This window comes from Phycodurus eques, chromosome 10 (assembly GCF_024500275.1).
Source record: "Phycodurus eques isolate BA_2022a chromosome 10, UOR_Pequ_1.1, whole genome shotgun sequence".
In the NCBI taxonomy this organism is placed as follows: Eukaryota; Metazoa; Chordata; class Actinopteri; order Syngnathiformes; family Syngnathidae; genus Phycodurus; species Phycodurus eques.
The window spans coordinates 17,631,252-17,775,341 of NC_084534.1; the positions used below are offsets into that span (position 1 = coordinate 17,631,252).

Consider the following 144,090-nt stretch of genomic DNA (forward strand, 5'->3'; position numbering starts at 1 on the left):
AAGGGAGAGCCCGGACACCCTGCGGAGGAAACTCATTTCGGCCGCTTGTATCCGATCTTGTTCTTTCGGTCACAACGCACAGCTCGTGACCATAGGTGAGGGTAGGAACATAGGTCGACCAGTAAATTGAGAGCTTTGCCTTTCGGCTTAGCTCCTTCTTTACCACAACGGACCGATACAAAGTCCGCATCACTGCAGACGCTGCGCCGATCCGCCTGTCGATCTCCCGTTCCATTCTTCCCTCACTCGTGAACAAGACCCCAAGATACTTGAACTCCTCCACTTGGGGCAGGATCTCATCCCCGATCTGGAGAGGGCACGCCACCCTTTTCCGACTGAGGACCATGGTCTCAGATTTGGAGGTGCTGATTCTCATCCCAGCCGCTTCACACTCGGCTGCGAACTGCTCCAGTGAGAGTTGGAGGTCACGGCTTGATGAAGCCAACAGAACCACATTATCAGCAAAAAGCAGAGATGCAATACTGAGGCAGTGCGCCTAGAAATTCTGTCCATAAAAGTTATGAACAGAATCGGTGACAAAGGGCAGCCTTGGCGGAGTCCAACCCTCACCGGAAACGAGTCCGACTTACTGCCGGATATGCGGACCAAACTCTGACTCCGGTCGTACAGGGACCAAACAGGAAAAATGCTTGCTTTAAATTGAAGAAAACTTTAGCAGGTTTTATGCGACGTTTTACGGCCCCAGCAAATTTTGGGGTCCCGGGCAATTGCCTGTGTTTGCCTAATGGTAAGTCTACCCCTGATTATCGTTGTGTGTACCGGATTTAGCAGATCAGTATTCTACACCGCAGTCTCCACTTCGCTTTGGGACTCTGTTTTCAGTCTCCTCCTTTATAACATTTTGTCTGAGCCCTATGTCAAAAAGTACATAACAGAAACCCTCGTTCTCTCCCACTGTTAGCAGGTCTTGCTCATGTGATGTGTTCATCACAGCACAGTTTGAGCAGTTTCCCTCGACTCCTGAGGAAAAGCCTGAATGGAGAAGAGACTGTTCCTAGATTTTTTTACAGTTTGGGCCTGATTCCCTCACACAAAGGCATTCCATCGCAATCAGAGTGGTGGGGCTACAAAGTGAAGGTGGCGGGGTGTGTGCCCGTTACCCCGCTATTGTTTTGACTTCCTGCCTTTTGCTGATGTAAAGTTCGGGAAGCGGAGGTCAAAAGAGGAGCCTGAGCCCCCCGAGGGGAAGCGAGCAACCATTGCTTTGTTCCCTTTCCCAGCCCTATTCCATTCATACGGATACTTTCCGAGCGCACACTCTCGGCGGGAGTGACCCTGATGATACTTATGGTGAGTCAGCAAAGGTTTATGAAACAAATGGCGGAAAACATTTCACTTCATTCTCATGTGCGATCCCAAAGTCCTCTTGATGCAGCTTTTCTTTGCGATTTCTTAAGTGATGGCTGAGAACATCGTCGAACAATAACTGCTTACCGTATAAATACAGAACTTCCATTAAATGAAGAAACTCAAATTAAAAATGTAATTAAAAATGAAATGTCAGGTAATAAATACAATCTATGAAATAATTGGAAATAAAATGAAATACAAAATGAATTTGAAAATGTATTAAATAAAACAAAATGACTCAAAATATTTAAAAGATCCCTTAAAGAAATTCTATTAAATAATGAAAAAAATCACAAAATTAATGAAAAATCCATTAAAGAAATTAAATGAAAATGCCATCAAATTAAAATAAAAATCTTTAAATAATGAAATATTTCATTCAATAGACAACATGACAGCAACCAATAAAATTTGTCAGTTAATTAAAACCATTAAATAACAAAATCAAACACAAAAATATTTGAAAATCTATTAAATAAAATATTCAATATTAACTTTACTGTGCCACAGAGAAATTTCTTCTGGGCCATTTACCCATGCATGCTGCAGCCACAATACAGAACATACAACCTAATGACAGTACATATTCGCAATTGCGCATTGCATTATACAAAGTGCCCAAGAGTGCAAAAAACATTGGTAAAGTTACCAGACCGATAAGGAATAAATAAATAAACACCTATTAAAAAATAAATTGCAACAAAACAACATAATGATAAAAATGTCTAAAAAAAAATCCATTAACTAATTGATCATTCAATTCAAACTCATTTTCCATTCTAATTAACAATTCATTGTTTTTCTCGCTCCTAGACCGACATAAATTGGGAAACCAGCTTTTTGTCATGGCATTAGAAAAGTTTACATTATGTTCGCGTCATTTGAACTTCCCCACAGACACCGCATACACACACTTGCTCATCTGCTGTCATCACCGGCCTCCAGGCATTGAGAAATGTGCATAACACATGCCTGCTGTCACAAAGCAGAGGTGGCAAAACGGTAAACACTTAAGTCGCAAGTGTGGAAAATAAGTCCATGAAAAGTGAAAAAGAAACCTAATTATAGAGCAATAAAACACTGGTAGGAAATCTAAAAAAAGGTGCCATTCTGAAGCCCGTTTTCTCATTTATTGACTGTATTTCTGTCAGGGTTTTGGAGGGAAGCAGTTGTGTTTTTAACGCCACTTTTCCTTTGAGCCTGTTGTTGGTCAATAGAGTCCACTCTCTTACCTCACGTCGCTGCGCTTAAGTGAGGCCCTCCGAATGCTTCTTCCGCCACTAATTGTAGATGGCCATAAGACGCTCGACCAAGCATGCAGCGCAGTAGCAATCAAGGGTTTGACTCTTTTCGCATCCCGCATGTACGTGTTTGATATTAAGATGCTTGGATTGCTTAAACTGCATAGGACACGCAAGCATTTTGAACAGTTTAACCAATGTTTAAAATGTGAGACTCCACACGAGGAAAAAAATCACCATACTCCAGATGACCAACACCACACATGTATCTCCAAAGACAACTGCGAGTCTCTTCGCACAAACAAGTTGTCTGTTATAGTACCAAGACTGACCTGTGAGAGGCAGCATGGTGCCACAGGCAACCGGACTGACCCGAAAATACAAAGAAGAAATGGAAAAAACTTTGCTAAATTTAGCTAATCTAGTAAGTACAGCAAAGTTCCTAAAGGCTACTAGCCCAGCAAATGCACAACAACAGGAATACAAAACACCATCCACATTTAAACAGGTCGTCTTCACCGTCACAGAGGCCCAGCTGACAAGTCCTGCAAACAAGCCCTTTAATCAATTAATCACACCTCTGCAAAAGATGCTCCTGCCAAGGAGGTGGACTACATAATTCCTGTATACATAATCCAGACAAGGGACAAATTGGCAATTGTCGCCAAACATTGATATTATTTCCATAAATAAATAAATCATATGTTAACAATGATAAATCATTGTTAACATGTTTCACAAAAGTGTCTATGTCAATAGACCAAGAATCACATATAAATCAGCGTTAAGTCAGCGCTCCAACAACCTGCAATAACACAGCACTATCGTCCTGGGCGTCCTGAAAAATCATGTTATTTCCACAAATCAGAGTCTTCCTTCATCATGTACACAGTCGCAAAGGTCAGCCATTCAACAGTCTGTGTAGACCGTACTCTCTTGTCAGTCACGCTGTCCTTGATCGTCATAAACGCATCTGATGACCACGTCATCTCAGGTGACCCCACAAAGTGCATAGAAGCCTTCTCCATTTGGGTGAATTTCACCCAGTGGTGCTTCAAATCACACATGAACTAAAGGTTTGAATTCCTAATAAAGGGTCATGGCACAAGAGTACTTCATTTGAACTCAGGCTCCCAACATCTTGGGATGCTATATTTGATATGGGTGAGACTTCCTCCTGCATGTGATCACATCCCCACAATAACTTCTGTTAGCCGGCTCCATTGGTGCTCTATTTCTGCTTGTAATTAACACGGCAAAAACATTAAACACGAAACATAAACATTTAACACGAAACATAAACGTTTAACACGACATGACAAGCGAGACTTCTCAGACAATAACATTGACGTGGACCCAGGAGTCGATGTCCATTCCCACTTACACACCACACAGACAAAACTGAACACAGAATACTTATTGGTTGAACCGTGACTCCCAACCAACCCATTTTGAAGCATTTGCGTTCTTACCCAATTAGCGGATCTAAATCGGTAATTTGAGAGTTATGAAACTTGTACAGCCACCTGAGGCTTCTTTAACGCAATTAATATCCAACTTCCCTCGTTCCTGTTTGGGCAAACAGTTGACTGATCCCCTGCAACCACGTAACTTGTATTTGAAAGTTGATAGGTTTGAAATAAATCTTACAATCGCTACACTAAGTCTTCCTCCTCAGTAAAGCGATATTCCTGCTAGATGGATGATTTAAAAATAGCTCTGGCACATAATGATTCCTTTTTATCACTATCCAAGTGTAAAAGAAACGGCTTGCTTACATGTTGCTCAACTAACCACACGTCACTGCGCATAATTTAATAATAATAATAATTCCCCCCCCCCCCCCCCAGGCACCTTTACAAGTCTACAGGTGTAAAAATAAAACAATGATCTGACTTAGCAGTGCAACAGGGGGAAATGAATCTTTGCACACTTACTACCTTTGTGGCTGACACACACATTTGATAGCGCGAGTTCCCTTCCCCACTATATTAGTGCAAATTTGGCAGGCTTGTTAACATTACTCTTCTCATTGGTGTGTCGAATTTAGATCCCATTTGTTTGGGCCTGCTTTGTGCCACTTTAAAAGTATTTAACCTAACTCTTTTCACTCGTTATTATCTCAGAAACATCCAACCTTTCAATTTTGAGGTGACATAATGCTGCACAGCTCCACCAAAGTCATGAAGACACAGAGTTTTACAAAACCTCTGTGAGTTTAAGGGTCCAAGAGAGGGATTTTTTTTTTTTGTTCGCAAAGTATTTTCAACACTTTAATTTGGTTAATCATGTGTAAATATATTGTAACAGATGGCGTGGGGACAAACCAATCAAATTGACCCTAATTTCTATGGGGTTTCGACCTGGCAGCGTTAATATAATGGCAGTTTAAGGCGTCATTATAATACCAACTTTGATGTTGCAATGTTTGGTAACTCAAAGCAAGAAGGCATTTTTTGATTTCCTGAAAAGTATTGCTTTGGGAGAGAATTTCACCCAACAGCGATGATATCCATTTTTTTTTTTTTTTTATTAAATTGTATTTATATTTTTTTACCTCACCTCATCTACGAATGACCTGGTCTATCTTGTTTTAATAAATCAAAAAATTTTAAGGCCCTCCAGCTCGATATCCCTCCTGTAAAGGATCAATTCAATTTCCCTTAAGAAAATCTGCTGTGAAAGTGGAACAGATTGCAACCGTTTGGCTTGTATTTATTTTAAATCAAATCACTTTATGAATTCATTGAAATCATATTTGGATGCTTGTTCTTATCCCCAAACTAATGGGAAAAGCATGAATGAATTGTCCAGAGGTCTTTGAGGGAAGTTTCAACCAAATGGCCATGTATTTATCTGACTGTAAATGATTATACTTAAAAGCCACAAAAGTAAGTGCTCATTTGTGTCGTTCCTTTTTTTATTTTTAGGGAAGAGACAGTGTGGCTATGACCTTGCATAAGTCTAACTGTATCTGCTTCACACGGACTGTGACAAACTTTTTGGAGCGGCTCACTCCACAGCTACTCGACGGGGTTTACTGCAGAATTATTTTAAATCATTGCAATCGAATTCTGGAGCAGAATCACTCTAATACCCCAAGAATGTGAGTAGTGAGATGCAAGTGATAAATGATGTTGATTTTCGACACAAGAGATGCTTTTACAGGATTATAAACTGTCCAGTTAGCTAGGGCTCACCCCTTTTGTTTTTTGTAGCCGAATGGAATCTTCCAGCGGTGGTTCTTGTGTCTTCGCAGGGGGGCAGCTGCCGCTCGTGTCTTCAACCCGCTGGGAGGCCATCTGATCCCCCTCTGTATCTGGACTTTCCACAGCGTCTTAACATACAAAAGAAACAGCAGCGATGTTCGGTTTTTGTTCTTGTTCGGTTTGAGGCGACGAAAGAAAAAGAAACGGCGGCTTGACTTGTCGTTGGGGACTTTTGGGGGGCATGCTTGTCCACACCGTCGGGAAAGGTAAGTGAGCCCCGGCGATTTGGAATTGATTCATGGAGTCAAAGAAGATTTTCGTGTATGAACCGACAATACAAATGCAATAGCACAATAACGTCAGTGAAAGTCTTTTATATATATAAAAAAAATTGTCTCCTGAATTTTTTTTTTTTTTTTTAAATAAACTTTATTTATTTATTTAAAAAATAAAATAAAAATCAAGCGCAGTATCAGAATGATGACTTTACAGAGCTAATAACGTAGATATGTGTGTAAAATATTTAAAATTAATTTCTGTATATGAGACCAGACACGTTTTAAAGACGATTCCAGTTATATAAGTACCATTTTGCTTTGATAAATATTTGATAAAGTAATGAGTCTTTCAAACTGGTGAAAATGCACCGATTTTTGGTCAATCGCTGCCAGTCCCCCATTTTAACATGAATATTTAAATTCAACAGGCGTCATTGGCAGTGGATGAGTTTAAAAGTGGTGTCTTGATATACGAGGTTGGGATGTTATATGACCACGCTCGTAACTCAAACCATCGGACATATTCTTTCCCTATTGAAATGAATGGAAATGCCATTAATCTGTCTCAGCCTCCTCAAAAAACAACCAAAGATTTTTGAAATGTTTTTTTCATGAGAAAAACGGCACTCTATAATGTACTTCATCCCAATTCTTTTTCTGTAATTGGTAAGAACACGAATCAACATTTGATATAGTTTACTATTTCGACTGCTTTAATACTCATATATTTGTGATGACAAAAAGACGTGCCATCGCCACTTCATCTCGACTGCAGAAAAACAATGATACTGAGCAATAAACTCGAAAAAGACACATTAAGTGCACAGTAAGGCACACTCAGTTCCCACCGTACTTGCATGTTTTTATTAGATTTTGTTTCATGGAAATATTTATTGTAATTATGACTACTAGAGCGTTAGCGCAGTTTAGTGATAGACTACTGCGTGATCCAACACTTACATGTAATGCTAGACCAGCGAGGACAACTCATGTGTTGCATACACTCCAAACGAGCTCAAGTTAATTTAGTTCATGCTTAGCACAATCATTAGCTCAACTTCTCTAGCTTGTTTTCTATTTTTAGAACAGAAAAGTCCCAGGACTGGTGTCACAAAAAGTAATATATCTTTTGTGACACCGGTCTTGGACCTTTTTCTATACACCTTGTATTTTATATTTATGGCCGAGAAGTGGTTTTCATAGAAATATGTACTGTAATTATGAGTTTACTATTACCTTAGCATACTTTAGTAAAAAAACTGGTAGGCAGGGAATGCTGTTGTAAACCAAGGCCCCCTGTACTATGTTAGAAAAAGCACTAAACCACTAAAAACCTCAATAATAAACCTCTCTGACAGCATTCGGTGGCACTGGATCTCATTAAGTTGTCCAGGTGTACCTAATGGTGTGGTTATAGAGTAGAGTTCATATAAATCATTGTGATGTAGATGGAAAAGTAAAGTTAAAAAAAGCCTCATGTTGCTGTCTTGTGCTAATTACAGAGCAGAGAGTGACAGTCAATTCTGTCCGTTCCCATCTGGAGACATGCACTGGACGGTGGCTGATTGCAAAGCGCTGCTGCTGCTGATTGTTCTACTGTGGGATGGAACTGGAGCCTTTGGACTGAAAGCCATAGGATGGCCGCTTTATTCTCAGAAGCCCCTGCTGCTGGCGTGGAACGCCCCGACAGAGGACTGCTTCCCGCGGCACCGCGTCTCCCTTCAGCTTGACCAGTTCCAGATCGTGGCCTCCCCCAACGAGGGCTTCGTGAAGCAGAACCTTACCATCTTTTACAATGACCGCCTGGGCCTGTACCCCCACTTCGAGCCTGACGGAACGCCTGTTAACGGTGGTCTGCCGCAGGTCGCCAGTCTGGCGCATCACCTGGACAAGATGCCAGAGGGGGTGAAGAAGTACATACGTGAGCCCAGCGCCAAAGGCCTGGCGGTTATTGACTGGGAAGAATGGCGCCCCCTTTGGATACGCAACTGGGAGGCTAAGGACATTTACCGCAGGCATTCTCGCGAGCTGGTGCGACAGAAAAACCCCACCTGGCCGCCCGAGCGGGTGTCCAAAGTGGCCCTGCAGGAGTTTGAGATGTCCGCCAAGAAGTTCATGCTGGAGACGTTGAAGCTGGCCAAGCACCTGAGGCCCAACCAGCTTTGGGGCTTCTACCTGTTCCCGGACTGCTACAACCACGACTACAGGCGCACCCTGGAGAGCTACACGGGCCGCTGTCCCGACGTTGAGGTGGCGCGCAACGAGCAGCTCAATTGGCTGTGGACTGAGAGCACCGCGCTCTTCCCGTCCATCTACATGGGCAAGGTGCTGCGCTCTTCCGCCTCCGGACGCCAGTTCGTGAGGAACCGTGTGAAGGAGGGCATGCGCTTGGCGTCGTCGGGTGACGGGCTGGCGCGCCCCGTCTTTGTGTACACTCGACCCACGTACATGAACTCCCTGGAGCAGTTGACAGAGGTGAGACCTTCCTTGTACCATACATCCATTTATTTTCGATAGCACTTACCCTCATTAGAGTCATGGGTGAGCTGGAGTATATTCCAGCTAAGTTTTGGTGCTTGTCAAATGCAGGGCACATCCATCCATCCATTACATATAGCACGTGTCCTCATTAGGGTCACGGGTGAACTGAAGCCCATCCCAGGTGAATTTTGGCAAGAGAAACGGATACATCCCCAATTGGTTGCCCGCCAATTGCTGGACACATATATGTAGATAAACAAATATAAACACTGAGATTTACACTAATGGATAATTTGAAGTCTTCAATGAAACTAACCTCCATGTTTTTGGAATGTGAGAGGAAGCCAAAGTACCTGTGGTTGAACCTACAAACGCCACACAGAACGGCTTGAGCTGAGATTGGAACCGCAAACCTTAGAAACTGAGGCAGACGTGCTAGCCACTCGGCCCACCGTGCTGCTCCTTCCTCTTGGCTTTCTCATTAATTCCGAGATGTCATGCGGGTTAGCTCTTTCTGACCTTTTGGACAAACAAAAGTAGGGTTTCTCTTACTCAGATTTTCTGCTACCAATCTAAATCTCAGCACTTTGATCCGCAGCAGCTTCACAGAGGCATACCTTATCAGCGAGCGCAGTCCTTTCCTGTGCTGATACAACACGTTTGTGTGCGGATGGGTGTTGGTCCATTTTAAGAGCTCGCTAACACCCTGTTGACGGCTGCCTTATCATAGAACAAATAGGAGAACGTCACATGTGGTAGCGGAAGAAAGAAGACACGCTTTAGGGATGGGCATACTAATTGAGTGAGGTCAATTCAGTCTCGACGAGTTGGCTGTCTAAAGACGACAGAATGATGTCATCCTCTATGCGAAGTTGCATTTACTGGGACCCCCAGGCAGCATTATTCTGCTTAATAACACACTTTCTCGGTGACAGGAGTTAACATTCAGAGAGCGATCCTCCAACCCTTTAAAAAATAATTATCCATCAATGAAATTGAGTCAAATGTCCAACGCTTTTCAAATCACAATCTGTGTAAATTCCATTCTCTTTCGTAACTCGAGGAACAGTTCTATTGTTGGCCAATCAATAGACAACAGCGGGTTTAGCTTCACCCTACACTACCATAATGTACTGTACAACTGTGAATGGCGCCCCCATGAAAGCGTGCTGAAAATTAAGGAGTGACAGGTCAGATACTGGATAATGGAAATGGCAAAAAATATGTACCGAACTGAACCCAAAGAGCTAAAACCAACAGTGTAAATCAGAAGATTTAATTCTGGTATACTCCACCTGTTGTAGTTTGTCCAGCACATGGTTGAGATGGGACACTATAACAATACTCACAGGCATATATTCTTTATCCTCTGCAAAGAATGACTAATATTAGTACTATACAGAGAGGCTGAGTCTCCTTGCACAGAATATTCTGTCTCATACTGCCCCCAGATGGTTAAGGTGCACACACCAGAGTGAGTAGCAAAATGTGCATTGAAGGAGAAAGTGTGACAAAAACGGTTGAATTACTTTTATCCATCCATGCATCCATCCATTTTCTTCTGCTTATCCAAGGTCGGGTCGCGGAACAGTACTTCATCCAGCTCTGCGGGGGGATCCCGATGCGTTCCCAGGCCAATTCTATTTCACTAATTATCATAATTATATTATAATGATAATAATTCAAATGTAACTCTATTTAATTATGTCATTGCTGTATGTTTTCAAAAAGTATAATATGATAGAGTGCTATTTTTTTCATTAAAAATACTACACATTTTTTGGGGGAAGACTTGAACAGAATAATGGCATTTCCATTTATTTCTATGAAGAAAGATGGTTTGAGATACCACCGTTTTGAGTTACGCGCATGGACAGCAATAACTAATACAAAAACTGCTAGTATGTAGTTTGAGAGGGGACTGATGAAGAGAAGAGAGACAACATATGGGAATAAAAACAACAACAACAACAATCGCACAAACAACACCGCCTGATACTTAATTTGAGACAGCGAAAAGACAACAATAATAATAACACCTAGTATATAATTTGAAAGAGGAGCGGCAGACAGAAAAGAGCCAACAAAAGCATGTCTATGGCATTGTGCATTGTGTGTTAGGGTACCCACATTTATAAAAAAAAAAAAAAAAAAAAGTTTTAATTTTTTTTGCAGGAATACGTTGTATGTGCCACCACTAATCAAAAGATGCTATTCCGGTGAATATTGCGTTTGTGGGATAAGAATTAAGCCGAATAATTAATCACTGTCCAGCGAATTCACGGCGCTGCCATTTTAGGCAATCGCACCCTCTGCTGACGACCGAAATGAACGTCACCAACTACCGCAGCGATGGTTACGTACGTCACGTGACCAAACCTGGAAAACAGGTTGGCAGACTGTATATGCTATGGGTTGCTGACATGATAGTTTGAACCCGAACTTGCTAAAACGTCGTTCAAACTATCATGTCACCAACCGAAACATGCTTCCGGGTTTGGTCATGTGACGTACGCAACCATCTTGGGAAAATTAATGTCACCCCCTCCCGCCCCCATGTGATCAAACCCGTACCAAAAAAAAAAAAGAAAAATCAATAGCAATAACATCTGCTAGTATGTATTGTAGTGTGAGAGGCAACAGGGAGAGCAATAACAAAATTGAGCTTGTTCCTTTTACTGAGAGCATCTGCATGTGTTCCAGACGGACCTGGTGTCAACCATCGGGGAGAGCGTGGCTTTGGGAGCAGCGGGCATCATCCTGTGGGGAGACGCAGCCTATGCCAGCAACAAAGTGAGTTGGCGTCTGCCACGCTAACCATGACGCGTGTGTACTGTGTAAATGCAACATTTGCATGTGATGTGAATCACTTTCAAGCAGCTGCTCTTGTCAGAGGGCTTTCTTCTTCTTCCTCGGGGCACCACTTCAAAGGCACGAGTCACATGGTAACACTGAACATGTCTTTGAGTAAAACCAATGTTCATTTCAATCTTGGCAGGACACTTTAAGCGTAGGAGGACTCAAATAAAACGAATCTCACTTCTGACGCAGCTACACCAATTGTGCTTTGATCTGTCGGTGTAATGGCATGCATGAGCCAATCCCAGCTGAATTTTGGTGAGAGAGGTGGGGTACACCCTGGTTGCTCCAGCTGAGTTTTGGCAAGATAAGTAGGGTACGCCTCAGGTTAGTTATCCCGGTTGATGTTCGATGAGCGATGTGGGGTACATCCTGGACTGTTTACCCCAGATGAGTTCTGGTGAGAGAAACGGGGCGCACCATAGACTAGTTTCCCCCACTGACTTTTTTATTTGATTTGATTAGATTTTTGATTGACAGCATTGGACTGGTTTCTCCTGCTGACTTTTGACAAGAGAAGCGGGGCACACCCTGGACTGGTCCCCAGTCAATCACAGGGAACATATAGACAAACATCGAGCGACGCTGTTCTCGCTCCATAAATTGTTTACACGCAGCAAGTTACTCATGTGACTTTCGAAACATAATTTCCCACAAAAAAAATTATGTGAAAAAAAGATACTTGCATGTGAAAAACAAAATGTTGAAATTGAAAAGCAACACCACTGTTCTAGTTCCATAAATTAAGTTTACATGCAGGATATGTTAGTACAGTGAAACCCTGCATATTATTTGCAAATTCACATATTCACAGATTTTTTGGGGGGGAAATCCTTTTTTTGCTGTTTTGTGCTCAGGCCGAAAGATATAAAGTATAACTTTGGCTCCATCTTGTGGCATCTTGCAGCCAAGGACTTATGTTGAAGTGAATTGAGCAGTTTCATTTCGACAAAAGTAGTGCTTTACTGCCATCTTGTGGCATCTTGGTGCCAAAGAACTACGTCAAAGTGACTTGAGGTGTTTCATTTAGACAACGGTAGTGTTTTGCTGCTATCTTGTGGCATCTTCAGGCAATTATAAATCTTTTTTGGGGGGGGGGGCAGGCGTCTGTTACCCGTGAATAGCAGGCAAACACTGTACTCAGTTACTTCCCAGGCATGTTTTCACCGAAAAAAAATCTAACGTGAAAAACTTTGAATACTAAAAGCAGTAATTTGACAACACTGGGAAACAAATCTTGTCTAATGATTTATAATAATAAATTCTCATTTAAAACATCCAGATAAAAAGTATTTCTAAGTGTCCTTATTTTTCTCCAATGCTATCATTTATTTCCCCGTGCATAAATCTTTGTGAATTTAACATGAAAAAGAAGCTTGAATGTGAAAACCAGTCAACTTGACACTGAAAAACAACAACACTGAAAAACATCTTGCCAGATTTATTAATTTTTTTGTTGAAAAATTTCATGTAAAATATCCAAATAAAATGTATTAGTCTCTTCATCTTATGCGTTGATTTCAGAATCAGAATCAGAATCAGAATCATCTTTATTTGCCAAGTATGTCCAAAACACACAAGGAATTTGTCTCCGGTAGTTGGAGCCGCTCTAGTACAACAAACAGTCAATTTACAGAACACTTTGGGGACATAAAGACATTGACAAAAAACAATTGTGCAAAAAGATGCAGAGTCCTCTAGCACTTAGAGCAGTTCGAACGACTAATATTGCAATAGTCCGGTGCAATGACCATTGTGCAAAGGGCGCTGAGACTTCAAGGAGTGTATGCGGTTTAAAGTGACAAGTAGTGCGATCATCTGGGACAATGTCGGTTGTGCAAATGTTACAGATACTCCTCAATCAGTGTGCAAATGGAGCAGATGCTACTCTGGCATGAGTGGCCAGTATATGCAAATAGTGCAGCATGGCGAGACAACTACAGTGAGTGCACAAGTAATAAATAATTGGCCCCACAGAAATGTGACAATGAACTCAAGTCAAAAAATTGCCAGCTTGTTGTAATGGAATTATAGGTTAGGTGTTTAAGAAGTTGATCGCAAGAGGGAAGAAGCTGTTGGAATGTCTACTAGTTCTAGTTAGCGTTGATCGGTAGCGCCTACCTGAGGGAAGGAGCTGGAAGAGCTGGTGACCGGGGTGCAGACGGTCCGAGAGGATTTTGCACGCCCTTGTCTTAGTTCTGGCAGCGTGCAAGTCCTCAATGGTGGGTAGGGTAGGGGGTTTCCCAGTGCATAAATCCGGCCCCCTGTCCACAAGCCACAACTCTTGTCTCTCATGTCCTTGCTCTTTTCCAGACCACCTGCTCGGAGCTGGATGCTTATCTCCGGGGTCCATTGGGCAAATACCTCCTCAACGTCTCCACGGCAGCCGAGGTATGCAGCCAGGCTCTGTGCTCTTCCCACGGCCGCTGTCTCCGGCAGGACCCTGACGCCGAAGTTTACTTGCACCTGAACCCCGACACACACAGCGTGCGGGCCGGTCTCGGCGGCAAGCTGGAAGTGGTAGGCGAGCCGGGCCAGGCGGACCGGGCGGGCTTCGGCGCCGGGTTCCTGTGCCAGTGCTACAGCGGCTTCGAAGGGGAGCGCTGCGAGAAGATGGACCCTCTGTACCAGAAAGGAGCGGCGTATACAATCTCAGCATTGACACTGCAGCGTGTGATCTTACTGCTTTTTTATGTCGGGGTGCAACACATACTGTAGACCAGGGGGACTCAAACTTTTTGGGTCTCTGGAAACTCTTACCTGGGTTGCAAAGGGAGGGAAATTGCTAAAGGGGAAAGTATCTGGAAAGTTTACAGTAAATGTCTATGGGAAGTTAAGATGGAGAATTTAGGAAATATTCTCAATTGGAAACTTTGTGAATCATGTGAATCATGGGAGTTTATGATAATTTCATGCAAATCATATTCAATCATAAATACAACAACAAAAACATCTACAAAACATGGGACATTATTCCTGCAATAATATGGCTATTGTTCTAAAAAAAAAAAAAAAAAAAAAAAAAAACCCCCGCCTAAAACAAGACAAAATACTATTCATGCAGGGATTTCAGATTTATGTGATGATGCGTCAAAATCATATCAGAGCCCTAAAACTGAGGTAGAAGGGAATAATTTGTTTGTTTGTTTTATTGGCAGCCGGGCTCCATATGTACTGGTCGTTATGTACATTGTAAATGATAGGCTGTCATAATTTATTGCAAGTCATTTTGTGGACCCCCAAGCTATAGCTCGCGGACCCCAGTTTGAGAACTACTGCTGTAGACACACACACCTGTCTGGTGCCTTTCAAATGCTGTAAAACACGGATGACACAAAGTGTATTTTTGTTGTTGAGAAACACTGTTACAAGTAGAGGAGGGGGAAAACAAATCTTTTTGTAACTTTTTCACCAAGTGAGGGCTTGCTGGAACGACGGCGTTTACGTTTTGGTCCCAGTTTCCTGGCCCTCGCCGTGTCTCCCAAAGGTGTCAGGTTCCACGTTTCTCACAGTGGATGATGATGTTTGCTGAGGGAAATGTGACCGGTCAGTGCACGGACGTCAGTAGCTGAGCTGACTCAAGGCTATTATGAGTTTGACGGAGGCCATTGCAATATTTATTTGAATGTACTTTAGCTATTACCACGTGAAAATTCTGTGCCTTAAATGCCACGACGACTACTAATTTACTACTTCAAAGTGAAATAACACATTTATTGTAAAAAAAAAAAAAGATTAAATTCAAGAACAACTGAATAAATACATTCACTGATGGAACTGCCTCTTAATTTTTTTATCATTTACTTTTTTAAAACAAATTACATGAATTAATTAGATATTAGCAGTCTACATTTGTCGTATATACACTAAATATATTCACTGAAAAATCCCTTTTATTTTTAAATTATATATATATATCCATCCATTTTCTGAGCCGCTTCTCACTAGGGTCGCGGGAGTGCTGGAGCCAATCCCAGCTGTCATCGGGCAGGAGGCAGGGTACACCCTGAACTGGTTGCCAGCCAATCGCAGGGCACATAGGAACAAACAACCATTCGCACTCACAGTCAGGCCAGTTTAGAGTCTTCAATTAACCTACCATGCATGTTGTTGGGATTCGGGAGGAAACCCACGCAGGTACGGGGAGAACATGCAAACTCCACACAGGCGGCACGCAGAGAACATGCAAACTCCACACAGACGGGGCCGGGGATTGAACCCGGGTCCTCAGAACTGTGAGGCTGACGCTCTAACCAGTCGTCCACCGTGCCGCATATATATATATATATATATATATATATATATATATATATATATATATATATATATATATATATATATATATATATATATATATATATATATATATATATATATATATATATATATATATATATATATATATATATATATATATATATATATATGTGTGTGTGTGTGTGTATATATATAGCTTATATTACATCTAAATATGTAAACGCTGACATGATTCCCACCATTGAATATTTTCATTATATACTGTATTTTCTAATTTATTCTGTATCAAAATGTGATTTATTGTTAATATGAACCTTAATTTTAGTAGAATTTTATATAATTGCTGTATAGTAAGATAATTAAATAAGTTAGAATTATTTATAAATGATCATAATTCATATTGTGAATCTAAATATGTATCCTCTTACAAAACTGCTGCCATTTTATTTTTCCTATACATTTTTTTGGATTTGCTATTATTAATACTATATAAATATTCACTGACAACTGCATTCTTCTTATCTGATTTATTATATACATTGAATTATCTATTTATTTACAACTGGCTCCCTTCTTTATCACAATGGTGATTGTTTTAAAAACATATTTAGACGAATTCAAATTAGATCCAATTAAATATATTGATTAGATGTATTATTTTTATATAAATCTAAATGTATTCACTGATATCACTCTTCCTTTTTAACTTATTTTATAGTTCTATTTTAAAATATATTTGTATTAATAAAATTGACAAAACAATTATATGATGATGATTGTACACGATACATGGGCCGGGCCATGTTAAATTTTTGACTGACTCCAACCTCTGTCCCCCTTAACCCCCCTCCCGTCTAGTAATTGCAGGTTGCCTTTAAACCAAAAGCTATTTTTTTGTACTTGCAGTTAAGAGGAACACTTTTTTTTATTCGAGGGAGAGTTCTAGTGTTTGTTTTCACATGGGACTATTGATTCCTGATTAAGAATCCTGTTCACTTCCCAATTTATATTAAAAAAAAAAACAAAAAAAAAAACATTTCTCACACACACACACACACACACAGACACACACACACACACACACACACACACACACATATATATATAGCATATACACAAATATAATTAAATCTTGTATTTATACTTTGGGTACTAGAGTTTATATTTAAAGATGTGTAATACCCTACATTTATTTATATAGCAAATAAAACCAGAACCCCCCGATATATATATATCTAAATACAGTACCCCCAAAAGTATTGGAACGGCAAGGTAAATTCTTTTGTTTTTGTTTCAGATCAAAAGATGAATATGACACAAAAGTTCAGCATTCATGGTATTTACATCCAGATGTGTGAAACACCTCAGGACAGAGCACCTTTTGAAGCCAGAAACTTTTCAAATGAGCAAAGGTATTGCAAGAGACATTAAATTAACAAAGTTAAATTAAACTATATATTTAACTAACAAACTACCTACCCAACTATATAAAATTACGTGACTCGATTTTTTTTTTTTTTTAGTTGCCTGTTACTTTAAAAAAAAAAAAAGTTTATGTGCCCCTTCTGATTGGCTATTTAATATCCAATAGGCTGTTCGTTTTGGCTGTGGCGAAGGGGGGAAAAATAACAGGAAAAAACCCCGAGAACGATTCTGATTGGTTGTGACAAATCCCACAAATTCACATCTGTTTTTATACATCTTCCCCTTTCACGCGTTTATTATTCCAGTCACGAGACTTGCTCCCCCCCCAGCATGTCCGGAGTCTAAGCTATTATTTTATCCACTCAAATACGTCCTATTTAAGGCAGGTAAGTGTGACATTTAAGAAAATGCCTAATAGATCGCTTTGCACTCGGTCATCGCTGCTTGTTTGAGATGAGCTGTATGCTTAACATTTAGCTCCACTACAAAAGGTGATTCTAATTAATAACGAAAAGTAAAACACTATGAATGGATGCTTTGTGAGTTTCTGTCTCTTAAAATTGAGTTTAGAACTAGAAACAAGGTTCCCACATGCCGTAGTGTAGCAAAGTCCTCTTGCGGAAGACTTTGTGGGTCCACCGCCACAAGAAATGGGAACCTCATGTGATGAACTTTGACACAGCTGTTGTCGGGATGTGACTTTTAAATTTACGACGGAGCTCTGTTTCTACGGCAGCGACTTAACCCGAATGCGTACGTAAGTCGGACGTTCGCAACGCCCTGTTTCACTAACTTGTGCTAACGCAGTAGTAAACCGAGATTTGCAGTACTTCTTTATAAGAAAACGATCAATGCAGCCCTATGGGGGGCACAAGCCAGTGCAAACTGTAGGCCGGTCCCAAGCCCGGATAAATGCGCCAGGAAGGGCATCCGGCTTAAAACCATGTGGTGGAAGCTGAGACAAGACGAGTGTTGTGCAGGTTTTCGGGAAGAGGTGAGACAGGCTCTCGGTGGACAGGAGGAGCTTCCAGAAGACTGGACCACTGCACCAAGGTGATAAGAGAGGCAGGCAGGAGAGTACTTGGTGTGTCTTCTGGCAGGAAAGGAGAGAAGGAGACTTGGTGGTGGAACCTCACAGTACAGGAAATCATACAAGGAAAGAGGTTAGCTAAGAAGAAGTGGGACACTGAGAGGACCGAGGAGAGGCGAAAAGAATACATTGAGATGCGACATAGGGTAAAGGGTAGAGGTGGCAAAGGCCAAACAAGAGGCATATGATGACATGTATGCCAGGTTAGACACTAAAGAAGGAGAAAAGGATCTATACAGGTTGGCGAGACAGAGGGATAGAGATGGGAAGCAGGTTAGGGTGATTAAGGATAGAGATGGAAATATGTTGACTGGTGCCAGTAGTGTGCTAGATAGATGGGAAGAATACTTCGAGGAGTTGATGATTGAGGAAAATGAGAGAGAAGAGAGAGTAGAAGAGGCAAGTGTGGTGGACCAGGAAGTGGCAATGATTAGTAAGGGGGGAAGTTAGAGAGGCATTACAGAGGATGAAAAATGGAAAGGCAGTTGGTCCTGATGACATTCCTGTGGAGGTAGGGAAGCATCTAGGAGAGGTGGCTGTGGAGTTTTTGACCAGCTTGTTCAATAGAATTATAGCGCGTGAGAGGATGCGTGAGGAATGGAGGAAAAGTGTGGTGGTGCCCATTTTTAAGAACAAGGGGGATGTGCAGAGCTGTGGGAACTATAGAGGAATAAAGTTGATGAGCTGCATAATGAAGTTATGGGAAAGAGTAGTGGAGGCACTGAAGAGACAACAGGAAGCAGAGCTGGAGGTGGCGGAAATGAAGGTGTTGAGGATCGCTCTCTGAGTGACCAGGTTGGATAAAATTAGAAATGAGCTCATCAGAGGGACAGCCGAGGTTCGATGTTTCGGAGACAAAGTTAGAGAGAGCAGACTTCGATGGTTTGGACACGTCCAGAGGAGAGAGAGAGTGAGTATATTGGTAGAAGGATGTTGAGGATGGAGCTGCCAGGCAAGAGAGCTAGAGGAAGACCAAAGAGAAGGTTGATGGATGTCGTGAGGGAAGACATGAGGGCAGTTGGTGTTCGAGAGGAGGATGCAGGAGACACGCTTACATGGAAAAGGATGACGCGCTGTGGCGACCCCTAAAGGGACAAGCCGAGAGGAAAAGAAGATGATTTAAAAGAAAACGATCAAATTAAAAACGGTAGGTAACCGAGGGTGCCATCTTGTTGGGCGAGCACCCTGTACTTATATTACATGTGAGTGAGTGCATTGCAGAGCACATTATTAAGAAACTGGCGAGTATGTGACAAAAACACATATAAAAATGAATTCACAGTGTGTGTGTGTCCCACCTATTTGTAGATTTTCTTAAGGAACCTATCCTCTGTCCTGCGTTAGAAAAAAATTTTTTTTGTCAGAATTTGGTGCCAAGGTCCTGCGTAATGGCTCAAAGATACCACAAGATGGCAGCAAAAGCCCTGTCTTGGTGCCAAGGAGCTATGGTGATATTTCAACTGAGAAACTGTTTTACAATTTTTTTTTCGGGGGTGCCAATCTCGACTTTTCAGACCCACTATGACAGTTTTTGCCCCAAAAGCGACGAGCAACAAATCTAGCAACATTTTTGGAGTGTTATTGGAGACGAGTGGGAGTTGTTAACGCCTCCATGTCCAGACTGTAAATGAGTGGCGTCTGCCCAAAGCCACCACTGGCCTTTATTCTGTCTTGAAATTAAACAAATGAAGGGCACAAAAAAAGGATCTATTTTTGACTAGGTGTCCACAAACTAATTAAGAAGATCATTGGCAGAGGTAAGTAAGCATACTGTTAGTGATGCAACAATCCCACTTTAAGTTCCTACATGAGAGTATTAGAGTACTCGCCGATACCAAGTAATACTTGATAATCCCATTACGTTTTCCAATTGTGATGACGTGTAGCCTGCTACACGAGGCATATCAACTATGTGGTGATATTAAAAAATATTCCTTTTATGTTAATATTATGTTCCGTTTCTCTTCCTCATAGGCATGAGTTGCCTTCATCCTATCCCGCTGCTCTTCTTCAGCGTACTGAGTCACCTCCCGGGCGCCACTACGTCGCAGCCATCCTTCTCCCAGCTGCCCTTCACGAGTGTGTGGAACGCGCCCTCGGCCACCTGCCTCTCCCAATACGATGTGGATCTTGACCTAGGCACGTTCGGCATCGCCCAGAACCAAAACCAGACTTTCATGGGTGACGACATAACCATCTTCTACACGCAAAAGCTGGGTAAGTATCCGAACTACAGCCAAGGCAAGGCGGTAAACGGCGGCGTGCCGCAAAACGCCAGCCTCGCAGAGCACCTGAGGGCGGCAAGAGACGATATCCGCAAGTACGTCCCAGATGGGGACTTCCGGGGCCTAGCTGTGGTGGACTGGGAGAGCTGGAGGCCCGTGTGGGAGAGGAACTGGGACGCTAAGCAGGTGTACTGGGAAGCATCACGAGCACTGGTCCGGTCCAGTCATTCGGACTGGAAACCTGCGCAGGTGGACGCTTTAGCCCGTGCCGAGTTTGAGGCGGCGGGCAGGAAGTTCATGGAGGAGACGCTGAAACTAGGCCAGAAGGAGCGCCCCGGTGGACTGTGGGGGTTCTACGGGTTCCCCAATTGCTACAACTACTACACAAGCACCAACTACACAGGCCAGTGTGCCACAGTGGAGTCCAAGAGGAACGACGAGCTGACGTGGCTGTGGAACGTCTCGTCAGCTCTCCTTCCCGACATCTACCTCAACCTCGAGCTGCGTGGCCTCGGCAAGGAAGTGTCACTCTACGCTCGCCACCGCATCCTGGAGGCCTTCAGAGTGGCGCCGACCCCTCGGCCCGTCATTCCCTACGCCACCATCGTCTACACCTACTCACTCCAGTTTCTCTCCCAGGTGAGTTAAGTGGGATGCACAAATACTGTAATGATTTTTAACTATTTCACCAAGTATATGAGGTTGAAATTGACATAGAACACATTTTATAAATGCAAAGAAATATTTTTTTCTAACACATATCATCCTTTTGTTTGCCTCATGCAGGAGCATCTGGTCTACACTGTCGGTGAGAGCGCTGCCTTGGGATCTGCAGGGTTAGTGCTCTGGGGTGACAACGCTTTCTCCAAATCGAAGGTACGAGTACTTGTATCTATCCATCCATCCATTTTCTATAACATAACCTATACTGGTCGCCAGTCAATTGCAGGGCACATGTAGACAAACAAACGTTTACACTCGCATGTATTTTGAAACTAGAACCTGCTTCTTTAAAAAATGTATTCAAAAAATTCCTGGGTAAATGTCCTGTGGTCAATAAAAGTGTCACAAACCTAACATAATTGACAGACTACCTTTTATCAGTAATGTGTATATTATGATGCACAATAAATAAACACATTTTAAAAATCAAAACCACTCCTGCACAAACTCTCCAAAAATGTATATATTTAATTCTTTTAAATGTATTTATTTTTTAAATTGCAGTTGAGGCTTTGATGGGTTTCCTGCATAAACAGACAAAGTAAGCAGAAAATTGTAAACCTTCATAGATTATCCTGCTTTTTGCATTTGGCTGAATTGATGTCAATACTGTGTTATTCATTGAGAAAATAAACACAAATTCAAAATTAACCTAAAACATAAGTAAAACAACAACAACAACAACCCAAAACCGAAATGCATCCGCCCCAAGTAGACGCTGCCAAGTTAAGGGATGGCCACTAAATGTCCTTGCTCGACGAGACTGAAATTAACAATACATTAAAAACAAAATGTCTTTATATTTTTTTATAAAAAGATATTTTCAATATATTATTAAAATAAAATAATACATATTTTACGATGTAAATATTACACAATATTTATACAATAGATATAAAAATTAGAATTATAATTTAATCAATTAAATTCGTATCCTATTAATTTTTTAAAAAACTATCTTTTAAAAATATTCATAAATATTATGCAATATATTTTGAAAATGAAACAAAATACAAATACCTGAACATAAAATATTAGAATATATATATATATATATATATATATATATATATATATAAAGTATTTCTATTAGGAATTATGATTTACAGTGCACCCCCGCTATATATACTGGCTAGAGCGTCAGCCTCACAGTTCTGAGGACCCGGGTTCAATCCCCGGTCCCGCCTGTGTGGAGTTTGCATGTTCTCCCCGTGTCTGCGTGGGTTTTCTCCAGGCACTCCGGTTTTCTCCCACATCCCAAAAACATGCATTAATTGGAGACTCTAAATTGTTTGTATGTGCCCTGCGATTGGCTGGCAACCAGTTCAGGGTGTACCCCGCCTCCTGCCCGATGACAGCTGGGATATGCTCCAGCACGCCTGCGACCCTAATGAGGAGAAGCGGCTCAGAAAATGGATGGATGGATGGATGGATGGATGGATATACTGTATGATATTAAAATGTTTTAAATGATTCATTTTAGATGAGCTTTATTTCAATATTAATATTATAATGACATACGAAATGGTAACTAACAAAAGAAAAGGTGTTATTTCTTGAATAAATAGCGAAGGAGTGATTTTTTTTGCCTTGATTATTTCAATACACAATTAATCAACACTCAAACCCACATAGGAACAAGATTCTTACCCACTGACTAATGGATTACTATGACCATCAAATTGTACACCTTCATAGAAAGCCCCCATTAATTAATTAAGATTATTCTTTCCCCTCAGGCCTCTTGCGATGCCGTCAAGTGGTACATAGACGAGACCCTGGGTCCTTATTTGGTCAACGTGACGTCGGCGGCCGTCCTCTGCAGCCAGGCCGTGTGCTCGTCCAGGGGAAGGTGCGCCAGGAGGGACCCCGAGTCGCGGACCTACCTCCACCTCGACCCCGCCCGGTGGAAGGTGGTGCCCGAAGAGAGGGCGCCACGTAGGCGCCATTACACGGTCCTGGGACGTCTCAGCACGCAAGAGGTGATGCTCATGAGGTCCCGGTTTGAGTGTAAGTGTTACCCGGGGTGGGGCGGCGACAGCTGCTCCACGCCCCGGCACGTATAAATGCCAATCCAATAAGTGATGCTGACATCTCCGGAAAAAGTTCACAACCATACAGTATGTGCGTGGTCTCTTACGACAGTGTTCTCTAACGTATATGAGGTTTTAATATGTCAGTAGTTTATAATGCATAGCGCTTAATTGCTTTTGGATCAACAAAAATTATGACCTGTTTTAATTATAGGGGCTGAGCCCTGCCGCAAAAACGAAAATCTGCAAATAATTTCTAATTATGTACAGATGCCACAAGTTGGTGGCAAAACACAACGGAAAGGAACATAAAGCTCCGACGCCATGCATCCAACATGTGCACAACATGAAGCCATGTCACTTAAACGACCATCGTTAGTAATTAATTATTCATGAACAAACAAACCACCTTCACATGAGACTCACCAACGGTATTAGCTGGCACACTAGTCTAAAGAGGAGGCACGGTGGTTAAAATATTGGCATCAGTGTTGTATCAAGCTGGTTGTGTTTCTCATCCGGACATGCAAATATCTATCATGTCCTGAAACATCCAAGCAGTGGCACATGTGGAGCTTAGTTGGTTGCTGGCAGAGGCGCTGCTGGGACATCACGCTGGGCGTGCGTCAGCATCAGCAACACAAAGCATGACACTTGCATGTTTGTAGGTCGCTGGGCAAGCTTGTACTCGTGGCATAATAAAGACCCCGGTCTTATTATTCCTCTCTCAGTCTTATTTATTTTTGTTTGGTTGCGCTGTTGTAACTTTGTAAATAAAAAAAAAATTAACAATTAAAATAAACGGAATCTAAACAGTATGGATGGGCAAACAAAAAATCTGGGGTTCACTGTATTAGACCCCCCTAAAAAGTATTTCTCAAATTCATCTGAGAAATAGAGCAAACTGTTTGGTAAAGGCAAGGCATCTCATATACAAAGGTCTTTCAATAAATCTCCTTCAATAATTTGTAAAAAATGTCACATAAAAGTCACAATAGTAAATGAAAAAGTCTATTAAGTAATTACTCATTTAATAAATAAATAAATATACTGTTATATGGCGGTAATTCAAAAAGTCATGAACTAAATTTTGAGAATCAGTTGAAGAATGAAAAATTCAATGATCCAATGAAAATACGATAAAATTAATAAAAATACGATTGAATAATAAAAATGTTATAAAATAAAAATTCCATTGAATAGTTAATAAATAACAAAATGAATAAAATATGCTTAAATACAAATTCTGTTAAATGTTTAACTATTCTATTAATAATTAAAAATAAAATTGAATGAATACAATGCCATTAAATAGTAGTTAAAAGGTCATCAAATACAAATTTCAGTAAAGGATAAAAATTCTATTGATTAATAAAATTCCATTAAATACATATTTATCTAAATACTGAATATTGTTCTACTGTATTTGAAAATTTAATTACTAATTAAAAATAGCATTATACTAAAGAAATTATTAAAACATCATCATATTAAATCATTACATATGTAAAAGTGGTCAAAAATTAATGGATAATTGAATTAGTTTTTTTCCCCACACTTTAAATAATGAATTCATCTTTTAACTGTGTGTTGAATTGATGACTGTTTATTTAATTTCAGCACAAACAACCCCCCCCCCATACCAAATGCAGCTTCCTTTGAGATGTTACAATAATGAAGTATTTCATTGCAATCAGTGACCAGTAGAGGATGTCCAAACATCTCAGAGGGATTCCCTTTAAATGCCTAAGTAAAAGGGAGATTTCAGCAATTATGGAAAAAGAAAACTTTATCCAATGTGAACAAAATGTGCCATGTTACACATTTGTCCACCAAAATGTACAAACGCTCTTATGTTTTATCGTTTCCTCCCGTGAGTCAGCATCGATGTGTTATTATGAGGACTTATTAGCGGCTACTGGAAGTATTTGTACTTCCAGTAAAAAGAATACAAATGCATCTCTCATTTTTAATATTGTGTCCGGGAAAATTAGAACGTTATCTCACGCAACGGTTTATGAGATGTATTTGAAATCACAAACTCGTGATGACACGCCGGTTTCCATGGGAATTAAACATTGACAATCCGTGTGTGTGAGTGTGTTCACTTTAAGCCGATTGTCACCCATTAGATGTGCTGGCGTCAAGCATGTACACTGTGGGGATTATTAATTACTGCACACACAATAAACACAATAAATCCCACAAATATGACAGTGCTTATTAAACACAGTTTCTTTCCATATTTTTTTGTTTTTTGTTAGGTAACACATACAAATGCATACAGTATGTAAAGCACTGGAAATATGTGCCCAGAATGTAAACAATGCAATATATCCTATTCTAAAAATTATACTGTGTAATTTGTTCCTTTGCCATGCTCTTAACTGAAAACACTCTTCTCAAATCTTTCCCCGTTGAAATTAATTGTTAATGCCACCCGTTCCAGCCTCCAACAAAATGTTGTAATGTATATGTAATCTTTAATAATATACTTTATAAAAACATACAGTAATGCTCATGCGGGTGTGTGCACCTTGGCCACCTTGAGGCAGTATCAGACAGACATGCAGATATACTGCACTTGAGAATCGCAGCTCCACAACGTTACGTGAAGTGACTCAATTTAGTGTGTATGGGACTCTACCAACTTTAGAAATAAGGAAATTGTAAAATTGAATCCACTGACCGACAAACCCACCCACCGACGCCCCTTACCGACCCCACAGACCAACCCACTGACTGAGCCAACGACCGACCCACCGACTGAACCGCTGACCAACTGATCCTTTGATCCACCGACTCACCCATCCACCCACTGACTCACCGACTGACCAATTGACTGAACGGCCAACTGCCCGGCTGACCCCTCTCGACTGACCCATTGACTGACCGACACGCCCGCTGACTCGGAGACCGACCCACAGACCGAATAACTGACCCACCGACTCACCGACTGACCCACCCACTACCGAAACTCTGACTAAACGACCGACCGACCCATCAATTGACCACACTCACTCACTTCCCTAGTAGAAGTTGTTTCAAAACAAAAGAGCCGACTACCAGTTAAATCGTGCACGGGTTCTTGAGATTTTTTCATGCGTTCTGTTTTGAACGACGTGTCCACCCACATGTGAGGGGCTGATTTTTTATTTTTTATTTTTTTTAAATCCCCCCCCCCCAAGGCCTCCAAAAGGATAATCCATTCCAAGTAGGCCTCATTAAAATGAAAAGTTCAGAAATGTTCAGACACTCTTGTTGGCCATACTCCTGTACGGTATCTCTGCTCGTGTGCTGATTAAGAGGCAGATGAACGTTTCCTCAAGCAGTTCCTGTCTTGTAGTCCGGCCTCAGGGGGGCTACTGGATCACGGCCCATTTGTGGGGATTTATCTGTTTAATAAGTGTTGACTATTGTGCTGCGCGCTGTCCTCTGGGCCACATAATGACCGTCTCCTGTCGTCACTGAATACCCCGATGCTGAGCCTAAATGGCCTCGCGTCCAGCCTCCATCCCGTCCCTCGCTCCCATTAGCACCGTGGTATCTTTCTCCAGCTCTCCCGAGGGTCGACAGCGTTTCGGCACATGGTGTATAAAAGACACTAGGCCAGGTCAGTACCTTTCATCGTGTACTAAAGAGGAAGCACGACACCTGTTAGTTCTTCAGAGCTTCTGGAAAGTCTTCTTCTTCCTTCCCTGGCTGACAAACATGGACACGGGTGCAGCAGTGACCATTCTAGTATTGCTGATAACGCTGGCGGGCGTCAGCCACGGGATTCACATCGGAGGCGCTTCGGAGGACCGTGAAGATACGGCGCCGGGCAGCTCAGAGGACAACATGGACAACCATTTGCTGGAGATGGTGAGACAGCCAATCAAAAACTTCCATCTTCTGTATACACACTGCCTCTATCTGTTATCCCACTCATCCAAAAAGGTTTTTTTGTGGAAAGCAATATTCTATATACATTCAATCATTAAAAAAATACACGATTCCATTTTAATAATTTACTTGAAATTAATACTTTATTTTAATCCTGATCATTTTAGTTATAACTATGATACGCCAGCGTATTGTGCTTTTCAATCATTATCCAATCATTCAAAGACATTTTTAAGGACACACGTACGGTCAAAAAATAGCACAAAAAATAAGAACAGATAGAATGTGCAGTTATAATTTAAAAAATGAATGAATGAATTACATTCATTAATAATTAATCATTAAACTACAGTAAAATAATTATAATACAGTAAATTAATTAAGGCGGCACGGTGGACGACTGGTTAGAGCGTCGGCCTCACAGTTCTGAGGACCCGGGTTCAATCCCCGGCCCCGCCTGTGTGGAGTTTGCATGTTCTCCCCGTGCCTGCGTGGGTTTTCTCCGGGCGCTCCGGTTTCCTCCCACATCCCAAAAACATGCATGAATTGGAGACTCTAAATTGCCCGTAGGCGTGACTGTGAGTGCGAATGGTCGTTTGTTTGTATGTGCCCTGCGATTGGCTGGCAACCAGTTCAGGGTGTACCCCGTCTCCTGCAGTTCTGTTCCCGATTATAGCTGGGATCGGCTCCAGCACGCCCGCGACCCTAGTGAGGAGAAGCGGCTCAGAAAATGGATGGATGGATAAATTAATTAAAAATACCAATTCAAATTCAGAAAAACAATTAAAATACAGTAAGTTAATACATATAGTTATCAAGCTACAGTAAATTTCTAGTAAATCAGTAAATTATGGAAATACAATCATAAAATAATAGAAATATCGTAACTTATAAATCATTGTTCAAAAACACTAAACATAATTCAGATAATATATATTAAACCGTTGAATGAAAAAAAATTAATACAGTAAATTAGTGAAATTACTAGAAGACAGTAATTAATCAATCATTGTTAAAATACAAATATTTGAAATATAGTATTTAATTGATGATTTTAAACCCAACAAAAATAATGAAACCACAATACATTAATTAACATAATAGTTAAAATACAATAAATTGATTATTTTGTCAATACAGTAAAAGAAAAAAGTCCTAACAAACAGAAAAAACCCCATCTAATTTGCTTTGCTGAAAGGTTAAGTTGCAAAATATATGATTCATTGCCATATAAAGGTCTACTTATTATTTATTTGTTTTCTGATTTCATTTTCAACCCTGGAAAATTAGGAATAAAATAAAATAATGCATATTAAATATTTTAATGAATAATTCAACATTTACTTTTGTGAAAAAAAAAAAAAGAAAAAAAAAGGTTTCCGGTCTGATGAATAAAGTGAATAAAGGTATGATTAAAAAAATACATGCGCTACTCTGCAGTTAAATGACTCCACATGCAACACTAAGCGTGTGCAAGGCGGTATAATATCCACGCATACTTTACACAGGGATAGTCATGTGGCTTCTCCAGTGCATCTCCAACAAGTGCGTTTTCTTTACATCTGCTGTTCCTGACATCATGTTTCCCATTTCTTGTGGGTTTTTTTCCTGCACAAGGAGAGCGTCAAAGTGGACAGCAGCGTAGACAATCGTCTGCTGACTGCGCTTCTCAGAGCTCTGTTGCTAGGCTCTCGCAGAGAAGTCCGGAACTCTGTCCTCCATCAGCCACAGAGGTTGGTGCAAATTACATAGGCGGTGCAAATTACATTGGCGTCTTTCACGTTGTGCACATTTTCATCGAAAAAAAATAAGGTTAACTGACTATATGCCATGCACTACCAATGTACAAACTCAGCCGAGCTTTTGATATCCCTGCTCTGTTTATGTCCAAGGAAAATGCATTGTTCGCAAAATAATTGTCGAGACAAGAGGTGGGTAGATTAGCCAGAAATTGTACTCAAGTAAAGAGTACTGGAATATGACTCAAGTAAAAATGAGTCCTCCAAATAAGTACTAGAGTCGGAGCAAGTATTCAGTGAAAAATGTACTCAAATAATGATCAACTGGTGAGTAACTTCTGATTTATTGATTAAAAAAAAAAAAAAAAACGCATGAATGTCTAATCGACAAAAATATATAATATGAAATTAAAAATATTACCTAACAATATTATTTTAAAAAATAAAACAACATCATTTAGGGAAAATTCAGCAACAATAAATAGTCTTAAAATAACTTTTTGTGTACACACATTCAAAAGAACAACAGGCTCACCAGGCAAAGATTTGATTATATTGAACTTCAACACCCACATTTATCTGTTTCATTATGCAAAAGTAATTTGAGCTCTGCCAACTTACATTTTTATCGTCATCGCTTTGCATAAATTGTGTTTCATCACATGCTGTGTTTGACCTGCTGCTTTTTGTTTTTTAATGCTCCGTGCATTACATTTTGCCAAAGCCAACCGAGACGGCCTCTTGTGTGTTTGTCACCTTCCTAGTGGAGATCTTGTAGGCTGTAATGTGGACATTTTTAGGCAGCCACTGATGACAGCGCGTGACAGAGCTGTTCTTTTTCATTGTCCGTCCATTTTCTATATGCCTACCCTCACCCTGGTCGCGGGTGAGCTAGAGCCAATCTAGAAGGTAAATATAGATTTCTGAGTAAATAAGTCACCTTGAAAAGCTTGCTTCTGTGTGTGGCTGTGTGACTGGCTGGCTCCATTTGATTGGTCAAATCGAGTCAAAGGTACAAAGGTAGTTACTTTGGATTGTCATGTGACACAAGTCTTTCTGACGAACAAATATGGATCACGCAAGAAATAATAAATACCTGTGGATAAAAATACAAGTAGCGAGTGGAATGTAGCTCAATGTAACATAGTTAAAATAGCATTTCTTCTTAACAAAAGTCAAACGTTTGTTGCATTCAAACTAGTACTATTTGTCCAAGAAGTTACTTGAGTAAATGTAATGGAATAAATGTAGCTTGTTACTACTCAACTATGTTCAACAGATAACGACAAACTATAGACAGGCTAATGAATCTAGCGCTGTTATACTGTAATGCTATTTGAACACAGACAGTGCAGCCAACATAACAATAAAGTGGACCCCAACTATTCGCAGGGGATAGGGACCGGGCACGACCGCGAATAGCAAAAGTCTTTGAATAATTGTCATGCATTATAATTGCCATGGAAATTAAAAAAAAGAAAACAAAATCATGAATAAGCTGGGGATTGGGGGGGGGGGGGGGGGGGAAAGCTAATCAGCGGGGAATGCCAAGCCACAAATATGCAGGGGTGCACTGGACTTACAGGCATACATCCTTTATATCCTCCACAAAAAAGGACTCGTATTGCTGCAACTTACTGAGTCACTTACAGTAGGCGTGAAACTCCTCTTCATTTGTGCCTTTGAGACTGTATTGTACTGCCTCCAGATGGCCAAGTCGTGCACACCAGAAGGAGCGGCAATGAATTCATCATGATGCACAAACTGCTGAATTCTTTTGTTCTATTTAATAATGCTATTACTGTTTTAATGAAGCACAATATAATAGGGTGCTATTTAAAAATGTTTATCTTTAAAAAATACATTACAGAAATGTTTGTTGTGTTTTTTCGACAGGCTGGAATTAATTATTGGCATTTCAATGGGGGAAAAAAAAGAGTTACGATACGACTGCTTGGCGTTACGAGCGAGGTCACGGAACAAAAATGTAGCCCAATAGGTTGCTAGGTATAAAAGTATGTCTTCCCCTGGTGTACATGTTCCACTGTAAACATACATTTTGAAAATTCAGCCAATATGGACCTGCAGGACTCTATGGAATCTACTCATCCCTCATCAAAAGCAATTTTTTTCTCCACTTGTCACCATCCATAAAGAGATGAAAGCATCTTTTCATTGAAATGTTAAACCCCCCAACCCACCTCTCCGCCCAATTCCCGTGTGTCTCTAATCCTCCTCCCGCCTCCGCCTCGGCAGATTCGGCCGCTCGTCCCGAGGGCCGCTCCTGTTGGAAGATCACATCAACTCGCCCGACTGGGAGGAGGCTCCTGGCCAGATCTGGAGTATGGCGGTGCCCCAGAGGTTTGGCAAGAAATAATAGCCTGCTGCACGGATGACGAGGGCGACCGCTGTCCATGAGAAATGAAACTGAAATGGAAAATTTGTTGTTTTGTCCTTGAAATCATAAATGTATTTAGCTAAAAAAACCAAACCTTTTTTATTTTTTTTTATTTTTACCAACATAAATGATACTGATTGGACTAAATGCTCTCTGACTGAGGGCCAAAAAGTTGAACTTTTTATTTAATGAAACATTTAATTTGTTTTCTCTTCAAATAATAATAAAGGAGCTTTGAACCCAGAGGAGTTTCATTAATACGTGTGCTCATTTCATTGATGTACTATAAAACCACCAAATTGTACGTACAATACGTACAGTATATATATATTGAAAGTTTTTTCCCCCCTACTATCCATATCGAAATAAACAGTAGAGATGTTCAGACAAAAACCGTGATCAATTTATTAATTATTAAAATATAGTAAACAATTATTAAAATATACATTGATCCAGAAATTAGTGTTAAAATACAGTAAAAATCATGAAAATGCCATCAATTAAATATTTAAAATTCACATACTTTTTCCTCCCACAGTATATTCTTTATCCTCTGTGTAGAATGACTAATATTAATACCGTACTGATGATCTGGCAGAGGAGTTGAGACCTTATTCTGAATCCCGCTCGAGTTTTTGGCAGAACACGCCCCGCTGCAATATGATTGGCTGCTGCATCCAGGCAAGGACTGCCTATTACTCAAGTGGGATTCGTCATAATGCCTCAATGAAAGTATACTTATACTGCCCCCAGGTGGCAAAGGCGGGCACACCAGAAGGAACAACATTCAATTGATGAGTGTGAGAAAAAAAACATTTAATTATTTTTAGTTCTATTTAATTATGTCATTACTGTACTATATGTTTTTATGAAGCACAATATTATGGAGTGTGATTTTTTCTCATGAAAATACACATGGCAAAATTGTTATTTTTACGGGGGTAAGGCTAGAACGGATTAATAGCATTTCCATTCATTTCAATGGGAAAAGATGATTTGAAACACAAATGTTATGAGTGTGGTTGTGGAACGAATTAAACTCAAGGCACCTCTGTCGCCGACTGCCTCCCCAAAATAATTCACTTTAGCAGTAAATAGTGCATGAGCGATGATGAATATTACACGATTTTTCCTTAAAAAAAAAATGGAGGATTATATTTTTTTCAAATCATCACAATGCTGTGGTACAATTTTATGTACCACAGCATTCTTTTCTCCAGTTTGTATGTAAAATATTATGTAGGGGAATTTACTGTACATTTAGGCCAGCTGGTAAGGGTGGGATGATGATGATGATTCTCCTCTCTCTCCCTCCTACACACTCGAGAGAGAGAGAGAGAGAGAGAAAGAGAATGTTTTTGTCTTGCTCACTCTCCCTGCCGCAGAGCTCGGAGCGCGCCAATACAGACGGTAGGAGGTTTTGAAATAGGGCGGATCTTCTTGCCAGCTCGGCCAATGGGGGCGAAGGAGAGGCGCTTCCAGCCCGGAGTGCCCTTGTCGTCTCAGCATTGGGATCCAGAGAGGACGCAAGGAAGGGCTGGCAGGTGCTTGGAAATAGGTCACATTGGGGATATTGATTAAAAGAATGCCAACAAGCAAGTGAATGACGGAAAAGTGCAGTTTTTGAGGACATATCGTGAAACAGTGACACCAATCTTGTTTTTTTTTTACATTTTTGCCCATTTATTTCTTCTTTCTCTTCACTTTCTTTCCCAGCCTCCTCATTCGGTGCAGTCCTCCTTTTTCCTCCTTGCGCTTTTCAAGGACGCACACATCTCCAGAAGTACAGCCGCCATGGAAACCGGGAGCCCCAGGAAGATACAGTTCACAGTGCCTCTGCTGGACACCCACCTGGACCCGGAGGCAGCTGAACAGGTAACGCCCCAAAAAGTTGGATATTTGAAAAAGAAAAATGTATATATTTCCGGAAATCTAAAGTCTTCATCGTAGAATAAAGTCAAATAGTTGGGAGAAAAAAAGTTTTGTAACAAAAAGTAGAACTTTATCTCTAAACCCATTTTCTGGAAAAAAGAAATCCAAATCTTAGGAGAACAAAGCTGTATTGTAGTAGTCATTTTCTACAAAAACAATTGGACAGTTAGTTGTATCTTTTCGAGAAAAAAAAAGTGATGTTTTCCAGAGAAATGCGCATTTCTCCACAAAAGTATTTCCTCGGGAAAATAGTCGTATATTTAAGTCGTATATTTTCTGTAGAAGGTCACATTTTCTAGAATTTTTTTTTTTTTTAGGAAAAACTTTAATAGGTTTCACAAAAACAGTTGTATATTATCTAGAAAAAGTCTTGTTTTTGTTTTTGAAAAAAATATCTAGTTTTTTTTTCAAAGGAAAACTAAATGTATATTTTCAGGGAAAAAAAAAAATTTGAGGGAAAAAAGATGAAGTTGCGTGGTTTCCAAAATTTGTCTTACATTTTTTTGTAAAAAAACAAAACAGAACAAAAAGTGGTCTACTTTTAAGGAAAAAAGTAGTATATTTTGTAAACGGTAATGCATTTTCTAGAAAACGTCATATATATATATATTTTTTAGGACAGACATTTACTGTGAAAAAGTCATCTTATGGGAAAAAGGTTATTAAAAATATATTTAATTATTTTTGAAAAAAATGTAACCATACGAGATTAAAGCTGTACATTTTCTGGAAAAAATATTTTCTTGAAAAAGTTGTTTATTTTTGAGAACTCTTACACGAATAAAGTTGCATAGTTTGAAGAAAAATGTTTCTCAAGAAAAATGAGGAAAAAAAGCGTACATAGTCCAAATCCAAAATATTGAAACAAACAAGTTTTCTTTTGTTTTTTTTGTTTTTTTTTATTGAATTTTATTTCTGGAATCCTCCAGTATTCATGTGTTCACATTAGACAAGCATGAACCTCTTTGGTGTACCAGGGAAACAAACAGAAGATTTAAGCTCACGTTTTTGCTAAAACATTTGCTATATTATCTTATTTCCTTCCTGTGCCTTATGCGAGCCCAAAAAAGCACATATTTCTGCTTTTTTACGACTCCCGCGCAGCCAATTATATCACCAGTGTGAGCAGAATGAAGTGTCTTCCACCTCTGCTCACAAGCACGCAAGCTAATAATGAGACGCCTCAGCATCCAGGAACGTCCAAAAGTTGCTTGTCTGTTAACGTACGGTATTTCAAGACATTGTTCCTATGGAAGTAAAGGACGCGGGAGTGGAAAGCTGATAATGGGTGCATGTTAAGAGCCGCTCGAGACCACACCGAACAGATATTTGATAAATAGAACATGAACAAGACGGCCCATTCATATTGAATGAACCTTGTGTATAAATAGCAGAGATTTACGAGTGTGTGTCTCATTCGCTGCTTCTGACGTACGTCCGCTCTTTTCCCTCCTGCATGACTCAAACTTGGACAGATAAAGTTAGAGGAGGCATTTTTGGGGGGGTTATGAATTCGTGTGCAGTGTACTATGAAGGCGTAAGGGGCCACACAGAAAAGAAAACCATTATTACAGCTTGAGATTGTAAATTGGAATCTTATGAGGAAAATTGATGGACATTTTCGAGAAAAGAAATATCTATTTTTAAGATTTATTTAGAGGAATAAGATTGTATACTTTCAAGAAAAAAATGTCATCCAACTTCTATTTTGGAGAAAAAGTCTTAATATTAGGAGGATAAAGTAGCTTCAAGAAAAAAATATTTATAATTTCAGGAAAAAGTCATGATTTTTAAGGAACTGTTGGATGCTTTTGAAAATTATTTTTTGGGATAATTTTTAAAAAGTAATCATATTGGAATAGTCCTATGGTGTTGAGTTTTTTTTTTATTTGGTATATTTAAAAAAAAAAAGACATTTTCCAAAAACACATTTTGAGAAACATTTGTTTTTGTAGAAAGTACATTTTGGAGACAAGTCATATTCTTTTAGAAATATGCTGATAATCCTATTGTAACTTGAAAAACGTTGGATATTTTCTGGTAAAAAGTGATATATTTTAGAGATATTTTTTCATACATCCATGAAAAATGGGGTTTTTCAGAAAAGCTGTATATTCTCTAGAAAAGTTGTGTATTTTCCAGGAAAAAGTGGTACATTTTCTACAAACTTTCCAGATATGAACTGTCGCTTGGCCATTTTTTTGCGGTGAGTTGCAAACAAAAATCTAGGTCACTGGAATTGTGTCAGTGAACTTCATAATGAGCAGAAAGTGGTAAACAATTCTTCCCGCCCAAAAAAGAGGCCAGGACGTTTATTGTCATACACAGTTGAAGTTTAAACATAAAACAAGGAGTTTTTACACATTGTGTGTTTAATCAAGCCACATAACTTAACAAAGTCCGCTAGCTTTATGCTAACACACAATGCAAAATGCCATACAAGTACTTACGAAACTAGTATCGATGTTGCGGTAGTTATAACCCTTTAAGCAATAGATATTTAACACAAACTGTGCAGCAACACAAAAACAGACAATTAGACAATACTCACGTTTATATATTTTGCATCCTCTGCAAAAAGCAACTGATATTACTGCAGCTTACTGAGTCCTTTAGTTGTGGAAATCTTCTTTGTGTAATATGCACATCTGTATTATACTACCCCCTAGTGGCCAAGGTGCACACACCAGAAGGAGCGCAATGGCAATGGGCATTGAAGCACCAAATCAGGATGCAGAAGCTGTTTAGTTCTTTACATTTTATTGAATTATGTTATCACAGTATGTTTTTGGGAAGTACAACAGTAGAGTGCTATTTTTCAAGGATTTTCTTAATAGAATATTTGTAATGGATTCATATGTGAGTGGTCGCTAAGCTTGTATTGTACCCTATGCTGCTGTTTGTAAGTGTGATAGATAGAGACGACTTGACAAAAGACACAATGGAAGTGTGTGTGTGTGTGAGTGTGTGTGTGCACGCCACGGTTCACTGCCCTCCTGCAAGCTGACACCTCTCAGGTGGTGAATCAGCTTATGTGGTGAGGCACATGTCAATGAAAGAAGCCTCCCTAAGGTGTGTAACCCTCAGCACAACAACACCATCCCTCTTATCCACACGCACGGACACGCACTGTGGGCACACACAAACACACACACACGTTCTGCACTCTTCCCTATCCGTGTGGGTTAATCTGGTCCAGCCCCCCCCTCCCCCCCAAAAAAATATGAAAAAGGTTTTGTTTTTATTAAGAGCAATGGCACTGCATTACGTTGCGCTTTTCACAGTTATATAATAATAACACACGTAAATAAAGTGTAAAGAATTAAAAAGGTTTGTGCATCCTGATTGTGTATAACTTGGCCACCGGGGGGCAACATAATACAGTCATGCAGACACAAATGAAGAGTTTCACAACTACTCTAAGTGACGCAGTATGCTGCTGTAGTATTTGTCGTTTTTCGCAGAGCCTAAATAATTTATGCGTGTGACTGAGCGTATTGGCCTTTCCCGTTAAGGGCTCTATTTTCGCTGCGCTGTCAAAACTTCTGCATCTTGATGTTTTTGCAAGCACGTGTCCAGCAAGTCTGTCCCCTTCGCGATGCGCTTGACGGAGTGTGATTTTTTTTTTTTTTTTTTTGTCCGAAGGTTCGTCTAAACTTACACCTACCGGGACTGCATCTAAGTTTTGGCACAGGCGATCTAACGTGATTTGCGGGAATTTGAACATACAGACGAAAACACGCGCGCTCCTCGGACATGTGCGGTGGATGATAGCGGGCATCTTCCGCATACAGAGACATCCGCATGCGAGACTATCGCGCCGCTTTTAAAGGGAATGAGAGAAGCCGCTTCGGTTGGACAGCTCAACTGCTGTTGTGAATGTTGCAGTTGTGAGTTGGCAAATGGTGATTTGTCAATCAACAAGAGCTGACTGCAAATCCGTTTTGAGATGCCAGGAAATCGCTTAAATTATCCCTCGCTTGTCCAGTATGTTCAACCTGCGCCATGCTCGCGACATTTGTTGCTATTATTGTTCTCTGCGCAGCTTATGTTTATGCAAATGTGATGCAAAATGCCATCCAACGTGTGGGGAATCACTCGTGTGATTCATTTTCGGCATACAAGTAGAATCACATTGCTTTCTGGGTATTTTCTCCTTTCAACCTGGTATTTGGAGCATATCATACTGTAAATCATCACACTAAATAAAACTGGTCTACCTCACAGTTTTTAAGTCTTGTTGGACTCTTTTACAGTCTAGATTGATGTAGCTCATCACATCTGTCAGCTCATAATCATTTAGATGAGGCTCACTTATTTAGGAAAAGCAGCACTGACAAAAAATGTTGTTTTATTGCAGACCTCCCGGGCAGAGCGAGAGCTCCCTTCACATTCTGCCATCTTAGTCCTTGAGCTGAATAATATAATGCAGATAGATTCCCTCAGGGAAGCTTATTTTCCAAGAACATTTGAATACATTCAATTCCTGCTATGGTGACCCAATTGATCCATTTCCTTTTGCTTTTGTGGGACCAGGCGTGCTGCTTTGTGTATTAGGCTATTTCCTGTATTATTCCTGCTATTTCCATGTGGATGAGCGATTCACTCACTGTGTGGGCTTGGATTCTTACTATAGTGTAGTGTTGAATGCACAAGTCACAATTTGCGCAATGCATATAAAGAGTCCCACTTTTACTGCATTACTGCAAATAGTGGTTGTCACACTAATACATTGCCATGTTCAGTGGTTCTCAAACTTTTTATATCAAGTCTCACCTCAAAAAATAAACAGTACTTATCTCACCAAGTACCACAATATTGATCAACCTCAAAGGTCAAAATGTATATTGAATATTCGTCTTAACCAATGTAACATTATGCAGTTTAAAAATGAACTGCACATGAATATAAGAATAAAACTGGACTTACTGTGAATAATGATCAATTCAAATGTATTGCACAAAGTGTTTCAAAAAACAAACAGTTCTAAAAGATGAAATGCAAATGTATTGAATTTAAAAGTTAAATATAACTGAACTGTACTTAACAAATTGACTGCTTTAAATAAATGTTTAAACCACTGTAACATTGTGCACAGTTTAAGCATTTAATTCAATGCCTCATCAAATTTTAAACAAACACATGCCTTCACTCAAATAGATGGTGACACGGGGACAGTAAAGTGTTAACTGCTTCAACTCTGTTGCTAACTAAAACAGCAGCGCCTCTGGAGGCAATTCCTCTCAAATTTCAATGTGTAGTACAACTACCATCCATCCATCCATCCATCCACCATGTAGCATATCATCCTTTTAGGCACTCTTTCTCTTGTACTTCCAGCTTACGGAGTGAAGGCATGTATTTGTTTATGCCAGACCACTAACCAAATGTTTCAATCTAATCATAGATAGGCCTGGGCTACTCTAAAGAGAAGACACGATAGTGTGCTCCAAGCCAAAACGTCCCTCTGTCAAACAATGAAAGGCTCTGCAGGCCTGACGCAGACCCTTCAGTTTGAGTTGTCCATCAATGAAACTGAAGCAAGACGAGATGCCAAAGGGGGCAATATCCCCCCCCCCCCCGAATGTCAGGCTCACTTTGAGGCTCCAATCGCGACTTCACCTGTCAGCAAAATGATGCGTGCCCTTTCAGCTGTTTTATGACAGTGGTAAACCTTTTGACTGATCACACAATAAGCCTTTGACACATTCACCCTGCGCTATAATTTACGGCATCGACCATCAAACGGTTGTCATTCATTCACTTGCTCCATTCATCCGTTGTTCACGCTTAACGGGTAGTTGTTTCTACCACCAACCACAGCTTTGTTTGAAGTCATGACAAGACTCCTGGGGACTGATTTATTAAGATCCAAAAGCTAAAGTGCCTGTTCACTCACTGTAACAAATTGCGCGCGCTGTTGGCAACAGGTATAAAAGTGGCGAATTAGGTAGTTCTGATGGTTTTCACCGTAGAACCTTAGGGAGAGCACCGCGAGAGCAAAATTCTGTTTAAAGTGATGGAATTGGAAGTGTTAATGGAAGAGGCGTACAAACATATTACTGAGATACAGAGGGCGATTCGATAGCTCCAATAATTTTAGGGAAGCCAGCAACCGCATAAAAGCCGTGCTTTGTTTGATTTAAGTCATCCTAAGTGCTCATCCCGGGTAACGTTGAGCTGAGAACTTGGGACAGCGCACCCAGAAAACCGCTTTGGGAAAGGCCAATACCAATCGTCACCATGTACAGAAATTACTCAAATGCATGCCTTGAAGAGAGTTTTGTCCTAGGTGATATGGCACGACACTTTCTTGTGACTCGCTCCAAGTCAGATCTTTCAGAAACTCCAAAACTGCTGAATTGCTGATAAGTCGTGATCATTTTTGTTTCTGGCATTTCAAAAATGTTGACACAAGTCACTAATTTTGCCTGCACCTCACTGGCACTGCTTTGCACCACATTTGCACTTGCCTTTCAGAGGCACTACTTAAGCTGTTTAATGTCACTCCCTGTTTAGGTTTGAGGACCGCTGCCCTCGACGAGAAGTTTAATTTAAAAACACACTTTTTAGGGAAGAAGCTGAGTTTGTTTGCTGTCATGCAAAAAAACAACTACTGTATGTGGATTTTTTTTTTTTTTTTTTTTTTTTTTTTTTGGTTATCATGACTAAAAATAGAACAGTGAGACCAAAGTGCTGAATGGGTCAATATGCAATCAGGATGTGAAGTTGGCAGCATCCAAAGCAGCAGCAGCAGGCGCACATCTCTGAGTACAGAAGAGGCACAGAGCACACACGCTTATTCACACAATCTTCCTGTACTCCACTGATACGCCTCCAATGCTAATGAAGCTTCTTCAACTCCCATTTGCACTGCGCCGCTGTCGTAGTACAATTATGCACATTATTTCTACCACTGGCTGAACACCCGTCACTCACGTCAACGTCATGTAAAGCATGCTAATCTAGCTTTACTATTATGGCCTTTCGAAGCGATCATTAAGTATGTCAACGCCATTGCGTCAGCCTGTCAACAGCTTGGAATTAAACGCGGGGGTCGTCTGGAAGCATGATGGTGGGAGCTCGGCTGATGTCACGATTCAGATTCAGACATCTTCAAAGTGGGAGATAACTACATGGGAAATGTGGGTCACGAGGTGCTCTCAGATGATGCAATGATCTTGCCACCAGAAAGAACAAATGTTGAAATACACCTCGATTAGTTAATCAATCAGGCAGCAGTCTATAACAGTATTTCCCAACCTATTGAGCCAAGGCATATATTTCATATTGAAAAAAATTCCATTTAGCTTCATGCTAGCAAACAATGCAAAATGCCATCAACGGGCTAACAAATAGCATTGGTGTCACAGTGTTTTAACCCTTAAAGCAATCAATATTTGGGCACAAACGGTGGCGCAACGCATGTAGACAGAAACTATAGCAATACTGACAGGCATATATTCTTTATCCTATGCAAAGAATTACTAAGCTTACTGAGTTGTGAACACGCCCTCCTTGTATGATGTGTGATGCGCACACCAGAAGGAGCATCACAATGTTCATTGAATTGAAACGAAAAATGTGTCAAAAACGTTTTCATTCTTTACAATACATTTAATTATATCATTACTGCCTTTGTTTATAAAGTACAATTTTAAGAGCTATTTTTTTTCCCATTAAAAACGCTGAAAAATTTGTGTTAGCTTCATATGAGATGCTGGAACATTTCAGTGGGGAACGATGATTTGAGATACCAGTATTTTGAGTTACAAGCGTCGTCACAGAATGAATTAAACATGTATCTCAAGACACCACTTGATGTTGAAGTGATACATCTTGATTGAGAGACAAGCTTAGTATGCTGTGGAAGAGCTAAATTAAGTCTGGGTTGTTAGTGGAAATTACGGCGAGTCTTCGCCCCATGTGCACATGCTTGTGTAAGACATTTTTTATTAGGATAAGGTTGTAGGATGAGTTTGAAATGTTATGAAAGTGTTTTAGGATCATACTTTGTGGTACATTTACAGTTTGAACTAATATAATAGACACTCATAAACATTTGGGAGGAGGCTCAATTAAATTTTTTTTTTCTCGTTAATTGCATGAATCTAATTTTTCATCGAAGTTTAAATGACTCTCTTTTACTCTTTCAGATTAGGAGACGTCGACCGACACCTGCAACTTTAGTGGCATCAAGCGATCAGTCATCGCCGGGTAATAAAACATCTTATTTTGTATTTTGGATCTCTTTGCCGCCGCAACAAAAACATCCGAGCGTTCTCTCGAGGGAATACACCGATCAAAGACAGCAGCGCTCCTCTGGAGAGTTCTCTTGTCGTACACGAGTCAGCCCTGACCTGCTTGTTGCCGCTTCTGTTGTTGGACCACTTTGTGTGTGTGTGTGTGTGTGTACCAAGTGTTAGAGTGATGGCGGGGATGTTCGTTTTGGTGAAACTGGACGGCACTCTTATGTTTTGAATGAATGAAAACATATGGATTTAGGCCATATTACACTTCATCGTACATTGACTCTGACTCCGATTGGTTGTTTTTACTCGGATGTAGTGGTGTCTCGCGACTCAAATTAGAGGAATGTTATTCATGTACTACTGTCAGACCATACTGACAGTTTTAACAAAAATGAGAAAAAGGGATTTTGCTAAATTGCTACCCTCCCCTTTAATGGGATCTGCGAGCTAACATTTTTGTTAAAGATAAAAGGTAATAAATGTTAATTTAGGGTCTCGCCAATGACTTTAACACTCGGAGCAGAACCGAAATTAAACCTGAAGACACAGACAGGAGATTGAAATACAACGTGAAATATTGGTCACAGGCTGGAACAGATGCATTGATCCAGCGTGAGGCAGGCGGAGGATGCTGCTGGGGGGATGGGGGATTGAACTGATACCATGATGAGGGGGAGACGAGCTGTTCATGTGTGCCCCAAATCATATACAAGCCCCCCTGCATTATTTATTAGGCTGCCTCGTGCACGCCCTGTGAACCGCCCCCCGCCCAAAAAAAAAAACACCCATCAGAGTGCACACAAGCGACATTTAGCCTAAATGAGAATGCCGAAAGTGTGTCAAGATGGCACTCGATTTTTATCCTCGTGACAATGAGATGTTAGTAAAATAAATGTTGCAACATAAAACCCGAAGCTTTTAAAAAAAAAAGAAAAGAAAAAAAAGATTGAGTTTCCTGCTGAGATGCTTTCATCTGTTATTAGCCAATGAACCGTGTTCAGTATTTTAAATGGGTTTTCAAAATGGACTCCACAGGAGGGAAACAAATAGTTTTCTGTAATACTGTATATTGTCTCACAAACGTGAGTACACCCTTTTCATTTCTGTAAATATATATATATTTTAACACTCAAGAAATGACACTTTTGCAAAGTAGCCAGTGTACAGCTTGTGTAAATTTAATGTCCCCTCAAAATATTCCAGCACACAACCGTTAATGTCACAACCGCTGGCAACAAAAGTGAGTACATTCCTATGTGAAAATATCCGAACTGGACTCAAATGATCCCTCCCTACTCTGTCTCATGTGACTCCTCAGTATTAGTCAAGTCAAGTTAATTTATATGGCCCCGAATCACAAAGGTTACAAGGTCTCAGGTATAGGTACAGGTACATGGAGAATTAGCACTCATGCTAAAACTTAAAGCAATGCATCTGGTTCGTCCAATGTTTTTGTGATCCATATCAAATAAATCAATAAATAGATCAAATAATGATGGCCTGGGCTGAAACAAGACAACACCCCGAAACTGCTGTCAAGGCAGTGCCGGAAAATATTGTTGGCCGCACAGAATATCGACACTTTGGACACAATTTGGACATTTGCACTTCGGGGTGTGCTGGTAATCGTTTTTGTTTCCAGCGGTTTAAACATGAATGGCTGTGTGTTGAGTTATTTTAAGAGCACAATAAATTTATGCTGTTATTCAAGCTGCACACTGACTAGATTACATCGTTGTAAAGTGTCATTTCTACAGTGTTGTCCCATGGAAAGTTATGATAGAATATTCACAAAAATATGAAGGGTGTGCTCACCTTTGTGAGATAGTGTATTTCAAGGCCGAATGCAACGGATGAAAGACAACGAGTGAAAAATACTGGACAAATTAGTAGTGCATACTACAAATACTAGTAATATAAAGCACTTCTCTACTTGCGCTCTGCTTTGCACTGCCTTTACTCATCCGAGAGCAACTTGAGCTGGAGCAACATTCGGCCGCTAAGGAGAGCGTCCATGTTGAATGCAGAGCACACAGAAGCGTTGTTGGTGTTCTCATCTGACTTTGTGTCCGCCAGTCAGCCGGAGAAGGCTTTTCAATACTGCTGTTATCTCGAGTTATCGGGGGCGCAGATAATGCTTGGAGACACATAGAGAAGGCAATTAAAAAAAGACATCAATACAAAAGCCATATTTCATGTTTCTTAACCCAACTAGTAATCTGCACATCTCGTATTACTGCCGCGGCCGCTCACTCTTCCCGTAGGTGATGTGATGCTTTGAGAGCTCAGACTGCTCATGATCATTGTGAGCACAATCTAATTTTTCAATCTGTAATTCCTTTTTTGAAAATGTACACTTAAAAATAGTTATGCAAAATAAATAATAATAAAAAAAAAAATCTTAATTTGGATTGTCACCAAATTGTACGCCCTCAAAGATTTGAACAATCACGTGCTTTTGATCCAATCTGAACTACTTTGGCGTCTAAAAGAAGGCAAAACATGACCATCCTGCAAAAACTGAACTTAAGCTCTATAACCTGTTTGGGTCAAATTTGACCCATTTTGATATTTGACCACCACCTTTCCAAAGTAACCTAAAATACACCAAAATGGAAATATTGAACAATGTAATTCTTTTGTACAGGTGCTACATATTCTGTGACAAATAACGATTAATATTACTGCTATAGAGTAACTTGATCTGTATAACTGTATGTTACTGTCGCCAGGTAGCCAAGGTGCACGCACACACCAGAAAGAGCAGCACATTGCACATTGAATTGAAGCAATAAATCTGGCAGAAACTTCTTTACTGTATGTTTTTACAAAGTACAATATGGAGTGCTATTTTTCTTATTAAAAAAAATATTGCAAGATTTTCTGTTGTTTTCTTTTGAGACACTGAAACGGATGAAAGGAATTTCCAATTATTTCAATCTTGAAAGAGGATTTGATATATGAGTGTTTTACATTACGAGCGTGGTCACAGAATGAATTGAGCTCGTATCGCAATGCACCACTGTAGTTAGTAATTTGGGGTTTGCGTGTTTGGTGAGGCGAGCCCCCCGCATCACAAACACACACACACACCCATCCCTTCTCCCATGGATATGTGAAAACGTGTTATGGTCTGATAAAACCAAGGTTGAAGTCTTGGGCCATCATTCCAAAAGATATGTTTGGCGCTTACACAAGACAGCTTATCACCTAAAGAGGACCTATAGTAAAGCATGGTGGTGGAAGCATTATGTTTTGGATCTGCTTTGTTTTTCAGCTAGACCTGGGGCCTTAGACAAGGTGGAAGAAATCATGAACAGTTCCAAATAGCAAAACAAAACTTTCAGGCTTTTGCTAGGAGCAACAAAATGTCAGGGAAAGCCCCCTAGAACTGCTTAACATTACTTAATTAGTTAATTAAAGATACTTTAAATGATGGCAGTCGTGTGCTGACTCCCAGCTAACATGAATTTGAATGTGATTGGTTAATTCTGAACACAGCCACATCCCCATTTATAAGAGGGTGTGGACACTTGTGCAACCACATTATCTCATTTGTTTATTTTTACTTCCCATCTACAAAATTGTTGTTTTTTTTTTCAAGTGAGTTGTACAGGTTATAGATCACTTTAATGGGGGGGGGGGGGGGAAACAAAACCTTTTTTTAATACCACAAAAGCCTGGCATTTGAATTGGGGTGTGTAGACTTTTTGTACCCATATAGAAATGTTTCCTCTTTCTAAAATTGATCTTGTTTGGTTCCCTCTCATAGAAATAGATGAAGACCGTCTGCCTAACCAGCTGTACAAGGTACTTTCATTCATGCTATCCATCAAGAAACAAACAACAACAAAAATATCTGTTTTAGGTTGTATTGATCGTTGTTTGATTTAAAAAAAAAATATATGTCTGTTTAATTTTCAAGGCTGCGTTGTTGAATTCCCCTCGACAACGGCGAAAAGGACAAAAGGGAACACCTACGATGAAAGGTGAGTGATGCCAGCAATTGATTGTGAAGTTTTTTTTTGTGCGCGCGTGTGTGGTATGCATGGTGATAAATCTCATTACTTTTTGCGCAGTACCTCCGCATATAAGAATTACTGACATACATCTCCACAGAGCAATTCAAAGGCATTAAATGGAATTTTTCAGGGGATTACGTTTGACAGTTTTCATTTTCTAGGTTTCTGTTTAAGTTCGCCGCTGCGTGAGTGTATTCAAACGTATGATTCAATGTGTCATTAAAGTTTGTAGCTGGTCGTATTAGTCATTAGTGTGTAGTTTTACAACTATCAAAATAGCAGCCAGTTGCCTTGGTTTGAACGTATTCAAAGGTATTAGACTTAATTTGAGGATTTTTGTTATACGCTGATTACACAGAGACTAATTAAGCAGATAATTGCCGATGCTTGGATGTTTTTCTTGATTTAGTTTCCTCGCTGAGGCAACCTTTAGAGGAATGAGTCAGCCTACTTTAGTTCCCCCTCCGAGGTGATTAAGCGTAATAGTATCAAGTTTCAAGCATCCCCCTCACTCATGACACATGACTGGGTGTTAATGTTCTTTAAAATGGATATAAAAAGCTTAGAATATTTTTTATGATGTGCTGGGTGTCTTACCACCTCTCCATCTCCCTATGGTAATCCCTTCTCTTCTTCCTCATTGGTTGCCTTCATCTCACCCCACTCTTCTCCCCAAAGGCCTCTTCCTTTAACATTCGGCGAATATTCACTCAGCATCCTTTTCCTACTGTGTTATCCTTTGCCTGGTCCCAGAGCTGCAGTTTCTGGTGGAGCATCACCTGTACAGGCAGCAGCAAGGAGGCGCCGACGAGTGCTCCTCCGAGAGTTGCCTGTCGGACAGGCCCAGCCCCGACTCGGCGGCCCCGGGAGAGGAGCTGCCGCGGGACGACGAGGCCACCGCCGAGGCCTTCGAGATGCTGCGCTGCCAAATGGAGGGTACGTCCGGAATCATAGAAAACAACATTTGAGCAAAATCGGCTTCCTGATTTTGGATATTATTCACAAATGTACAAAGCGCAGGAAGTCATGAAGAAATAAAAGGGTGTCATCGTGCGATAAGTGTTAATTCTACAGTCACACTTGGAGTAACAATGATAGAACAGAGGTGTGTGAAAGTTATGACAAGTTGTCACAGTAATATGAAACTATGCACCCCATAAAGCGTCATGTAAGGAAATTCACAATCAAATGACTTAACAAGAAAAAGAAAATGACATTAAAAAGGGAATAACATTGCCTATTAAACCGCTAAATGGTCTTGGCCACCATGTTGCAGCTCAGTTTCAGGGTGTTTGTAATTTTTTTTATAACCAAATTTAACACACCTGTGACTGGTTAACATTCACGAGTCGCCTGACAGGCAGGAAAAAAATAGCTAATGGGGGCCTAATTGGACATTTTCACTTAGTGGTGTACTCACTTTTTTTTTTTTTTTTTTACACAATATTGCGTGTTATTCTGAGGGAACAGTAATGCGCACCAGCAGTCTCATTTCATCAGTGTTGTCCATTATTTTTTTTGTCAAGTGAAGGATTATTTTTTTGGGACGGCGACGGTTTGATGAATTCGTGTGGGAAATGGACTGTGTCCATGCATGATGAGCTTACTCATAGAGTATGTGTGCTGGTATCTCCTGTTGCCTCAACAGACCCTGCGTCCTTGCTTTAGTGACAAAGAGTGCACATTGGAGCGCCATCTCAGGCCCACTAATTCAATTTAATAGCAGGTCACCAGATGGTCACAGAGTGCAGCACATACCCTGCACACACCCCCACTAATTGCACTGGCCCAGAATGCATCACATAGGCAATATCTGGAGCCAACATATACTGTACATATTTTTTTGGGGTACTGTCCTGTATCATGATACTATCGCTACGTACAATATTTTACTGGGATATTGTTTGGAATACTAACCTGAATCCTGTATCGTGATAGTGCTGGTATCGGCAAAATATTACCCTAATATTGTTTCTTGAGTACTGTATCATAATATTAAGAGTATCTGAAAAAAATGACATGATCATACGTTATTGTGAGTACTGTATCATGACACCATCGGTGTTGGCAACATTTTGCGATATCTTATAGCGAGTACTGTTTTGTGAAATATCAATATCGGACAAATATCTTGATAAAGTTGTATTGTGACTATTGTATCAAGAATCTATCGTTGTTGTAAAAATATTGTGACTGTTATATCGTAAGTAGTGTGTCATGGCATCGGGAAATATGCACACAATACTTTATTGTGAATAAAGTACAGTATCAAGATACGATAATTGTCAGAGAACTATTGTGATAATATTGAATTGTGAGAACAGTTTCATAATGCTATCTGAGAACTATCGTGAAAATGTTATATGGTGAGTAGTGTATCATGTTAGTATCAGGTTTGGCAAAATGTTGTGATGATATAGTGAGTACTGTATTGTGATAGTGTCAATATCAGAAAAATATTGTGATTCTATCATGATTCTATAGATATTGTAAAAATATTGTGACATCGTTTTGTGAGTACTCTATCATGGTGCCATCGGTATCGGGAAATAGACTCACAATATTGTATTGTGAATACTGTATCATTTCTGAGTACTATATTGATATACTCTCTGTATCGTTGGCAAAATATTGACTTTGGATCAAGACTATTGACTTGAATGGAGATTGCGAAGCCGACAAATACTGTGTATTTTGTTTGCACAGTGCAGTACTGTGTGATTCCATGATGAGATAGCCAAGTGTACTCAAGAAGCTGGGCCCTTTTGAATTGACTCCGCATGATTAAGTACAGGAACACGTAAATGTCAGGTGGCATTGATCGGGCATATAATGCGCGTCGAATGAGCGTAGCCTCGTCGGTCAATTATCCTGACTCCCGTTATTTTGCGTTTGCAGCAGAGTTCTCCAGGGGGAGTCTGTCAGAGGCGGCCGTCGGCGGATTGGAGCGCCCCCTCCCAAAGGAGGAAGACAGTTGCTCCAGGGTTGCTTCGTCAGATGCGTCGTCGCAGCTCAACAACGCACAAGCAGGTAAATAACGGGGAAGTAACACCATATTATGCAGTGGAGAAGGTTTTCCCAGGGGGGGCGCTCTTTTATCGCATCAATATGCAAAGTGTGTTTAGTTTGTTTTATTCTCAAAGCTCCGCTGCGGCTCAAATGCCCAGTAGAAGCTACTGTACAGTCAGCCTTTTATTTTTTATAAGCTTTGTTTACCACGAACATTTTTCAAGCCGAGGTTGTTGTATCAAGTGCGGCAGTCTGTAAAGGTGCGCTCGCCCTGCATTTAAGCCCTCCATTGTAAATATTACATTGAGGTGCATATCATTTATCATAATAATCATTTTCCTTCTTAAAAGAAATTTAGAACTATCTAATCCCTTTCCAGCCATTTTCCAAAATGCTTCAATGGATGAATTATTAAGTCAGTGAAGAAGCAATTAATATATAGTATATACTAAATTAGCGGTAGGCATACGCCCTACTCTGTTCTTTAATCTGGCCCACCAAGCATTTACATGATCAAGAGTCCTGTAATATTTGTTACATTAATTTAGTCATAAAATGTGTTCATGAAAATGTCTCTATTATTTTATGATTAAAAATAAACTTGTTCACATATTTTACATGACCATTTGAAATTTAAAAAATGTATTTATAAATATTTTACGTCATACCCACACTACGAATGACCTGGTCAACCTGTAAAAACCAAAATAAAAATGATATTATCGTACTGTATCATGATTGGTATTGGCAAAATATTGTGGTATCGTATTGTGAGTACTGTATCACGATACTATCGCGATTGGCGAAACGTGTTATCGTAACGTGAGTAGCGAATCGATACAGCGATACGATCCGTATTAGTGGAAAAATAATATGATATCATATTCTGACTTCCGTATTGTGATACTATCGGCTTGCTTTTTTTTGTTTTTTTGGCCAATAGTTAGTAGCTTTGTAATTCCCACCCCTAATTTTAGTAACTGGCAATGTTCTTACCATATTGTATTAACAGAGGAAGCAGGAAATTAAGAATCAAGGAATCAAGCCGGAATACTATAAACTACTACATACCGTATATCCAGAGAGAAGAATTCCTTAAAATGGCCACCGATTGACTGTCATGCCTGGCTTTCTTTATGTTACAGACACAAAAGCGGCGACGTGCGGCACCAGTCAGCCAGCCGACGAGAAGACAAAGAAACTCAGCCCAGAGACAGAAAAATAAATGTTGAAAAGAAGATGAAAAGAAAGAATTAAAGCGCTCGTGTGTAGGCCTACATCACAAATGCTGCTCCTTCTACTCAGCCAGCGCCCACGCAATGACAGAAGATTGTGTGTGTGCAGACTCACTTTCTAGCAACATCAGGACAGTCCTTCAGGGCCTCAGTTACCAGCCGCAAAACAACATTTATACACAGCCATACATGTCCAAAGGGATCCTTACGTTTTGCTTCTATAATTCCCAATTACCCCATTTAAAACACTCACATACTGTATCACACGTCGACTCTCATGTCAGCGTTTAATTTAATCACACACAACTCGATCGATCGTATGTGCCATGACGTCTGCGATTGTTCCATCAAAGCAATAACACCGTTTTTACTACAGGAAACGTATGACTTTAAACGCAGTCGCTAGTAGCAATAGTACAGTTATCATTTTAACACTAAAATAAAGTCAAACAGCTCACCCTTTGAAGACTCCTGATAGACATGTAATTGTAAAGGGTACATACATGGTGTTTGCAGAATGACATAGAGTTTTGTTTTATAGTTACAGTATTGGTAGAATTAAATGTGCAGTAATCCGCATTTATTCGAGGCTCGCTATTTGTGAAGTCATGTTTTTTTTTTTTTGCTCATTCTATAATTCTCTGAGATGCCACAAGATGGCACCAAACCTCTGTCTAAATAGCAATTGGTCTCAAGGAAGTATGCTCTCGAGTGAGAGGGAAGCTTTTATGGAAAGCCGTTTGAGCATCTATTCGATATCCTTGATATCAAGCTTAAGGTCTATGTACTAGTACGTTCTTTGTCCCTACGAATAGGATGACTTTGGAATACTAATAGCACAATTACATGTGCGGCAAAACTGTGTACTAGTTGACAACTACTCGCTACTAGTACTCATAATGACAAAAGGTTCTAGTAGTTAATAGGCTGGCCCTTCACTAGTAGTACTAGTAGCCTGCAGATGTCAACTTGTGCACAGCTTTGCTTCATTAGTAACATGAATTTGTTCTATCAGTATGTCAAAGATATCATGTCCATAAACGACATACAATAGAAGTGGTAAACTGTTACTAGTCAGAAACAGCGATTCTACTAGTGCTCCATAGTTGATTTACTGGTGCGCTGAATTGTCTTATTAGTGAGGCTAAAGACCCTACTACTGCATGGACTTTAAGCTGGATATCCCGACATTGACTAAATAAGATGTGTAAGTCGGTGAGGAGCTTTAGTTTGTTTAGTCTGGGTTGTTAGTAGACTTCACACCGATTTTATCGGGCTGATCGGTATCGGCCGATATTTAGCATTTTACGCTGATCGGCTGATCGGCTTTAATGTCATAGTTTCGCCGATCCGATCAATGACGTCATTGATCGGCTCCGCAAAAGACATTTACTCCGTGTCGCTGCGTGCACAGTATATTTGAATCTAAAAGCTAGTTTATTTTCAGCCTTGTCGTGTGTCTTTTTAAAATGTTATGTAGCCTAGCAAGCTAGCGCCAGCACGAACGGTTGGACGTAACATGCTGCCGTTCTGTCGAATCATGCTCTGAAGTTCCGGTGTGGGTGAAGTAATTTAATTAAAAATAAAGTCATTTAAGTACAGTAAGTTAGCACCCATTATTTCTGTCATGTAATGTTGGTTTGTCCTGACAGATTAGAATACACGATCTGACTAGAGCGGTGATTTCCAACCTTTATGGAGCCAAGGAACATATTTTACAATTGAAAAATCTCACGGCACACCAACGAACATAAATGTCACAAAAAGTGGATACATTAATTACTGTATTTACTTCCTGCCATCTAATAGAAGACCATTCATTTGTTCTGTCTGTCACTATGCCTCACTGGCATAAATAGAGGAACAAAGATACATTATTTATTGTAAATATAATTTTGTGAGCAATTAAGTACACAAGTATGTACAGTAAATGAACAGGTCATTTCAATAGACACATTCCTCCATCTTGTGATCGGATCGGTGATCGGTTATCGTTTTTTCAAACTCGCCGATCGGTGATCGGCCCCAAAAATCCTGATCGTGTAAAGCTTTTAGTTGTTAGTGGAAGTTAGAAGCGTCTTCGCCAAATGTGCATGTACACGCACACTTCAGGTGAACTTGTTTTGAAATCAAAATCATCTGTAAGCTGTTTTTTTGCGAGGGTAATGCAAGATGAGTTTGAAATGAAATTTAACTTATGGGGGATAGAGGCAATTGTAAACATTTTAACTCACGCTTTTTCACTATTTATGGTCAAGTTTGGCCCCTTAAATAAATGTGTGTGGGGGGGGGTTACTGTATTCAAATTTAAATACATTTGTGTTTTTAATTGATATTTTATTTATTATTTTGCTTGTATTTTGAAAAGCAGCCAAACCACCGTTCCAGTTCATGTCCTATGGTTATATAACACTTTTTCTTTTCTCATCTGTGCTATTTTTATTTTCTAATATCATAAAACACCTTCTTGCATGGTGCCGATAGATTCAGTCCAGCTCTGCTGTGTTTCATTTTCCAAGGCACCGACACATTTTGAATACCAGGCTGATATTCCCTTTGTCCAAACAACAAGGACATTTTCAAATTCCTCCTGATAGAAGTTGCATTAATATGTAAATTGTGACAATCCTTCCATACGCTTCACGCTACATGTAAATCGTACATCATGTGTGGGACAGAACCTGACCACCCGTATCAGCCTCAGAATGCCGAAAAATACAAATTTTAAAAATCCATAACGCTCTTTTTTATTTATTTTTGTTTTTGTTTGTATTTATGGATTCTGTAGTATTCGTCCTTTTTAAAATTGTACTTTATCTCAATTAATTCAAGTTTACTTGAATTGGGGATTACATTAGTTATCAAAATGTGTTTGATACAATAAAATGTTTCAGTTGATGAGGAGTTGTAGTTTATTACAACAACGAAGAGAACACTGAAGTTTTCACAAGCATCTGACAGTGGACATGTGGTTCATTGAGGATGACTCCCTAAAAATAGGCCCCCGCGTATTAATAATTCATTGAACTATGAGCCGGAAGCACGAAACGCATACATTTTTCATAAACATGGCTCCTTGTATTGAGGATCATTGCAACAACTTAAATCTATATACAGATACTTCCGGTTAACCCTTAAAAGCCCACCTCAGTTGAGGCATTTCGCAAACCCACCAGTCACAACATTAAGTACCCCTGCACAATATAACGAGAGCTGAGACAAGAGCTGTATTCAACTCTATTGAAGTTGTAATAACAATCAGTCACCACCCAAGTTCTACACGTTTAGTCCATTAAGAGGTTTGATGGCATTTCTCGTGTTTTACAATAATACCGGTAATTATTGTTATAATAAATGTAAAAAGGGAACAATATGAACCAAATCAGGTCAAAAACATTGAACAATACTCCTAATAACAATAATAGTATAATCAACATGAGAATTTTCTTGAAATATTAAAACAAATTCATCATTATTTCATTTGTTATTCTCGTGCATTTTTATTGTTTCAATAAAATTAAAATAAAAGCAACAGTATTCAATATTGATAATAGTAACAATCTATTGTTGATGTATCGATTATTATTAATGTGAAATGGAAATGGCTTTAATCAAATCAGATTTTTATGGTAATACGTATAAGCATTTTAAATTATAAACAAGTTAATGATTATAATTTCTATTCAGTTCCTAATGTCTTCATTTTTATAGTTACAGTGTTATTAATAAAACAATAATTGGAAGCAACCAGATCATTTTAAACACTTTTTAAGTGCCATAATAAAATTAATGGTTTAATAATTGCCTTTTAAACTTGATATTTAAAGTGAATTATTGTGAAAATTGGAATTTGTAGTCCATTTTATTGGATAAAACAATACATACTGTACATACATAGTACTGCTACTACTACTACTACTACCACCACTACTATTAATAATAATAGTAATAATACTATTAAGGTGGTAAAAATACTTGTGACAAGTTGTCTGTTTGGTAAATTAATTTAATAACATGGTCTAGTTATAGCGCAACATGTCCAGCATGTCATACAATTTACACAATTAAATTATGTTATCGAAAATGAGACAGTACATCATCAGCATTGTGGTTTCGTTACAAACAGTGACTCTCAGCTAAACAGATATATTGTTAAAACAATAAAATCAAAGAGAGAGAGAGAGAAAACAAATAGTAAAGTCTATTGTTTAGTGTGTGTGGTGGCGTCCTGCTCGGGTTTGTGCGACTGCTCCTCTGGTGCGCCTCGCTGCTCCTTTGTCACTTTGGCCTCTGAGACTCCTGCAGGGTTATCAAAGAAACACTGGATAAAATTAGCTGTAAAATCGATTGTTTTGTTTCAAAATGATCCTGAGTGATTATCCTATGATGTGGATTGTATAAACAGTGATTTGTCCTCTCCGATCTGCTCGGAAAACCGTCGCGGTTGACAATCGTAAATGTTAAACCTGTTTAATAACGTGGTGCCTTGACTTACGAGGTTAATTTGTTTCGTAACTCAAACCACTCATATGTCAAATCATCTTTCCCCAAATGTATCGAAATGCCATTAATCCATTCCAGCCCAGACGTTTTTTTTTCTTTTTCAATAAGAAAAAGAGCAGGCTACAGTATTGCACTGTATAGAAAATACAGTAATAACATAATTTAATAGAATGTAAAGAATTAAACAGTTTGCGCATCATGATTTCATGCTTCAATATATTGTGCGGCTCCTTTCGATGTGCACGCCTTGGCCACCAGGAGGCAGTATAATAAAGACATCTGAAACACAAAGATGAGTTTCACAACTAAGTGACTAAGTAAGATGCAGGAATATCGTTTGTTGTTTTTTGCAGAGGATACAGACTCTATTCCTGTGAGTATTGTTATATTGTCTGTCTACATGTATTTCTGCACTGTTTGTGTTAAAATATCCATAGCTATAAAGGTTAAACTTCCGAAGATTCAACGCTAATTTCGTTAGCCTGTCTATGGCGTTTTGCATGGTGAGTTAACACTAGACTAGCACAATTAAAGTTGTGTATTTTGTTTTTTTAATTAATTAATTTTGCTCAAACTATTTTAACACAATCAGTGTTGATTTGTTAATCATTTGTTAGTGAGCTAATATCTCGTTCCATAAGCAGTGTTTCTGAGACTTGCTTCACATCTGTGTTGCATGGAGTCCACAAACCATAAACAAGTACTTCTCCCAGGATGATCACATTGATGCCATTTCACAATTCCTCTGCGTGTCTCGGTTGGCCTGGAATAGCGGTTCAGTTTTGTTTTGACTCCATGCAACATAAATGTGAAGCACTCCTTATTTAGCATGCTGCCAAAGGGCACCCAGAATGCCCGAGGATACGAAAAACAGGAAGAGTACTAGAAGAAGAAGAAGAAGTAGAAGGCGCTAGGCTAACTGCTAGCTTATCGCTCAACACAAGCATTTGCTCGTCTGTTTGCGTCCACCGACGGCTCGAGCTTTCTGGTTGGCCGTCGTTCTGTTTCACGTCACAATGACAGAGTTTGTGGTTTGTCCCAACTCAGTGTGGACTACACACACAAGGATTTGCCGGCGAAAATATCGAACAGGTCTAACATTTACAATACTGGGTTTCCCATCGGATCACTTTTAGCACACCCAACACCACAAGATAATAGCTCAGCACAATCTTTTAGGGACATGCGATAATCAAGCCTTTTGCTGACTTTCATCGAAAGAAGCGAACCTGGCTCAAATTTGGCCTGATTGTCGGAATGTGTGGATCCCGCTTTAAACATTTACGATCGTCTGCCCCGACTGTTTTCTGAGCAGATTGGAAGAGGAGAAATTACTGTTAACACACCCCAAACCACAAGATAACCTTCGGGTAATCTTCTAGAGATATTTGATTATCGGGCTTTTGCTGGTTTTTGATCGGAAGAGGGGAAAATTGCTCAATTTAGGCCCAATTATCTGTATGCGTATAGCGCGCTTTCCTGTGGATGGTGATTGGTGGTGAACATACCGTTGGAGCCACCTTCTTTCCACTTGAGCCTGTTGTCGTCGGTGTGACGCGTCCACGTCGAACGGAAGCTCACCAGCTCGGCCGTGATGTGAGCCAGACTCCACTGCAGTCCTCTGGAGCTCTCCTTCCACACGTTACTAGTATGCAAACAAAGACCATACACCAGGCAGTCACCAGGCAACCGGGAGAAAGTCCAATTGATCTAGTCCGAGTGTGACTTTTTATATATTCCTCTCGCTAATAAGTGACTCAAACAAAAAAGACACAAACGTTTAAATATGAAGATTTCTCATAAGTGGATATTTTGTATTTACCACTTGGCTTAATTCTAACACACTAGACAGCGAATAATTCTTCAACTGTTGGACACCGAGCCAATTGGATGTTCGGCGAGGTTCTGTGTCATTTTACACTGGTTGAAATCTTTTTACACTACAACTTTCACTAACAAGGAAGAATGATAAAAGGAATGAAACAAGGCCTCCAAGTAGCACAAATCCTTTACGATGTATAACCAATCGAACCTAAAAGCATCGAAGGATTATTTCCACAACGTATTTTTCATTTTTCTTTGGCTTGTTTTTGGCAACACCGACTCTAGAAGAAGGAGCGACCTTGGCGAGGGGTGGTAACAGATGATGAAGAAGAAGACTATTCATCCCAAGGTAATCTCTGCCAGTGTTTACATTTTTAAATGATCACTTCTACAAGATTCCTCAAAAATCGCAATGTCTCATCACTGGTGAGCTACACTTAGATGTCGTTGTGGCCCGCGGGCACCACGTTGGGGACCCCTGTATTACAGCGTGCGTGTGTGTGATTTTTGGCGTAATTACACTTGATAAATGTACTTTAGTTCTTTCCATTCTCTTTTGTTATGTTTTTTAAAAATATATATTTTTTCAATATAGTGGTATTTTCTTTTATTAAAAATGTAACAAAAAATGGTGGTGTTTCTATTGGAACGGATCAACGGCATTTCCATTCATTTCAATGTGGAAAGATGATTTGAGTTTTGATTTAATTTGCGGGGGTCATGGAACAAATTAAAAGTCATCGCACGACTGTATTTCTATAACGTTTTATGAGAGAAAAAAATATATAATTTAAGGTTCGATTGTGTTTGAATACAAGCCCACATTCTGGTCTCATTATTTGGATGTTCTTAAAAAATAACTGACTCCCCTCCCAGTAGCGTACGCAGGCTGATGTTGTACCTGTGTCTGTTGCAGGGGTCCGGTGGTCCCGGGTTCTCCTCCACCAGAGGAACCACTATCTTTTCTGCCATGTCCGTCAACAAGGAGAACGTCGGGTACACGATAAAGTCGATGAAACCTACAGAAAAGAAATTCAACCTGTTATCCAGGTAAAATGAAAAGTGTCAAAGTGCTTCTTTTTTTTTTTTCTTTTTTTTTTTGGGGTGTGTATGTTTGTTCGACATACCGATTTGGGACTCGGCCACCAAGGTGCTTTTTCGATCACACAGCGGCGAGAAGGGCAGACCTAGCTCCGCCTCTCTATCACCCTCCCCAAGGTAGAAAGAGAGAACGAGCAGATATCTTAAAAGGCATCTCACTCCAAGCCTCGAAATTACTACGCCAAGATGATGTGACACCTTTAAAGTGCTTCTTCTTCTTCTTCTTTTGTTTTCTTTTTTTTTTTACAGTAACAGAAAAAAACCCTGAACATGCTTTTCTTGTAAAATTCTTAAAGAGAAACAGTAGGCCTCCTCTTTTCTTTTTTTGGGGGTAAAAAAAAAAGCAGCACAGAAGCGCACGCTGACAGCGAAAGATGTGATGGAAGACAGTTGGCGAAAGCTATGAAAATAAAGTGGTATTTTCTTTAAAAAAAAATACATTCTTAAATTAATAAAATACTAATTTTACAAGAAAAAAGTCAACATTTTGGGGAATTAAGTAATATTTTTTCAAGAAGGAGTAATAAGCTAAAGTGAAGTAATGTCATAATCTTACAAGAATGATGTTGCAGTCTGAGGAGAAAAAAAGTGATATTTATTCTAGAATGAAATCATATTTTTTGAGGGACTGTCTGAATTACACAACAATAAAGTTGATTTTTTTATGAGAAAAATTCACAATATTATGAGAAGAGAATTGCAATGTTATGAGAAAAAAATCATTATTTTTCAAGAAAAAAGGCGTCTCACAAACATCTAAGATTAAAGTTGTAACATAAATAACTACAGTGTTTGACGGTAATTATTTCACAGGAATAATGTCACAATGTTACAAAATAATTTTAATGCTCTGAGAATATAGTCAGAATTTGCCAGGAAAAATCTCACAGGATCAAAACGCATAATGTTAGGAGTAAATAGTTGTAATTGTGGGAGAATAACATTGAAATACACAAATAATGATCTTACAAGGATAAAATTGTAATATTATTAAGTGATGAATATTGTAAAATTATGATTAGAAATCAAATTGAATGAATCGATAAAAGCATTGGTATCTGTAAAAGGCTGAATTTTATGGCAACGAACATCATTGCATCGTGCAGACAGTATGTAATATGTATTTTCCCTTGTTCCTAGTGTGACCCAAAATATGTACATCACTTTAATGCCCAGCCTCCTGCTCAATGTGAGCCGTGATTGGCTCTTAGTCCCTCACCGTCTCAGGAGACCTTGCACAGGATCAGCAGTGTAGATGATGGATGGAATGACTGACCTTTGGAATAAGACCTGTACAAACTACTATTGAAGACTTTGTCAGCTTTTGACATGTTCCTACCTGCCTGAAGAATTCCTCCATCAGGGCTTTGGTCCACCTGGAGTGCAGAGACCAGGGTTTAGACGGATGGCTGATGTCGGCCGTGTGGAGTAACAGTGACAAAGCTTTGGACTTCTCGATCCTATTAGACAAAAATAAAATAGTGTTGGTTTGGTGCCCCCTAATGAGGTCCCGAACGTGCGCCAGTGTTACCGTTCATGTTGCTGCAGACAGGATTTCATGGCTTTTACTTGGAGGAGGTGAGAGGTCATGTCTGTGGATAGCACCATCTCGATGACGAGGGAACGCAACTCCCTGTGTGGGCATTTGAAATAAGAAAACTGCGTGAAAACGGTACAAAAGTGGGATTTCAGGAGCTGGTGTTGTTCCTGTGATGAAAGGGATTGCTTCAATAGGCAAACGCTAGTTAGAGCCAATGCAAGAGTTGAAAAAATGTATTGTAGTTTGTATTTCACATTAGAAAAAGAATGTATTAATATTACTGAATTATGCCTGGAGGCGGGGGGATCGAATAACTCGGTTAAGTCGACTTCAAAAATAGGTTGACATAAAACTTCTGCCTCAAAAAGAAGTGTTCCGCCCCGCAACCTCTGTTTCACACGGACATTTATTGCAGACGGACGCAGTGTTGGGCCAATGATGAACTTTGCCAAAAAGGAGCGTCTGTAAGTGATCTTTAAGACACTGGCACACTAACACACTTCACTACACTACTACACTAACATGTTACGTATGAGTGAGCTGAATGGCAGCGTTTTTTGACCTAAAATGGTAATCGATAGCACGCTAATGCTAACGGCGGTTGCTAACCGTTTAGCATTTAGCATTTTCAAATTCTGTACACCGAATTTATACCATACACTCAGTACTAACATATGCAGTTTCAGGGTTGAAGTCCATCTGATTATTATTGTGATCAATTGGAGAAGCTATTCCAAAAAGATTTGATGCCCAGTTTTGATGTATTTATTTACTAACATTGTTCTCGTGGTTGCATTAGTTCATCTTTTTAAAAGATGTATTTTCTGTTCTTGTTCCTTTATTGGGTTTCATTATAACGTTCTCAAGATAATTGTGTGGATATCACCATGAAATAGGATTTGAATCAACAATAGTGCATAAAAATTGTACAAAAGCACAATTTCAGATGTGTGCGAAAAAGGATCTCACAAGAATGCAGTTGCAATGATGTGAGTAAAAAGTTGGATTACAAAAATAAAGTTGTAATGTTACAAGAATAGTCACAACAACAAAAAAATCTTACAAAAATAAAGTCATAATATGACCACAAAGAAAAAGTTAGGGGACAAAAATTTCAATTTTGCAAGAATTCAGTTGTAAAGATTATAAAAATGAAGTGTTATTTTAAAGAAAAAGTCATAATATGAGAATTAAGTTGTATTTTTTTCAGGGAAAAAAACGCAATCTTACAAAGTCCTAACATTACAAATTAAAGTCATGATGTGGCAAGTTATAATATTATGATAAAAAAATCTCCAAATTTACAAAAATAAAGTAGTAATGTTATCAGAAAAAAGTTGCGTTTTATTTCGAGATTTTTTTTTGTAATTTTAGAACAATAAAGTCGCAATGCTCTGAGAAAAATGTTAATCAAAATAAAATCAAACGAAGTTTTTACAAGACTAAAGACATTGTTTTAGAAAGATCTCACAAGAAATAAATGCAATGTTTCTAGTAAAAAGTTGGATTATGTACAGTACATAAAGTCGTAATGATACAAGATAAAAGTCATAATATTACGAGAAAATAAATCTTATAAAGTAATATAATGTAATCAAAAATAAAGTCGTAATATCAGAATAACATTTTATTTTCTTCAGGGAAAAAAAACGCAATCTTACAAGGATAAAGTCACAATGTTACAAGAACAGCTGTAATATTATCAGATAAAAATTATGTAAAGTTAATCCTTCTAAGGTAGCATTTTTGTTGGGGGGATTTGTTTGACAATGAAGTTGTCAAGAAAAAAAACATCTTGTGTGTGATCTTGTGTTAGATCAGAAATCTTGTACTTGTAGTAATGTACTTTTCTGTGTTGTTGATTCAGTCTCAGCTAGATTGCTGTGTAAACAAGTACAGCATGACGTAAGCCATGGGAAGTTGAAATTCATCCCTTTAAAAATATACTTAAAAAATAAGTTAATTGACGATTAGTTTTCCCTTTAGTCAACCAAGGAAATTTAGTGAGTCTTGTACATGCTTCTTCATGGGCAGCAAAGGCCTTTTGAAAGTAGAAAATGTCTTACATCCACTCTTCTCGAGTCAAATGGATGAAGATATTCATTTGGTCGTCCTGCAGAAGGCGGAACGCTGCGCTCAGATGATGACTTTCCTGCACCGACCGGTCGTTGTAGATCAGTGCAAACTCGGACCTGACCAGACAAAAGACACATGGGAGGTAGCTGCGTTGACTAGCATAATCTACGCTGTTTAAATGAGATAGCCATTTTTCCGTTTGAAAATACTGTACCGTGCAGTACGAGTCACCTGACTTCAGAGCTTTTGGAGATACGAGCCGTCGTTCGGACAGACTTTTTTGCTTTGACTTTTGAGCAAAAATGTTAGATATAAGCGGCACCGAACACAACTCAACTCAGACTATATCAAGCAGCAATTTGGCAGATAGTGCTCAATTCTTCAAAAAAAAAAAGAGGCGCCTGTTGACGTTTACTGTCAAATTAAACCTAAAACAAAGAAAAATAAAAAAAATTTAAAAACAACCGCATACTGTAAGTTTGCCTTACGAAAGTTCGCTTAGTTTAATGCTAACAAACAATGTAAAACGCCATGAACAAGCTAATGGTTAACATCGATAGTTGTGGTTTGAGAAGCAACAGTCATTTGAACACAAATGGTGGAGCAACACATGTAGACAGATAATATAACAATACTCACAAATGACCAATATTACTGCAACTTACTAAGGAGCTAATACGGGGTCGATGTACAGTATCGCCATATGTCTGTATTATATTGCCCCCTAAGTGATCAAGGTGCACACACTAAAAGGAGCAGTACAATAATATGGCAAAAACTATTTACTTACATTCTATTGAATTATGTCATTTCTGTATGTTTTAAAAAATATATATAGTACAGCACTACACAGTGCTGTTTCTCTTCTTAAAAAACTACAAAAATCTTTGCCTGGCTTTTTTTGCAAGCTGAAATACATGAATGGCATTTCCATTCATTTCACTGGGGAAAGATGGTTACAGTGTTTTAAGTTACAAGCATAGTAACAGAACAAATTAAACTCGTATCTCAAGGCACCACTGTAATGTAAAGTGAATTAGTTCCAAACTATTAACTGTCATAATCAAAAATAACTTTATTAATAGCACAGGCCAGGCAATTCTTTAAATACAATATGAACAGTCATAAAAGTTTAAGCATGGTAAAATTGGTGTTTTTTTGTTTAGGTTGTTGTTGTTGTTGATTGTTATTTAATGTTTACAGAATAGATAACATGCATGTTTTCAGCACATTTAATACAGTAATGCGCTGTTTGTCATTAGCCATGAGGCCTTTGGCTAGACAAACAATTGTATTGCTCTTATTGAACTGAGAAGCCAGAACCCAGTCTTCATCGTCAACTTCCATTTCCTTTTGTATGGTTATCACACTTTTTTTTTTAGAAGCTTTGTTTTGTTTTGAACTTTTGAGACATAATGTTCCAGATCATTTTGGGTGACCTCCAAATTGTAGCACTTTTGTAGGCGCTCCACTTGGTAAATTCCACTGTATTTAGTTGGACATATAAACAATGAGTCACAAATAATCCAAGAGTCTCTCTCTCCTGCGAGGATGGCTATATGGGATCTAAAAATACTGATCTCCCACTGTGAAGATGTGTTTGTGTTAGAATTTAGCCCTCTATAAAACAACATAATGTATTTTATATTCCCTGACATGTCTAAATCTTAACTGGATCCTCGCAAGTAGCTGCTTTTGTTAGAATTTGGCAGAGGGTGGAGTTGTTCTAGGAAAAAAAGCTCACTTTGTGTGGATGTGAAAGTTGTTGGTGGTCCCCGTATGTTCGTAGTCGTGAATGGCTGCGGCGAACAGTGATGCCATCACCTCCAGCTCTGTTAGCCAGTGCTGATTGGTTCACACAGGGAACACAGCAATCAAACAATCATATTGCCATCATTTATCATCTTAGCCTTGACTTGCTCTTAACCCCTCAAAGTCTTGGTCTTGACTTGGTCTTATTGTCTCAAATTATTTGTCTTGACTCCTTAAAGTCTCAGTCTTGACTTGGTCCTACCTCTTAAATATCTCAAGTTTTGACTTGGTCTTAATTCCTTGAAGTCTAAGTGTTCACTTGGTCTTAACTACTGAAAGTCTTATGTCTTGGTCTTAAGTCTTGGTCTTGACTTCTTAATGATCAGATCAGAATCAGAATCATCTTTATTTGCCTAGTATGTCTAAAACACACAAGGAATTCGGTGTAGTTCGATTAATCGAAAAAAAATAATCGACTGATTAATCAATTATTAAAATAATAATTAGTTGCAGCCCTACTTGACTTGGTCTTAAGTCCTCAACGTCTTGTTCTTGAACTGGTCGTTAACTCCTCAAAGTCTTTGTCCTGACTTATTCTGATCTCTTCAAGTTTTTAACTTTTGCATTGATCTTAACGCCTCAAAGTCTTAACATTGACTTGGTTTTAGCTCATCAAACTGTACCACGAGGCCAGATCGCAGAAGCAGGCAGTGCATGGTCTGTGTGACGTCTGCGGCATGCACATGGCTGTGGTACGGGTTGTTGTGTTTGCAGTATCCTCTCTCCACAGCAGACAGGAACAGTGTCAGGCTTGAGATGGGGATCTAGAACAAATCAATCAATCATTTGACCCCCTTTTCAACCCTTTGCAAATGACATCTGTTGCGATCAAATTAACCCTTGAGTTGTGCAATGTTGTGCAATGTGGCAAAATAATCTTTCAATAAACATCACAGAGAAATTGAATTACTGTCCTGCAAATGATTTCCAAGCGTATGTTTTTGTTATCCACCAGGCAGTCATTTTAATGATATATATTTTTTCTGTTTCCCTTATCAGTGTGAGAAGGGTACCAAAATTATTCATGTTTACTGTCCTACATTTGGCCTTGTTACTTTGGAAAATGGGCACAGTGTGGTCTCAATGCCTTGGTCTTGACTTGTTCTTAATACCTCAAACTTGTGGTTTTAACATTGTGTTAAATCCTCAAAGTCTTGGTCTTATCGCCTCAAACGTTTTAGCCTTCACTTTGTTTTAAGTTGTCAAGGTCTTGGTTTTGAATCCTTATAGTGCTCGTCTTTACTTGGTTGTAAGTCGTTTACCTGGTCTTAACTCCTCAAAGTCTTGATCTTCACTCCTGAACGTCTTGGTAATGACCTGAATCTAATTCTTCAAAGCCTTTGTTTTGATTCCTCAAAGTCTTGACTTGATCTTAACCCTAAAAGTCTTGAGTCTTTACTTGGTCTTCGTCTTAAAAACTCAAAGTCTTAGTCTTGACAATTCAAAGTCTTGACTGAGTTTTGAATTATGTGGTTTTAGTTTACCTGTCGCCTTAATCGTCATTGCATAATGCATTGGCAAATAACATGCTTACATACAGGTAGCTGATTCAGATACCGATATCCCATCTACACTGCCAGATCAGGGTTTATTGTTCCAACTAAACTGTACCGCTTGGTAGAAATGTGGCTTCATATATTGTGGATGATGAAACTGAATGCAAATGGAACCTTGAAGCGGCTGTTGAGCTCATATCTGGTAACAAGTTCGAAGAAGAGAGTTTGCAGTGCGTGATCAGAGCTGGCTGCGTTCAAGGCAAACACGTCAAAACTCCAGCGGTCAACGTCCTCCGGAGAGACATTGAGAGAGGGAGGTTAGCGTGACGGGATTATTGATACATGTGCTGCGTTCCAACGTGTTGCACAAGCACAAAACATATAACAGGTTGCATTGTGTGGCTTACCCTCAGACAGTTTACAACAGCAGCAGGTTGGTCTGGCATGGCGGCCGTGTAGGCTTTCTTGAACATCCTGGAATAATTCAGTGTTGATATTGAGTTCACTTGAAGTTCATGTGTTGAGACTGTGCAGCGAGCTCGTCTCAGGGGGTGTTTATATAAATCCTCCAAGTGCCCATACACTTGGATGAGGATGTTTTCAGAGAAAAGGGGGCCAATGTTTCACTGTCCTCTGCGGCCTTCTGTGCTGAATCACCTCATAGTGGTTGTATTCAAGTAAAAACACTACCACTTCCCCCATGGTTGTGTTCAAATGCATTCACAATCATTTGGTGATTGATTGGCAACCTGTCCAAAATGTATATTGTAATCCAATAAATTAACTGGGGTAGGGGCTTCCTCCTGCAATCAATCCTTAGTAGTGTTTCGCAAAGCTGACTTTTGTGCAGCAAGCGTGGGACTGATGTTAATCTGTTAGTCTGAATGGTTGTCTGTCTCTATTTGCCTTGTGATTGACTGGTGACCAATTAGAATCAGAATTTTTCGTGTTACGTGGTGCTAACCACTCATCCATTGCCCAATATGACAATGAAATTGTGAACAAAACAAACAAAATAAAGTCATACCTCTCCACAAATATCCCAGCCTGTACCGCGTGCACGATGCTACGAAATTTGGGCTTTTCGTCCGACCGCCGCCCTGACTGTCGTACCCTCTGAGTGAATGTTGACGCCAGCCAATCAGTGACCTCAGCAGGAAACCCATCAGACTGAAGCTGCTGGAGGTCATCCTCGGACTCCAAGCACTGCCTGACACACACACACACACACACACACACACACACCAACACACACGTTGTTGATTTCACGTTTCTCAATGGTCTTTTTGCTCCTATGTCACAATGCTAAAGATATTTCAATAACCTTACAATGCCACTGTTGTTAGTATTTTTCTACCTGGTTCCATCCAGATAAACAGCCTCCAGTAGCGATGCTGTCAAATCCAGATTCTTTTTGATGTCCTCAAAGTCAATGTCTTTGTCCTCCAGCTGCTTCAAGATGTTCCGGAGCCTAAAAGCAGTCATAATGAGTTCATATTTGTGATCAAAGACAAACAAAATTGCAGATGTCATTTGTGAGCTTGGTTGGTGAGAAGAAGTCAGCAGGTTGAAGAGCATTCTCTGTTTGGGCTTCAGTAATCTGGAATTTCCTACCCCCAGAAATTAGAATAGCTACCTTGGTAGAAATGTTTAAGTCTTGATTTAAGACTTATTTCTTTACTCTCGCATTTGGTTAAACCAAACCTATTGTGCAATTAGTCTCTTGCCCTGCCTTATGCCTTCACATCTGGATTTTGGCCTTTTTTAAGGTTCCTTCCGCCTCCCACCCCCTCTAAATGGGTTTTCTCTGGGTTTTTTTTCTTGCCTGGAAGAGTCCTTGATTTTTGTGAACTCTGCACCTGTGAAGCCCTTTTGTGGTTAAGAGCTACTGTATATACATTAACTTGACGTGATTTGGCCTGAGTTAGGTTGTTGTTGTTAGGTTCAACGGATTTACGGATTGCCACTGCCTGGAGGGCCCTCACGGTCCAGCTTTTGGAATCACTGATCTGATATGCCTTTGTTGTAATTCGTGTGTTTTTCAGAGTGGGTTCGAGTCTGGGCTGCAGCATTCATATGTGGTGTTTGCATATTGCATATTTGCCTCTGTTTTATTTTGAGTACACTGGCATCAAAACAGGCATGTTAGGTCCATTCGAGACTCTTTGTAAATATGTGCGCAGCGATTGACTGGCGACCAGTCCAAAGTCAACTGGGATAGGCTCCAGCTCACCCGGGACCCTAATGAGGACAAGGTGTATTGTAAATGGATGTGTGTTTTTGGTTTTCTTGTTTCATATTCTTTGCGATAGACTGTCCTGACTCAGAGACCCCAGTTCCTAGATCAGTGATGTGCGAACGTGATGCGGGAAACTATCCTGTTTCCCTTCATTCACATTTCATTTACAAAAAAAGTATTATTTATTTACTTCAAATCGTCTATCTATGCCAGTGACGTACAGTGACAGGCAGAACAATTTAATGCTTTCTTACTAGATGGAAGAAAGTACAATTGACCGGTATCTTGACCTATTGCCATTCAACAGCTTTGTGTTCAACTAAACAGGCTTAAATCTCAGAGTGAGTAAGTAAATTCAGGAGTAAACTGAGATGAGATCATCATTATTTCCTTGTATATATGTTCTTTTTTTGGGGTGGTGTGCCGTGAGATTTTTCGAATGTAAAATATGTGCCTTGGCTCAATAAAGTTTGGGAACCACTGCCCGAGCCTAATTACCGCCAAGAAGTACATTTTGGTACAGATGTAAATTATGCAGGGAAGTGTTCCGTGCAACCATACCACTTTAGTAACGTTTCCACCAAACGAGCCATTAGAGATGCAATAAATAAAATGATGATCTGACAAAGCAGTTTAATAGGGAGAAATTAATCTGCACGCGAACCTCCCTTTGCGGCTGACCAGTCTATTTTAACAAAACACGTTTACTCAAATATATCTATCCTTTTTTTTTTAACTTGTTATTGTCTAAGCAACATCCAGACTTTTAATCTTGAGGCGACACAATGCAACACGGCTCCCGCGAAGTGAGGAAGAGGTGGAGTATGACAATACATATCAGACAGGTCAAGTATCCGAGAGTGTTAAGAGATTTGTTCTCAAGCTATTTTCAACACTTTCAATTAATTAATAATGCATAAAAATAACAGAACACGTGGGGACAGAAAAATAGTATTGATTTGTGAAAAAATATAAATTGACTATATTTGCACACATGGAGTGACAGTATAGATTTGTATCCACATTGGAAAGTGGCGAGAAGAAATCTGTTTTCAATGCATTTTTTTCAGTTCTTTTTTTCTCTGCTACAACTCAGTCCACATTAGGCCAAATGGGAGCAAAACAATATGAATTGTACGACTTGAACCCCTATAGTATAAATCTAGGATCATTGGCACAGTAACCTGAAAGCACGTGTTTAAATCATGAGTTAGCAGGTTGATGTTCGCAGGGGGAAATGAGGTTTTCGCGAGAGTTCATTTGGAAGTCATTTCATGCCAAATTGTCCCAAGGAGGAAAAAAAAAAATGCCTTTGGCAAAAAGGAGATCGAGGCTGCCAATCTTTCCATGAGAAAAACTTCACATTCTTTGGCTCTTACATAAGGCACACTTTGCGAAAGTGATGTCTTGAGAGTTGGCCCTCTGAGAATGAATATTGTCGCTCAATCTGCGTTTGGGGCACAAAAGAGGACGTAATTAAAAGCCTTAAGAGATCAATTTTCTGCCATTCAGTTTTTTATTTACAAGCCATTTTGGATGTATTGATTGAATATAGGCACAATTTCAGAATTTTCACCTCTGTTACTTCAATTAACCAAAAATGGCAAACAAAAACTGACATGCTTGCAAAAGGCATCTTTGTGAAAATTATTGAAATTTAAAATGTCATTTAAAAAAAAATCTTGCATAACTTATTGCCATCATTTTAGGTTAACATTTCAGTTTGGACACATGACTTTTAATTGTAAATGTTCATATATGTCCACCATATGGTGCTACGTTTCCCCATTCAAAGCATGCAGCAACATTTCTCATCTTTTACTATTTTCTGTAAAGGTGCCTTGCTTCTGAGCTGATAAATGTGTCACTGATGTTGGCTAATGGTGTGTATGTAAAAAGAAAATGTCTGTCTTTCATGTCCAACCTCACAAGTATTTTCTCTTCACACACTCCGTATTATGAACTATGTAATTCAGTAATAAAGGCTTTAAATTCCAAACATATAATACTAATATTTGCGATGCATACTGTATTTCATACTGAAGTAGATTAAGTCGTTTAAAGTGAAAACAATTATATTGATAATATAATGTTATTATAAGCGGCACGGTGGACGACTGGTTAGAGCGTCTGCCTCACAGTTCTGAGGACCGGGGTTCAATCCCCGCCCCCGCCTGTGTGGAGTTTGCATGTTATCCCCGTGCCTGCGTGGGTTTTCTCCGGGCACTCCGGTTTCCTCCCACATCCCAAAAACATGCATGGTAGGTTCATTAGTGACTCTAAATTGCCCGTAGGTGTGAATGTGAGTGCGAATGATTGTTTGTTTCTATGTGCCCTGCGATTGGCTGGCAACCAGGTCAGGGTGTACCCTGCCTCCTGCCCGATGATAGCTGGGATAGGCTCCAGCACCCCCGCGACCCTAGTGAGGAGAAATGGCTCCGAAAATGGATGGATGGATGTTATTATAGCTTTTTGTTGTTGTGGACACATGGCCTTACAATACATTCTAACTAGCGGTGGTAGGCTATAGTACTGTATTTTAACAAACAGCGATACGTTACCGTGTGTTGTCCATTGTGATGCTGTTGTGGTGTGCAGGTTTTGCTTTCCAGTAGACACATTACACTTTATCTTCTTTTTTAAGTGTAAAATGATGCCACACTTTGGACATTCTCTGTCTTCCATGGACCTTTTATTTCTGGCTTGTCGCTATCGCACAAACTTATTTTGAAAGAAATTATCCCTCTGAAGCGTTGAGGCAGCGATTTCTTACTTTTTTTTAAATCAAGTTGTTCAAATAATCGTTTCAGCCCTAATTAAAATTTTCTCTCTAAATAAAAAATCTATTTGTTGTCATAATATTATGTTTTTAATTTCTTTGCAACTTTTTAATTCCATTGGTATTTAAGGGTCCATGTGGTAGTAATGTTTAATTGCTGTTAGGATTATAAGGGGGTCCTTGGTAAAAATTTCTCCCCTCCCCTGGATACAAAAAGTTAGAGAGCCCTGGATTTAAAGGACTTCTTAAGGGTTAATAAATTGCGCCATGTAGTCTGCATTCATGCAATTAATAACTCAACGAAGCTTCAACAGGTTTGCTCGGGTCTCCATGAGAAATCTCATCCTCTGTTTACAGAAACAGATTTATTCTCACACGCAGATATATTGGACGTGACGTGAGTTTCTTTCAAATAACGGACGACTTTCCCCCCACCCACACCCTGGACCCACTGTGACCGTTGCTGAAGCACTGCCAGACGACGACATGCGGCCAACTAACAGCCCGGGATGCTGCCGGCGACACTCGCAGCGTTTTAAGTGTTTATCACGCTGCCACAATCTTCAGAAAGCTGTTGAGCCATAAAAATAGCAAGCGCCCGTATGTCAGCGCTCATAATCTTTCCAGATAACTCCTTCGTTTGGGTCTTAGCGGCCGGGGAGACGCCTGACAAGCGCCTTTTTCCCCGGAAATGACTTGTCAAGAGCACTTTTGTTTATAGAGATGAAGGACAAATATTTTTTTGTCTTGTGGTACACAGTGGACATGTCACTGTTACTACTTGACTACAAGCTGTTACTACTTTACTAGCGAGCGAACAGTGCAAAAGTACTGCACAATTCCTTAAACTAACAAAAAAAAAGAAATTGACAAATCGGACTTTTTTTGCAACTACTGGATGCTATTAGGCTAATGAAATGTAATACTGAATAAATATTTTGACCCTTTTTTTGCCACACCTTTGGTCAGAGTATGGATAATTTGGGGCCTAACTGTACCTTAAGTTATTTTAGCAGGCTAAAAATATCTTTATATTTATCACTCTGCTGCACCTACCCCCAAGTCCACTGGCTAATGTAGAGCATTCTGATTAAAAAAACTAAAACATTTATAACATGTGTTCAGAAAATAAAATAATAATAATAAAGCAAATGACAAAAATAGCAAATATTTGTTTTAATTCATATCACTTAACACAATGTTTACAGTTTTTACAACGACTTTATCTCATCTCATGTCCAGCCAGAAAATACCCTTTTAACAAATAAAAAATTTAAAAAATCACCGGAATAACTTTGGGACTCAACTACAGCTAAACTTAGCTAAGGTGGTTATCCATCCATCTTCCCATTTTTTATACCGTTTGTCCTCTTTAGGATCGCAGGTGAGCTGAAGCCTATCTCAGCAGGGTACACTCTGGATTGGTTGCCGGTTTATCACAAGGCACATGTTGAAAAACAACCATTCAGACTCACATTGCAATGTGCAGAGTTGTGTTCATCAATGGATGCAAAGTCATTAACGCACCAACCAAAACAAAAGCCTCATGACCCATCTTCCGTGCAGCTCATTTCCCCTCCCACAAAGCCATGGCGCGAGAAAGTCAAGTGTTCCTGTAATAACTGGCAAGTGTCGTGGCTGCTAAGTATAGTCAGGTTGGTGAATACAAACCATGCAATCAGCTGTTTAGTACAAGTGTTCAAGTTTTGGTCTACAGACTAGAAATGTACAAGATGTGTATTACAGTTGCATGCCCCTGAACACCAATCAATCATTTTGGCATTCCTTTCAAAGACACAGCGACTTCTAGTGACTCTTTTCAGCACAACACACCTAACCAAGCAGTAGAGCCCCCTCAGTTAGGTTAGGTGGCGTTCAAATCTTCCATTCAAATGACTCAAACTGTGCTCTGATCTTACCTTGAGATGGGCATCTGCAGCCGTTTCTTACGGATTCGCACCAGTTCAGCCATTCCGTGCTTAAGCTGTGCCCTGATGGAACCCAGAGTTTTCTCCCAAAAACCAAAGCAAAAGTATGGGAAAAAAGAGGATTATTCTAGAGACCCCCCCCCCCCCGACCCAAAAAAATAAAAGTTCTCCAAAGCACCAACGCAAAAACTTGTGTGTCCTGAGACAGACTTGTGTTTCAACAACTCTCCCACCCACTTCTGGGGGGACCTACTCTATTTCACTCTGATTGGTCAGACGAGCCCAGACTGTGTCAGTGTGTGTGTGCGCGTGTGCTATGAGCATCTTTGTCAGTTTATGTGTGCGTGTGTGTGCACAAGTGTGAGTGCGGTGACCTCACTGATGAGGTGTTGACTGCAACCCTTTCAAGCCGTGTGTACTTAAATCCCAAATGAGAATTTTTCCAATGCTGCCACAAATCAGGGAGCCACAGAGACAGTCTTTCACCAGAGTCGCCCCAACTCACACTCATAAAACAAAGCTGGTCTTCTGGAGATGTCCACTACAGAGCAGCCACTCTGGGGGCTCACGTTTTGAATCCATTTTTTTCTGCTTCAGTTTATAATAAAGTATATAAAAATAAAAAATAATAAACAATACAAATACTGCGAATGGCTGGCGATCAGTTCAGGGTGTACCCCTCCTCCTGCCCGATGATAGCTGTGATAGGGTCCAGCACTCCCGCGTCCCTTGTGAGGATAAGCGGCTCAGAAAATGGATGGATGGATGGATGGACCATAAAAATCATTCTGATTCTAATAAATGCTGATTCTGTTTCTGAAAGTCAATGGCTCTTCACCACGCCATAGTAATAAAACGTCATTGGCGTCACAACAGTGCCATAGGTCTTTAGAGATGTATTACCAGGAGTCAGATAATGGTACACTTGTTGTATTGATATTGAATCGATATGATTTACAGTAATCACATATAAAGGGGACTCAATATCAGGGATTGAGGGATTTTTAAACTGTGAAGTATTCTGAGTATTCTGTGGCCCAGTACCATTGACTGCGGCATGGACCGGTGGTTGGGGACCAGTGCCATAGGCCCCACAAAGAGAACCCAACCACCCTCAAAGCACAATCGAGCCCCCTTAAAGCATACTGAAGATCCTCAGCCCCTATGAAGTGCCCACGAGCCCCTTGAAAGGTCCCATGAAGCCCACACGAAGAGCACCCGAGTCCCCTGTAGTGCAAGCATGCCCCTAAGAAGCCCTCACGAGGCAAGAACTTGTCTTGAAATGAGTCCCCACGAGGTGCACTGGACGCCCTAAAAATCCCCCACGAACTTCAGCCCCTACAAAGTGCCACCGAGCCCCTAAATAGCCACAGGAAATGCACCCGGGCCTTCATCACTGTTTGATTGTTTGAGAGCACGATAATTCAAATGGATTTTATTGACATGGGGCATAGGCCAAAGCCATTAAATTGTAGTGCAACTATGGATCAAGTTGAAGATCAAGTTTTTGCCAGATGCTCATTTTTAGAAGAGTAGGAAAGTTCCAGTTTGCGAAAGCTTTAAAGGGATTATACCACAAATAAATAAGCTCAGTAAAGTTTGTTAAACATGTTCTTAACTTTTTCCCCCTATGTTTGATACCCATGTGTAATCTTTTTATGGCGTTAGACCAACACTGTGCAGCAATGTGACTCGGGAAAACCCCTGCTTCAATCTATCACCCCCCCACACACCCTCATTGCTGGTACTGGTTTGGCTGCTGGGTCAGACTCACTCTCATGCTCCCATGCTCTTTGACATGACACAACATATTGCTGAAAATGAAGAAAAGTCACATCGACATGACTGGAAGCGGATTTTATTTTCACAAAAAGCAACCTGTGATGTCAAAGCGAGAAAAAAAAGACACACAAAGTCTGTGAAGTTGCTGAATTGGTGAGAGTTTCATTTCACAATATCCCATGTCCATCTTGGTGAAATTTCAAGATGGTACAGTTGTGGCAGATCAGAGATATCAGCTTTAAGGAGACAAAGGTGGTCCCCGGGGTGAGGTAAAGTGACAAGTAAATGTGTGAGCTATGGTGTCCACTAAAGGGATTATGTGGGAATTACAGCAGTTCCATCAGAATTGGAACTGTATCTGAATCTCTCATAACTTTTTCCCACCCCTATGCTAACCACAATCTAAATCCTAACCCCAACCCTAACCGGCCGACCCAACCGCTATTTTTTTTTAACCTTTTTCTAACCTCCCAAATGCCTTTACACACGGCACATAGCAAAGCATAGCCCATCGACGAACCCGTTCATTGTGGATTAATATGTACTGTACAAACACAGCCCAATTTCAATTCGTGTGCAGCACCGCCGTGACGTCAGATGGCGCATCCAATAGGAGAGATGGTGACAGAGTGATTTCAGAGTGAAAAGTGCAAGATAGTTTGCCAGTGTTGCAGGCTACAGTGGAAAAAGCATGGAGAAGCTCAAATACACCTGAATGTAGTCCCCAAATAGCTCTAGCTCATGGACGAGCCTGAACTCCCTGGGATACTGCTGTGTCTTCATCAATAGATGAACCCATTTCCTTTTTCTTGCTGCAGCCTACTTCACATCCAAACAAGAGGGCTACTCTCTGTTTGGTTGCTTAGCAACAGGAGACAAAAATGGCAAACTTGAGTCAGGCCGCAATCCTCCCTGTGCCCTGTGTGAACGACACGTAAAACAAGTGTGGTGTGAAAGCCCCTTAATCTAACCTTAACCCTATTGCCAACCTTCTAACACTCCACAATCCATAACCTTTAACATGCCTATAACCCTACCCGACCCATAATCTTCTAACCCTTCCCCTAACACTCCTCCACCTTACTTTAACCCCTTAAAACCCTTCATTCCAACCCTCTATTCCAGCGATTTCCAACCTTTATGGAGCCAAGGCACATATTTTACAATTGAAAAATCTCACGGCACACTAACAAACAAAAATGTCATAAAAAGTGGATACATGAATTACTGTATGTATACCTCCTGCCATCTAATAGAAGAGCATTTATTTGTTCTGTCTGTCACTATGCCTCACTGGCATAAATACATGATCAAAGATACATTATTTCTTGTAAATAATTTTTTTTTTGAGCAATTACGTCAAATTTTATAATTTCCCACAGCACACCTGAAGAGCGCGCACGACTCACTAATTTTCCCCGGCACACTGGTTGAGAATGACTCCTCTAACCTTACCGTAATGCTGGGATAGGAGAAGTGCGATGTTTGACACTCACTCATCTCAAACTCCCTGAAATTGGCTGACGATCAGTCCAAGGTGTACCCCGCCTCTCGCCCAGAGTCAGCTGGGATAGGCTCTAGCAAGCCCGCGACCCGAGTAAGGAAAAGCAGTACAGAAAATGGATGGATGGCTGGATGGATGGAAAATGGATGGATGGATAATCTCAAACTGTTGTGTTGAATGCAACGTCTCAAGGGATCGCTGTCAAAGAGTCAAAAACTACCGCTGACTTTTACTCTATGACTTGTCAATCCGATTGGCCTGTGACGGATGCGGCCCACGAAAAGAACCTGCCCTTTTCCACACAGCTGCTATAGACTGTCCCTGATGAATTGGTTAAACAAAGTTGTGTTTGAAACAAGCCATCTGGTGGTCAGGTTCCCCCGTAACTCTTCCAAAAATGCCGTTTTGTGACAGCTCCTAAATACATCCACTCCAGACTTTATTGGGTTCCTATCTGGTCCAATGCTTAAATCCTTAACCAAGTTTGGATAAAAAGTCTTTGGTTTGTGCGTAATCCTGTTTACAGACAAACGTACAAACAAACTAAGAGCTTCTGCTCCTCCTTCTTGGTAGAAGGTTAGCTCTTAAAATGCCAGAGAACACTCACTCCTGACGAATAGTTAAAATTACAGGTTGGCAGCTTCGTGTTGTTTTGATCTTTTTAGTGTTCTAACTATTTCGATTTACGTATCGGTCTATCCCTCCCCTGAGGATGACGAACGCGCACCCTTTGATCTCTTCGCTGTCCGCTACATTTCACGGGAATAAATGTGACTCCATGGCACCATAAATCACATTGAAACGTTCAAAGTCCCCACATGGGAACTGCACTTCCAGGAGGCCTAGTGTGCTGAGGGGCATGAGGGGTGGCCTTATTTGTTTTTACAATAATGAAGTCCAAAATAGAGTTTAACCAGTCTCTTTCAATGCTATCATAGCAGTCTATATTTTCACTACTTTGAGTTGAAGACCACAAACAGATACTGCTGGTTGACATTTGGCTAAAGCAGGGTACACCCATACCGATCATCAAGCCAAATTTGAGCATTTACCTCCCTTTCCGTAGTCTTAAAAAAGCCCAAGTGTCAGATGTCTCAAAAATATTATTTTAATGGATTATCCCGTGGTGTGTGATGTGTTAAGAGTGATTTTTCTCTCCGATTTCCTTGGAAAAGGATCAGGGCCAATGATTGTAAATGTCGAAAGCCGGGTACACACATAACAATAATCGGACACCATGTGAGCATTTTTCCCACCTCCCAATTAAAGTTAGTAAAGGCCCAAATGTCGGATGTCTCGAAAATATTATGCTGACAGTAACAGCTATGGATAACACAAACATATTTTACAAACAGTACTAATAGATACAGTAACAAATATAATAAAACTTCCAAATAAATCCACGATATATCGGGGCCACGAAGGGTGAACCGTAATATAGCGAGGATTACTGTGCTTTGTTTTTAAAAGTCTTCTATGTTATAATGCTAATGTATGTAAACGTTAACAATAACTTGCAACACCGAGACGCATAAAAATATGTGAGCTTATTGACACTACAGGTATATATAGCCTATAATAAGCAGATTAGCAGATTCATGTTAACGTTAGCTGCCTTAGCATAGCATAATTTACTTTTGTTTTGTTTTCTGTGATATAGCACACACGTTAGCACGCTAACTACAAATGCACCACCAAGACACAGCACATGGCTTATTCGCGCCGTACACATTGTCTGTTACTAAAATTTTCAAACCACCTTTATATCAAAATAGATTATATCATTGGATATAGTTTTTTAACAAGAATAAAATGACCCCTAGTTTGTAAGAATTGGATAAGATGCCACTTTTTACGTCACAAATCGGGCCAAATTTACTAAAATCAATAGGAAATGTATGACCGAAACCTTGACTATTTGGTAAAAAAAAACAAAAACGGATGTTTTGTTTTGTTTTGTTTTTGTTTTTTCTTCAATGGCAGGATCCGCTCCAGCCATTTAATTCGGGCCACACCGAAAGCAAGCAAATCATCAGATTTACTTCAGACTTCACAGAAAACAATAATAGTTCATCAAGTCCATATAGATTTTCAATTGCGTTCGAATCCCATGAACGTGATTTTGAACACCGAAATAGAGGGGAAAAAAATTTCTTTGCCAGAACCACAGAACATCTCATCTGAATTGAAAATTTCAAAAACGATTTCCCAACAATGTAATCATCCGAAAAGAACAACCATAACCTTGTGCCACACAATGAGAAAATGCAATTTTGGTGAACTGCTAAATCCAAATGCCAGAAATCCAGGACAGAGAACTGGAGAGAAAATGGCGGCCATTTTTTTGGATTTAGTGACATAACATCCATTTTCTGCACCGCTTATCCTCGGTTGCGGGCGTGCTGGAGCCTATCCCAGCTATCTTCAGGTGAGAGGAGGGGTACACCCTGAACTGGTTGCCTGCCAATCTTACTTATACATGGTATGCATATTTGCATACCCATGTTAAAGTTAAGTCATCTTAGCATAACAATAGTTTACATTTTAGTTTTAGTTATATGCGCTATAACTGAAATACATATCTGAGAATAACTCCCTTGCATAGCAATATTTTTTTCATATTTTAGTTTTTTGTATTTTTGTATAGCACAAAAAACAAAAATACAGTACCACAAAAAACACAAATACCACTGAGACAAAAAAATCACAAAACTATAGTTTATTTACACTATATGCTAATCATAGCTGACATGTTAGCACATCAATGTTAGCCTTTAGCTCTCAGCAAAATGCTACAGCCTGAGCAATTGGACAACTGACAGAATGATGTCATATTCATATTATACAACATATACTGTATTTTTATATATCATATAGGAGAGAGAGTGAGAGAGAGCGAGAGAGAGCGAGAGAGAGCGAGAGAGAGAAAGCAAGAGAAAGAGAAAAATCAGCGTTATGGGCCCAATGAGGTCCTCCATGTCTCAAGAATCAGATTTCCATCAGGCGGTCTTCTGCATATCTTCTGAGGGTGTGTCATGACCTCTGGCATCTGTATGTGTGTCTTGTGTTACCAAGAGCCCCCAAAATGAACATGAGACCCCGCGCCTTACTGTAAATCCAGCATGTGTGTATACATTGCCGTGGTTCATGTTAGTAAGCCGGCGTTGCTCTGTGTTTACGCTCACACGTTCTTCATGCCTTCTCCTCTGTGTATGCACACTGTGTGCGTGTGTGTACTGTGAGAGAGTGCATGCGTGTGTGAGCACAACGTGTGCGCCTGTGGGCTCCTCAGAGGTTCACAAGTCAGCAGGAGAGGCTCTGCGTCACCAACACAATCAGCAGAGAGTCTTTATATCAGGACCAGACTTTCCACCATTAACTGGCCCAAGTGTCTCGGGACAGGAACACACTGTGGAGCTGCAGTAATAGTCCAATTGCACGAAAGACAAAGACTGTAGGCGTCAGCAATACAAAATTATTTGAAGTTACAGAATAGCACATTTCCATAAATTCCTGGCTTGACATACGAGTGACCCGACTTTAGAGTTTTGCGAAACACGAGCCGTTTGGACGATTTTTTTGCTTTGACTTGTGAGCAAAAATTTGAGATATGAACGCTGTATGGTGGTAGTTAACTCACTTCACAACAAGCAGCCGTTTCGAAGATATTGAACAGTTCTTTAAAAAAAAAAAAAAGTCTTCAAGCTTGACACTCCCAGTTGATTTTTACTGTAAAACTAAACATTGAACAAAGATAATTACACGTTGCGTAATTGAAACAACCAAATTAGCTTTGCCTCACTAAAGTCTGTTGCTAACAAATAATGCAAATCGCCATAGAAGTTGAACACATAGCATCGTGTTGCTGTGTTAAACCCTTTAAGCAATGGGTGTTTGAACACAAATGGTGGAGCAACGTTTGTTAACAGACCATTTATCAAAACTCGCAGGCATATATTATTTATCCTCTGAAAGCTTATGTAATTGAGTTAACTAAAAATATAATAGATCTATTTAAAATAAAACATTTTAAGCATGTATAACAAAATGTACAATTTGATTTAATCTGGTTTCTTTTCTTTCTTTTTACGTCTTACCATTAATTATGTGAACTAAAAACTAATTAGGTACCTTAAATATAAAAAAAAACGAAATCGAAATCTTACTGAAGTCATTAAAAGGAATTTTGTCTTTGCAATCAATATAAAAAACAAATAAATGCATTTAGTTACAGTAAAAAACATTACAATTAAAATATTTTGAAAACTAAAAATTTTATTTTATTTTTAACTTTCATCAAATATTTTTTAATTACGTAATGAAACTAAAAAATAAACACACATTTTAGTGGCTTTATTTAAAAATGCATCCAATTGAATAATTTAAATTTGTAAAAAAAATCCACGATAATAATTTAACATCATTTGTTAACTATATTAGTAATATTTACTCATAACAGTCTCTATAAAGAGCCTCAAGTCATTTCAGTTTGGCGAAATTGGGTAAATGAGGTAGGCGGTAGGGCGGCACGAAACAGATGAGGAACACATGTTGACTCGGGGCCCAAGAAAAGAAAAACAAACTAAATATAATTAAGATCTTTATTCACGGAAAGTTTGAAAGAATAATACGCATGGGCATCAACGACTTTCCAGTCTGAAAAGTGCAGCGTTTGCACTGAGAGCTTGTTACAGAATACACCTGAATGACCAGAGGATTTAAATATAGATCATTTGCCTGAAAGTGAACATAATCATGAATTCTCCCATTTAAACACATTGAATGAAAGTGTTTACAGTGAATCTCAGTATGTCTTCACCCTAGGGTGATGACAATGGACTTGTACACTTCTCTGTAGGCGTTGCGGAGCAGAACATACGGGAAGCAACTCTCCAGCATGTCTTGGCTCAAGAATGCAGACTCCTCCACAATCTAAACAATAAAGAAGATAGATCACAAGTTAGGACGTCAGATAGGATTATCTTAATTTACACCACACTGTATCAGTCAGTTCAGTTTTGTACACTTTTTTTGGAGGGGGGGGGGGGGGGGTGGGGTTCAAATAGCAAGTGTCGTGATGGGTACTAAGAATTGTACCGGAACGAGCTGCAGCACATTTATACACGCTAACGCTGGATGATACAACACTGAGTGATGACAAGTGGTTTTGTGATCTCGTATAAAGTAGCTGACAGCGATTCTTGAGTAAAAGTACAAGTACAGTAGTGCCTTGAAATATGACTGACCCGAATTATGAGCTTTTCGAGATACGAATTTTTTGCTTTCATTTGTGAGTTCAAAGTTGAGATACGAGCGCTGTATGGTGGCATTTATCTCAATTCAACTCACTTTACAATAAGTTACAGTTTGGCAAATAGTGAAAAATTCTTCAAAAAATAGGTTTCAAGCTGTTTAATGACACACCCAGTTTATGTTTACATAAAACAATGGGAATTACATGTTGTGTACAGTGGACCCCCCTGCGAGACCAAGTCATGTGTGTGTGTGAGTGTGTGTATATATATATATATATATATATATATATATATATATTTTAAATATATGAATCCACTCTACACAACATGTAATTCTCTTTGTTTTTATGATTAGTTTGACAGTAAACCTGAACTGAGTGTGGCATTAGTGATTTTATTTGCACCTGTTGGTAGATGTTTCATCACAGATGCAACTCAATAAGAATGAAGCTCACTCTGGAGGTGGAGATAAACTTTAATTTTGTCGCGGAATTAACCTTCCAAACCGTGCCGTGAAGCATTTCGTGGAAACGGTGTGACCTTACCATGTGCAGGAGGAGGTAGACGGACTCTCTGTTTTTGCTCTCGGCTTTCTGCTCGTTTTTTCCAAGCTGAAGTAGAGCGGAAGATGCCAGCTGTGTGTGTGTTGGATGGGGGTAACGAAACATAAACATTAAAGAACTGAAAGTTTATTAATTTGCCTATTGATTTTGAGTGATCAACCAGAAAAATGGAGGCATATTGTTTTTCAACTTTGTACCAATCACGATTCTGAACCAGTCGTCTTCAAAGTGTTGTTTATGACCACGTCCAAGCAAGATCCCTGTTGATTTTGATTCAAAGCAAGAGCTCTATTGATTTTTGAACAACCACAAAATGGTGGAAAGCTATTGCTCATCTTTTATACCGATCCGGATTGTGGTACTTCTGAAAGGGATCTTCTTAAAAGTACCAGGGATTATTTATGGCCTTTTCAAAGCAAGATTACTACTGATTTTGCGTGATCGGGGGCAAGATGACAAAACAAATGGGAGCAGGTTATACAGTATCCCCTTTTTTATAAATCACAATTTTAAACCAGGCTTCCCAAGAGTATTTGTATTGTTTTTGAGGCAAGAACGTGATGGCTTTTGAGTGGTCATCCACAAATGGCTGCCGTTTATTGCCACATGTTTCCCGTGTCCCTACTGAGCACAGATTGAAACCAATCCAAGGATTATTTGAGGAATCGTGGCTTTATAAAATCTAGATCACCACTGATTTTGAATCAAAGTAAGAAGTCTTTTGATTTTGAACAAAATGGATGATGTTTAACCTCAAATGGCGACACGTTGTCTCTCACGTCCGTACCAATCACAATTTAAAATCTATTTTCTGAAAAGTACCAGGGATAATTCGTGACCTCGTCAAAGCAAGATTACGGTCAATTCTTTCCTTTTCCGTCAGCATTATACCAGTTGCAGTTTTAGTGATTTTCCACCCTGATAATTTGTGAATGTTTCCAACAGCTAGCTTGATTTCAGGTGGGAACAAAAAACATGGACTGGTTTTCTGGATGGAGCACTGACCAGGAGAAACTCTTTGAGATGCTGCTCTATGTTCTTGTTCTGTACCGTCAACATGGCGGCAGCCACGTGGTTGATGGCCAGCGCCAAACAGTGGACGTTGTTGTTGTGGCCTGACGGAAACAGCAATGCAATGAATTAACACAGACAAAAGTGACGATGTGAGAGTGTATGCTTGTGAGGGACAGGTTTGAGGGTGAGTGTGTGTGTCTCAGAGAACACTGTTGTAAGTGTGTGTGTTTGTGATCTGTGAATGTGAGCGTGAGTGCGTGACGTACAGTAAGCGGAACCCAAAAAGGATGTTTTTGCGGCCGCCGATTAGCGCTACTTTGTTAATGATCTGTTAAGATTCGGCGGAAGCAAGCTGGCCACATTTCCTCCAGGCTCGATCACTTTTGGAGCTCGCCAGTGGAAAGTTGAAGCGAAGTAAATAACACGGCGCGCTTCGATTGAGCCATTAACGTGGGCACTGCGCCAAATAGTTTGGGGTCAGCACATGCAGCAGCAGCAGTGACTATAACGATGCACGTCAGTAAACAAAAAGTCTCAACGCAAAAAAACGTGTTTCTCATTAGGCGCAGACGTACTTGACAGTGGAAAGTATGACACGCATGCTGTTCTCAGGGTGGTGTGCCTTGTTTACGCACGCACTGCTGTACACAATATTAAGTACACTCGCATGTTCAAGTCAGTGCTGAAATTTGGCCTTCAAAGGAAAAATGCATTGAGTATTAAAATTGCACGTTAAATATGAGTAAAAATGTTGTAATGTGTAACATTACATCTTTTCCAAGTAATATTTTACAAGTTGAATTTTACCCCCAAAATTACAAAAAAACAACATGAAAAAGTACTGTTAGTTTTTGAAGAGAATAAAGTGGTAATGTTAAGCAAAACAATTTAAAGTAAATAATGTTTTTAAGAAAATAAAATGTAAACATTTTCACAAGTTGCGATGTTAAGTGAAGTCTTAATATGACCAAAACCTATTTTACAAGAACAAAGTTGTAATGTTCTTATTAAAGATTCAAATCAAGATAATGAAGTTTTATATTACGAGAGACTAAATAGACAAGATTAATGTCATATTTATACGAGAATAGAGACGTAATATTTGAAGATTACTGGTCATGTTTCCAGGTTAAAGATGGATTTTTATGAAAATAAAGTTTTTTTTTTTATTGACGAATACATTTTTATTCATACAATAACAAAGGGGTAATTGATTGAGATTTAAATAGTTATTATGAGATTATTATTTTTTAAATGTTCATTTTTAAATGGGAAAACATTTCGCCCCTACTTATGTAGTTAAATAACGTACCATACTGTACCATACCATAAGCCTTGAATGTCACTGTTTTAGTACATTTAACATGCTAGTTACTTTATTAAGACATCAGATGATCCCTTGCTGGACTGTGATTGTGCAGGTGAACCTATTGAATGTATTCATTCACGATGACTGATGAAAGTCGGGTTGAGGGCCGTGTGAACACTTGATCTTGTCACGGTGTTGCCATTGAATGTAACAAATGCGCACCTCCATGCTCTCGGCTGTAGGAAGAGTTGGGGTCCAGGGCCAAGCTCGGCAAGGACACTGCGATGAAGACCAGCAGCAAGCATGACAGCTTGTACTCCGTGTCTATGGACGTGTTATCTGCATATATTTCTGGGTTATTTTTAGAAAACATTCATTTGCTAAAAGAAATCTGTAGCATCATAACCACCACATATAGTTTTTCGATCACCTGTCTGCATGCTTCTGATAGCGGAGACGAGCGCCGGGTCTACATCGCAGCTCATTCCCGCAGCTGAGGCCAACTCGAAGACACTAAGTGTCACCTGGAAACACGTTAATACAGTGATTCTTAAAGTGTGCCATGGGTGCCACGAGTGGTAATGGTACACGAAAGAAGTACAATTCAGTTGTATTTAACTTTTAAGTTTAAGACACCTGCAGTTTGTTTTGCTTGTATAATTTTACTGTGATACCTCCTGCACGACTGCATTTGTACCGTAATTTCCCGTGTATAAGGCGCACCCATGCATAATATGCACCCCCAAAGTTGACCTCAAAATTCTGGAAAACCCTTCTACCCATGTATAATGCATTTTTACAATGCATGATTTTACTTCTACCCATATGATCAAAACATGAAGTTAGTGTCTGTATTTTGTTAGGTTTTTCAAAGAATTATTCTGAAGTTAAGCACTTTATTTGAACTTTATTTTCTCTTATTTTGAAATTCACAGCCCTACTTTTATTTAGTAAAGGAGAAAACACAAAGTTGTGCTCAAATGTTTGATTACCCAGGCAGAATCTGTAAGATGAGTACAATTCTTTAAAGAAAACATGAAAGGCCGGGCGAAACACATTTTATTTTATTTTAATGGGATTCAAATTAAACTGTCAAGCATTTCAGAAAAGCATTATCATTAAAGAAAACATAACCGTAAAGAACTTAATGATGGTTGTTGTTCAGTCATCACTCGTATTTAAAAAAAACAAAAACAATATTACACAAATTCTGCCAGGGTATGTAAAGTTAGGAGCACAACTGTACATATACAGTATACTGCCGTCATACATACTCCTGTCATATTGGAATGAAAGTGTAGGCTACACCTTTTTTCTAAACTCTAGGTGGTAGTAGCCTATTAGAATCAAAGTGTACCCCTTTCTCATAACCTCTAGGTGGCGATGACATGTTGGAATGAAAGTGTACAGCTTTTTCATAACCTCTAAATGGTGGCATTTTTTTCCATTTTCCTCTATACCTATGTATAATGTACACTATTGACTTTTGACAATTTTGAGGGGGGAAAAAATGTGCATTGTACACGAAAAATTACAGTATTTGTAATGTTGGTCATGATGGTGGTACTTGGAGAGCAAAGTATTTTTTTTAAGGTGGTACATGGTGTAAAAAGTTTGAGAACCACTGTGATAATACATTCCAGACTCGAGATAAAATATGAACAAAAATATGTCACGACAAACCACGTGTCATCACTCTCTTCTCTTATTGGTGGCAAGCGAGAAGTTTGTGATTTCACCTATCCCGATTTTTTTCTGTGGAATCTATCGCCAGCTATTTGCTGATAAACTCAACTCTTTACGATTTTTGCGCTTTTCTGTAGCGCTTTGAAATTTCAGAAGATGGCCTCAAAGCCTTGTAAGTAGAAATGGGTGTCAATTTGTAGTGATAAATCTTGACGGAGACTAACACCTTCGTATGCCGGGGAGGAGCTACTGTAAATTTAGCCTGGGTTGTTATGGAGAGTCTTCAATGTATGTACCATTATTTACAGTTTAAACTATTACGATATATACGGATCACACTCCTCAGCCTTCATGGTAAGGTCTATTCAGGGGTGCTGGACAGGAGGGTCCGTTAGGCAGTCGAGCCTCAGATTCAGGAGGAGCAGTATGGTTTTCGTCCTGGCCGTGGAACAGTGGACCAGCTCTACACTCTGGGCAGGGTCCACGAGGGTGCATGGGAGTTCACCCTACCATTCTACATGTGTTTTATGGACTTGGAGAAGGAGTTCGACCGTGTTCTTTTGGGAGTTCTGTGGGGGGTGCTTCGGGAGTATGGGGTGTTGAACCCCCTGATACGGGCTGTTCGGTCCCTGTACGACCAGTGTCAGAGTTTGGTCCGCATTGCCGGCAGTAAGTCGGACTCGTTTCCGGTGAGGGTTGGACTGCCCCCAAAGGCTGCCCTTTGTCACCGATTCTGTTCATAACTTTTATGGACAGAATTTCTAGGCGCAGCCGAGGCGTAGAGGGGGTCCGGTGTGGTGACCTCAGTATTGCATCTCTGCTTCTTGCAGATGATGTGGTTCTGTTGGCTTCATCAAGCCGTGATCTCCAACTCTCACTGGAGCAGTTCACAGTCGGGTATGAAGTGGCTGGGATGAGAATCAGTTAGAAAAGGGTGGAGTGCCCTCTCCGGGTCGGGGATGAGATCCTGCCCCAAGTGGAGGAGTTCAAATATCTTGGGGTCTTGTTCACGAGTGAGGGAAGAAGGGAACAGGAGATCTACAGGCAGATCTGTGCAGCGTCTGCAGTGATGGGGACTTCACATCGGTCCGTTGTGGTGAAGAAGGAGCTAAGCCGAAAGGCGAAGCTCTCAGTTTACCGATCTATCTACGTTCCTACCCTCACCTATGGAACAAGATCCCGGATACAAGCGGCCGAAATGAGTTTCCTCCGCAGGGTGTTCGGGCTCTCCCTTAGAGATAGGGTGAGAAGCTCTGCCATCCGCATTGAGAGGAGCCAGATGAGGTGGCTCGGGCATCTGATTAGGATGCCTCCTGGACGCCTCCCTGGTGAGGTTTTCCGGGCACGTCTCACCGGGAGGAGACCCCGGGGACGACCCAGGACACCCTGGAGATACTATGTCTCTCGGCTGGCCTGGGAACGCCTCGGGATCCCCTCGGAAGAGCTGGAGGAAGTGGCTGGGGAGAGAGAAATCTGGGTGGTCGGTTGATTTTATTCCATGAAAAAACCCCACACTTTTTTTGTGTACATATTTGACATGTTGTGCATCTCGTAATTGGAAACGAACTTTTTTCACAGTAACCTAAACATGGAGGAAACAAACAAGAGTTCGATTAAAGCGGACTCGAGGGTGAATGTTGATGTTGCCCTACTTGCACTGACATGGGGTTTCCACTGATGTGGTCTCTCTCACGGCGGGTGGAGGGTTGGTGGGCGGGGACGCGGTGGGGGGCTGCTGACGTCTTTGGGGTTATCCTGGTCTGAGCTGTGGCACGGCTGTCATGCCGCACTCAGGGGCCGGACGTAAGCAAAAGGGTGGGGGGTGGGGGGGTGGGCGTGGGCCTCGGCGTGTCATGTTCACATAAGAGCGCTCCACGGGGACATAAGGAATTTAATTTGGTCGGTAACGGCGGGCACACATTTGTTGTTCCCGTTCCACAATGTCCACACTGTCCTTTTATTTAAACAAATAGACCAAATATTTTATCCTACTTCTTTAACATTTGAACAAAATTCCATATCGTCTCTTATGTAAATACACAGCAGTAAATATAAATACATGTTTATTCCACTTGGAACTTTTCCCATGAGTTAACCAATGTGAGACGCTGTGTTTGTACCTTGATGTCTGTGTCAGGAGAGATGCAGTCCTTCAGGGATTCGATGGGGCCCATCAGGAAAGGGCAATGCTTCTGCAGCACCTGCATTGCATTACGAGTCAAAGGTTAGTGAAATAAAATTAAATATGTTGTTAAATACATTAAAATAAATTACTTTATCTTATACAAATTACAATGTAAAATAAAAATAAAATATTTCAGTTTGTATAATAATTATTCTATTGTTTTTGTTTATAGTTCATGAAAAAATTAAATAAATTTAATCCATTCTAAATAAATAATATAAAGTGAAACAAATTACTTAATTTTATTTAAAAAATAGTTATATCAAATATATTTACAGCATACGGAGCAAAATATGGTTGTTCAAGTAAAATACAATATTTGATTTCAAAATAATATGTAAATTAATGAAAATTAGGATAAAATAAAAAACACAATTACATTAATAAAGAATTATATTCATTTTTGACAGTCTTAGGACCAAATTGTTTCTTCCTCAAGCAGAAATACAATTGTCTATCCATCAAATAAAATAAGACTTTGAATTTTTAAAATAGTTTCAAGTATTACAATATGTTCTTTTATTAAATGAACAATAAAACAATGTCAAATAAAATACATTATTTCATATATGCAATATAAATTGCTGAAAAATAAATTCATTTTATTAAAATAATATAATGCGCAATTATTATATTAAATACAAAGTAAAAACAAATAATGATTAATATTTTTTTACAGCATTGGGAGCAAAATGGGAGTCTTCCTCAGGAAGCTATACTATAGTCTAGCAAATAAAATAAATCAAATTAAATAAAAATATAAAAAGTACATAAAAATATCTTCTTTGTTTACTAAATAAAATAAATACTTTAATTAAATTCTACAAGTAACATAAAATACAGCCAAATAAATTACTTCATTTTATTACTATTTTGTATTGTATCAGGATTTTTTATTTTATTTGAAAAAGTATATAGAATTACATAAATACTTTAGCAAAATAATGTTCAATAAAATGCATTACTTAACAAATAATACTATAAAACATATTTTTTCTTTGTTAAAATACAGTTATGTAAAAAAATTCTTTTTTTGGGCAGATTTTGCTAGATCTACAGTTAATATTTTGCCCTTCCATTGTCTCGTGGTGGTTTAAAATGTCTTGCTCAGCGTCACCTCTTTCAGGCAGTCCTGCGCCATCCATCTGAAGGACAGGATCACTCCGATGATGGTCATCCTCTTCAGCAGGTTCTCTCCTCCTGGTGGCATCGGAACAAGCCTTGTGAAATTTGCTTTTCGTAATGGGAACGTACCAGAACAGGCTGCTACATGTGATCATATATGGTTATTCTCGTACCAAGTAAAACATAACTGTGTTTGTAGCCACGAGGTGGCTACTTGTTTAGTACAAGTGCACTTCGGTGCTTTTTTAACATTGTATGCCAGTGCAGAAAAGCAAGCTTGGATGAGTTTGGCATGGAAGAACGCCATCAAACACAGGGACTATGAGTCTACTTCGTGTCAGAATCATGGCAAATTGTCCCAATACTTTTGTCCCACCAAATCACTCGCCTGTCAGCATCCTCTTGAGATTGGCCATCTCTTCTGCCTTATCAAAGTTGTTCCTCATCTGCACCAGGACGTCCATGTTCTCCACCACCAGTTTCTAATCATAGTAAGAAAATGTATTACCATTATCAGGTGGTGTACAAAGTTCATTGTAATAATAAAAATAAAAGTTGAAATGCGACCACCACTACTACTGATAATATACTTGCACTCCAGTAAAAAAATTATATTACATAATATGAATAACAAAACGGTATTATCATTACTGTAACCATATAATTGCTATTGCCCTTTTATTTTGTTAATCATTATTATACATCATTATCGATGTATTTAAACAAATCGATGCACACTGGTTGCTACATTACATACAATTGCACTGCAATAAAGACCAAAAATATCTAAACTTATGTATTTATTATTATTATTATTATTATTATTAAATTTAGTATATTAGTACATTACAAATTCACTGGTGAGTGTTTCTACCCTCTAGTAAACAAAGACACTAAATCCGATGCCGTCAAACAGACGCGATAGCAAATTATATGATATGATATGATAACAGATATCAATATGGTGGTGCCCGCTGGGACATAATGATTCCCAGGGAGTAGCGAAAATTATGTTACAATATTATATATACATTTGTAAAATAAGACGTTACGTATCGTATTGGAATTAAGTTTTCCCACAAACCCTCGGTAGCGTGATACATCTATACAATGTGACAAAATGTTTTCATTTTCCTTCTTCCTGTGTGTAATACACACCCTCGATTTTTTTATAAAAGATTTTTGGGTAAAAATGTGTATTATACACGAGAAGTTACAGTAATATTACTGTTGCTTTGTTGCCAAGTTCTGTATTTCATCATCAAATTTACGTGTAGTACATGTGTATGCATTATACTGCCCCCGGTGGCCAAGATGCACATACCAGAAGGAGCAGCACAAAGTCCATTGAATTATGATGCATAAACTGTTTAATTCTTTACATTCAATTAAATTATGTCATGCTTGCATGTTTTAATACAATACTGTAGAGTGTAAGAAAACACTTGAGTCGGGTCCCTCGTACTACAAGGCACCACTGTACCTATATATATTTTGGAGTACAAGTGTACGTGATGCTGTGTAGATGTATGTACACATGTGTTACCGTGATTCCTCTGGGGTACCTTGAGCTCGCTGACTTGCGACGTGACGTGCCACATGAGGTTCTCGCTCAGGAACTTGAGGCCGTACGGGCCCAGCAGCTCGGCCAGCGCTCGCAGCTCTGTTCACATCATCATCTTGGGATCACATTCACATCACGACCCACCAATACAGATATTTTTAAAAAGGATGTGTGTGCGGGTTTAACATTGGAGGAGGTGTTTCATGGACTGCGTGCCAATGAGTCACTCGAGGTAGGAACACGATACAGGACTGTACGCACTGAAATATACACTTAGTGAGGGGAGTTTATTCTCTCTCTGTGTGTGAGTTATGGCGTTAATGGTTACTTAATGGGGGGGAAAAGCACCTCGTTTTTTGTCAAAACTGACTTTATTGTGTTTCACCTCACCATTTTCTGTAAACATCATTTTGTGAGTGTTGAAATATGTTTACAATGTGTTTGAAAAGTGTATGTTTCAATGGGATTAGAGCTTGTGGGATTGGTATTGAAAGTAGGGCTGTGAAAAAAATCGGCTAAAAAACGCGGCTAAGGCGACCACAAAAATTGGTCGACACAAATATTTCTGCCTCAAGGCAATAAAAAGTATTAATAAAAGCATATTCGCGCCGCCGGGAACCAATTTGCGCATCCCGGAACTATTTGGCTACTGTCCATGTTTACCACACGGACATTTGTTACCGACGTACGTACTGTCAGTGGAAAAACATTGGCTAAAACGATAGAGGAGCGTCTGTAAGTGATTTTTAAGACACTATTAGATGTGTACTGTACATATAACCTGATGCATGAGTGAGCTGAATGGTAGTTAGTGTTTTTTTTTTGTTTACCCAAATTAAGTACTCGACCAAATACAGTACAGGTTTATCGATTCTAAAAATATTCGACAGCGACAGCCCTAAGGCTTAAGCTATAATATAAATGTTTTTATTTTTTATTCCATAATATTAAGTATCTCCCATACATGTCATGCTTGCAAAAGTGTTGTAAGGGAAGAGTCTTCATCATTTGCATGAGACCAAAGTGCCCACCTAAAACCCGGTGAATTAAACTATAAAGTGACAAATGGAGATTAAGTGAGCTGTAATTCTTTATACTTTGACTGAAGAACGTTACATACCTTATATTGAGATAGCTGGGAACTGTTTATTATTGTAAAAGGAAATGCAAAATATGCTTCCTTCAAGTGTGCTAAAATAGGATTGTGACAGTTTATGGTTTTGACCACTGCTTCTACTTCCCTGTAACCATGACAACTAAACCAAGGTGTAAAATGTATCAAGGCAATGCTCTACAGCATTGATGGAATTTTTCCAGTTTTTCTCCAATCAGTCAACACTTTGATGATGACCAATGTGGTCCAGTTTGTTATTTGTTAAAGTAATGAGTGTTAATCTAATTTAATAATGACAGATTTGCACAGTGATATTAAATTGCGAGGCTAACCTGATATGTCCGAGAACTCTTCTGCTCTGAAGGCGGGATTGTTGTCGGATATTTGATTGACAAAACAGTGCATGGCTGGGCAGTGCACGACCAGCGAGTTGCTGGCCAGGCGTAGTAGGCTCTCCAGGTACCTGCGGTGCGCAGGCAGACATGAAGAACGATTACGGTTCAGGGAGAACTAAAGCCCTGTTGCCATTATGCAGTCTGTTGGGGGGAACCAACCGGAGACTACAGTATGTTACCAAAAGGTATTACATTTTATTACATTTTTTGTCTTAATTTTCCAAGAAAAAAAAGCATAAATATCACGAGAAAAAGTCTAAACATTGCAAGAGTAAAATTGCAATATTGCTCGAATAAACTAATATTCTTTTCAAAATAATACAAAATTAAAGTATAAAATTGCAATATTACCAGAAAAAATGTAGATGTAAAAAGGTTTCCGATAATTGAATAACAAAAAACAGAAAAAAAACAGAAGAAAAGTCAGAATTTTATGAGTATGGAGTCAAAATATAATGAGATTAAAGTTGTAATATTAAAATAGAAAATTCATTATTTTACAAGACAGAAGTTGAAGTACTTTGAGGAAGTTCATTTTTAGAGAAAGAACAATGTAGAAATATGAGAATTAAATGGTGACATTGTTTAGTAAAAAAGTAGTAAAAAAGTAATTAAAATAAAGATGTAAAAAAAATAGGAGAACAAAGTCTCAAGAAAACTATTCATTTTATGACAATAGAGTTACAATATTACAAGAATAAAATTGTGATTTACGAAAAAGAGGTGAGATTGTATAGCTTTTCGTTTGGAAAATTTAAGGAAAATAAAATGCACAACAACAAAGTCATTATATTATGTGAAACTTGTCTGAGATTAAAGTCAACTACATTCAGAAAGTAAATCCAAAATTTTACAAGACTAAGTTGAAATATTAGAAGGATAAAGTTGGGATATTACAAGAGAAAGGTAGTCGTAATTTTAATAGAGTAAATTACTAGTACGAGTGACTGTGCTTCAATGGCCACATTTGGACGTACCAGTTGGTGTAAAAGTTGGTGAGTGTGGGCACCCCCCGGGAATCGAGAGGCTGCGTCTGCTGCAGCAGGACGTTCTTCAGCAGCCGGGCCATGTCCACGGTCACGTAGTTGGGTAGGGTCTGAAGGCTGGCGCCGTACGCGGTCACCCCCGCCAGTAGCTCAGTGGGCCGAGCGATCTCCTGGGTGGTCTGGTTGTAATTTGCCATTCTCACAATGATCCTGGAGAAACACGTTCATTCCACATCACTGATCTCCCGGCGAGGACGTTCTCATGGCAGCAGAAAATGTCTTAAACGGGACACAGTGGCAGTACTCGATGAGATTTTATTTACCTTTTTGATCTAAGAACATTAGAAAAAATTCAAAGGAAAAATTATTAGACGATGACAATTCAAAGTAAATTTTCACATTTTTTTCCCCATTTTTGAGAAAAAAAGTCATAATATTAGCAGAATAATGTTATTTTACTTAAAAAAAACTGTAGTATTTATTTTTTGAAATTTATTTTGTTTCTCAAAAAATGGATTTTTTTTCCAAAGAAAAAAAAATTTTTTTGCTTCCTAGAGTAAAAAGGTTGTATATTTACAAAAAAGTCTGATTAAAAAAAAGTTATATTTTTTAAAGAAATAAAATAAATATTCTTCTTCGAAAAAAAATTCAATAATTTTTGTTTTTGTTTTTTGTTTTTCCAAAAAAACAAACAACCCAGAACGCCACTAACACGCTAACGCTTACCATCGATAATTGCAGTTTTAGAAGCAAGGATATTTGAACACAAACGGTGGCGGAACACATGTAGACATAATATAACGATGCTCACAGGCATGTATTCTTTATCCTCTACAAAAAATGACTAATACCATAGCATCGTACTGAGTCACTTACAGTAGTAGTAGAAGTACTATTCTTCGTCGTTTGTGTCAGTATAACTATTATACTGCCTCCTGGTGGCCAGGATGTGCACAGCAGAAGGAGCAGCATGATGAAATGAATTGTAGCATTAAATCACAATGCAAAAAAATTTCATTCTTTATTTACTATTTAATTACTACTCAATTTTTAGAAGGTACAATATTGGAGAGTGTTATTTTTAAACACAAACACAAAAATGTTTATTTTTTGGGGTAGGAGACTGGAACGGATGAATGGCATCTCCATTCATTTTAAAAGGAAAAGATAATTAGAGATAGTGTTTATTAAGCGTGGTTATCTTGTTATTTTCTTATTTTATTTTTTCCTTGCTAGATTACAACTTTATTCTTTTATCAATTGTTTTTTTCTGTTTTTTCCCCCCCGTCACTATCCCCTATGCCTTTCTCGCCTAGACCGGCCTAGATTTATAATTTTTTCCTAGACCTGCAAATCTCAGCGAGCATTCTTTTACTCGAGGGTACTGATTTTAGGGTGCCGGGGTGGATAATCATCAGCTCAATGGAGGAAGGTTAAGCAGAGCGCACACACACATGAAAAACATCAGGTTGCCCCGGTGCCAGGCCATAATCTAAATAACATTTAGCACTTGAATGGCACAGAGCAAAGCAGTGACTTGACTAATTGCCTCCAAGTGGCTGTATGGTGATTATTAAACAGGAGTGTCTGTAACACGCACAAAATCCCATTCAAATTCACTAACAGATACTTATAGAGAATGTTTGCAGTTTTAAAAAAACTTAATCATAAATGGTAAACCTGTCCGTATGACCTTACAGTAGAATCTTATTAAAATGATCTTTTAAAAAGTAAAACCTCACTGGCTCCCTCTAATTCCTCTGATTTAATTTGATTTATTATTTAACAACAGGGCACGGCACGACATACACGTATTTCCCCACCGCCTTTTCCCACTCGACATACTCGGACAGGCGTATTTCCAGATGAGAAGAGAGGAACTCGGTGGGAACGATGATGTGCTCGTAGACCAGTATGTCGCTGCAAAGGCTATAGGAGGAGCAGATCTCGGTCAGCATCAGATGCATCTTGTCCATGCTAGAGAAGACAGAGACAGACGGGAGGATGCAAGTGTTAACGACCAATATTTGGATGATGTGGAAGTGGCACACCAAGGTACCAAATGTGCCGAAGCGATGGAAAAGCGAGGCAGACACACCATGTGTATTATCTGCATGCTGAAAAGAACATTAGTATTAAAGTCCAAAATAATGTTGATACAGTATATTGCAAGAAAAAAAAAAGGTGGTGATATCATGTGGAATGTGGTAAATTTGTAAGAATGTAAGTCAAGTATCATGAGAATGAAGTACAAAAAAAATACAAGAATAAAGTTAAAAATATTGTGACTAAATTAAAAAAATATATATACAACAATATAATACAAACATTAAGATTACATAAAATAGTGTGAGGGAAAAGTGAAGGAAATCAATTTGTGATATTACAAAAAAAAAGGTTAAGAATATTTCGAGAATGGATTTTAAAAATATACAAGAAAGTTATGAGAATAAATAAAAAAATATTAAGAATAAAATATTGTGAGGGAAAATTCTAACTATATGAGACTCAATAAAAAAAATACTTCATGAATAAAGTACAAATCTTATGAGAAAATGTTATGACAAGATAACAAATAAATATTGCAAGGGAAGTCAAAACATGAGAAACAAATGAAAATACTAAAAGAAGAAAGTCAAAATATGATAATGTTTTCTAAATGCGTACAACACTGTGGTAAAATTATGAGAATAAAAAAGGACAATATAGTTGACATATTAAAAATAAAGTTGATATATTGCATGGGAACAGTCATAATTTCGAGATTTAAGGAAAATAAATTGCAACAATAAAGTTAAACTATTGTGAGAATACATTTTATAAATACCACATTATAATACAAATATTAGGAATGAAATAAAATATTGTGACGGAAACGTCAAAGTACTGTATATGAGAATTAAATCATAAAAATTACACTATTAAAATAAGAACGAGAATTAATTTAAAGATTTATGAGAATTAAAAGAAATACGATAATGATGTCAAAATATTACCAGGGAAAAGTCAAAATTGACAATAATTGATGAGAAAAAAAATACAATATTATAGTAAAAATATTTTGAGTAATATCAAATTACTGCAAGGGAAATGTAATAATTTTCTTAGAATAAAGTCAAAATACTAAAGGGAAAAATGTGGTAGTCAGAGGATAAGGTATAATTCAAGTCATAATTTTACAAGAACTGAAATAAAGTATTTATATAATTAAAGTCCAAATGTTACAGGATTAAAGGCGGGATATTACAAGGAAAAAATTTAAATTATCACAAAAACAAAGTCAAAATATTATGAGATTCAAGTTTTGATATTATTGGAAAAGAGTTGTGATTTACAAGAAGAGTCAACAGATGAAAATTAAATTGTGATTATGGCTAAATTAGCCAGCGGTGGCTTCGTCCAAGTAACATTCATTCGCAGTAACACCTCCTGCTCTGGAGAGAGTCTCATAAATCACCGGAAGTCTTTTAATAACACCCCCCCCCCCCCAAAAAAAACAAAAAACAACAACACTCGATTGTCTTTTTTCAAAAGTAATCATTAAAAGTCGCTTCGTATGCGCCTTTTATTAAGACACCTGAACTGTTTTAAATTGGGGGAAAATGTCATCATAAGTAAACAAAAGTATGTTTTATACTAAAGTGGAGCTCGTGAAGAGAAAAGCTGACTTGGTTGTTATGATGCGGTCCTTTCTCAGGCTTTCGCCTCCTGGTTTTTCCTTCTGGACTCTTCTCTTGGGCACGGCTTTCTTTTGCTTCCGGTAGCGAGCTGCGCTGATAGCTTCAACACAGTGTTTGGGCAGCAGCTAGAGAGGGGAAAACATCAAATCATATTTTTATACATAATTTGTGATATACAACTGTACGTGTACTGGATTTTGACCTGGTCATTGAGATTGCACTGCTCAGCACATATCTCCAACATGATAGCGCTGGTCTGCGAGGCTATCTGCTCGAGAAAGGTCACACACGAGCGGAGACTCCTCTTCTCTATCGCCTCCTCCTGGACACACAAAGTATGTGTAAAAAAAAATATATATATATACAGTATGAGGGAAAAGTTGTAATTTTCTGAGGTTAAAATACAGTGAGATTACTACGAGATGAAAAAAATCTTAATTTACATAATACTATCGAAATATAGTATAGTCAACATATTAAGGCAGTAAAGTGATGATTTTATAAGAAAAAGGTCATACTTATTCAAGATTAAAGTTAAAATATTACAGTAACAATTTTACCAGAATAAAGTCGATATATTACAAGAATAAAGTTGTGTTATTATGAGATCAAAAATTAAATATTACAGAAATTGAGAAAACAGTAGTAATTTTTCAATTTTAAAGTGAAACATATTCTGAGATTAAAAGTAATAATCTTATCACGATAAATAGTATTATGAGATTAAGGTGGAAATATGAGAATAGTAAGTAATATTTTTTTAGAGGTTGAAGTGGAAATACTGTATTACAAAATTAAAAGTTCTAATTTTACCTGAATTGCTTATATGTTAACATTATCCTTAAGATAGTAGCCTATGGGTAAGATATGTGGTTGTTTTAAATAGACAACGTGTATTGCTCTGTTTAGTTTAGTTTGACAATAAACTTAAACTGAGAGTGGCAACAAACAGATTGAAGCCTCTTTTGAAGAAAATATTTACTAATTTTACTGACACTGCCACCATACCGCACTCATATCTCAAGTTTTCACTTGCAAGTCAAAGCAAAAAAAATCGGCCGAACGACGGTTTGTGTCTCGAAAAACTCATAAATTGGGTCAGTCACATCTCAAGGCACCACTGTATTTTAGTATATATAATTGTGGCTAGTTGGAGAATAACAGTGGTCTAGGAACCAAGCCTTGCGGAACTCCTCCTGCTGTTCTGACACAGGCATACAAGACGTGGCTAAGATGCTAAAAGTGGCACAAAATCAAATAGGATAGGAGTGTACATAGTAGGGCGATACAGTGGAAGAAGTGAAGCATCAGCATTTTGAATGGTCGCAGTTGATGAAGTGGACACTGACCTCTTCAGGGCACAGAGTGTGTCGACACCAGTGGAAATGGGAGCAGACAGAAGGGAAAGCCATGAGGTATCTTTTCATCGTCATCTGTTCGCTGCTCTGGCAAAACATCTTCTCGAACACTCGCGGGTAGAAACTATTCAAAGGATCAACACACACAGTCAGAGTGGAAGAGCCATAAACTGATTAAAAAAGAGGAAAACTGACCAGAAAATTGACACGTTTGATGTCTCCTGCAGGAGTTCTTCCGTAGCATCCACCATCTTGGTGTGGAACTGGATCATGTTCATCACCTTGGCCAAGTCCGGGTAGTCCTTGATCAGCAGAGGGGCCTTGTTCACGCTCGTGTAGGCCTTCGACATGAAGAACATGACGGCAATCTGCACACGCTTCTGTGACCATCATATGTTCTACTCACACAAAGTTAGCATGGAATTTTGGGACGACCATAAAATACGCTGTTACAAGTCATTTTAATTCGAGCTTCTCTAAATTTTAAAAGCACATATCCAAATTTCCATGTTTTAGTACTTTTTGCACAACTTGCTGTTCTCAGACAAGGAGCTGAATAGCAAAATTCACAATGTATTTGACCCATGAATTGGTTATATTTTTCAGGACGCTCACTTCTATGTCTTCTATGTCTCTTCCAGTCTTTCTGTATCGCTGTTGAAACCTCGTAACGGCAAGGTAAAATTGATCCATTGTTAGGTGTCGTGTTGTGTCATAATGTCAAAATGGCAACCGCCTGATGAAGAGGACCCTTTATACCAATTCTAATTGAACGAAGAAATGAATTGGTCCACTCAGGGATCAAACGCCTGTTGTGAATTTTGCAGTTCAGCAACTTGGTAGAGAAAAGCAAGTTGCGCAAAAAGTACTGAAACATTGAACAGTTGAATAAGTGCATTCAAAAGTTTAGAGAACGTCAAATTAAGTTCACCCGTTAAAGCTTGTAGTGCATTTTAGGTTCATTCTGAAATTTCACCCAAAAGCAGAAAATCCCAAACTTTTTGTGAGTAGTGTACAGTATGTCTGTGCATACCTGCAATCTCAGCCAGTCCAATCTCACAGCCCTGAAATCAAACTCCTCTTTGCTCTCTACTGCAAACACACGAATAAAAAGCATCAGGAGGTTTCAAAGTGCAGCCCATGGGCCAAATACAAAGCAGACTCAACTATTAAATCTTGTGTCGGTGTTGCATGAGCTGAGAAACAACCTGTTAAAATTTGGTGCAAATGCAGCTAGAGGACTCATTTGAACTTTTTTCCACTTGAGTTGCAAAATAACTCTTCTCTCCGCCCCAAAGTGAATATGATACAGTCCCATCTGTCTAACATTTCATGTCATTCTTCATGAAACAGGAAGCTAAATAAGGACAAACAAAATTCTACACTTGAATTTTTTTTCTACCTCAGATTTAAAAAAAGGGTGTAATCCAGTCATCTTTATGTATGTTGAATAATTAGACTGTATTAGGATGGAGTAACCTTGTTTTCATTGCCATCTACTGCCTTGTTCTTGTCAGAGCGTACATTGCTGAATGTACTGTAAGCCCTTATCAACTGGTAAAATGGTTTTTCTATTGCATAATCCGTGTCATGTCAATAATTGCTTTTTGCACCCCCCCCCCCCCCCCCCCCCCTTTAGAGTGCACTTAATCCACTCAAGGTCAAACATGTCCCAGGCACATTTAACTGGCCTCTGCATCATAAACATCAATCACACAGTTGGGGGGCAGATATCAAACAAGATCATCATAGAACATTTTGCATCAAGCAAAGCCAGAAGACAGCACATTTGATATAATTTATCAATCTAATCCTTAATATTAAAAAAAGGAAGCACAGTGGGAAATAAAGACAAAATTAGTGCAAGAAAATTCGCTTCAATTTTTTTTCATTTTTCCCCAACCAGATTTTTTAATCTGGTTGTTTCCTTAAGTATAATTATTCATTGCTGTTTCTGTATTATTATAATTGGCTTATAATTAATACAGTTGAAAGAAAATATAAAATCCACCCCACTGAGTGTGTGTGCGTGTGCGTGCGCGTATGTGTTTGTGCATGTGGTGGGGTGCCACCAAAGTGGGGTCTCGCACAGCGTGTCATTCAAGCTCGAACTGCCACTGACTAATTACCTTGTTTCACCGAAAGCACAGAAAGGGTTGAAACGAAAGAACTCAGCAGAACAGATTCCTCTTCTGGACACACGTGCATGTTCTGTGGAGGACAGTGACGATTGAAGACGAAGCACTGAGTAGAAATGTTATGCTGTGCACGTTCAACTACCTGTATTGTGTCATTGAGAACCAAGGCATCAAACTGAGCCAGGTACTGTATGTGGTAGCGTTGCACTACATAGTGGTATTTTCTCATAAGTCCTTTTAGTTTCTCCATATGGAAAAGCAACTCTGCCATCTGACTAGAAAAACACAACATTTTCATTTATTTCTAACACATCTCGACAAATGAAGTCCTTGGAAAACAATTACACGTGTTCTGAGAGTAGTGTTTGTTGAGGTTTGAAGCTACCTACTTGTCAATATAGTCCTCGGGTTGTTTTATTTTGGGCATGTTCTCAGAGTGTCGCACGAGCCACTGGACCTCATCACGGGAGAAGGACAGGGCCATGAAGACAAATAGAGCCTTTGGGGATTTTATTCGACACAGAAGAACTTCAGATGTTAGGAAAAAAACATTTTGGACCGTTCTAGTCTTCCAACTGTGTGGGAACATTTTGGCAAAAGCCCTTTTTTGCTCTAGCATGACTGTGTCCCAGTAATAGCATCCATCTACTTATCAGCCTATCTATTCCATCCATCATCCATCCCAAACTACCAACCCTCCATCCATCCATCCACCCACCGACCTACATATCCAGCTCCCAATAGCAAGTAACTACTTAGCTTAATTTACAACTACAAATTACACCTTTAGGATGATCTCAAATATAAATTGTGGGGTAAATCCAGACATTCTTCTGGATGAATGGACAGAATGTCCATACAGAAACCCAACCTTTATTCAGATGTGACTTACCTTTGGTCCCAGCAGTCCCGGTTCATCTTCCAGAACTGTTGCCAACTCCTTCAAGGCTCCTCGGAGAAAGTGTCTTCTCTCCCGATGCAGCGCCCCACTGTCAACAAAACAGTTATAAGGTAACCATCCGTATTTTTTTATATAAATAAATATATATATATTTTTTATATGAATAGCACCATTTTTTGTGTTACCTGTGGGCTATGGCGTGATCACGGCACTCCTTGATGTCTGCAACTCGCTTGCCATATCTGATGAAGATGTAAACACTTAAAAAAAGTGTTGCCAGCATTCACTATACGTATATCATATCATCTTTCCCCATTGAAATAAATGGAAATGCCATCAATCCATTCCAGCCTCCCAAAAAAAACAACAACACAAAATGTTGTCATGTGTTTTTTCCAAGAAAACGGCGCTCTAAAAGATTGTACTTTATGAGAACATACAGTGATTACATATTTACATGGAATCTGAAGAATTACGGCGGCACGGTGGACAACTGTTTAGCACATCTGCCTCACAGTTCTGAGGACCGGGGTTCAAATCCCGGCCCCACCTGTGTGAAGTTTGCATGTTCTCCCTGTGCCTACATGGGTTTTTTTCACGATTTTCTCTCACATCCCAAAGACATGCACGGTAGGTTAATTGAAGCTTCTAAATTGCCCGTAGGTGTGAATGTGAGTGTGAATGGTTGTTTGTTTATATGTGCCCAGCGATTGGCTGGCGACCAGTTCAGGCTGTACCCTGCCTCTTGCCTGAAGATAGCTGGGATAGGCTCCAGCACACCCGCGACCCTAGTGAGGATAAGCGGTACAGAAAATGGATGGATGGATGTAAAGAATTAAACACTCTTTTTAGTTTCAACTTATTGGACATTGTGCTTCCTTTTCTGGTGGGCATACCTTGCCCACCTGGGGCCAATATAATAAAGAAAATAGATAAATACATTGGACTCCAGCACGCCCGCGACCCTGAGGATAAAGCGGTATGGAAGATGGATGGATGGATGGATGGATAAATACATTGAGATGGTCCACATTAAGCTGCAGTTACAGTATATTAGTCAATCAGTCATTTTCAGAGAGGATAAAGAATATATGCCTGTGAGTATTGTTATATGGTCTGTCTACATGGGTTGCTGCACCGTTCTATTCAACTATCCTTCCCTTTAAGTGTTGTAACACCCCTCCCTATATAAATGCTATCCGTTAGCCCGTCTATGGCGTTTTGTATTGTTAGCATTAAGCTAAACTGACTTTCCTAAGGCAAAGTTATGGTGTTGTTTTAAATACACTATGTGTAATTCTCTTTGTTTTATGTTCCGTTTGACAGTAAACAGCTTGAAGCCTCTTTTTAGAAGAATTGTTCACTAGCTTGAGATGAGTTGCGTTCAGTGCCAGCATAAAGTGCTCACATCTCAAGTTTTTGCTCATAGGTCAAAGCAAGAATCTTGAAAAACATTTAAGTGGGGTCCCCGGTATCTCAAGGCACCACTATAAACTCTAAGACAGTGATTCCTAACCACTGTTCCACGGTACGAATGTGCCATGAAAGATCATCGATCTGCCGCATGAAATTCTCCAATTTCTGTTCTTCGGTCTAAAAAAATATTATTTGTTACAAATAATGTATGTTTGTTGACCTGTCTATGTCAGCAATGTATAGTCCCAGGCAAAACAATTAAATGCTCTTCCACCAGTTGGCAGAATGTACAATTAACCTGTATATTCACCTGTTGCCATTCGTACAACAAAATAATAGCTTTGTTAATAACGAAACAGGCCCAGATTTCACACTAAATGAGAATGAGATCATAACCATTTCAGCACATACAGTCTACAGTACTTTTTGTGACATTATTGTTCGGTGTGTCATGAGATGTAAAATATGTGCCTTGGCTCAGTAAAGCTTGGGAAAGGCTCCTCTAGGCTCTATAAATCAAGGTCTTCTATGAATGCATCACTAAGACAGTGGTCCTTTAGCAAGTGTACCTAATTTTGTGGGGGCCGATGGGTATAAAGAGGCCCTTCATGTTTGAGAACTTTATTCATTGAAGCAGTAGAGTATATATTTAAATCACATGAAGGTGTAAAAGTAAATTTTATTCTCATTTTCTAGCAGCAAGTATAAGAGAAGAGCGTACTCCTGCATGCGGTGCATTGCCTAAGGGAAGCGTCCATACCCTTTGATGCCGTCAAAGAGGTCCTCGGAGACTTTGTGTATGCTAAGCAGCTCGTCCCTTGTGACAGTGATGTACAGGCCGCTCCGCAGGGCCATTTTCCACAGCTCCTGCGAGGACGGGTTGCTATTCAGGCTGCTGTGGCACAAGAGGAAGCCGACTGCGGGGACAAAGACTGCAGCGTTTAAATTATTATCCCCCAAAATTGTGTTATTATTCACCAAAAGAATAACACTAATTGTGGTCATTCTTAGGTGGGATGAGCACTTACTGATGATCCAGCGCTCCATTACCTCCAAAGACAGATATTCACATGCCATCTGAAGTGAGGGGTAGGGGGGTGGGGGGCATCAGGCTTATTAACTGTAACCATGATGGATTGCAAATAATAGCATGCAATGAAAAGGAAAGTAAAAACCAGTTTATCCAGTAGTATTGTGCCGGTTTGCCATCCAGTTCAGTTTGTGGTAGTTCAACCCCAAAAGTTTTTTTTGCATACACATTCTCTTCACCAGATATTTTTTTTTTCTTGTTGTAGTTTATCTAAGGATAAAGAGCTGCCTTGAAGTCATTGCAGACAAGTAGTTCTTATGTGAGAGAGCTCTGGACCTGCAGGGAGCGAGACATCGCCTAAAAATGACGGTAACGGAAAAATGAGATTTAATGAGGTGTAAAGGATGAGACATGCCCACAGCCACAGATGGAAGTGGGGTGGACAATTTAGGCATGGTTTATAGTGAGTAATGGTGGAGAAAGTGTCAAAGGCGCATTAATGGGAAAACAATCATTTACTGTTTTTTTTTTTCTCTCATCTTTGGAAAAAAAAAAAGAGAATCAAAACCTTCCCTTCAAGTTTTATTTGCTATGCTAATTCTTCGTATTAATGAATTATCCATTATTGTACATGATCCACTCAGTTTTGGATTCTGTTATTGTGACTGACTGCTGATTATCTTCCGTCTGTCCATCAATCTGTCTGCACACAGACCGATATAACTATGGATCCTACCTACCTACCTACCTACTCACAGTACCTATCGAGCTACCTGTCTACAGTATCTACCTACCTGGAGCAGGCCTACCTACAAGACCTGTTCTTACCGACCTGCCTACCCACCCACATTACCTACCAACCTACGGTACCTACAACACATACCGACCGATCAACCTGCCTACGTACCTACTTACCTACCTACCGACAGTACCTGCCTTCCTACACAAACATCCTTCCATGCACATACTTCCCCACCAATCCATCCTTCATGGATCCATGAAATAGAAATTGCTAGATACCAGACTTACAGTGGCACAGCAGGCCGGGTCCAACATGGTGGCCGAAGCATTGAGCAGGCTCAGCAGCTGGGCGCTCCGCCACTGCTCCACCGGCAGGTTCCTCCGCGGGTAGATCATCCTCAGAGACAGCAGAGCAGCCGTCACCAACTAGATCCACAGACCAAGGAACGTGAGCATCATCGTACAAGGTTGTGAAAGTAAAAGACTAGATAAAGAAGATTAAAACAAATAAATATAAAACATAGGAGATGGAATTGCAAGCATAAAGTGTATGGAAACTACTTGTAGTGTCTTTGTGTTAGATGTTGGATGTGCCTTTAAGAGGTGGGGCCTGGTGGGTTGCATATGACGTCGGCGAGTCTGCACGTGAGTGTCTGGGCCTGAGCTGTGGTTGACACCAGCTCCTGCGTGAGTGTTCTCATTGTGTTTAAGTGTTTTGCTGTTCTTTCCCACATGCATTGGCATTACAGGAAGCAATGGAGAAATGTTTAGAATTGCCCATCGATGTCATAAGATAGCGGCAAAGCACTACATGGAGCTCCTTAACTCACTTTAACATAGTTCCGTGGTACCAAGATGCCACAAGATGGCAGCAAAGCACAACATGTAGCTCCTCAACTCGTATCAACATAGTTCCTCCGCACCATAATGCCACAAGATGGCGGCAAAGCAATACTATCATATTAGACGGGACTTTTGGCCTGAACACAAAAACAGTGAATGAAACCTTAGTGTGAGGGCCAAACTCCTCAGTGAGCTTCTTCCAGGGATGCTCATACTCCACAAACATCTGGCTGAGCCGTGGGTATGAGGGGTCCCTGTGAGATGCAATGAGGCACGTGAGAAGAAAACAAAGTGGGTGACGCATTATGATGATGTCCCATTGTAAATATCACGTCGTCTCACCTGCTTCCTTTGGTCATCTCATGAGCGCAGTTGAACATACCGACCAGAGCCTTCTTCTCGTCGATGCGCGCCAGTGTAACGATAACCGAAGTGTATGTGATGATCAGGTCCAAGTAGCTCTTGGTGAAGTCAAAGTTTATGGTCTATAATTAGACATTTCAACACATCAGTCACTTTACAGCTGGGTACACGCATACCAGTATAGGGGCCGAATTTGAGCATTTTCTCTCCCTTCCAATCCAAGTCACCAAAAGCCTGATTATCTGATGTCTGTAAAAAACTAAAAACCCAGAGTATTACGCTGTGGTCATGCAGGCTGGAATTAAACTTTTAATTAGTTTTTTTTTAGCTTCACTTAACAGTAGCAGCTGGTCAATAAAGGTTGTTAGGGCACCACCCCACTATGCACGGTTGTCATTACTTTCCTTGAATGCTAAAATATTACTGATGAATTAAAACATGTTTTGAGATGCATACTGTATCTATTTTTAGATAAGCAGGATAAATAGCATATAGTTAATGATGAGTAAAGCGGTCTTGCTCGTGTGGTGTGCAGTAGCTCCTCTTCAATGCAATAGATAGGACCAAGGTTGTGCGCAACATTCCAGTGCCCCGAGGTGACCGACATCACATCCTGGCATCCTGTAGCTCTGTCATGAATTTTGCAGTCAGTGTTTACTGTTGTACCCATATTTTCTTACTCTAAAGGTTTGTGTGCTTATTTTAAGCACTGTACGAGCCTCGGAATGGGTGAATTAAAAGGGTAGAAATTACTTCCATAATTCGAATCATGTAATAATTTAGTCAAAAAGATAATTTAATGACATTGTTAATTATGTTAATAATGTTTACATGCGCCAATACATGTCACTGCGTAACTGGGCGGTGTGTTAAGAGTGAATTTTCCTCCCCGATCTGCTCAGACAATGCTCATGGCCAGCAATCATACTTACAATATCGAAGAAACACTGGCTGGCATCTATGGTGTTCAGTAACTCATAGACGTGGTCCTGACTCAGACAAAAATTGAAGAAGAATTTGATTAAAACCAAACAGGGACATCAACAAAGCAATAACACGCACATCAGTTGTCAGTGACATCCTATGCACGACACCGGCCATGCAGATGATTTCATCACCAAAATGAAATTGCACGAGTTTGTCACCAGGATTGCGTTATCATCTTAAATACCATGATGCCTCAACCTCCATTATGCAAATGCTCACAGGAGTGTCACAAAGCGCACCCAACTAAACCCCCAAAAATGTGAAAATCAACTTATTTTCTATGTCAAACTAAACCACTCTATATGCAAATGTGAACTCCCACAAAGATTAGATGGGAGGAAACAGAGAGAAGGTACAAAAAAATGCTTTGGTCTATGTAATTTTGAATATAGTTATGTGTAATTTGGAGAATTAAATTAAATTAATTAATTACCCTGAACTCTATGACGTCCAGAAAGGAGTCATAGTAGCTTGTTGTGGCTTCCATCACTTCAGACTTTTGTCGCTGGATGCTGATCAGACTTTGCTATGATAAGAAAATGATCATTTCTTATGAGCACAATAATATAGCTTCATAATCAGAAAAGACAACAACAAATTGCTTACAATGTTTCCCCGAAAGTCAATGTTTGGGAATTTCTTGGTGATATATTTAATGGCGGGCTCCATAATCTTGTCTGTAAGGATGGGTGGCCGCAGCTTGACATCTGCACAGATCTGCAGCAGAGATGGGGGAAAAAAACATTTGACTTGACTTTATTATTATTAATTATCAGGGAAAATAAGCCTCAATATATATATATATATATATATATATATATATATATATATATATATATATTTTTTTTTTTTTTTTTTTAAAGCCAGGAGTTCAAACCATTCTCATGTGGTGTCACGTCATGATAGCCGTAGAACAAGAAATGGAACTTATTTTGACTGGCTGCTCGGTACATATTCATTATATAGGATTTTTCATTGAACAACAAAAACATGGCGTGATTGTCAAGGAAGAAGCAGATTGCCGCAAAGAGAGCAAACTGGTGAGAATCAAGGAGAGAGTGTGGATATTTTGAGAAGCTGTTGCTAGTGATCATTCGCCCCACTGACTGACTGCAGCTGTGCATTTTTTCCGATGGGAAAACTTGTTTTGCAATGAGAACAATGATATATAGACAGAAAAAAATATTACCTGGTGAGAATGAATAAAAATGCTCCCGCTTCTCCCTTCAGCCAGCAATCCACAATGTGACCTTGAGCTAGGTAGCGAGCGTCCAACGGGGTATGCTATTACTGTGTAAAATGACTGACTTCCTGACTGACTGAAGTCAGGCTGAAAATGAATTGGGAGCATTTAGAGAGAAGGGTAATAAAGTCTAAAAATATATATTTTTAAAACATGTAAAAGTGGAAGCATGAATACGATGAATATGAATCATTTCCTCAAAATACATATAAAATATGCATAAAAACTGTATCTCATTACAGTTGGAATAGTGGTTAGCGCGTCTGCCACACAGTTCTCGACTTTGGCCTTCCTGTGTGGAGTTCCCATGTTCTCCATGCGATTACATGTTCCCCCCCCCCCCCCCCCCAGGTACTTCAGCTTCCTCACACAATCCAAAAACATGCATGTTCGTTTCATTGAAAACTGAATTGTCCATAGGTGTGAGCGTGAGTGGTTCTTTGTCCATACCGTGCGATTGAGTGGCGACCAGTCCAGGGTGGACCCCGTTTCTCTCGCCAAAAGGAAGCTGGGATAAGCTCCAACTCACCTGTGGCCATAATGAAGGCAAGCCCTCTCCAATGGCTGGCTGAATCTTATTAGATTGGTTATTTTCGATTTCTTTAACAGTTTCAAACTAAAGGAACAAGGTGATGACTGACAGTTTGGTCCCACTTCCTGGTTACACTTCCTCTTTGGTCGGGGGAAGACAGGAAGTGCGCTAAACATAACAAGCAGCAGACACTTTTTTGTTTCGGTTCAATTGCAATGACCTTAAAAACTGTAATCAAACTTCATAAGGTGAAGCTTATAAGTCATGAAATTATCAATTTTTAGGCAGCCCATAAATTCTACAATTTACAATTTTTAACTTATATACCTCCCGCGACCCTTGTGAGGATAAGCGGCTCAGAAAATGGATGGATGGAACTTATACACCTAAGCTTTATTTCGTCATCTGTCGTGCAAAATGTAACTATACTGTACATGCTTTAATTAGATCATAAATTGATCATTTAATATACATCTCTGTAATCGACTGTGAATGTGACTCAAGTTCCTTATTTCTTGTCTTTGGTTCTGACTGTTTTACTTCTCTGCTCACCTTCTTGATGTAGTTCATGCGTATCAGCACCCCATTCCCCCTGTCATTCAGGATGGTGAGCTTTTCTGCCAGTTTCTGATGGTTCTCCATGGTCCTCCCCCAGCTCTCCGTTAACTCCGCACGAGCCTTGGCCTCCACACAGGCTCTTGGAAACAAGCGAACACACCCGAGGTGTCACCCCTGCCTCTGAGGCTGGGTCACATGGCCCTTGTGGTTGTGGGTGGAGTTTGGTCGTAATCGTCCATACGGTTACAGCATATGTCAACAAGCAGATATTAGAAATATTAATAGAGAAGATACAGTCATGTGCCTTGTCATTACTTGTACATTTACTACAAGTCTGCACGGTTATAGTAATACAATTTGTGAAATGAGAAGGTAATACTTTTTATTGTCCTCTTTTAAGGATGATATAAGTCATAATTTGTCACCTATTCATACATTTGACATCTTTCCGATTTCAGATTTTCTGGATTCTGGACAAATTTAAATATTTTTGTACACATATATATATATATTATACACATTATTTTTTCTATTTTTTTGTACAACAAAGTCCATCCGTCCATCCATTTTCTGAGCCGCTTCTCCTCACTTGGGTCGCGGGCGTGCTGGAGCCTATCCCAGCTATCATCGGGCAGGAGGCGGGGTACACCCTGAACTGGTTGCCAGCCAATCGCAGGGCATACAACAAAAACTATTTAAAATGATTTGCATTCATTTGTACTTTTAGCTGTATTAAATGTACATTTAAATTTTCTTTCTTGAACAACATAAAAATTATTCCAAAATACTATACAGCCACCCATCCACTGTTTGAACCGTTTATCCTCACTAGTGTCCAGTGGCAGTTCTAGCCTGATTTTAGCAGGGGGGCCGGCACTGCTAGGGTCGCGGGTATCCTGGAGCCTATCCCAGCTGACTTTTGGGAAAGAGACAGGGTATCCCCTGAATTGATTGCCAAACCAATCACAGGGAACAAATAGAAAATCATTCACACTCACATACACACCTAAGGGCAATTTAGAGTCTACAATTAACCTGCCTTGCATGTTTTTGGAATTTAGGGGGAAATCGGACGACCTGGCGAAACCCACGTAGAACTCCACACGGGAAGGCTGGAGCCTGGATTTGAGCCCTCGACCTCTGAACTGTGAGGCGGATGTGCTATCCAGTCGTGCCGCCCCTCTAAAATGATAAAATAACAAAATACGAATATAATAAAATATAATAATACTGGTCACGGTGAGAACAACTCTAAATTGCCCAGAGGTGTGAATCTGAGTGCGAATGGTTGTTTGTTTGTATGTGCCCTGCGATTGGCTGGCAACCAGTTCAGAGTGTACCCCGCCTCCTGCCCGATGATAGCTGGGATGGGCTCCAGCACGCCCGCGACCCTAGTGAGGAGAAGTAGCTCAGAAAATGGATGGACGGATGGATAATAATACTGATAAAATAGAGTAAAATGAAATAGAATAGAATCAAATCACCAAAAAATATTGTAAATTATGATTATTGTTTCCCATTTTTTTGTCAGTTGTATACTCGGCCAACTGCCCTTACTGGTTCAGAAACGCATTCAGAAAAACATCGATTAAGTAAAATAAAATAAAAACATTTTAAAACCTTTTTTTAACCACCAGGTGGGGCAATTTACCAATTTAAGCCCACTACACAAACAATTAGGTGAACAATTACGTTGCCTCAAAAGTGAGTGAAACAACTAAGCTTAGAAAGTAAAAACCACAAAGAAAGTTTTGTTTTTCAACTGACATATTGTTTTGATAAAGTTCAAGTCGTCTTTTTAGAAAGACAGAGAGAGAGAGAGAGAGAGAGAGAGAGAGCGAGAGAGAGAGAGAGAGAGACAGAGACAGACAGACAGACAGTCAGAGAGAGAAACAGAGATAATGTTCATTACAGAACAAAAAAGTACTGGCGGTCCCGCTTGTAATGTCACCCGCCCACCCCTGAGTAGCGATAGTGAGTCGCTTTCTCATTTGTTTGAGGAGAGGAAGAAGCATGTGCTGCCCAAGGATAAGAACAAAAGAAAAAAGGTAAGTTTATAAAAATAAATCGACAAACCATCTTATTGACAGCACAAAATGTGCAGAATATCATTGATGTATATTTTAGAAGGTGCTATTTTCTTCCTGATAACATAAAACAGGCTTTAATGTGTGTTAGCCTCCACACATTGTAAGCAAGCACTATTAGCATTACTAGCACCCAACGGTTCAGCATGCAAGCTTTGCCAAAATATGTGGTGGTGTGTCATTTATAACAATTAAAGACAGGTTGTGTTGTTGATAAAAGGACCACAAAATAACGTGAGCAAAAGTGTTATCAGTCTATTAGTGGTACAAATATTTATTTATTTATTTATTTATTTTACACTTTGGAGACCTTGCACTAATTCTTTTTGGCCTTAGAAGAGCCATTACTTGGTCCTAATGCCCCCCCAGTAGAATAAATTAGGAACCCAAATTAGAACTATATAATATAGTCCAATTACATCATGATGTACTGTACTTAGGGCGGCACGGTGGACGACTGGTTAGCACATCTGCATCACATTTCCGAGGCAGACTCCACACCGGCGAGGCTGGATTTAAACCCGGGTCCTCAGAACTGTGAGGCGGATGTGCTGACCAGTCGTCCACCGTGCCGCTTCCTAAGGCCACCACTATAGTAGATTGTTTTCGCAATGCGCTAATGATCATATATCGCCTAACTAGAAGACCACTAAGGAGAGCACAGACCTCCACCAAAACACTTAATTTGGGGACCTACCTGCACACTTACGTAAACAGTGTCAAAAATCCATCACTGAAAGACACAGGAAGTCAGCGATTTTGTTTGAAAGCAGCCTATTTAATGTCATTTTAGCTGTTTCCAGCGGACCTTCAAAAACAAATGAACGAGAATGTGTCCAATTACTACCAAATTTGACCAACGTAAACTAGTCAGATGGGTGATGCTAAATTGAGAAAAGTTTACTTTTCACCATTGTGTGTGGGCAGGGCATAGCAGCAAAGTTTGACAACTTGCCATAAATCACAAAACCTGAATAAAGAGGATCAGTCACATACCAATATTTGGGCCTAATTTTAACATTTCCCCATCGCCATCTAGAGGTTATGAAAAAAGCTGTACACTTTCATTCCTATATGCCACCACCACCTAGAGGTTATGAAAAAGGTGTAGCCTACACTTTCATTCCAATATGACAGGGGTATCTATGACTGCATATATGTACAGTTGTGTTAATAAGTTTACATACCCTGGCAGAATTTGTGAAATATATATATATATATTTTAAAATATGACTGAACAACAACCATCATTAATTTATTTATGGTTATGTTTTGTTTAATGATAATGCTTTACTGAAATGCTTGACAGTTTAATTTGAATCCCATTAAAATGAAATTAAATGTGTTTCGCCTGGCCCTTCATGTTTTCTTTAAAGAATTGTACCCATCTTACAAATTCTGCCTGGGTAATCAAACATATGAGCCCAACTGTGTGTTTTTCCATTGTAAAAATGCATTATACAAAGGTAGAAGGGTTTTCCAGAATTTTGAGGTCAACTTTGGGGGTGCATATTATACATGGGTGCGCATTATACATGAGAAATTACGGTACGCCCCACACTATAAGGGCAATTTTAGCACACATACACTTGCCAACATTTTCCTCATCGTGTGGTATCTCTTTCATTAAAAAACTGGTTAATATTATATTATAATATTAAAAAGCAGTACATGTATAAGCTCCACAAGGCCAGAGCTGGACCAAATGTACTGTGGTTTGTTGCGGTTTCCTAATGGCAAATGTAACACCGTCAGGCGCAAGCGTCCTCCAACAATGGGGGTGCCATACCATCCTTGACCATTCCTTGTCAACATCTTGACAACATTTTTGCCACATCAGGTTAATTACTGTGACTTGTGCCTCTTGTCACGTAAACAAGAAAAAGTCCAAAGCTAACTCGACATCCAAGTGTCACTTTCCACTTTTCCCGCCAGCCCTTCTGTGAGTGGAAAAGAGCTCACAGGGATTCATTGTCTTTGAGAGTCAACCACAAATAGGGGAAAAAAACTAATAATCTTGTTTATTGTTTCCCTTTTGGCAGAAGCTCAGAAATGTTGAGACCACATGGAGGTGCAAGGAGGAGCAGCAGGGAAAAGAATGCCTGGTAAGAAGATCTTCACCTGACTCATCGTTGTGGAGACAGCGGGAAAAAAAGTATTTCTAACCTATCATACATTAAAAAAAAACAACAACATTCGAGCATGTATATTATTACCCAACATATAGAGTACAATTGAGCAGCAAGGCCAATCAAACTGTAAAGACTGAATGAGCATCTGATGATGGACTTTTCTGAAAGGCATGAACTGGAAATGTTATTGACATGACTACATTATTACTGAATGTTTCAATTTTTCTATTTATTTGATTCATTTAATTTTACTGAGATGGACAGATATACTTTCTTTTTGTTATTTTCTCCCTCATTTTCTTGTTATTATTATTATTATTATTAATAGCAGTAGTAGTAATAGTAGTAGTAGTATTCATCCATCCATCCATTTTCTGAACCGCTTATCCTCACTAGGATCGTGGGTGTGCTGGCATCTTAGCTGACTTTGGGCGAGAGGTGGGGTACACCCTGGACTCATCGCCAGCCAATCGCAGGGCACATATAGACAAAAAAAAGTGTCGCCCAGATGTCTGAAGCATGACGGCGAAGCACATGGGCAGGTCCAGTAATTGCAATATAAGCAGCCTAGAGACCTGTGCAGAGTCTGCGGACTTATGTATCAGCAGATCTGTTGATCTGTTTTAGATATTAGGCACCAATAGCGAGGCCAGTCCTATTTTGCCCACCCAAAACTTGCCTTAGCCCACCCTATAAATTTGTCCTCAAATTAATAAAACATTTTTTTTTTTTTTTAGAAATACATTTCTGTGGTGATAGCACATGCTTTGGCATTGACAAAAAAAGTAAACCTTGTAAAAATAGGTTGAGAAATCAGCAAGTTATGACTGAATTTCAATGTCCATGCATTGCCTTTGAAAGGAACATCGACCTTCCCGACATGGCTGCCACGTAGGCACGTTGGTTAGAACAGCTACACATATTAACAGCTGTGTTAACGCTAATGACCAGGTAATGCTTGATTTACAACCCTGACACAATCTATGAAATTACAGTTGACAACACGGCGATGCTTTAATGCCTCCTCCTGTATGTTATGTGTCGGCACTGACTTGGCAGGGGCTTGTAATGATGCGTACTGCGTAGCTATTAGCTACAGTGGGTACGGAAAGGGATGCCTAACGTCCGTATCCGTTACGGGTGGAAATTTGTACAAATGGATTTACGTATGAATATCACGTCTCAGGGAAACGGGTCGCAGCCTCCCCCAAACTTCAATCAGTCACGCCTCATGGACGGTTGCACACATATTCGTCCGGTATGCAGAGGGTGTGTCAGAAGTCATTACTGCAGAATCGGCACAACTCGACAGTGCGTAAGCCAGGCGCGTTAAAAGAAGACTTGTGCACGAACAGGTGAATATCGTCCTATAAGAATATGAATAATACAATGTCACATTGGAGTTGAGTTTTATATGGGACACCCTGTGAGGGAAGAACAGGACAATATAGGATACGACAGGACAGGGACAAGAGGGGAAGAGAGCAGGACAAGGGTAGTGGACCCGGCTGTACAAATGGAATGTGGTGGAAGTGGCTATATAAATTCTAAACATCTGTAGAAGCAGAGTGCAAGTGATGGGACATCCCAAGAAGTTTGCAAGGTCATAAGAGTTGTTTATAGCAATTAAGGAGTGGCCCCACACCAAGCAACTGAGTTCCATGGATGTGTGTCTGTGGACACATGCAAGTCAATTGACACCATCTCATATGCACAATATACATCAGAGGTGTCCTGGAATTGCTGTGCTGACATGACGGGGACAGAGGACCCCACCCCACCCAGCCAAGAGGCGAGGGCAGGCCCAGGGGGGTCACCCAGGACAATTTACCAACTTCATACCATTTGAACAGATATTTGACTGGTCAGGCAGTGTGTATCTTACAACTTTGTAGGCTTCATCCTTATCTTTAAAGGTTGTATACATAGCACACTAGCTTCGAGCCTGATGTCTTTAGACAAAAGTGAAATATACCCCTATTAGTCCATTAAATCGAGGTTGCACTATATATCACTTAATTATACAAATATGATATGATTAATGTGAACATGAACAAAGCCTAAATATTGAATATTATTATCTCTGGTGGCGCTGTGGTGACGTCTTGTGGTAAAAAATGACATTGTAGACGTTTAAGTCCTTACGGTTGGTTTGTCATGACACCCTTCACCATTCACCCAAACCAAGAGGAAGTGCTTAGACCCGTTTTGCTGAATGTGGAAGTAGGTTGTGCATATACCAGATTGTGTTACATGTAGAATCATGCTTGTTGACTAACATGCTAAAGAAGTAGCTTTGTTAGTAACTTGTGATTATTGTATACACATAGTGTATCATGTTCTTTTTTGTGTACCATTTTATTCTTATCTCGCTGCAAAATTGAACAATTTGTTTTATACATAGCTTACAATCAAGCAACTATCATGGCAATTAGCACTAAAATACACACTTCAAATACATGTCATTTGACAAAATGTATTAATAATTGTTGAAAAACAGCCATAAAATTTAATAGTATTTGTAATCCTTCAGAGTTCTGCTGGTTAGTTTATGTGTAGGATAATGCCAGTTTGCTAGTAGCTGCTAACAACGTTAGCAACCATGGAAACAGCGATGGAAATTGTTTAGGTTAGGTAGTGGAATATTGAAACAAAGGACTGTTGCCATCAAATATAAGGCAGGAAAAATTATATATCAAGAAATATTCTTCTGCTTGATATTTTCTGTCTTTCTAACATTTCGAAGGATCCAATGTGGTGATCTTTGTGCTTTGTTTTATAAAGTGTGTAAAAATGTGTCCCCTGAGCCATGACGGTCTACACAGCAAGCCCATGTAATTATGAATTTAAACGGTGAAATAATTGAGCAACTTCAAAGAAATGGCATTCTTCCACGGCAAGTCGGGACCCAGTCGACAGAAAGACAACGTGAAGGAGGGGAAAATTCACAGACAACCGCAAAAAAGAAGACAAGTTACACTTCATTTGACAGGTCGCAACAGAACATACATTAAATCTCAAAATTGTATTGCTTAGTCGAATTTACTTGATGTAGTAGGAAACATACAAAATCTGATATTTACAAGACAGGTGCGTATTATAGCACGAGAAGACTCACTTTTTGTGCCAAGTACATAAATTATTGCTTATGTAAACATTGACTCTTGTCATACTGTACCTGTTTAGTTATAGCATTGTGTTTTCCAATGCTCTGGTAAACAATAGCTATCAACTCATTAGATTGTACTGTTTATAAACATGTAGAGTAGAGATATTTTTATCTTGTATAATGACGATAGCAGTCCTTTATCTAGGTTATTTTCACTGTTTTAACCTATTTATTATGCAGACTGGCAGACTGCAGTAGTATTAGAACTGCCGTTATATTGTGTTTACAGTAATTACCATAATTTCACCGTGGTACTGTTCTAGTGATTGAATGATGTTAATCCAGAGAGAGGTTTCACACCACGACACATAATTTATTTCATTAATTAAATAATCGAGAAGAGTTGTAAACATTGTAGTCCGATACAACAACACCTGTGTTAAAAGTTTAAATTATCAACCACCATTGATGAGTATTAACAATTTCCACAGTTTTACAGTAAAGTGGAAACTCCAAAGAGAAAAATAATGTGTTCTGTGACACTGATCGACTTGAAACTGTGAAACCCATGCAGCATTGAACACATCCATCAAAACAATTTTATTCGAGAGGACACTGTGGGCAACACAACACACAGAGTTGCAGCCAAGTGGAGACTGTGGAGTGTGATCCTCCAACAGCCATAACAAAGGCACTACACCGGTGTATGCAAATGTAAGTGTTTATTTTAGTTTACGTCACCATATGGTATTGACCCAGCACGCTTGGATCCTCAGCTGACCAGATACGAGAAATAGTAACATGTAATGCCTTTTTTGCCAATGGAAAATTATCATAATTGTTGAATTTGCATGTACTGAACAACCCAACCACATTGCTAATTTGAATTTGAAGAGCCCAAACCAAGGTGGCAGGGTCCTGTTATGGAAAAAAAACCAAAAAAAAGACAACATCTTTACACCGACTTCAGCGTCATAGTTTTCACCAAATATTTTGGTTGTATTCCAAATTGTACATTAGTCATTAGGGGAATTTATTCAATGGTGCTTTTCAGTCAGAACTCGCTGAACTCAGACATTGTCGTGTCCGTAGCGCACATTCACACAGCTTACAACACAAAAAGGCATTGGCCTTGTTACTTTATAGGCAGGTTGCCATTTCCCACTTTCCCGTTTTACACAGGCAACATTCCGACACGGTTAGGCCTTTGATACTATGTTGGAAGCTTCCATATTTGCTGGTTGAGTTCAGTTATGGCCAGTGAGCTGGGAAACAACTCAAACAATCAAATGAAAAACAATAAGTATAATGGTAACTAAGAGTGCCTTCTTATGCTGTGTGCTGATGTATTTTTACACCGCTACGCAAACTAGTTCATTGGGTGCCGTTCGTAACATCGGAATGTCAGGACCGTCATATTCTGAGATCCCCCTGTAATCACTTTTTTATGACCAACACATGATTTGCAAGCAAACACCAGTCCTTGAGTAAATGAATGAATGCCCTCCCATGTGGCGCTTACAGCCTTGTAAATCCCATTACCTGGCTTGGCTTCACACAGCAGATAAACAGAGCTCCAGAGGTGAAAATGGAGGTCAGGAGGAAGGAGGAGTGGGGAACCATGGTGGGGCCTTTTTGAAGGATTCAGTCAGACAGTAATCCTCCGACCTGGCGGCAACTTCAGCCTTGCCAACTGCGTGTTACAAACTCTGTCTGGGTGGAAAGGTGACCTGTAAAGTCTGGTCAACGGAGGAAGTTCAGGCGGCGAAGTAACGCCGGGTGTCAAATGAAGCTGATAGCTGGAACATATTGACGAAATAAGCTGTGAAATTTGCAGGTTTGCTCAGCGACTGCTTCCTCAACAGATGGCAAAGCCATCAACCCACTCATTCACTGAATTTTTCCAAAATACAGAAGAAGGAAAAAAAACAGCCATTTAATATCGCCACGTTTGATGATCACGAAGGCATTCCATACAGAGAGCTTCATTTTTACTTATATATCTCTGTCTTAGCTCCAGCAAATCAACAATTGGGAGAATTCATACTTTAAATATTCAAATATTCCTTCCATTTTCCTTCTTTAATGTTTTCCCCCATAATGAGAGCCTGTCAGGGCGCATTTGGATGAGTGTCTGTCAGAGTGTATCACTTCACATTACGTTTTTCTCTTCAAGCCTCCTGCTTTGTCAAGGGCACAAAAATGTGCACACAAGAGGCTCGTAAAAGAGACATTTCTTGCATTTTTTTTCACAATTTGAAACAGTTGCCTGGTGTCTTAGTGAAAGCTGCCTCATATATTTTGGTCAAAATACACAAAGAATTAAAAAAACAGTTCACTTAAAATCCATGTGTCACACTCTGGTTCAGATCACTGAGTTCTGGGGGTGGGGTGGCACCTACAAGGTATCAGAAAAGTTCCAGGGCTGATGTCACAAAAGATAAATTTCAAACCCAAACTATAAACGACGAGTTTTCCCTTTCAATGTGGTGTTTGCTTCGGTCAAGTGCGCGAGAGGAGGTGAGAGTTGTGGCTGCTTCACAATGACAACGCGCCTGCTCACAATTCGCTGAGCATCCAACAATTCCTGGCCGAGAAGAACCTCGCCTTGTTGGAGCAACCATGGTGACCTGACCTGGCTCTATGTGATTGTTTTTTTCCCTTTTCCCCAAACTCAAGGGAAGACATGAACGACATCAAGATGGCCATAACGATGGCGCTGCTGAAGAATCCTTCCAAGGAGCGCATGGGATCGTGGCAGAGAAGGCTGGGAAAGTGTGTTAGACTTCATGAGGATTACTGGGGGGGGACACCAGCCATGGAACCATTACAAAAAAAAAAAAGGTGATGAGCAACAAATCTAACAGCGTTTTGTGGTGTTTTTGAGATGTTTACCCTTCCGTATCCAGCCTGCAAAAGAGTGGCGCTTGTGCGAAGACACCACTGAATAATTTAACCAAGATTAATCTGCACCAACATTGCAGCTCTGGTTACCTTGTGGCATTGATATGATAGTGTTTCATTTGCCTAGTCCAACAGTGGATCTAGGGACCCGGCTTCTCAGTCATGGGCGGAGAAACTCGATGTGGGTGGCAGTTGTTATGTAAATTAGGCCTACTGTTGCGTAACAGTAGGGTGGAAGTAAAGAAGGGCTCACTCACAGACCATTTTCAGATACTGGCAGATAACAAAAGATTTACTTGATTAATTTCATACTTGATGAATAAGCAGGTACCATAGAGATGCAACTATTTGTGTACAAAAAATAAATATAAATAAACATTCAATCATATGTTCACTTTAAAGCTAAAACTTAATCAGTAACATTTTATATTCACTGGTTAAAGCTTCCCTTCGCATAACTGTATATATACAGTTATGCGTTATACAGTTATATCTCGTATAATGTAAAACTCTCCATAGCTTCTGTTAAAAGAATGAAAATTGCTCACAGACGTTCTGGCCCAGAATAATAAAGAGGTCAGCAGTGCAACAGCAGCTCAGCTGGCACTACAAACTGAATCATGTATTTCAACTTAGGTTTTTTCTTTGTTTGCTTTGACTCTCCTTAACTTTAAAGGGTACTTTATCACACCACAACATTTAGCACAGGCTCTTAAATTTACACTGAAAACAACAGTTATTCACTATTGTACAGTGCTGCCAAGTATCCTCTCTTGGAAAGTGACGTTTTTGTCAATCAGCTGACATCTGGCAGGGGTATCGAGGCGGGAGTAGCTCGGGATTGGAGGAATGTCACGATGCCGAGGACGGTGGGAAAAGGAGGGGAAACTAGGTGAGGAGGCAGCAGTTAATGCAAGGAGGTGAGGGGAGTGGGAAAGACATTCTTTCACTTATGTGAGGTTTCCGTCCTGACTAAACGCTTTGAAACGTGGAATGTCGCAATGACTGACACAACACTTTGCCTACAATGCATTGTCAATATTTATGTTCCTGTGTGTGCTTTTGTCTAGTATTTTGTACATATAGTTACCCCTCTCCCCCCCAGAAAAAAGCTTCCAATGAGTCTTGAGTGTTCTCCCACCTGCCAGTGCGTCTCGTCACGAAAGGAGAATTATGGAATGCCAGAGGGAAAGAGCTCTCTTGTAGGCATGCGTCCAGCAGTAGCTGCATTGAGGTTTCCTGCAGGTTTACATATAGTAGCTGACAGTTACTGTTCAGAAGATGGGAAAAGATGGCACTTTGATTGTTTCTTCAGATCGTTCGCAGTCTAGGCGAATGAAGTTTAATAGTTCCTTCAATTTGATTGTCTGCTATGTGACTGATTAGCATATGTGCCTCACAGTCCTGATTTACCAGAGCTGTCAACCTATAGGAATTCCAGAACAATTTGTCCAAATTTGTCTGAAATTCCATATTTCCAAATTTTTGTCAAGAACATTACCACGGGACAATTATTGCTGTATATTTTGTAATAGGATAAAAAGAATTCTGCATACTGTTTAATTGCACAACATAATCATTACTCTATAATCGTAATCGTTAATAAATTATGGCTTCAATATGAATCAAATTATATGCGATTTCGACCTGCCATCATCAAAAATATGTGTCTATGGATTTTTTTCGTCTTTATCAATTCTTTTTTCAACCTTGGTTAAAAAAAAAAAGCGGTCTATTAAATCAAATTAATCAGAGCTCAAAAGTCAATTAAAACTCAGCACTCTGTTTTGCTAACAAAGAAATAACATTGCTCATAGATTGAATTGGATAGTTTATTGTTTATATTGTTTGTTTATTTGTTTAGATTTCCATTTTATGAATGTACTTGTAGAGATGTCTTCTCTTTCATGCTATTTCTATAGTTCCTATATTTACTATTGCTACCGAAATGATGGAAATGTCCCCATTGTGGGACTAATAAAGGTTATCATCTAAATATTTATTATTAATAGTCATATACTGTTAACCTGACCCCATTCTCAGATGACGGCTCCGGTGATCTATTAATTCATTTCAGGTTCAGTGGCGTCTTGTGATGCCGTAATAAACCAGTGTGCACATAGCATCGTTTTTTTCTCTCTCTTTTTTTAAACAATATAGTGTTTATTTCATCGAAGTCATTGATTACATTTTCATCACGATGGCCGGACACAGCGCAGTACTGGCCGGTAATATCGGACGTTGCATTTATTTCCCCCCCAATATCTGGAATAATCGTTGTTATGGCCGTAACGAGTCAGCGTTGCGTGATTTCCGTAACAAAACATGGATGTTCCGTAACATTCGGCAGCTCTGTGGAACCCAGTGATTGACTGTCCAGTCCAGGGTAAACACCGTTTGCCAAAATTCAGCTGTCATTGAAGACTAAATTGTCCATAGATGTGAATGGTTGTTTCTGTGACCTACGATTGGCTGGTGACCAATCCAGGGTATACCCCACATCTTGCTCAAAAGTCAGCTGAGATAGGCTCCAGCTCACCTGATGTTCTGTTTTCTGCCTGTTTGGGAAATTGTCTTCTCGTTTAGAGTTGTAAGGCTAATTTCAAACACAAAACATTTTGGGATGCTGGTGTCATGCTCCGATTTTTTTTTGTATATAAACATCCATCCATCCATTTTCTACTCGGCTTATCCTAACTAGGGTCATGGGTATGCTGGAGCCTATCCCAGCTACCTGCAGGCTGGAGGCGTGATACACCCTGAACTGATTACTAGCCAGTCACAGGTCCATTCACAAACAACCATTCGCACTCACATTCATACCTACAGACAATTTAGAGTTTTCAATTAACCTACCATGCATGTTTTTGGGATGTGGGAGTAAACCAGAGTACCCAGAGAAAGTCCTAACAGGCACGGGGAGAACATGCAAACTCCACACAGTTGAGGCCGGATTTGAATCCGAGTCCTCAGTACTGTGAGGCGGCTGTGCTAACCAGTCGTCCACCGTACTGCTGCACATAACATCTAAATCCAAAGTGCACAAAAATTTTGATTTTCAATAATAACGTATTTCAAGGGAGTTAATGACTACAATCTACCCTTTGTTACAAGCAGCAGTAGCAGTGACAAGCCACTGTTAGCTCTGACTGTATTCCTCTTGACTTCCTGAGGCTCCCTGTCTAGCGCCTGTAGGTGGCGTACTTTTCCTGGAATTCACCACAACTGAGACTCACAGGGCCCTCCTGGCCCAATGTCAGCTGTCTATGAGGCCATTGTATCAGCGAGGTAAAGATAGAATCACCTCAGCAGGCCACAGAGCGCCCACTGTTCTTGTCCACCTGAATCTGAACAGGAGCTGCTCGCCCCCCCGACAAGCCCCTCTCTTCATACCCAATTCCTCCTCCTCCACCACTCACAAGCAGTTTCTACACACACAAAACTCCTCACCTCCATGCTTTGCCTCACGAAAAGCCTCTCCTGTACTCTGAAATAATGTCAAACCTACAGATGGTTGCATCATATTTAGGAGGCGATGTGCCCTATTGGCAATATGCTTATGGTTGACATGCCGGTGAATGAGACCAAGGTCAGGAAAGGTGTGTATTAGGCTGTCATTGCACAAGTCGAGCGACCGATGAGGCTGTTGAGGGAGGAAGGTGGTGACTGACAAGATAATTGTGTCTGTCAAACTTACAGATCTACTTGTCAGCCTTCGACAGCTTGGTAAATGGTATAAACGAGATAGGCACAACTGTAACAATCATCTCTGTTCAGTACAAAGTGAATATGTCATATGATGAGAGTGCATGGTATTTCTTATAAAGCTCGGGGTCTAGTTTCAGTCCGAAGGCCGTTTACGGAACAGATCATAAATTTGATGGACTATACCAGCGGTCCCCAAACCTGGGCTGTGGGCCATTTGGTACTTGGTAAACTGCCCAAAAAAAGCACTGAATATCTTGCTTCCTTATCCAACGTCCGATCTTTGTGAAACAAGATTACTTTAAAATGACGACGACAGTAAAACAGTAATACGCAGTAGACTAGACCTTATCTGGCTCTTCTTCCTCTTTCTCTTTTCTATTACTCTGCAATTTTTCCAGCAGACCTAAGTGCCCCTGGCATGTTGTGGCATAAAGTGGTACTACACTGAAGGAACACAACTTTAAATTCAGACTTGCCTGTATGCTGTAAAAACCCAGAAAAAAACAATCATTTAAAAGTCCAGGTTACAGCGAGGAGACAAAGGTGAACGCGATGTAGCAGGGGCTCAATGTATTTAACTAGTCACTAAGCTATTATGTCCAGCAAGTGAAAATCATCAAAATCACCAATTTTTGCTGTAATCTGTATCATTCCTGTGTTTACTATCTATCATTATGCTATTATCTACTGTATATTGGATCTTAATAAATGGTGATCGGTGTGTCTAATGTTGTGGCCAGTAAGTCTATGTGGACATAATGACTTCCCTTTTTTTTTTCAGGACTCTTTAATCTCATATCCAATCACAACCTTTTAGTAAAAATATTCAAGGCCTTCATGTTCCTCCAGCGCTGTCGGTAGCACCACAGGACCAACTGACAAGAATATCCTCCCCTCACAGAACAGGATGTCCTGACTATGACAAGTGCCCTCAGACGACTCAGACCCTCAAACAAAATAAAATGTTTCCAAAACGCAGTGTGAGGCAATCAGTAGCTCAGTCAGTGGCCACCCAAAATAGTTTACCCATTTTAATCCCCGCTACATCCTGATATGATCTGAGAGGCAGAGTTGATTCCAAGTTAAACACATTTTCCCTAAACATATAAAGATGAGGAGGGATGGTGCTTTGATGAAAAGCATGCAGATGCTAAACAAACTCAAATCAGCTTGCTTATCAGACTTAATTATCAGCCTGATTCTTGCACGCCTCTATTGTTCTTTATCATGATGTACCACATACACTAAGTATCTAAGGCCTTTCTTTAACCTGCATGTTGATCCAAATTTAGGTTTAAAAAAAAATGTGTACTTTAAATTGTCAAAGGTTTAAATATACAGTTGTGAGTTTCAGAAAATCAGTGGCCCAATCATACCATGTGGCATCATGAGGTGGAGTATGGGCAAACACAGGATCCAGAGCTGGTCCCCCAGGCATCCAAGGCCATATGATCCCTCCACCCATGGAGGAACCTTTTCTGCAGTCCACAGTGCAGATGTTTGGGTTCCTTTCACGTCCATGCAGATCTAAATGTGGCTCACAGCAAGCAGATCCTAATCCACAGTCAAGGAAACCTCTCCCTCTGTGTTGTCTTTGCACATTTGCCCCTCGCACTGTTGTCAGCGCCGGGGGAGAAATGTTTTCCATTACCTGGGAAGTAATATGAATGGCAGCTTTGTTGGTTGCTCTCCATGTTAGTTTTTGCCAGGACTTCAAGTGACCCTCTGGACCACCAACAGTATACCCCTAAAGCCTTCTATGCCATCCCGCTTGCTCTCTTACTACAAACAATATAAAATGTTTCTTCCTTGAAGATTTTATATCCTCTGTTATTTATTGTCATCACAAGAAATAAGTATAGGAAAGCTTTGATCCGAATAAGACCATGTGTCAACACAAAGTGGACCCAGGGGCTACAAAGGTTGCTCAGTCCTTCAGGCCTGACCAAGCTTATTTAGTGAGGAGAAGGAAAGTATCTGTTTTTTCATCTGCCACATACCAACTTCAGCACATTCTTTACACACGCAGACTGATTTTACGTGACTGATGCCGAGATTAAACACAAATCCATTACAAATACGCAGTGGTCCAAATTATACCAGATTGAAAATACGCAACCAAAATTAATAACACAACATTTCATAATCTTTTAGACTTTCATTGTTAGGATCAGTAATCTAGGACTTGAGTAAATGTGATAATGTTTCTTTTTTGTATTTATTTCAATTATCTGCTAACTGATTGGTAGCAAGATTAAGGGCTTTTTCACTGAGAACCGTCAGAGTGACAGACATTGTATAACCATGTCTCTAGGGGTTCATGACTACGAGTCTCACAAAACAATTAACTACAGGTTTCATTGGCCAGCCCCCTTTAAAAATGTCTCTGCAACGTTAAACAAATCGTTAATTCAACACAATATCCACCTAAGTAGCCGTGTAACAACATCAATGGCCAGAAAGGTCACCGGGACCTACCCCTGTTTTTGGGAAGGCAGCAGTAACCAGGGATATTTCTTGGAGAGGCACTGTCGATTTGGTGAGAGGTTAGAAGGAGACAAATAGAGCTCAGGGTCAGTTTGTTTGGGATTCTTGAGAGGCGATAGCAATTCACAAAGCCCTTCTAATGGGAACCAGCTGACCACTAATAAAGCTATAGCCAGGCTGGGGCTATTTGCTTTTGTTGTGGACGTTCAGAGGGGGGCTGCTGTTTATTGTCCTTGATTCTCACAAGCCCCTCAAAAGGAGGCAAGAGAAATGTATACTGGGTTGAATTTTCTCAAGAGGAAGATATTTGCTGATACTACATGAATGGAAATCCTCCTGATCCATTAATGTTGCTCACAAAGTACTCAACTATACTTTTGCTAAATGGTGGACTGATGGAACCCTTTATGAAAAATCTACAAAGTAGTTTGCTAGAAAAAGAGCAGTTTTTTTGACAGTGACACAATTTTGTGGTTTGACTGATATTGTACTAACAGTTCCATGAGGAAGAATTGTGGTGAAATTATCACAAATTTGTGATACTCCTGTCTTTCTGAGTTATAAGTCATGTCTGATGCCCAACCCATGGGTAACAACTCTTCTGTTGCCTGTCCAAAGTCAACACTGGGATCAAGATCGAGTTTAGTTATGATAGAAAAGCAGCAGATCCAGGGGAATTTGTTTCCTCTCTAAAACTTTAGGTCTTTTATTTTGCCTCAAATAGAAACAGAAGTGTTTTGTTTTGTCTGAACGTCTGATGCCTTGGTCGAGAATGCCAACATTCCTTTTAGAAGCGCGTTGATTAATAATTGGAAATGGTCCAGTAAGCTACAAGGCATGTCTGAATGACACGTGCTATCACATTTAGAAGTCTCGTTACTAGATGATAGTGTTAGTTTACAAGAAATATGAAGTTTGAATCATTTCACAATTATTTGTTATTTTTGCATTTAGGCCAGTTGGCAGTGTAGCAGCCCACATTGCTCAATTGTGCCATTAACAATTGCTCTGCAACTAGTCCATAGTGTTGTCCAACTTTCTTTCTTCATCCCCGGGAATAGGCTCCAGCCCCTACTGTAATTGTGAAGCTCAAAACGCTTGAATTATAAACAGATTTATTGTCTGATGAACATTAAATCAGTAAATTAATCTAGTTGTAATTTAGGTTTTCACTGATTACTTAGTAGAGAAAGAGTTTACTGCACAAGCAGCAGTACCTTAGCTTTGAGGCATTCCCTATTCCCTGTATTCTTTTTCATTCCCCTTCACATACTTTACCAAGAGCAATTTTCACACAGCACCTGGTTTCTCAGCACTGTAATTCATTTGAGAAAAAGTAGACATTTCATCCAGCCTTGGAAAGTGGTAATACAGCTAAATCTTGGATGTAGAGCACCGTTGGATAAATCAGGTCCTTGTCCCAGCCAGCTATCCAGTATTGACACAGGCCTGTTCGCTGCTGCTTAAAAAGCTCTCCCTGTTTGTAGTCACAATCCACAGACTGAGCTACCTGGGCACAGCGTCATTCCTACACCACGACCAAAGGATTCCTCAAGTGGCATGTAAAGAAGTCTCTGTGGAGAAAATGTACACAAGGCTGAAATTATTTTCAGAGCAAATGATGTACATGACATACTGTATGAATAAGCAAACCGTAGACATTCCAATGAAGATTTCAATAGTTGATTTTAAGTACTCTTCAGCAAAAATGCTTTTCTGATGTTGCAGTAAGATGAGATCTTGACAAAAACGTCATCATTTGTACTCTTAGACAATGGATTCACACAGACTGTCTGTTCCATAAATCATCTTGTTTCATCTGCTTCTGAATCTATTCAGACATTACATGTTCTTTTGCACTCGTCTCAGAGGGCCTAGATTTGATACCTGATGAGACACAATTGGCTTAGTAGATCGGGCTATCACCAAGCATGTCCCAACTCAATTGGCAGATATGGTGAATGCATTATCATGAACTGGCAAAAGCAGGATATGAAGTCCACAATTTACATACTATAATTGGAATGTTGTAGTTGGTTGGAGTCTTGATGGACAATGACATCAAACAAGAGATAACTGATGGCATCTTCAGAACCAAACCTGAAAGAAGTACATGCCCCACAATCCTAGGATCAAATACATTCAAAACTTTGTGACAATATACTGCCCCTATTTGTTTGGAGCGTGAAATCTGTAAAAATCGCGGTCAACGTTCAAGTCAAATTTCTGCACTGAGCATGGATGGATGAAGTGGTTGGTAGACTCATCTATCATCTACTTCCCTCACTCTGATCCAAATCAAAACATATGGAGGATGTGTATGTCATCTCTCCAGTCAAACGCCGAGGACATGCTAGACCCATGTACCCAAAATAACCAGTCACTTTAGCGTTGACGTGACTCTTTCAAAGGGGGATTATTGAGCATTGGGTGAAATTTTGGGAAAATCAAGACTGATAAACACATTTTCTGTCAATGGCATTAGTATTAATCTTCTAATCAACACAAAAGTGGTAAAGCCATCTTAATGCTGATGGTTGGTTCTTTCTACAACAGATAACCGAAGGTGGAAATAATGAGGGATTAAATTCTTTATGATATTCATTTACACAACTGTGTTTGAGGCTGAAATTTTTTTTGAAATGGTTACAAGCTTTTCTAAATTGGCGGTTATCATTTATGGGTAAAACGAGACAAAAAAATATCTCAAACATACCTGACTATTCAAAATCCATTTGTATGGTCAATGTTTTTTTTTTTTTTTTACTCCAAACATATACCAGAGGTGGGGGGACTCAAGTCAAGCCATTTGACTCGAGTCGCCAGTTTTGTGACTTGCAAATTGCTTGCCAAATACTTAAGAAAGACTTGACTTTAGACTTGGTAGCCAAGAGACTTGACTTGAGTCTGACTTGAACTACATTACTTGACAAGTCATCTCGTTTAGAGTTGGAAATCTGCGTTTTAATTTAGACAATTTACCTTTTTTTGAGGGGGTGGAAGAAACCTTTTGGGGGCGTCATTCGCGCAACCTGGCAACAGTGCTTTGTTGCAGACTCGGCAGTGTGAAGGAGCCACCTGCATGAACAATAATGGAAGGAGCGCCAACCATAACACAATTCAAGGATTACGTTGTCTCCGTAGTCTTTAAAAGGAGGATGGCAACCTGCATGGTTTGCAACGCACATTAATCACACATTAATAAACGATGTTGAACTTCTTCCATCACTACAAAACTCACTCAAGACAGGTAAGCTAATTTAACAGTTTAGCTAGCTGGTCAAACATTAAGTTTTATAGGCTGGGACGATTAAAAATAAAAACGTTTAGATTGTGAACGTTTTAGAACAGCTAAGTAACGTAACTAGGGTTAGGACGTTTTATGATAATTGTCCGAACCTTTCGTTTCGATTCACAGGCAGACAAATTCTTTTTTTCTCTCTCTCACTTACTAATGAGGTGAAGCCATGTGCACTCTAGAGCAGAGCGCCTAAAATATAATGCAAACCGCTTAATGGAGTAGAAGTGAACCGTCACTGCTGGTAGTCAGGTGTGGAGATAAAGAAAATTAAAAAATGACAATTGTCAATTCCGCAGAGTCAGTGCTTCTAAATGAGATTGTTTGATTCTGAACACAACCACATCCTTAGTTGTGAGCGCATGTGCACATATGTGACTTACTCCCACCTCTGACAAATACTCAAATAAAATTCAACTATTGGGAAAAGCCGGATTTACGCTGCATGTCTCCAGTGACACAATTCTGATTTCCTGCTCCCAAGGGGTACAATTTGGATCTACATCATGGCAACGTAAAGAGAAAAAAAATTATGAAATCGGTTATCTCCAGTAGGAATCAAGCTACTTCCATATGTGGATAAAAATCAGATTTGTGTCAGCTATCTGCCAATGCAAGTGCAGCATTAATGCAAAGATTGCCTACAACCCCATCAATACAAGCCTGACATAATAAAAAATCGATTGGTGACGTAGCCACATGCATGCCTGCTAAAACAACACAAACACATTCTAAAACACCCACTGTAAAATTAAACTACTTTGTAAGCATAAAAATTGTATATGGTCCAAATATGCTACATTCGGTCTATCCATCATTACATAAGGAAAATAATTGTAGACTGCGGCCAGTGGAGTAATGTGGAGGTTACTCACGTATAAATCAATGGGGAGCAGCGTCAGCTCAAGCCAACTAAACGCTATGTTAATTTGGATTTCATATTCTTTTTTATATTTATACTTTTGGATTTTCAATGTCTGGTATTGGTACTTGTAGAGCTTTTTATGTGCAATTTGGGTGTCTGTACATAGTAGACGATTGAATATTGATGGTCTAATTTTTTTTATATATATAGACATTAAACCATAATTTTACCCTTGTATCTGCAAATCCTGTCTCAATGTAGCTTAATGTACATTAGCTGGGCAACACAGATGGGAGTGTGAGGTGGTAAACAACATGGCAGTTCACATTTAAGGTTGGCAAACAGACGAGAAAATATTTTCCTAATTAAAAGGTAACTGTGCTGGCCGAAAATGAATGACATTTCCTGTTGTGCTCAAATTAGTACCCACTAATTACCCACTGCTTTATGCCTTTTTAGGACACTTGGAAAACCGTTTTGTTTGAGTCCATTATTCCGTAATAAGCCCATTATAAAGAGATGATAATGCCAGCTTCCCCATTCTACACCCTCCAATTTGGTTGGCAAGATTGTTTCATTCTTGATTCATTTTGTTTAATGGTGCACCATAATCAGCTTAGAGGATTGCTGCTCGTTTGCTGACAAAGCTGCTGTGCATTTCTACCACAAGGGGGCTTCTTTTGGCTAGGACCTTTACAGTCTACTGTACAAGTGAATAGGGTCTCTGTTTACAAATGCACTTTCCCAAGTATCATTAACCACCACCATGCACGTAGTGTCTCTTTAGGTAACCATGAATTGAGCTCTCTCAGTTGTGCACACACAGGGGGAGTCATTCCCTGGCCTACAGTGTACTGAAATATAATTTTCACTATTTCCAGCCTTCACATACACACAACTCTATCAAAGATTCATATTCACGAACACATACGAACAACTCCAGCCGCAAGATAAATATGCCAGGATGTGTTCTGTTTTCTTTTTAACTATTTAAGAACGATCTCCGCCACGTGTGCTGCGTGTTACAGCGAACTGAACACTGCTCTTTTGTCCAGCCAGGCAGGTGGTGTTCTTAATTGGCCCAGAAACCTGTTTTCAGCCATTCAAAATCCTGCTGTGTTGGACTGGATTACTGATCTGGACAAGTCTGGTAAAATAACAATTATTTTCTAATGAATAAGTGTGTGAAATGTTCAATATATCCTCCCCATTGAATCACCAAGCCTGAATTTATGGATGGATACCCACAATTGCAGAACTTCATTGGGGAAGCCTGACTGCTGGAAATCTACATATGACAACAAAAATACAGCAATCATACAACAAGGCTGTAGCGAACTGGTTAACATGCAACAAGGCATTGATACACTGAGAGAACTAATATTTTATGTTAAATACAACCGGGCATGGGTGGCACTGCAGGCTAGTAGTCAGTGCAGTTGCCTCCCAGATCTGAAGTTCAGGTTTGAATCTCAGCTCCGGACTTCTTTTGGTCTATACCCCGAGCAACACGGCCAAAAGTGACTGAATTAATTATTTATTTATTTTCATGAACAATTGAACAATCGCGTAAAAACTACAGTCAGTGACTTTAAGGCGACTGACCCTTCCACAAACCAGTGTGCTGCAATCGAAAAACTGCGACCCCTAGTGTTTTTTATACAACATTTTGAGGTACCTTATCTACTATATGTTTTTGAATGAACCGCAAACAAAATGCCCTGATTGTCAAGGGAGAAGCAGTTTTCCATGGCCGCTGCAGCTGTGTTAAAATAATACAAAGCGAGGAAACGGGTAAGAAATTAAAGGAGAGTGGGGATATTTCAGAGGCCGTTGGGTCCATTCATTGACCGTAGTCAATGTCATTTCCTTGACAGAGACTCCACGCTTCGCTTTCTCATCGACAGGTATAAATTACCATGTCTGCCTCCCAGTTTTGAGGTTTGGGTTTTGAAACTCAGTCCTGGCTTTCCTCTGTTGAGTTTGCATGTTCTCCACGTGCTTGCCTGGATGTAAGAATGGTTGTTTGTCTTCTGTATATGGGCTCTGTGATTAACTGGCGACCAATCCGGCGTGTATCTCGATACTTGCCCAAAGTCAGATGGGATGGATGGCTGGATGGATGGACTACATCGCACATCACACTTCATCATTAACCACCCTGTCAAGTCCAAAGGCTGTTAATGATGGAGACTGCAATAATCCCGTTACACATCATAATTAGTTAGGTTTTTTTTTACATTCTGTACTTAAAATTCAATCATTAAAAAAAAACAACAACATAGATGACAGATATGGTGTCTTGCTTTCTGTTAAAAAAATCAGGATCGAAAAGTTTTCCCCTTTATAATGAAATTGATTGGTTTACGGTCACCTACAGTGTGATTTTGTTCCACAACAACCAGGGGAAGCCACTTTGTTGTCATTTCAGAGTTGAGTAATACACTGTATGAACTAGACAATATTAAAAGAATAATTTCCTAAAGCATTCACAACGTTTAAAGTCGAGCTGAGTTTCCAGGTCAGTCCCACTCTCCTTTAAGACCCCAGGAGCCTGCTCAGTGTGGGGTAGTCGGTAAACAAATCTGCCATCACTTCTCCCTCCTCCCTACCTTTACAATCACTGACTTAACTGTCCTCTTTCTTCCTTGTTCCCCTTTCATGCCTCCTAGCTTCCTTTCGATACCCACACCTTTAATCATTGCCGTGATCTCCAACCATGTTTGGGGAAATTTTGGGGAACAAAAATATGGTGGCCATATCTTCAGTGAACAGAATTAACTTTGCATTTTCTTGGACTTTTTTTGTGATGCCACCACTGAAGGGTACCAATGAGTTATGAGTATTACTTTAACAATTTAAGTTTCTAGGTGTCTTAATAACATGTCTGTGATGTGCTTTCTTCAAAATATGGATGAAGAATTGTAGTACACTTTCCACATCAGCTAAAATTTGGATATTTTGAGGGGACAGCCTATTATAATGTACTGTAAGGATGCCAGGGATCACCCTGCCCATATACTGTACTGCTGGGCCAATGGCGAGTACAGCTTTTGTTATCGTGGTGACCGGGGACGGAGCCAGTGGGTTGCAACGAGAGCAAGGTGACTAGCGACTATTGCAGAAGCGAAGTCCAGGGTATGGAAAAAAAACGAGCAACTCTAAAAACAGTAAAAGCATTTTTTTCTCATAGAGGGAGCACTTCATATACTATATTTCATACACACCAATTTGTGTATGGATCGGTCCATGTGACGCATGCAACAGACACATTGCTAAACACAAGTACGCCCACAGTCACCCCGACCGTGTTGACAAATTCCCTAAGGTATGTGCCGTTTATCAGAAGTTAACACTATCAGTTAACGCTTATCTCTGGCTCCAACAAAACTCAATGCAGCTCTGCTTACCTTTTGGCTTTGACATAGTGTTTCAGACAGTGGAGCCAGCACTTCATACACTACATTACAATTCATCCACTCTTCTCAGTGTGCGGATCCGTGCATGTGGCAGATGCAGCAGACACATCACCAAACACAAACACCCCAACAAATATAGCTTTTTGTGTGATTTTCTACTAAATTCTTGTGATATCATGTTGCGCTAGTGTTTTCTTTTAACTTGAAGATATTAACTAATTTACTGGCATTGAGGTTTATATTTGTCCACTGGAATCCAACCATTTACTGCCACCGATGAATATATTCGTCAAGTACGTTTTTCAAAGTGTAGGTGTGAAAGAGGGTCTCTCCCAGCTTGTCTGTGAAATTTATGTTTGTAAAGCACAGTAATAACTAACATATTCCTGTAGCATCACTTTGGATTTGAGATCAGTACAGCTTTTGAGTGGAAGATAAAGATTAGGGAATGTTTATCTTGATGTCACTTCAATTATGAGGAAGAAAAATGCCAAAATGTACATGTCAACATATGCTTGACATGTTTCTTTTCACAAAAAGCACATTTTCTCCGCTTTTGGTCAGAAACTGGTGTTTTGGGTCAAACCAACCCATGGTCTACTGTGTTTTAGTAAATAACGGAAAAAGTTAGAACCAAACATTTTCTGGTGGAAGAATCCACATTTACATTTATAAGTCCACATTTACATTACAATAGAGTTTACATTAAAAACGGCTTTCAGTATGAGGAACTCTGCATTTAAAACGGCCGGCAGCGCTTTATCCTCAATGCAGCACTGCTTACCTTTTGACGTTAACATACAAGTAGTGTTTCGGACAATGGAGGCAGCACTTTATACACTACACTTCATACACTTGTCAATCAGGGCGTGTATGTATTTATATTTTTTTTACTTGAACATGTTCAAGACATTACGCTCAAGTATCGTCATTCTACCGCCAGTTAATCTCTCTCATCTTCGTCAATGTCATCTCTCTATTACCCTCTCATTACACCCCCGTCCGACCTCCTCCATCCCTCTGTCACTCTTCTCATATGAACCCCCTTTTCGCTTCTCCTCCCAGGCCTGCCATCTCTCAGCATTCCTTAGGTTCACCACACAGAGCTTCATTGTGTTGCTGAGTTGGGGAGGGAGTTCCACCTTAGGACACCACTCACACACACATACACACACTAGATCAACTTACCCCCCTATCCTGAGGACACAACTCTAACCAAACGTTACCACTGGCCATGAGTGTGATTTTGGACCTCAAAACGTAGGCCCACCTGAACCTATACATTTCCACCCCCTTTTTTGTATCTTCATGTCACTCCATTCATGCCCACCTTCATTCCATTTTTCTTCCGCTCTCACTTCCACTGCTTTTGGACATAAGCCACCATCAACACTCTCCACCCCGTTTACTTTTTTTTTTTTTTATGCTATGTTTATAGACCAACACCTCAACTCAAAAAGGCCATTGATGAGCCTCAGAGTTTTCAAAGAGGAGGAGGAGGTCGCTTAAAGGAAGGAAGGATGAAGGGGGGCATGGAGGATAATTTGAGGGTCTACCTTCTCTGAGATGCCAGAGCGAGAGTGCCTCCACCCTGGTGCGGCCACACTGGTGGTTCATTAGCATGAGATCTCGCCTTCATGGCATCCATGCATGGTTCTATGACTACATTGCTGTACCTTGACCTTGGAGCTCACCTTTAATTTCTTTGGAGGTTGTACAGGGATCTTTTGTTTCCATTCATATTATCCGTCGCTTCAATTTTTCATCAAAAAAAAAAACAACCAGAGAGGTTGTAGCCAACCAGAGAGGTTGGCTACAGTCCTGTGGATCTAAAATTTCTGAATATGTCCAACTGTAGTCACAGGGACATCCTTCGCTTCCTGTGGTCCATGTTTAGTGTGGTACACCAAACAGCACCGTGATAGCTGGTCACCCTTTAAATTGGCAGACTGACAATTTAACAAGACAAGTTTGAAGACACCTCTGAGGCTAATTAGAGGAAACACCTTATTTGAACGTGGTCAAATTATTTTATATGGTGTTGTTTTTAAAAAAATATTTTCTCGGGTTACCATCATTTTTTTCCAGGCCTGTTTAAACTAAGGATTATGGTAACACTGTTGTACATTGCAGGGAATGTCATGTTCAACTGTAATATGGCGCTTTACCTTTTGTATCATTACCTGGAATAAACTCCCACGTATCAGAAGTTGCACATAATTCTGTGCAAATGCTGACCCATTTTTTCACCCTCCAGGCTAATGAGTTCAATTGGAGCCATTTGAGAGATTACCACTTGTGACTGAGAAACATAATTCTGTAAGTCTCAGAGATTGCACAAATGGCCTTGAACAGCACAATTGTTTTCCTACTAAGAGAAGGCTTAATGTCGCCATCTGGAAGGCAAGAGCAGGGAGTCTTCCATCTGAGATCCGCAGTATAATTTATATGTTATCATTCTGGTGTACATCACAGACTAAATGCATCTGACACACACACCTGCGAGCTGAAACAACGCCTGACTGCACAATGCACGCTTTGCACACTCAGTGCCTCGACTTCGGCATTCCTGAGAGGCTTAGGTTGTGGCTGAAAAGAATGAGCAACCGCACTGCGGGGATCTCCTCACCAGATAAAGGACCATGTGGATGGCTTTGAGCCCGATTAGGCCATTCAATGTAACCACAGTTATTGGAGGGCAGCAAGAATCGCTTTTCAGAATAGACTCCTGTGGAATTTTTGTTACAGTGACTTCTATTTTAGAGTCTATTCTTCTGTTCTAGAGTTCTGAAGACATCGAGGTTCCACTGCAAAATAATCACAGAGCCCTGTTGCAAATATCAAAAAACTGCAAGTAATTTATGCCCCCCCCCCCTTAACGACTTAACCTTAACTTCCACTAATAACCCAGGCTAAACTTATCCCACTGAAATACAAAGCTTGACTCTTAGTCGAGATGTATCACTTCAACATACTTACTTGGATCAATTACTGTAATACTTTCCTATTTAGACAGGGCTTTGGCAGCATTTTGTGGCATCTTAAAGGCGTCTTCAATAAAAAATTACAAGACCGAATGGCGCCCTGTGCGATGTCGATTGCACACCCTTGGTTGATTGTAAATGTGTGTGTGTGTTGGGGGGGGAGGGGGGCACTGTTCTAGCTGGCCGCTTTCTAGGACCAAACATCCATCAGCGCCGGTAGACATGGTGATGTCATCCCTCCTCTGTAGAAACACACGTAGTTTGCACCCTGCTCGACTTGACTCGGCCAAAAGGGCACGGAGCCGAGGAAGAAGCTCGGAATCTCGTTTGGGTGTGAGGAATGTTCTATTTGGGGAAGTCTGGTGTCTTGTACGTGTGAGTGTGTCCGCCCGCATGACGAAGCATACCCTATATGTTGTCAGTTTGTGTGTGTGTGATGGAGTGAGTAAGTGAGAGCAGCGCACAACGGTGACAGTGCAGGATTTTGTTGATTCAGCTAGGAAAGGAGCATGTTGCAATCAAGCCAGAATCAGATTTAAGAGCACAAATGCCAAATATTAAAAGCATCATCGTCCTTATATCCATTCCAAACAAATTCAATAACACTGCCTCCAACAAATAGCACAGCCTTCTTGACCATTAGGCAGCCTCTTTACCACTTTTAAAACTGAATGGAATATTAATGAGGGAATTTCCACTTAACAACCCAGGCAACCTAAAGACTCTCCTTTTTTGCGTTCCAAAATAGTGATATCATACGTGGTTTGGAGCGTGCCTCTAACGTGGAGCATAAATAGTTGCATTGTTCCACACCATGTCAGGCTAGTGTGTCCTAACTAAGCCTTGTTGCATGAACGGATGAAGCCTGCTCGGATGAGAGGCAAAACGTCTTCTAAGACAACCAGAACAGTCCAGTTGTGATCGATTCAATGCCCTGAGGATGTTTTCTGCAGCTTTCAAGGCTCATACTGTGTTGCTGGAAAATGTAGTTTCCTGTCAAAATGAATATGAACCAAGAACTATCATGCAGAACTGTTTTATGTACTGTTGCTTTAAAGACATATGATGCATTTTTTTTCATTTTAAAACCATTCCCAGCGTCTTAATAGCATGTTTGTGATATGTTTTCATCAAAGTAACCCAAGGATCAAGAATTATAGGATACTTTAAACACCTTATTTCTAGTCTTGCTCAAATAAACCTGTTTCATGCTAAGTATACCTTGGCCTATGTACTCCTGGGCCAATTGCGAGTCCGGCTTCCATTACCATGACGGCCGAGGGCAGAGCCCTGGCGTCATGACTAAAGAGGTTTCTAACTTACAGAAGCAGAGCTCAGAGTATTGGGAAAAAAGCGAGCACCCAAAAAGACGATAAAGGTATTTTCACTTGTGGTGGCAGCACTTCATACACAACACTGTGTGTATGTGGTGCCACCTCATCCACAACTTCACTGAGTAATCAAGTATGGGCACTCCAAAGACCCAACTATTTGTGTCCAACCAATTAAAAAGTACATTTCCCATTTTATCAGCCCCCCACCCCCACATTTTTCCTTTGTTTTCTTTGAAGAGAGTGATTCCAGATGGTTCACTTAAGAGGTGCTGGAGGTGAGGAAATCCTTCACAGTGGACGACCGTGACAGCTCACACTCGTGACGTAATGATGCCTTTTTCGTGGAGAATCATGGCGACCACAGTCACTAAATGATGACTGTTTTTCATCAGGACTCAAAGTAGCCTCACTTCTTTCGCCAGCTCAATGTCGCTTAAGGCAAAGAATCTGTCTGTTTTCCACAATATCTGAGAGGGAGATGTTTTTACTTTCCTTGTTCTCTATCTTCCTCATGTCCTTGGGATTGTCTTCCTGAAATAAGCAGAGATGTCCCTGAAAAAGACATTACTTGGATGGCAGCACATGTTGCTCCAAACCTGTATGTACTGTTCACCATTAATGGTGGCTTCACAGAGGTCCAAGTTACCCATGCCATGGGCACTAACATACCCCCATACCATCACAGATGCTGCCTTTTGAAGTTTGCGCTGATAATAATCCGGATGGTCCTTTTCCTCTTTGGCTCAGAGGACATCATGTCCATGAATTCCCAAAACAATTTGAAATGTGACGGCACGGTGGGCGACTGGTTAGCACATCTGCCTCACAGTTCTGAGGACCCGGGTTCAAATCCGGCCTCGCCTGTGTGGAGTTTGCATGTTCTCCCCGTGCCTGTGTGGGTTTTCTCCTGGTACTCCGGTTTCCTCCCACATCCCAAACACATGCAGGGTAGGTTATTTGAAGACTCTGAATTGCCCGTAGGTATGAATGTGAGTGTGAATGGCTGTTTGTTTATATGTGCCCTGCGATTGCCTGGCGACCGGTTCAGGGTGTATCTCGCCTCTCGCCCGGAGATAGCTGGGATAGCACACGCGCGACCTTAGTGAGGATAAGCGGAATGGAAGATGAATGAATGAATGAATTTCAAATGTGGACGTGTCAGACTACAACACATTTTTCCACTTTGCGTCAGTCTGTCTCAGATGAACACAGGGCCAGGTAAGTCCGTGGCATTTCTGGGTGTTGTTGATATATGGCTTTATGGTTATTTGGCTTTGCATGGTAGGGTTTTAACTTTAATTTGTAGATGTAGCGACAAACTGTGTTTACTCACAATGGTTTTCTGAAGTGTTTCTGAGTCCATGTGGCAATATCCTTTACACAATGATGCTGGTTTTTAATGCAGTGCCGCCTGACGAATCGAAGGTTAAGGGCATTCAATGTTGGTTTTCAGCCCTTGCCGCTTACGTGCGGAGATTTCTCAAGATTCTCTGAATCTTTCGATGAGATTATGGACCGTAGACGATGAAATCCATAAATAAAGAAACAAAGCAATTTCAAGATGGCCCTAATAAATACAAGACACATTTGAAGTTTTAAAGGTGTACAGTTTTCAACTCTTCTCTCTGCTGCTCTGAATGCATCTGCTTTGTCTATTAGCTTGTCCATCAGCCATCCCACCTCTGCAGCAGGTCCAGTTTTTTTGGACGTACAAAGGTTTTTCTTTCAGTCAGGCTGTCTGACTTCCTGTTTTCAGTAGCAATACATCACCACTGAACATCGTCTGCTTTAAAAACACCATGAGCTCCAACCAAGTCAAATTCTGTCGTTAGTGGAACGTTGTGACTTGAATTATATATGGTCATCTTTGATAATAATAATAATAATAATAATAAAGAATCACTGACCTTCAAGCGTAAATAGAAACAAACCCTGCACGGAATCGGATATCTTCAGATACCATAAAATCGGATACGTATCACATATCTGCCAATGCGAGTTCATTGTAAACACAATATACCCCATCAACGGCAGCTTAACGTCATCAAAATACACCGATAAGTGACCTCTACATACCCTCGTCTGCCCAAAAACGCAAACACACATACGGATAATTTGGCCTAAGTTGAGCCCGATTCCCCTTCCCCTCCTGATCAAATTCAGCAACGGCCTGATTATTGGCTGTCACTAAAAGATTATCCTTTGTGATTATCCTGTGGTTGCTTGGAAATGGGTCGGGCCAACAATCATGAATGTTAAACCTTTTCAATATTTACGATGATAAATCCTTTTGTGTGTGGTCAACAATGAGTTGGGCTGAGCCACGGCATCCATGAGCGTGACGTGAAATGATGCGATAACCAATTAAACCGAAACCTGAATCTCCACTGTTGTCAGACTGTAGGTTAGACTCAAGGTTAGCCTAGTCTAGCTTTTAAGCTCCTCTCCTTTAGTTCTTCTTTTATTGCTCTTTCTTCTTCGTTGGGTTTTCCAGCAGTCTGGATGTCCCAGGCAACGTGCTCCCTCTCACAGCAAAGTCTTGGTATTAAACCACAGTGACTGTTCATTGGCGGTCACAGTTTTAATTTCGTCTGTTGATTTTTGAATGTAGGCGTCTACATGAGTTCATATCCCATGCGTCACACAAAGACAGTATTTGAGTGTGAAATCTGATGTGACGCAGCTGAGTTACGTGTCAGCACAGATGAACACTCATGCAATTTCCACCACTGCTTTCTTTCTTCTCATCATTACTTTTCTGATACTCTTTCAAATTGGATCGTCACAAACACATGATTAGACCATTCAGTCAGTTTCGAGACAATCTTATCCACTCCTGGCCACCATTGAAGATTTAATTTCTATAAAATGTCTCAGTAAATGGACAAAAGTAATCATATAATTAATAATCAATAATTTCCTACCTAATCCAGTGCATTATGTAAAAAAGCATACTTGTAGATAAGTATTATAGATACAAAAAAATAGCTGAGTAATTTGACAAAAGTGCATTAGTTTTTTCGTAATCACCCTATTTAATAAAAACATCTGCACGGTGCACTAAAACACAAAAATACTTGAAGATAAAGTAATTTATCGATACAAAAATGGCTCAACAATTTGACAAAAGTTACCTGCAATACTTCTACAAAATCCTACTAAATATTGATAACACGAGTCTGTCTGATGTAATTAATAGAAGAACGTCAAGCAAATTTTCATAAAATGTATTAATAATACATCAAAAGTAAACTGCAAAAAATGGGCCCGCTTCCTACAAATTCTAGCGTGTTGCTTTTTGGACAAAACCCTACAAAATTGTCTCTCTCATCAAGGATGTTATCTCTGAAATATGATCTTGGAAGAAGCCGGACTGACACTTTGGCGTCAGCAGCTGCTCGTCGGAATAGTGCGAGCTTTGTGCGAGACGGCCGCTGACTTCTGCAAACACGACGGGGCTGCCCTGTTGACTCTGCTGCGTGCTGCGAGCCAGACAGAGGCGTGTGTCTTGGGTCTGCAGCAGGTACACAAAGATGGCCTCTCTGACACATCCCCGCATACACACACGTCTGTACTCAGGCTAATATCGAGGTTGTTGTAAGAGTTCATGTTGGAAGCATTTCCATCTGTGCAACACATCATCACATGGACAATACTGAATACTTTTCATACGAAACCTGGATCTTCATATCCTGTGCAAAAATGGGAATAACACGCAGCAGCATCAACGCTATTGCTGCTTACATATACAATTAACCTATGAATTGATAGAAGGCCTCGCTCCCATGTCAGTCCTCCACATCAATAAAGTACCATTTGTTTTTTGGGTGATTTCTCTGGTTTATTTAGCCAGGCTGGAAACACATTAGTGTGCCGGTTCCCAGACCCTTTTTCTGTACACTCTGTCAATAAACATTGCAGTTCATAAGACGAGTGGTGTTATTTTCGGGCGGATGTGACTTTAGGGTTATTTGATATGTAAAAATGTCCTCGATTCCCTAGGGATGAGAGTGTAAAATTGAAGGACTGGCCATATGATTAGGTACACCTGCAAAAGCTAATGATATCGAATACAAGTGGTGTGTCCAAAAGTAAGTCGTCCTGTTTATTTACATATAGAGCCGTTAATCACAAATGAGACTCAAATGGCTTCACAGGCTCACAGTTCACAGAATTCCACAACATCCCCTGGTCTAGACCCTAACTCCTCCGAGCAAGTGGTCCTTCTTAGGTCTTGCCCAGAAGCAGAATCCTCCACAACAGCCTCACTTTGCTCATCATCACCTCACCCCTCTCAGAACAGAGAGGAGGGGAGAGGAAAGAGGAGAAACGGCAGTAAAACAGTCCAAAATCTAGATGTCAGGGAGTGAGGCAGGACGAGAGATGAGTTGTACTTTTTTTTCTTGTAGGTTGCACTTTACGAAGGTATTAATGCTGTAAACCATCTCTATTCTCGGGGGTTAGGGACCAAGTCGCGACACCAGAGGTGGGTAGTAACGTGCTATTTTTACTTTGTTACATTTACTTTAATAACTTTTTGGCTACTTCGTACTTGTTAGAGTAGTTTTATTGCAACATACTTTTTACTTTTACGTTTACCTTACACTTATTGAGCTACGTTCTGCTCACAACTTTTATTTGTCTCCATCTATTATTGCTTGCACAGTCAATTTTAGTGTGTGAGAAAGACTTCTACCTCATCACATAACTTTTGTTCACCAAACCAACGTCACAACGAGCGACATATTACTTACTCCATTTCACCATTCAAATGGAACCATCCATTTATATGAAGGCACAGTCTCTTCATCCCCACACAGAATCAAAGTTTGCAAAGTGGCTCATTTATGTGATATATGGCAGAAACAATAGCTGTGTAATTTCTGCCTTGTGTGCCTATTGTGAAAACAAAGAATATTCATTTAGGACTATGTCTTGTGGCTAAATTTGCCTGAATTTATGGTATTTTCTTTGTTTATTTTACTATTGTTTTAGCTTGAGTGATATTTTTGGGCAATATGATTTGCACATGTTTTATATTTTTGTCTATTTGACGCTCTTGGTCTGATTAAAAAAAATAATTAGAAGTCACTCAACAGTTAGTAATTTAGTAGTTTTTTTAAATGACTATTTACTCAAATAATTATTTGGAGGACTACTTTTTTTTTTTTTTGGGCTACTCTACCCACCTCTGCCTGACACGAATAGCAAAAATGTGAAATTAATGGACCCAAATATTTTTAGAACTGCCTATGTTAATAGTTAAAATCCTAAATATGCCAATGACTGGAATCCCACAACACTTTGATATCATTTCAACTTCATGTTACTATCCATCCATCCATTTTCTGTATCGCATATCCTCACTAGGGTCGCGGTCGTGCTGGAGCCTATCCCGGCTATCTTCGGGCGAGAGGCGAGGTACACCCTGAACTGGTCACATGACTGTGATTGGCTCACAGTCATGTTACTATATCACGCTTAAAAATAAATGACGTAGATAATTTGATTTTGAAAAAATGCTCTGAAAGTGCAAAGATTCTGGCGTGTATGTATGTACATACATACAGTATGTGTGTGTCACTGAGATACCTAATATGGTTCCTTGCACTGGTTTGACTGAAAGACATTAAAGAAGTAGTCAAAGTGATTGCCTTTTAGTAGTAGTCGCAAACCCCATTTGGCCCCACAGATTAAAGCATTGGAAATTCTGTTTGTTATCCCGGCCACGATGTCACATGTCCTCAGTTACGACGCTAACCTTGCTGTGTGCGCCGTCTACGTCCCACCGGCCTGCTCCTCCACTTTCAACCGCCCTCCCCTCGATCGCTCCCTCTCGCCATCTATCCCTACTGCATTCCATCCTTCCCACACACCTTCCCTCTCTTTTTTTTATTCCTGCAACTGCACCAACCCCCTTCCTCTTCCTTTCTCCAATAATTTCCCCTCTGATTATCTTTCCAGACCTCATTCCTAAACAGCTTCAGACGGAGACGGTTCCCATCATTTTTGCCTCCTTAAAAGTGCGTGTGAATTGTTTACGCACTCACTTGACCTTGTGAAGTTACCGTATTACCTTGCTATATGACCAATGGTTGGCAGGCTTCACTGTAACAATTAGCAATGACTCGTGGTAACTTAGTTTTGGATTCTCTTGGGCTATGAAGGAGTAATCACCATGAATGTGAATTAAAGATGTGTCTTACCTCACTCATTTATTTAAATATAAAGGCAGTTTAGTTTTCATTTAACCTTACCAGTGGAGTTTTGGCATCAGGGCCAGTAAAAAAAAAAAAAGAAAAAAAAGTGCCCTCCCAGATGGAGAAAATATTTGTGTCCCCAGATTAAGGATCAGTTTTAAATCAAATGCTCCTTTTAAGTCCTACAATTTGGAATAAAATTTAGCCTTGAATGTTTCACAAAATTTTGGAGATCATCATCACCTTTAGCATATACTGCAAGACTTCAGCACTGTACTGTATTTGGCTTTTACTTTGGGGTTTTTGTGAGGCCACCACAGAGGCATACCAGTGAGAGGAAATGCGTGACTATAACCAGTGGTGGCTGATGGAAGTAGAATGAGATCTTGAAGCTGTTCAAGTTTAGTCTGAGGAGTTGTGCTCCAGGACGATTCAGACAATTCTTCGTATGTCATTCACAGGAACCTTCGGTAATTCTCGCAGACAGCGCCGACCAGAAGTTCACACGACACTGAACCCAACGTGGAGGTGCTGCGTGCATAGAGCCCATTAAGATTTGGGTGCAGGATTCCTGCACCCTAAATGCACATATCTGTATACAGTGCTGTGGAAAAAGTATTAACCCCCTTCTTAAATTCTTATATTTTAACATAGTTTCCACACTTTAAGGTTTAAGCTCATCAAACAAATATAAATAACAGACAAATATAACCCAAGTAAACTTAAAATGTTGTTTTTAAATGGTGATTTCATTGATTAAGGACAAAACTATTCAAAGTTACCTGGCCCTGTGTGAAAAAGGACTGGCTCCCTAAACCTAATAACTGACTGACGCATCCATTTCAACAACAATTGAAATCAAGCATTTTCTATAACTAGCAATGAGTCTTTCACATCTCTGTGGAGAAATTGTGGCCCACTCTTCCTTGCAGAATATTTGAATTCAGCAAAAATTGAGGGTTTTCAAGCATGAACGGCCTTTTTAATGTCATCCCACCGCATTTCAATCGGATTCAACTCTGGACTTTGATGAGGCCACTGCAAAACCTTCATTTTTTGTTTTTTTGTTTTTAAGCCATTCAGAAGATGACTTGCTGATGTGTTTTGGATCGTTATCCTGCCGAAGAACCCAAGTGCGCTTCAGTTTGAGGTCACAAACTGATGGCTGAACATTCTCCTTCAGGATTTTCTGTTAAAGAGCAGAAATCATGGTTCCTTCAATCACAGCAAGTTGTCCAGGTCCTGAAGGAGCAAAGCAGCCCAAGACCATCACTCTACCACCACCATGTTTGACTGTTGGTATGAAGTTATTTTTCTGAAATGCTGTGCTACATTTACGCCAGAAGACACACACCTTCCAAAAAGCTCAACTTTCATCTTGTCAGTCCATATAATATCCTCCCAAAAGACTTGGGAATAATTCCGATGCTTTTTATGCAAAAATAAGACAAGCCTTTATGTTCTTTTTGGTCACCAGTGGTTTTCGCCTTGGAACTCTTCCATGGATGCCATTTTTGCCCATGCCTCTTCCTTATTGTTGTGTAATGAAGACTGACCTTAACTGAGGCAAGGGCCTGCAGTTCTTTAGAAGTTGTCCTGAGTTCCTTCGTGACCTCCTGGATAAGTCATTGCAGTTCTCTTGGAGTCACCTTTGTAGGCTGGCCACTCCTAGGAAGGTTCACGACTGTTCCATGTTTATTGTTTAATGGCTCTCCTTATGGCTCGCTGCAAGCCTAAAGCTTTATAAATGGCTTTTGTAACCCTTTTCAGACTGATAGATGTCAGCTCATTTCTCGACTGTTCTGGAATTTCTTTGGATCGTGTCATTTTGTTGCAGCTGTTTTAGATCTTTTTTCCGACTTGATTTTGTCGGGACATATTCTGTTTCAGTGATTTCTTGATGAAGCAGGTCTGGGGGTAATCAGGCTTTGGTGTGATCAGTGAAAATTAACCAACAATTGTGATTAGCCACAATTAATTAATGATTTAACAAGAAGGGTAAGTACTTTTTCACACAGAGCCAGGTCACGGAATAGTTTTTTTCACTTAATAAATGCAATCACCATTTAAAAATAGCCTTTAAAGTTCACTTCGTTTAAATTTGTCTAATATTTACATTTGTTTGACGGGTTTAAACATTGAAGTCGAGAAACTATGCAACAATACAAACATTTCAAAAGGGGGCCAATATTTCTTCACGGCACTGTAGCTCCTATATTAAAAAGAAGCTACTGCGCGTGTACAATTTTTAATGAGAGTGTTTGGGTAAGATCTTTGCACCCCTATTCTCATCATAAATATATAAGAATCCTACTTATCTAAAAATAGA

The 144,090-nt window shown here is 39.7% G+C and overlaps 6 protein-coding genes across 23 annotated transcripts; 4 read left to right on the forward strand and 2 right to left on the reverse strand.

The window, feature by feature from the left end:
• The first annotated feature begins 5,701 nt into the window (after positions 1–5,701).
• On the forward strand, positions 5,702–14,489 carry LOC133408543 (hyaluronidase-2-like). Its single transcript, XM_061687553.1, has 5 exons — positions 5,702–5,718; positions 5,872–6,087; positions 7,602–8,574; positions 11,284–11,373; positions 13,753–14,489. Coding segments are annotated over exons 1-5 (1,686 nt in total). The 5' UTR covers positions 5,702–5,716; the 3' UTR covers positions 14,158–14,489.
• A 2,903-nt stretch (positions 14,490–17,392) lies between these two features.
• Positions 17,393–23,911, forward strand: hyal1 (hyaluronidase 1). 2 transcript variants are annotated; one of them, XM_061688497.1, is made up of 4 exons: positions 17,393–17,507; positions 20,186–21,075; positions 21,223–21,312; positions 22,899–23,911. In XM_061688497.1, the coding sequence occupies exons 2-4, from the start codon at positions 20,188–20,190 to the stop codon at positions 23,223–23,225; spliced, it is 1,305 nt and encodes a 434-aa protein (XP_061544481.1). In that variant the 5' UTR covers positions 17,393–17,507; positions 20,186–20,187; the 3' UTR covers positions 23,226–23,911. The 2 variants fall into 2 exon arrangements, with proteins under 2 accessions (XP_061544481.1, XP_061544483.1); XM_061688499.1 differs by having other exon boundaries at positions 17,393–17,503.
• An 88-nt stretch (positions 23,912–23,999) lies between these two features.
• Positions 24,000–31,457, forward strand: npffl (neuropeptide FF-amide peptide precursor like). Of its 3 annotated transcripts, XM_061688502.1 has the most exons (4): positions 24,000–26,805; positions 26,920–27,056; positions 28,695–28,810; positions 31,073–31,457. In XM_061688502.1, exons 1-4 carry the CDS (start codon positions 26,685–26,687, stop codon positions 31,191–31,193), a joined length of 495 nt encoding a protein of 164 aa, XP_061544486.1. In that variant the 5' UTR covers positions 24,000–26,684; the 3' UTR covers positions 31,194–31,457. The 3 variants fall into 3 exon arrangements, with proteins under 3 accessions (XP_061544486.1, XP_061544484.1, XP_061544485.1); XM_061688500.1 differs by having other exon boundaries at positions 24,000–27,056; XM_061688501.1 differs by having other exon boundaries at positions 24,000–27,056; positions 30,713–31,120.
• A 1,221-nt stretch (positions 31,458–32,678) lies between these two features.
• On the forward strand, positions 32,679–52,454 carry LOC133408795 (protein phosphatase 1 regulatory subunit 1A-like). 2 transcript variants are annotated; one of them, XM_061688026.1, is made up of 8 exons: positions 32,679–32,758; positions 32,931–33,089; positions 41,303–41,363; positions 45,171–45,208; positions 45,324–45,387; positions 46,174–46,356; positions 48,319–48,450; positions 49,575–52,454. In XM_061688026.1, exons 2-8 carry the CDS (start codon positions 33,009–33,011, stop codon positions 49,652–49,654), a joined length of 639 nt encoding a protein of 212 aa, XP_061544010.1. In that variant the 5' UTR covers positions 32,679–32,758; positions 32,931–33,008; the 3' UTR covers positions 49,655–52,454. The 2 variants fall into 2 exon arrangements, with proteins under 2 accessions (XP_061544010.1, XP_061544011.1); XM_061688027.1 differs by having other exon boundaries at positions 32,680–33,089; positions 48,322–48,450.
• Positions 52,455–53,499: 1,045 nt separating this feature from the next.
• On the reverse strand, positions 53,500–71,151 carry LOC133408593 (dual specificity calcium/calmodulin-dependent 3',5'-cyclic nucleotide phosphodiesterase 1B-like). Of its 2 annotated transcripts, XM_061687654.1 has the most exons (14): positions 70,954–71,151; positions 65,374–65,487; positions 65,044–65,226; positions 64,424–64,490; positions 64,191–64,307; positions 63,144–63,284; positions 62,453–62,553; positions 60,699–60,824; positions 58,624–58,725; positions 58,432–58,552; positions 57,119–57,200; positions 56,893–57,010; positions 55,676–55,812; positions 53,501–53,963 (listed from the first exon to the last, which is right to left on the reverse strand). In XM_061687654.1, the coding sequence occupies exons 1-14, from the start codon at positions 71,004–71,006 to the stop codon at positions 53,866–53,868; spliced, it is 1,560 nt and encodes a 519-aa protein (XP_061543638.1). In that variant the 5' UTR covers positions 71,007–71,151; the 3' UTR covers positions 53,501–53,865. The 2 variants fall into 2 exon arrangements, with proteins under 2 accessions (XP_061543639.1, XP_061543638.1); XM_061687655.1 differs by lacking the exon at positions 70,954–71,151 and having other exon boundaries at positions 53,500–53,963; positions 65,130–65,226; positions 65,374–65,467.
• Positions 71,152–78,852: 7,701 nt separating this feature from the next.
• nckap1l (NCK associated protein 1 like) lies at positions 78,853–107,424 on the reverse strand. 13 transcript variants are annotated; one of them, XM_061687230.1, is made up of 31 exons: positions 107,229–107,424; positions 105,508–105,618; positions 105,335–105,427; positions 104,847–104,903; positions 103,894–104,036; positions 103,715–103,805; positions 102,997–103,134; positions 101,966–102,014; positions 101,698–101,854; positions 99,707–99,763; positions 99,513–99,609; positions 99,010–99,119; positions 98,763–98,895; positions 98,612–98,693; positions 97,516–97,574; positions 96,678–96,823; positions 96,474–96,606; positions 95,327–95,446; positions 95,113–95,249; positions 93,290–93,421; positions 91,436–91,654; positions 90,396–90,526; positions 88,951–89,048; positions 87,774–87,867; positions 87,378–87,460; positions 86,196–86,276; positions 82,820–82,913; positions 82,612–82,728; positions 81,072–81,181; positions 80,049–80,138; positions 78,853–79,180 (listed from the first exon to the last, which is right to left on the reverse strand). In XM_061687230.1, exons 1-31 carry the CDS (start codon positions 107,316–107,318, stop codon positions 79,064–79,066), a joined length of 3,369 nt encoding a protein of 1,122 aa, XP_061543214.1. In that variant the 5' UTR covers positions 107,319–107,424; the 3' UTR covers positions 78,853–79,063. The 13 variants fall into 13 exon arrangements, 12 of the variants coding, with proteins under 12 accessions (XP_061543214.1, XP_061543210.1, XP_061543207.1 ...); XM_061687226.1 differs by having other exon boundaries at positions 101,698–102,014; XM_061687223.1 differs by having other exon boundaries at positions 93,254–93,421; positions 101,698–102,014.
• Positions 107,425–144,090: the final 36,666 nt, after the last annotated feature.

Excerpts from the sequence above, each read along its gene's own strand:
- LOC133408543 (XM_061687553.1), top strand. Across the intron at positions 8,575-11,283 it reads CCCTGGAGCAGTTGACAGAG|ACGGACCTGGTGTCAACCAT; the intron begins GTGAGACCTTCC and ends CATGTGTTCCAG. Across the intron at positions 11,374-13,752 it reads CAGCCTATGCCAGCAACAAA|ACCACCTGCTCGGAGCTGGA; the intron begins GTGAGTTGGCGT and ends GCTCTTTTCCAG.
- hyal1 (XM_061688497.1), top strand. The coding sequence starts at position 20,188 with ATGAGTTGCCTTCATCCTATCCCGCTGCTCTTCTTCAGCGTACTGAGT. Across the intron at positions 21,076-21,222 it reads CACTCCAGTTTCTCTCCCAG|GAGCATCTGGTCTACACTGT; the intron begins GTGAGTTAAGTG and ends TGCCTCATGCAG. Across the intron at positions 21,313-22,898 it reads ACGCTTTCTCCAAATCGAAG|GCCTCTTGCGATGCCGTCAA; the intron begins GTACGAGTACTT and ends CTTTCCCCTCAG.
- npffl (XM_061688500.1), top strand. The coding sequence starts at position 26,685 with ATGGCCTCGCGTCCAGCCTCCATCCCGTCCCTCGCTCCCATTAGCACC. Across the intron at positions 27,057-28,694 it reads ACAACCATTTGCTGGAGATG|GAGAGCGTCAAAGTGGACAG; the intron begins GTGAGACAGCCA and ends TTCCTGCACAAG. Across the intron at positions 28,811-31,072 it reads GTCCTCCATCAGCCACAGAG|ATTCGGCCGCTCGTCCCGAG; the intron begins GTTGGTGCAAAT and ends CCGCCTCGGCAG.
- LOC133408795 (XM_061688026.1), top strand. The coding sequence starts at position 33,009 with ATGGAAACCGGGAGCCCCAGGAAGATACAGTTCACAGTGCCTCTGCTG. Across the intron at positions 45,209-45,323 it reads TGCCTAACCAGCTGTACAAG|GCTGCGTTGTTGAATTCCCC; the intron begins GTACTTTCATTC and ends TTAATTTTCAAG. Across the intron at positions 46,357-48,318 it reads GCTGCGCTGCCAAATGGAGG|CAGAGTTCTCCAGGGGGAGT; the intron begins GTACGTCCGGAA and ends TTGCGTTTGCAG.
- LOC133408593 (XM_061687654.1), bottom strand. The coding sequence starts at position 71,006 with ATGGCTGAACTGGTGCGAATCCGTAAGAAACGGCTGCAGATGCCCATC. Across the intron at positions 64,491-65,043 it reads GCTGGGATATTTGTGGAGAG|GATGTTCAAGAAAGCCTACA; the intron begins GTATGACTTTAT and ends GAATTATTCCAG. Across the intron at positions 62,554-63,143 it reads TTCTGCGATCTGGCCTCGTG|CACTGGCTAACAGAGCTGGA; the intron begins GTACAGTTTGAT and ends TGAACCAATCAG.
- nckap1l (XM_061687219.1), bottom strand. The coding sequence starts at position 107,318 with ATGGAGAACCATCAGAAACTGGCAGAAAAGCTCACCATCCTGAATGAC. Across the intron at positions 103,135-103,714 it reads AGTTTGGCCCTCACACTAAG|TTGGTGACGGCTGCTCTGCT; the intron begins GTTTCATTCACT and ends CTGTGGATCTAG. Across the intron at positions 98,694-98,762 it reads TTCTCAATGACACAATACAG|AACATGCACGTGTGTCCAGA; the intron begins GTAGTTGAACGT and ends TGTCCTCCACAG.